This window comes from Chamaea fasciata, unplaced genomic scaffold (genome assembly GCF_029207755.1).
Source record: "Chamaea fasciata isolate MVZ Bird 193981 ecotype frontalis unplaced genomic scaffold, bChaFas1.0.hap1 SCAF_1, whole genome shotgun sequence".
Classification (NCBI taxonomy): Eukaryota; Metazoa; Chordata; class Aves; order Passeriformes; family Sylviidae; genus Chamaea; species Chamaea fasciata.
In genome coordinates, this window is record NW_027094086.1 from 69,494,849 (window position 1) to 69,634,963 (window position 140,115).

The 140,115-nt window shown below is 38.6% G+C and overlaps 1 protein-coding gene across 2 annotated transcripts; it reads left to right on the top strand.

The window, feature by feature from the left end:
- The first annotated feature begins 4,899 nt into the window (after nt 1-4,899).
- COBL (cordon-bleu WH2 repeat protein) lies at nt 4,900-119,238 on the top strand. 2 transcript variants are annotated; one of them, XM_066185575.1, is made up of 10 exons: nt 4,900-5,088; nt 46,541-46,747; nt 55,727-55,937; nt 56,643-56,871; nt 58,984-59,028; nt 61,373-61,467; nt 64,776-64,859; nt 88,191-88,385; nt 110,354-110,492; nt 117,451-119,238. In XM_066185575.1, the coding sequence occupies exons 1-10, from the start codon at nt 5,045-5,047 to the stop codon at nt 117,492-117,494; spliced, it is 1,293 nt and encodes a 430-aa protein (XP_066041672.1). In that variant the 5' UTR covers nt 4,900-5,044; the 3' UTR covers nt 117,495-119,238. The 2 variants fall into 2 exon arrangements, with proteins under 2 accessions (XP_066041672.1, XP_066041682.1); XM_066185585.1 differs by lacking the exons at nt 58,984-59,028; nt 64,776-64,859 and having other exon boundaries at nt 4,912-5,088.
- The last annotated feature ends 20,877 nt before the right edge of the window (nt 119,239-140,115 follow it).

The window sequence follows — 140,115 nt, forward strand, 5'->3', positions numbered from 1 at the left end:
AATTTCTCTTGCTCTATTCACCCCATGGGTTTATGAGGTGAATTTCCCATAAACCCACCATTTCCCCATCTCTTTTAATATACATCACATTCCCTGCCCTGCATATGTGTCCTGAGATACTCTCTTAGGCAAAAGGACCCTCCCTTTCCAGAGTATTTTTACATTGCATGATGGTGCTTGATCTGCCCTGCGCCTCCTGATTGTCAGTGCTGGGCCAGGACTGCATCATGCACCCTCTTGTCTCTAGTGCTCCTCCATCCCTCTCTCCACCATTTTCCAGACCACACCACAGTTTTAAGGCAGCAGTGAAGGGTCAAGCAGGGGTTTCTTCAGCAGCCTTTTCCATGCAGGGGGTGGGCAAGAGCCTCTAGTTTACTTCACCACACTCATGATACTTTTTTCTAAGTCTTAATGCCAAAAACCCACTAAACTCTTCACTGACTTCAGTAAGTTTTGGAAGATAAAAAGAAAAAAATCTCTGAAGGGATCTGTCTTTCAAAACAGAGTGGGTTTTGAGACAGCAAGACAAAGGACAAGCTTCAGTATTTCTACATACACAGAAGACAATTACCCAATAATTCAGAAATAGCATGAACTATCTCAGCAAAATCTGCAAAAACCTGTATCTGTATCTATATCTATATCCATGTGCTCTTTCAGATGGCTTGTCATATTTTCATATGATTGGTATATTTTTTGGTTCTTTCCTTGTGATCCTCAATTGACATCACAGACGTTTTACACGTAAGCTTCTAAAAGATGAAGAAGACCAAAGTTGCTGCTCCAAAACCCCCAGGCTGTCCAGGAGAGGAACTGCCTTTGCTCTCCTGCAGATGCCCTGCAAGTCCAGTTTGGCACTGAGTCTCAAAGGAGGCTTCTCAGCACCACACAAGACAAATAATAAGAACAAAAGATGAAGCAGAAACTTGTTGGCAATTTGCTATGTGACTAAGGGCAGATCCAAGCACTCTTGTTCCTTTTTCCCCTTTGAGTGCCCCACTCATGAAGCCACAGTGCCATTCTGAAGCAGATTCAGCCTCTTCAGTGGTACATGATAATGTGTTGAGCTGTTATGGACCAGCAAAGACAGGACACTTGTTCAAAACTAGTAAATGTTTTCATTTGTTATTTTGACTGGTTTGTCTAAAATGCATATCATTTTCTCTCAGCTATTTCAGGTTCCTAACAAAAACAATAGGACACATAGGGCCAACTCCCAAAACAAATTTCTGAAGAATGGGTGCTCTGGGACTTAAGGAAAAGGCCCAGCAAGCCCAGAAAATCTAACTTCCTTTCTCCTTTTTCCTTTTCACTATGGACAGCAAAATAGAACAGTTTTGTGAGCTTGAGGCTACACAACTCCAATTGCTCTAATTACATAGCCAGGAATTTTACAATTGTACAGTAAGTCAACTCTCTTGCAGGGACTAATGCTTAAATTGCAACTTCTAGATTGCTTAAAACGGGAAAAAGACTTTTGTGGTTAAAAAAGTTTGCTATTAAGTGAACCTAACCACAATAACTAACTTCTATTCACAATTTCTTCCTGCTATAAATTTGGGGTTGTTATTTTTGCTTTGGTTTTTAGGGTCAAACCGGGTTTCTGATTCTAGGATGGTCCTCAAACAGCTAAATCATAAATAAAAGATTAAGTGTTGGACTAGAAAAAAGGCTTGGTTAACTGGTTCATCTTAGCTAATGCTGTGCTAATTTTAAGCTCTTTTTGCTATATAAACAAATACTTTGGTATTAGACTTGTCTTACTAGATTCCTTACATGTTCAGTTACGTTTATACTACAAACTCAAATTCCTGAAATATTGCAGGCCAGTTTTAGCAGAAGAAAAATGCACCCTTAAAGGGTTGATTCAATAATACTACTAGCAGTGAAGGTGAAGAAAAATAGGAATAAGGTTTTGAAAACTGTACAAAGGCATAAATGTGAAATTGCACTAGTGAATAATTGATTTTTATTTGTAAAGGCCTAAACTAACTTACAGCAAGGATTTTGTCATCCAAGTGAACTGATTTGCTTAGGAAATACATTGAAGAGGCCCATCGAAACAGAGATGAAGCTCTACAAACAGGAAAGGGTTAAACAAAATGGGAGCACTGAACATGCCAATCTCACAATTTTATGACATTGGCAAATACTTATATAGCCCCTCTCCAAACAAATGCCCTTTGCCTAAACAAAAGAGCATAGCACCCCGCTTGTGGGGATTACAATGCACACTACAAATAGCACCTTTGCCCTTTTTAAGAGGGGCATGCAGTGCCAAGCAGCCTAGAGAAAAACAGATTCCCATGTTGCATCACACAGTGTACTTCTCACATTTCACTCAGCTTGTCCATCAGATATACATGACTAAAGAACAGGGGACATGGGCACTTTGCCCCACTGGTGCTCTGGAGATGCAAGACCATGAGTTTGGTAATTAATAGGCTTTCACTCTTTTGATATGCTGTACAAAAAGAAGGGAACATAGTAAGCAATTACTAGTTTAATGTTTTGTATTTTACACCCCTGCTCAGGAATATAAGTTCAGGAGTTACAGGTGAGGCAAGGGAAGTTCTTTTAGTGTAGTTTGCTAATGATGCAGATGGGGAAACGTTTGAGTATTTCTGCAGAGGTTTTTGTGCCTGTGCAGCTTTAGCGACTGTTCTAGAAAAGGGAAGAGTGCATTAAGACTTAGGAGTAAAAGGAGGAGATCTAAAATGACTGAACAGATGATGAACAGAGCTGTGAAATCAAATTCCCATGATTCACTAGATGACCATTCATTCCTGGAGCTACAGAAACTGACAGCATGCAGTGACTGAACCAATCCACTTGCAAAATAAAGTATGTAGCCTAGCCTATTTATTTTCATAAAGGCGCAAATTAAGATCATGCATGAGGCTCATTACCGCGGCATGTGGCTCAGGTGACCGGGGTAATTACTGAACTGTGGTGACTCAGACAAATTCTACCCATGATAACAGGGAAATCAGAGATCAATGTTTTGCTTCTGCAAATCCGTGGTTTTGTTTCTCTACATAGAGCTAGGACAGGCAGCTGCCTCCCGTAAGCCATCTGCACATGAGGGGTTGGAGAGAAGGGAAAGGAAACCAGCATTCTTAAATCTCTGCTGAGGAGATGGGAATTAAAGGTTCAGGTTGTCAAAGTGAGAGAAGATAAAGGATGACTATAGCACAAGAAGTGTTCTGTTATACAATGGGGTAAATATATAGAAAGTGGTATTTTGATCATAATGCAAAAGCCTTGGTAGACAAAGGCAGGCATTTACAGTGATCTTCCACTCATGTAGTACAGAAAAGATGAACATGTCTTTCATTCCTCTGTTACTTGCAAATTAATCCAATGTCTGAATGTTTCAAAGCAATTTCAATCTGCCTGGGATGGGGTTTTCTTGCGTATGGCAATGCCATCAGCCACAGGCAGCTTCTGATGCCTAGTTGCCAAGTCTTGCTTGCTGAGGAAGCAGCTCTCACTTTTGGAGCCAGAGAAGCTGCTTGCATCTACGCTGTGTGTTTCCTGAGCTGGGCAAGACACTTTCTGATGGGCAGAGTATGCAGAAATACGAGCTCAGGACTGAAGGGATGGAAGGGTTTGGGGAAAGAGGTGGCCATTAAGCAGAACCTGTGTGACTATCATCAAGGCAGCGAGGTGAAAAGCGATGTAAGGCAGCAGCTTATTTCCTCATTCGAGTTTCTTACTGTAATTTCACTAAGCCTGCTTGCTCCCGTCTCCAGGTCTCCAGGTCCGAGTGTTGGCTGCAGGCCTGACCTGTTGTCTCTGCCATCCTCCCACCGTGGCCGGGAAAGCAAGGTGACACAAATGGAGAGGAGCAGAGAAACTCCTGAAATATCTGGACAAGCCAGGCTGCCCAGCGTGCCTCAGCCAGGCGCGCCGGGCTGAGGACACACACACCAATAGTGCCAGCCAGACTCCGCGGCCTCCGCCCGGTTTTGCTTCCGCACACAGGTGTAGCAATCGATATTCTGGGGGGGGGGGGGGGAAAGTGTAAGGGGGGATATTCCTGAAACAACACACACAGATTTTAACGTGATGCCCACGTTTCCACGAAGACTGTGCCGTTGTGCGCCCCGCACCGCCCTGGGAGTGGGGCTGCCTTCCGTTCTGGGCTTGTTCCGCAGGAGGAAAACTCTGGCAGAAGTCTGCCTTGCCATGCCACGGCCCTCCACCCCCTCTTCCTGACTACAGCCGCTGCTAATGTTAAAAGTTGTTTGTGCCGCCTCCGAGAGAAGTGTCTGTATGAACATAGGTGACGAGAACCAGGCCGTAGGTAGCAGAGCCAGGGCTGGGCAGGGTGTGAGGCTGAGGAAAAGCCTCCGCTCCCCGCGGGGCTCAGTCTCGGGCACAGTCGCCTGACAAGCACTGGGTTTGCCAAGTTCGTGGCAGAAGAGACGGAGGAGGGTCCTGGGAGCTGCCGCTGCCGGGGAGGTTTGTCTGTCTGTCGCTCCTCTCCCCCGCCTGTTACCCCATCCCCTCGTCTCCCACGCCGTGGCGTGGGCGGCCGCCCTGGCAGTGCCCGCGGGGGCGACCGCCGTGTTTGCGTTTGTGCCGGGCAGTCACATGGAAACCGGCTCGCAGCGCCCCCGCACTGCCCGGGCAGCGGCCGGCCGAGCCCCGCCGCGCCGGGAGCTCCGCCGCCTGACTCTCGCCCGCCGTGCCCGGCTGCGGTCTGGCCGGGCAGCCCGGGTGTCAGGGCCCGGCGGCGTGGCGTGGCTTCCCTGCCGGCCGGGTAAGGCGGGGGGGGTCGCCCCGGCAGCGCATCCCCGCCCGCTGCCCGCGGCCGGGCTGGGCAGCCGTGGGCGGCGACGGCGGCCCGGGCAGTGGCGCCCGGCAGCGGGGCGGGGAGCAGGGGAGGTGGGGGCGAAGGAGGGGGCGAGGGCGGCTCTCACTCCTGTACTCTCTTCTCTTCCCTCCCTCTCGGTACCCCCGCCTCCGACCTTCGCCGCTGCCGGGATCGCGTCTTGCACCGGCCCGTCCTCTGAGAAGTGGCGAGGGGGGCCCGGCCATGGAGACCCTCGTGCGCCCGGGGGCCAGCAAACCCCCCACCGGGTAAGCTCCCGCCGGGACCCGGGCCGGGCCGGCCGCCTCTCCTCTGCACGGGCGGGAGTGGCTCCGGACGGCGACAGCGGCCGTGCTGGCCGGCGGGCCGCGGTGCCTTTCCTCCGTCCCGCCTGTCTCGCTTCCCTCTGGGGCGCCGGGCTCGGAGCGACGCGCAGGTGTCGGCGCCCGGCCCGCTCGGAGCATGGCCCGGGGACGGAGGGGGCACGGCGGGGAGCAGGGGGCGGCAGGGCGGTGAGCTCGGGTGCAGAAATGTCAGGAGCAGGAGAAAGTGTCTGTTTCGCCTTTGCCCTGCGGGAGGGGCGCCCCGGCCCGGCTGCCGGTGCTGCCCCTCCGGCTGCTAGACCGGAGAGCCGGTTCGGTTCGGGGCTGGTTCCCCTCGGGGTGGTTCGGGGCGGCCCTGCGAGACGAAGGACAGCCGCTGCTTGCAGCTCCCGACCCGGGCCACCGGGACTTGGAAGGGACGCTAACGGGGAGGGAGCCGGGGCCGCGGCGGGGCTCGGGGCGGACCCGTCCGGTGGAGGGTCCGGGGAGCCCCCGCGGCTGCAGAGGTTCTCGCTCACACGCCCGTCAGCCCGGGCGCCAGGACGCAGCTGCCAAAAACCTTTGAGAGGTTTATTCAGACGTGGGTCCAGACGTGGGTCTCAGCCCCACCGCACGGCCGCGGCAGAGGAAGGAAGAGAGAGCACTGCCAACCGCGAATTAAAAGTGCCCAAAATTGAAGTTGGTGGGAGACCGTGGTGGCTACTCCCGGTGTCTCCTGCGTTTGGTGACAGGTACCGCTCTCGCAGCACTATTGCTAAGCAGCGGTCAGCCTGAGTGCAAACCCCGGGAGGGTTAGGGGTTTTTCAAGAGAACAGACAACCAGAAGATATGCCAGCAGTGGAATTTATTAGTCCGTTAATTAAAGGAGAGCAGCAGCACGATGAGGTCCTAAGTGATCTCTTTTGTCAGAGCAAAAGCTGGGCAAGTTTTAAGAGCTTTGCTGTCTGCGCGCTGCAATTTACTGCTCTACTTCACACTGTCTGCACAGACTGAAAGAGACTGTGATTGCTTCAGCAGCTTTTTTTATTTTTAGTTCTAATGTTTATATCATAAATTTATTTTCAACAAATTAGGAAACAACTCTAAAGTACGCACTAGTGGGCTACAGTAGTTTTGTTCAGTTTCATTTCCTTGGTTTATGTTTAATAGGGAACCTTGCGGTGTACACAGAAAATAGTACAGGGAGCAGTGATTGAAGAAAAGATGCCATTACTAGGGCTGCGGTAATGAAGCAGCATGTGCCATGTTTTTTGACTTGCAGAGTATGACATAGCTTGCTGCTCTTTTTGTAAATAAAATGCTTAATTCCAGCTGAAATTGAGCCTGTTTGATCATGACCTTTTAGGCCAACCTTCCAGGAAAAGTGGTATTTGTAAGGTGCCTCCCCTCTCTGTATTTAGTTGATGTAACAGTATAGCTGCTTTCTAAAATCCTGATGAAGAGGAGATCTGTGGTGCCAATTTACATGTATGCTTTGAATAGCAATTCAGATGCAGTGCTGACTAAAAATTTGTCTCGATTGCTAGGTATCCAAAGATTCCTTAAAAAAACTAAATTTGTAGTGGGAACGCATGTCATTGGTGCATGTCAGAGGACCACTGGGGCCTGGAGGCGTTTCTGAATAAAACTCCTGAATCCTTTGTAACCAGGTTCATCTGTGCAAACTTGTCCACAACTAGACTCAGATATCAGGTACATGTTAAAAGTTACAGTAACTGCATTAACTTCAGTCATATTGCTCCTGACATAGCTCAAGATGAATCTAATCGTAGGGTGCAGATGCACTTGTGATATTGTATAACAAAGTGTGTGGGTGCTAATCTGCTCATGTGGAAGCTGAGGGAAACACTGCCCTGTGCACCAAGGGATGACTGCCTGTTTTATCTGAGCTCATTTCAGCCTTGAATTACTTTGTGTTGCCTCTTCTTGCAAGTCAGACCTTCCCAGCCTGGATTTGTCTGTGCTGTTAGCAGGGGACTTCACTGAAAGGTTCATAATTCCCAGAGTGGCTATCATCCATATTAGATACTGGTTGTTTGATCCCTAATCAGATTTTACTCACTCAGTGATGAAATCTGTTAGGGTCAGGAAAGTGCAGCAAGAGCATAGCTTTGTCCTTTTAGGTTACCATATGAATCCAGACATGAACTGCATCTGTGGAGCGTGGCTGAGTACCTCTGGTTGTTAAGGCCGTTGTGACAGAAGTGCCTTCCTTTCATGGCAGAAGAGGTGCTATGTGTATTTCCAGCTTATTGATTGGCTTAGCTTGCAGTTATGAAAAGGAGGTTAAAATGACCGTGGCTTCACAATTTTCAACAAAATTTAGGCAGAGCTGTTTTGTGTCTATGTAAATCATTAGCAGCAACATTGTGACCCTCCCTTGTTAAACAGTGAACAAATTCTAATATATCATTTGGTTCAGGGTAGAGCAGCTCTGCTGTGTGCTTACACAGATAAATTGACTATGTGTGTTCCATGGCACAATTCCTTGAAAATTACACATTTAAATGTAGGATACTGTTGGGGGTTTTTTGTTTTAAATGGTAAAGGAAGAACTGCATTTTGTATTGGTGTTGCAGGGTTTTTCCAGTTTTTCAGTTTCCAAAATAGTTGTAGACTTCAGAACCAATAATTTTATTATTACTGATTGCTATGTGTAAGTTTTTTTAAAAGCTTTACCAAGTCCATAATGCTTTATTTAATGAACATATATTTTGGTTTACGAAAGTGAATTTAAGACAATCAGTAGCATCAGCAGAAATTACAGTTTACTCTGTGAGTATGCCATGGATACTGAAAGACAAATACATCTTTTCAGTATCTTTCTGTTTGCATCTGCCCTTGTTTCATTAGGTAGAGCAGAGAAAATCTTCTCTGATGTTTCAGTTGGTTTCTTTTTTGACCATAACATGGCATAACAGATATACACTGTAAACAGCAGTGAAAGTGCAAGGATCAATTCTATTCTGCTCTGTTAGGAGCCTTGCAAAGAGCAGAGCATCGTCCCTGGCCACTGAAGGCATCTCCATCTCCCACAGAAGCCAGCAGTTTATGGATCCATCTTCATGTCTGTGTTAAACTGGATGTATGAGTGCTTTCTTTAAGTAGGACCTTTATTTTCTGTGCTTCATCTTCCTTCCCTATCTCACAGGGCCTTATGGTACTAACAAATACAGGCACATCTTAGCACACCTACCTTGGAGTGACTTCCCTGCTGGTTTGAAGTGTCCCTGGAAGTCAGATAAGGATGTGAAACATCAGTAAAGTTTACGTGCAAAACTGGGGAAAGGAAACCCCCAGCTAAAGAGCAAGTTGCACATCCCAACCTTTTCTTACTATTTTATAACTACTACACATAGTTAAGTAGGTTACCTTGTGAAACTGCACAACCAGCCTTAAAAAAGTATTATTATTGTGTTTAGGGTTTTATTTTCTTGTCTAGAAAAGCCTGGAGAGCACTGTTGTGCACAGAACCTCTGTTAGTCTATGTAACACTAGGTTTAGCATACTCTAGCTCACCTCCAGGTGTTGCAAAATTTAGGGTAAAAAGAAACCACATGTAATTAGTTTTTAATTGAAAACTGAGGAATTTGTATACGTTTTCTATGTTTTGTATTTATATGAGATTTCTGTGTAATGTACAGAGTGGTGGATGGCAAAGGTCAATGACTACAACCAGAAGTGTAGAGCAGCAGCGTGGTAAAAGTGCAGAGTGGTTTGGGTTGAAAGGGACCATAAAGATCATCTCATTCCAGCTCTCCTGCCATAGTCAGGGACACCTTCCACAAGACCAGGTTGCTCAAAGTCCCATCCCGTCTGGCCTTGAACATTGACAGGGATGGGATATGCACAGCCTCTCAGGGCAACCTGTTCCACTGTCTCTCCACATGGTAAAAACTAATTCTTAATATCTCATCTAAACCTCCTCTCTTTTAGCGGAAGGCCATTCCCCCTTGTTTTATCCCTGCATGGCAGCAAGTTTGCTGCCTTGACCAGTTGCAGAACTAAAACTGGTGCTTTTGGCATTGGCCTTCACATTGTTTCATTATTTGTATCTGCACCACTCCTGTAGAATTCGGTTGATTCACTTCAATTCACTTCTTATGGGTCCACCTGAGATAGGGAGCTTTCCTGTCATGCATTTTTCTGGCACCACAGTCAACATTAACCCTGTCTTCCTCTCAGTCTGGGCCCAAAGTATTTCTGTGTCAGTGGAGATAAATCATATTAAATAAAACTCTGGTATAATAATGACAGAAAAATTACGCTTGCTGTTGCATAGAATGAAACAGAGCAATTTTTTTCTGGGTTTAGCACCTCCATATGAATGTAACTGATGAGCTAATATACCGTAACAGATTTGTATTTTCAGTCATGACTAATATCTGAGGATTGCTGAAGATAAGGATACTAATTGTAAGAGTAAGCCAAATGACAAGATAAATGCAATGCAATCCAGTCCTGACAGCTGTTCTTTCTGAAGTCCAGGTTTCTATTTCTCATATCTTATTTTTCCTTTTTCTTTTTCCCCTTTTCCTTTCTTTCAGAAATCTGCCGGAGTAGAGAAGAAAGGTATTATAAAATCTCTTTCATTTCTGTACTGTCTAGAATATTCAGGATTTGTTTTGACTTCCCCATCTCCCAGTTGTCTCTCATTATTTTCTTCCTATGGAATCTTTTATATTTTTTCATCTTGCTATTTTATGCCACTCCTGCCACTATTAGATGAAATTGAACCTTCTCTTTCTTACTGTCACCTGTTTTAGTTGTTCATGTTCTTTCCCTTGTAATTTCAGATTCGTTTTTCTTCAGATTTTTCTCCTGTAAATTTACACCTTGGTCAAATTGCTAGTCTTCATGGAATCATTTCACTGCTCTGCAGGAACATTTTGGGCTGGCTACACCAGTAACAGTCAATTTCAGGATGTTGCACTAGAGAAGGGGGCTTTAATTACAGTTTCGAGTGCTCTCATAGGTACACTTTCAGAAGATGTTGACCCTTAAAGAAAAACAACTTCCTAAATATTTATATTGAAGTCAGTTCAATAAATACATGACTACTTTGCATGTAATTAATCTTGCTGGAGAAGTGGTATATTTCGTTTTGCCAAGTAATTCAGATCCCAACTCCTGCTTATGGCCAGAATGAAAGAAATTCTTTTTCCCTTCAAAGGAATGAGAGTTCTCTTGAATACATGTATTTACTCTTGATCATCTGTAGACTCCTGTTGTCACGGACTTGAATTATCTCACAAGCATTTCTAACAGCATTCATTTGTCTTAAAGAAATACATGTAGAAAATTCCAGGCAAAAGTGTGAACACATTTATGTAACCAGCTCCAAAAGCAGCCAGGAGGCCTGTGACAGAGTTAGGGAAGTACCTCACTTCTCCTGAATCGCAATTCAGTGCCTTAACAAGTGTTCCCCTGTGTCTGGGCTTTAGCTACTCTGTTAGCATCAGCAAACACTTGATTTTCTGGCAACAACTGTGTTCTGTATACTGCAGCTTTTTGTGTTGCTCTGGTATTGTGATTTCCATGAAAATTGACAGTTTTCACACTTTAATGCTGCTTCTAAGAGAATGACAGGCCTTTAGAAATTGTTTTTTCCATAGCAGGTTAAGCCAGTTTATGCATGAGAAACTGGGAATTGGAAAATACTTACAATCCATGTTTCCAGCTAAAATTATGATTTAGGGATCGTTTAGAAATGGCTGCATTTCAAGGTCATGGAAATTACTACCCTTATTAAGGTATGAATCCTCTTAATATAGAGAGTGTTTCCAGACCTGTTAGTTGCCCAGTGAGTCAGGCTGCTTATCATTAAATAAGTGATGCTGGGAATAATGTATTGTTGTTGTAGTTTCAGCATGAGAGTTTTAGCATGAGAGTGATGAGGCAGGGACTTGACCCATGCTAAAGAGCAAATCACAAAGCTGTGTGGCAATGCTGTGCTCTGATGGCACTGGTGCACAGCATCTCATACCCACTTTAGTCCCCTCATACCAGAAACTCAGCTAATGAGCTTGCCTCAGGTGCTGTGCATTTTTGCAGAGGAGTTGTCATAATCAGAGAAAGGGGAAAAAAAATGGATTGGGATTTTTTTTTAATGTTCTTCTGTTCTAACTATAGATTCCAGATTTAGCCTGTCTATAGGACCATAACGTTAATTTCATATTCTTGTAAATTCAACATGATATTTGTTTGTTAAACTCTGTTTTGTGTGTTCCTTGGGATGTGTTGTATGGAAGAGAGTTGTCAGACTCCGTTACAGTTTCAGTGATGAAACATGAGTTACAAAGCTTTCTCTAGTAGTCAAAAAATGATGCAACCTGAATACACTTTTGGACATGGTGAGCATCATTAAAGCAGGTAGGAAAGGTGAAAATGTGCAGTAGACAGACTGCATTTTCAGGTTTGGTTCTGTGTTCTCCAGTGTTGTGTTTTTATTAAAGATGGTTGATCTGTGCATAAGTATTTAAGGCTGGTCTGTGAGCCCTTCTGCCTCCTTCTCTGTTAATGTTGCTGTGGTGTATGCAACGTGGAACAGTTCAGTAAAATGTGATGGAGAATCCCTCACCTAAATAATCATCAATCAGGTAATTAGGGAACCTGTAATTGGGTTCTCTTACCGAAAACCCACATTCAGGGATTTACTTGGCAAAGGAAGGGCTGAGGATTATAATTGCAGTAGCTTTTACTACACCAAATTGCTAGGACCATCTCACAGGATGGAGTCCTCCTTTTTCCTTTGAGTGAGAAGCCAGACAGATGTGAGCCTCAGTATTCCTGAAGCTGTTGTGTTGTAGTTAGTGTTTCTGCAGCAAGCTCTTACTAGTGACTCAAAGGCTAGAGAAAATGTGGTCTTCCTCAGATGGGCTGGTGTTGTGGTGCTAACAGTGAGAACTTCTTTGTTCCAAAAAATAAACAGGTAACATGCAATATCCTCCCTCTGACATGGAGCTTGAGCAAGAAAACTACATTTTATATTATCAATATTCTAAATATAGTCAGACTGTAAGGTTCCAACAGCAAGTACTGATCCAAAAGTACTTATTCAGGTAAGCGTTACTTTTCCCTTTCACCAAGAATGACTAACAATCAGTGTGATTCTCTGTTTACCGTGCCTACTTCCTTTACCTGTGTGTTCAGCTCTATTTAAATAAATTTGTGCTGATCTCATTGACTGTTACTGGGGTGTTATTGTGAAGTGGAGCAAAAACTGTTGGTTTTCAGTAATCAGGTGTTAATGACATTAGTTTTTTTTGAAGACCACACAAACAGAGATTTAAAATGGATAATGTTAATGGTTGATGAGATGCTTTCTGAATTTTCAAATGTTATTTCAATAAACATTCTTGTTACCATTCATAGTAAGATGATATAAAACCTCTTTATATTACTGCTTTTTGGTAATATTTCAGTGGTTTAGACTAAAGAACAGTAAAATTCAAGGGTCTGAATACAAACATCACTGATAACCAGTTATTGCTGTCTCCAAAGTCTGATGGTCATTCATGTTAGTCTGCTGGTCCTCTTTTCTCTGAAAAGGCAGGGTTCTTGTTTTTTTGGTGGAGGGAGAGGTAATGTTTCTTCTTTGTATTTGTGTTACATGATGCCAGGAGATAGTGTGGTGGTGGCTTGAGCAGGAGTTTGTCCTCAGAGGTTGCGTGGAGGTCCATGTGCTGGAGTATATGTAAATCCACCAGTTACAGAATCATCGCAGTCAAGGCTGGCATCTCCAGGGACACAAGAGGAAAGCTCTGTTTTAGATTATCTACATGACTTTTGTTTTAAAAACTCATTTCTTCCTTCTTGCCCCATGCATTCCCCAGTGGGCATTCTCCATTGCTCACCCTGGAGATTTTTTGGGTGCTATGGCAGAAGTTTTCTGATGAAAGAGAAAATTTAATAGTAAATTCTGCTCAAACCTATTAAAACACTCATCTTTTGTTGTTAGAGTTATTTTGTTTGTAACAACAACTTTTTTCCCTGCATTAGTAGGTTCCAAAAGACAAATAAAACCTCCAAATTACTTTAGAAAAAAACATATTATTTCAATTTTTCTCTACATCTGTGCTTAGATGACTTTCAGCATTTTTTATGTCTGAGGTCAGTATCTTGCATAGGCAGCAAAAATACCTCCTAGATAAATACATCAAGCATGGCACTCCTGCTCTTACTGTGCACAGGACATGTGTTTCCCCCCCTGTTTTGGTCTGAGTTTGCCAGGAGGGGAGTCTCCAAAATCAATAAACAGTTTCAGACAAATGGGAAGAAAAAACTTTTTCAGTGCTTTTCTTTAATATCTGCTCCTGTGGCAGTGCTTTATTTCTGAACATCTCAGCAATAGTTTAGGGTGTTGTGGAGGCACTATCTTGGTGCAGATCCAGATTCCTTCTGTTTCTTTTTGTGGTTTTGAGTTTGGTTTTTATTTTTTCTGGGTTGTTTTTTTTTTTGTTTGTTTTTTGTTTTTTTTTCCTTTTGAATAACTTCTCATGGTACTTTTGGAACCAAGCCTACACTTTTATGGATAATAAATAAATTACTGCTGGTTTCCCTGGGGGTAAAGCTCACGTTTCAGTGTCAACACAGCTTTCTCTGCTCTAAGGGGGCTGATCATGATGCTTGTGGTTGTTCTGAGGAGCACTTACTGCTAGGACAGAGCTTTCTTCTTGGGAAGGAGGCCAGCCTTTGGCTTCTGCTGTGATTAAAATCTTGGTACTGTGACACCTTCAGGTGCTCTTACGACTAACTCTCCCGATTCATTAAATACAGCTACAATTAGGTCAGATCATGTTGCTTAACTGACGGTGTTGTAATTAACATTTATTGTGGTTGCTTTTACTTACCTGTTTCTTTTCCTCTGCGGAACTGGAGAGTCACTCAGTCATGTCACAGCAACACAGAGCAGCATCACATGCCAGAATTATGATGTTACGCTGTCAGATGTGCATAACCTTGTACTTTCTGAGACATGCAGTCTTTTTGCTTATTTTATGGCTTTTTAAGGTGTGTTGTGCAGCTTCATTCCCTGGGTTGTGACTTGTTCTGAGGGGGACAAGCTGGGACCACTCTCTGTTTAGTCAGTCCCCAACCCTTAATTTACCCAGGGCAGCTGCAAATTGTCCGACACTGGGCTGTGTGTCAGAGTAGACTTGTCTGAGCCCAGGTTGACATAGGGATGATAGGGAGCAACCAGACTGTGGCAGGAAATCATTCTCAAACTCCATCATATCTTTTGTAAACCAGAAGATATATTTGTTCCTGCTCTTACACTAGCAAATCAAGGATTGCTATCTTCTGATCAAGTTTTTTAGTCCCAAATACAATGTGTTAGTGCGGAATTGCTTTGTATTATTACGCCTACCTTCTCTGTTGAGAGACAAACACAGACATATCCATGTGTGATGAATGGAGGGTCCAGGATCAAAATTAGAATTCAAAGAAGTCACCTTTTACATGAGTCATTACCTAACAGAATTTTATCTTAAGTTCAGAGATCTGTGGATTTTCCAAATTACCTGTATAAGTAGGAGAAGGATAAAAATTTACACTGCAGTTTTAAATAAAAAAATTAATTGGCTGGTTTTTCCCATTCACCTCAAGTCCTATAGATGGTACCAGCTTCATAAAACAGTTCAGAAAAGACTACCTAAGCACAGCCCTGTTGATGGTTAAACCATGTCATGATGACAGTAAAGTTGCTTTTCTTCCTAACTTCCTAGAAAATTCCCCTTCCAACTTTTATGTGGATTTGTAAGAAATAAGAGAATACATTCCTGAAAGAGCAATTAGTTATTCTGCAACAAGTATATACTCAGTTTTCAAATTCACAGGTATCAGGAAACATTACTCTTCTAGAGAACATTGATTATAGGTGTTTAGAATTCTTTCTGAAGTAGTCAAATTGTGAATTTTGGAACTATTTGAGTATCAATGGGGGCAAGCTGTTCTTCAGTTTCTTTGCTTTTAGTAGTTCTAATTCACATATAATAATGTCAGGTGGTTTTAGCAGTTGATACCAGGATCAAAATACAGGGTCTTCCCTCTCCTGACTTAGATGTAGTATTTCTTTCTATTTTTTGTAACATTTACTGTCTTCTCTAGCCCCATATAAGACAAATCAGGAATTTAATTTTTTCTTAGAAGCACCTTTTTTTCTTTTTCCTTTTTTTTTTTTTTCCCCCTTGATTTTTTATTAAGGATGTAGTGTAGTATTGTACAAAATGACTGCTAAGGACTGAGCAGACTCAGAGTCTCTCTGTCCCCACAGTCTATTGGACTCTCATGGCACAGAAGTAGAGAGTCTGCTTGTACTTGCCAGAGAATTAAGAGCAGCAAAAGTACTGGCTAATTGTTTAATGCAAAATTAGAAATGGGACTTTGATATCAGCTGCTCTGAAGCAGCATGAATTTATTTGACCTGTTCAGCAGGGAGAAGACTGGGCATTGCTCAATGCTCCCATTGCCTTAATATCCACGTTTTGAGACGAAGAGCCTTTTGGGTTTGGTCTTACTCTGCTTCATTTGCCAGGCTGAGGTGTGCAAATCCCAAGCAGCTTGGCTGGAATCTCTGGGTCTGCTCCTGCATCAGACAGGTATGAGAGGGACCAACGTGGTCGTCAGTTGGGCAGAGCAGGGAAATACTTGTGGGTGCACACTGATCTTGGTGCTTTACAGGGGTTCAGGTTTATGCTCTATATTAAAGTAACAAAAACTTGATATCTCGTTACAAAAGAAGGGGGGTGTTTAGATAATGATGGGTGAGTGCAATCTTTACATTCCTCTATGTGTTCCTTCTGTAGTTGATTTTCTTTACATGATGATAAATTTCAAACTGCCATCTTTCCTAAAGATCTCTTGGACACTAACAATATATTGTTCATACTGGTTAAGGCTACAGAGGCCACTTGTTTCTGTTCTCAATTGTTCTTTTTGCAAGATCAGATATTGCTTGTATTTTTTTTTATAAAGCCTACAGCTTGTCCTGCCATTGCACCAGACTTGAATACTGCTCAAGTATATAGTTGTCTGTTTTTTATTACTGAGTATTCTCAAATTAGCAATAGTTATTTTGGAATGAAATCTCTTTGCATTCAAGTGGTTAAATAGCACACTTTCTCCTATTAAAAATGAGATCCAGGCCTACTGGAAAATATTTTACACATATAAAACTGCCTGAAGTATAAAACCTGTTTATACAGATACCGTGGATTTCTTGCCATAAAAAGCACCGTAAATTCCCCGTGCTGCTTCATTTTCATAAGGAGTTACTTGAAAAGAAATATTGCTTGCGGTGAGTTGCCAATTATTTATATACTAATTTGCTACCTGAGAATAATTTCAGATTTTCAAGATCAGTCTGGTATTGAAGTGATAGAGAGAAAAAAAATGTCTGAAACTACTTCATACTTTACAGAAGTATAGTATAAAAGTACTAGTATTAGAGAAGTACCTTAACTTAAATTTGCCTGGAAAGAAACTGACAATATTGATTTATTATTTTTTAAATTTTTGTTTATTTTTAAGGGAATGAGTTTATCTTTTAATTCAAGTATCTGTGTAGTAGTGTCTGTGTGCAAAACTTTGGTCCCAGATTTGAATAGGAGGCTACATACGATGGCAGGGAGTAGAGAGCTCTGTTCTGCCTGCACATCATGCAGGACATGCATGTCAGCCTGCAGTACAGATCAACCCGTCAAGCAAATGATCCAGACAGTTGACAAGGGGAAATATATCCTCTTGTTTCTCTTTTCAAGGATACCATTGCTGTGTGTAGGGGGAAAAAAAAAAAAAAAGAAAAAAAAGTTCAGTGGCATTCAGCTGTACTGTAGGGATGCAGTTAAGAGACTTAAAAATGGTATTGCTTTATCTTCCAGCAATGAGATGGTTGCTGTTTTGGAGGCTTCTTTGCATGTTGTTTGTGAGTAGCACCTGTACAACTGCTTGGGAGTGATGTGAGGAAGGATTAGGCTGCAAATGCTCCTGCACAGCTCTAGTCTTTGCATGCAGGTGATCTGGGTAGCAAGCCTTCTTACCGATGGGTAGCACAACAGAGAGCAAGCACATGGCTTACTGCTTGTAGAAAGAAACAGATTTTTCTTTTATCTTGCTGTTTTGGTAGGCTCTCTTGGCATTTAAAAGGAAATGTGCGATTATTTTAGGAATCTTTGAAAATGGCAGCGTATCTCTGAATTAATGTGTTTGTATTTCTCCCAGAGTTGCAGATGGAAGATTCAAAACTGGTTTGGGCAACATATGTTGATTAATACTGGAAATAAATGCTACCCTGTGGGACCTTGCTTCTGAAGCAAGCATATCCACTGAGTCGTACAGCTGTGCCATTCCTTCCAGAATTGTTCTATCTACTTACTTTGAACAAATGTTGCAGTCATGGATGGATTTATGAGGCTAATGATCTGACAGACCATGTAAGCTTATAGATTATAAAATTTTCTGTACACAGGGAAACCACGTGTTCAGCAATTAAACTCTCTCTAAATAGAAGAGTGGTATTGTTGTGTTCCTCAAAATACATGTGGAAGATGGGAGGTGAGGAATATAATTTTTACTGCTGCACAGTCGGGTGCAGGCTTGTTGATACCGATGCAGACTCAAAATTGCCTGAAATTCTCTATTGGCTTGTATAGCACAGTCAGCATGTTTCTGTGGTTTGGCAGTGTTGCCTGCAGATTTCACAAGTGGTGGAGTTTGGGTCTTCATGGGTTTTTTTTAAATTGTTAGAAAATACGTGTATGTTCCTGGGAGCTCAGGGTAAATGAATCTCACTTGAAAAACACTTGGAAAAAATGAAACTGTCCCTTGATAGTGAAGTCTATTCTTCCTGGCCTTTTTTATTAATTCTCTCTAGCAAGTTTCTAATTTTGTGGCATGACAGAAGAGGAGAACTGCATCTTTGAATTTGTATCTGGAGTAAAGTTATCATTGCTTGGGGGCTGCATTATACAAGCATCAGAAGGAGTTTCCTTTGCCATGGCTTGTCATCTGACAGCCACGTTCTGCTTGGTCTTGTGCTCCTTGATCCTTTCAGCTCTCATCTGCAAGCCTGTATCTCTCGGCAAAGCTCTGGTTCCCTACACTTGAAGCAGCACTTTGGTCTTCTAAAATTGTCCTTACAATGACAGTGGGCCAGAAAGTCACAAACTGAGCAGACCCAGGAGTACATGTAAAGACGCAGCAGGGTGTATGGTAAAGGAAACTTTCAGAAGTCCACAGCTACATAAATCACTTTCCTCAAGCTGCTTGTTTCTTTTTCTTTTTTTTCCCGACACCTTTCAGTTCTCTCTGCTATCTTCTTCTCACTGATCATTATTGTCCTGCAGAAGAAGAAAGGGGAAAAATCTTATTCATGAAATAGCAAGTTAAATTGTGTAGACATAGTAATAATCATAAAGTTTTACATGTTTAGATATAAATTATACAATCAGTGAAACAGCTGAACCCCACTGATTTACAGGTAGGATATAGGCAGGAACAGAATTACTATTTTTTCTCACTTAATCTAATTCCAGCTATTTTTAAGCTCAGACAATACCACTGTATTTTCTACAGTATACCTTTGTAATTACAGAAAACTGATAACAAGCTATATGACCTCTGCATACAGATCTAAATATTGCCATCACATCATTTGTCTGCTTATGTCTCTGTACTTAGATCAGTCTATAATTCATAATGTGCCATCTTTATTACTTTTTGCATAAGGAAATGTATCGTAATAGAACAGTACGTCAATGAACACTTAAATGAGAGAACTGAGTATGTGATAATGAACTTATTTTTTACGGTGAAAATGTTTTCCTTTTTCAATAGCATTTAATACTTCATTCCATTAAATTATTTCTTTCACACAGTGAAATTTGCATGTACATTGTCAAAATGTGACCAAACATGTATGTACAGATTGAGTAGACAGAGTTCTATTGATTTAGTACTTCAGTATATTATCTTTTTCACCCCATCTCAAAACTTCCTAATAATCAAAACAAGTGAATGTTGTGTAACTTTATGATATGGTTATATAAGTCAGGAAGTTGAGTTTTAATAATGAAATTAAATGCAATATGCAAACAGCAGAGACCTTTTTACCTACAAATTCAACTTAGTCTTGAGTGAAAGTTCAGAACTTTACTGCTGCCAGTGTACTTTCAGCTTGGCTGGAAAATTAATGTTTTAATGACTGAATCAAGTTTTGAAGAAGGTATCCTTGTGAAAATATGAGATTTTTCACTTTATACAACAAAAATACCTGTCATAGCTTTAAAGTTTTGGTTTCTTAGTGAAAAAAATCTAGTTTAAATAAACTGCAGCAAGCTGTCTTTTAGAGAACGGGTAGGTAATTTTTTTTTCTTACAGATAAAGTTTTATAGCTTTTTTCCCCTCTTTTAAATTTCCCTGAAATGACCAAATCAAAAAGACTTTTGTTTTATGAAACCTGCTTTTGATTAAGTTGATTGGGTTTTATTTACCTTCTTAATCTGAGCCATGCTTCTTCCTTATCGTGTAAAGTCGCTTACTGTTGCTAAATATACCCGTGTATTTTAAAGAAGCAAAGCTGTGCGTGAGTACGGCCCATTCAGAGCGGGGTTGGAGGGTAGGGAGGGACCTGCTGGTAACCTGAGAGGAAGAGCAGATGCTAAATTAGCAGCTGGATCGTTAGTAATGAGTCCACAAGTGTCTGCTGGGAAATGATCTTTGGGTGCATGTAGCGTGGGTGTGTGGGTTATTCAGAGTTTCTAGCGTCTAGTTGCTCTTTACCCGTGACTCAAAGGAAAGTCTTGGAGCCATGAGGATTTTTATTTGTGAAGCGACTGGCTACTTGTTTTTATTAAAAGTACAGGCTGCAGCTATAAATTGTCAGTATTGTGCAGCATTTTCTACTAGGACATGCGGCTGAAAAATGATTGGAAGGGCGAGGAGATTGCTGGCAGTATTTAGTTACAGATTTAAGTGAAAACTACAAAAGATCTGTGGAAAAGCAAATAACATTATAAGGGCATCATTAATAATCCCAGGGTTACATTCATTTTCACCTTTAATATAAATAGGTATCAACCACTGACTGTAGTCAGAAGTAGTTGGGATTACAGCTGGATGGGACTCTAAAATGTGACCAGGGACTATCAGATGATAGTCTGATAGTTAAGTGGTAGCCAAGCAGGAAAATCCAAATAAAAGATCATGAGGAAACAAAGTGAGTAAGAGAGCTGCAAGAAAAGTGCTGAGGAGTCTGGCTTTACTTCATATTGAAAAATCAATGTATTTCTTTATATCTTAAGCTAATGATTATATGAGTATGTGCTTTGCAGATCACCATTTCTCCATATTGAAGAGCATGTTTGGGTTTGTTTTTTAAGCTTATCAATTTGGTGAGGATGATTCAATTATTCAATTTTGTAGTATAAACAGACATAAAAATGATACAGACAGATAGAGACATGATATATGCATGCCATGGTCCTAATGTCACCAAAAGGCTTTGTGATTCTTTTTTTGTTGTTGCTGTTCATCGGGGGGAAAAAGCCTTATTATGGAAGGGAAACAAGCCTTCCAGCTGACAAGTGTGATTCTGCACAATAGCGACAGCCTTATCATGGGCACAAAGTGAGTTTGTGGTGTTTTGACACAGTTACTATGATCTATCCCCCCCAAAAAAGCCAAACAAAAAATCCCCAGATGGACCCCTTCCAGACTCATGTCTGGACGCCCACGCAGCAGTGATTTAACGTATGAAGGTGCTGTGTCCTACTCAGTTATCCTCCTCTGGTAATTCCACTCCAGTACCACATCTGACTGAAGGTCAGTCAAAAGTTAAGGCTTTGGGGCTGGCACTGAGGTTTTCAGTTAGGTGTCAAGGATTGGAAAGATGATTCTAACAGAAGACCGCCCCCCCGCTAGACACAAACTTCTTGGCTATTTCAGTGAGGGATGCACAGGACAGGTCTACAGCTCTGCCTTTCTTTTTCTGGGAAAGGACGAAGAAGAAACATCCAAACAATTTTTTAAATTGGAGAACCTTTTCTGCTCAACAACCCAGCAACTAGACTAGATCTTTCCTACTTTTTCTTTCTTTTTTTTTTTTTTTTTTTTTTTTATTTTTTTTATTTTTTAAATTTTTTTTTTTTTTTTTTATTTCTGAAGAGTTAAACATCTATGTGAAAGGCAGGGAGCAAGTTACAGTCAGTGCGGTTTTGCGTGAGTACAGAAGCGCCCTCCCACAACCCCAAAAAAAGGATTGCCAGTTTTGGATTGTGTAGGGGCTATCTATATTAGCCTAAATATGGAAAAATCTTGACTTCATACAACTTGTCAGAAAAAGACAGATAGATTGCTTCTATTTGCACGTATATATGTATATAGACGTTATATTATCAAGTTTTAATTGACATGTTAATGCCTTGGTAGAATAGTGCATATATGTGAAGACCATATAATGTTACTGAGTTCCAAGTACAAGCATGGGGGTGGGTTTATTTTGGGAAAAGGAAGAACAGAGGTTACCCTGTGGTAGCTTTTTTTCAGGCAAATTAAGGAGTGTGATTCTTTAGTTGCTTTTTGGCAAGGAATTGCTTTTCCATCTTAGTACACAACTGTAATTTAGCATTAATGGAAAAACAGAGTAGTTTGGTGTAAATCCTCCAGACAGTACATCCCATTCTAGTAGGGATTTAAAAATGTTCTGCTGCATAGCTGATGTGTTGGTTAAGACTGCTGTTGCATAGCAGCTGGGATGGAAGAGAGTTAGACAATTCTTTGTGATCACCAGGCAAAGAGCAGCTATTAGTTTGCAATTTTGGTGTTTTGGATATTTTTTAATTTTTAAAAAACCTTTACTTAAAAGGTAAAAACATTATGTAACACATTTTAAAATAAATTAGTGTCTCCCCTACACTGCAGTTTACTGTGAGCCTTTGTCACTAGCAAAGTCACTAGCTTGTCTAACAATTATGTTCTCTTTGCAAACAGGACTTAGATATTCGGGACCTATTTGGTCTAGTTCTCTTCAACTTGTTTGTACCAGTGTGCCTCATTTTCTAGTGCTTCCTGATAGTGTGGGTGATGTGTGGTAATGACAACATGATCATGATCGATGATCCACAAAGCTTCAGATCACTCTCTTGTAATTCAGTGACAGAGTCCTGTCCATACCATGTATAGGGAAGAAAGTAACCATAAGCTTCACTCTTTGCTAATTGGAGTATTTCAGTCTAAATTGCTGATTTTTGAGACAAGTAGCCACTGTTTTTTGTGAGATGTGAAACTTTAATACTGCATTTTAATATAAATTGTATGGTAATTTTTAAAAAGCCCAATTAATGCAGAGAAAATGTTTATAATTTATGATAACTTAATATCCGTGGGGATTGTGGGATCTAGCCTGGAAGGGCTAACCTGTCTGAGGCTTTGGTCTCCAACCCTGAGCTGGCGTTGTGTACAAGAGCCAGTGAGGTCAATTAAGGAGTCTGCAGAACAGACCTTTTAAGATCATATAGACATGACCTTAAACAACATTTGGGATTAAATTGTTTACTTAGGTGTATGCATATTCTGTCAAATTTTATGTCCTTTGAAACTGTGGTTAAAACAGACTTCTCTGAAGTGGCTGATTGAAGTAAAGTATCTCTTTGGATTTCTACGTCAAGAGCTGGAGGTTGCTTCAGTGCAGTATCTTCTGGGAGAGAAGCAGCCCAGAAATCATTGTAAATGTGTGGTTTGATGCCTTCTATACCCTTATTCTGGTTCTTTTGCTGCTGCAGAAGCTGAAATACCTCAGATACAAGTTAGAGGAACCCTTTGAAAAACTTTGTACAGCCAAACTTTTTATATATATCATTCTTCTATTTTTTTTTCCCGGCAAATCATTTGTGTTGGAGTTGCTGTGAGAAATATCTTTCCTTAATGTATAGCCTAACATATCTTTATAAAACTTGTTTGCAGATCAGAATTACTAAACTCAGAAGTGCAGTCAGTTCTTGTGTCCCTGTGACAGGTAAATTCTGCAAATAAAGGTGTAACTGCAGATGTCCCAACTGTGTGAAGTCAGGTCCTGCAGAGAACACCTTCCTCTGTCTGAGTTGCATCTTGCTGGTTGTAGATAGGGTATGGGTGATGCAGTCACACAGCTCTATAACTGCGAGGCTAAATTAAAATATGACAATACCAAGCATAATTCAGTCCAGTTCACGCCTGGTACAAAAAAAGGAGAAACAGTTTCTCACTGCATGTCTTTTGGTTTATATATTCCTTTCATTGTAGTATTGTCCTAGACCCTGACCACACAGTAGGCAGTGGTAACAGATGAGCAAATTTGATGGTTTTTGACATTGACAGTGGATTTTTCCAACAGATCCAGCTGTTAGGAAATATGGTTTAAGCATTCAGACAAAATCCTTTTGTTGTTTTAACTGATGTGAATGGAAGGATTGAAGACTGAAGTAAAAAACTGGAGCGTTTATGCTATCTTTGAGTTTGAGTTCTGTTTGGGTTTTCGTGGCAACAAAGAGCCTTGGTGAGGAGGAAAGATACAAAGGTTAAAAGGTGCTGTATGCCTTCGATCTGTAAGGGAGGCCCTGCAGATCTGTAAGCCCCTCCTTACCAGTGTTCTGCTGCACGTTTTAACACAGATCAAGTATGATGGAGCCTTTCTCCTCCTCCCTTGCTCCCATCAATGCGTTTCATACCCTGTCAAGTCTGCTGTTTTCACTGTGTTTCTCCTGCTGGCTACACCTACCTCTCAAACCTCCGTCCTGCTTTTGCTGAGCTGTGTCAGTCAGGCTGCACCCTGCGAAATCACTGCTTTGGCTCGGCTGCCTTATAGGAAAGCCCATCGCTGCTGGCTCCAGACCACTCGGCCAGGTCACATGTGTGTCTGTGCTGAGCAGGCAGGTGTAAAAAGAGTCTGATTCTGCGTGCTGGATTATTCTTGGCCGAATTGTTTCAAAGATAACACAGGTGTTCCCACTTATATACCCACTTCAGAGAGGATGTGAGCAGGTTTAAAAGAAATGGCATAAGCAAAGCAAATCCTGTGCATTTCTGTGGCACTGGGATCCCATGAAACCTGACCAAAAGAGAAGCATTGATTCATGTTGTGTAAGCTGAGGTTTGGCTCCAAGAGAGAATTCCTTTTTCCTTTTTTTCTTTCTTTTTCTGGGTGGGGAGGGGGGAAGGTAGCAGTGGGGCATTTTCCTTTTACGTCATTGCTGACTGCATACAGAGGAGCTGTTGTAATTTAGCGACCAGGACTCGCTGATGATCAGCTGCAAGTATAAATCCGAGATCAAGAAAAACAAAACAGGGCTCTGGTCCCTCTGCAGAAATTGTTTCTCCTTCACTGCCTTAGGAGGATAAATGAAGGAGGCAAGACACTTAGCAGTTTGAATTAAGCTACTGTTTGGAGTGATTTTACACAAAACCCTCCCTAGGCAGATCACACAGTGTACTATATCTCTCTGAAAATGAAAATATTATTATAGAGTGAGTGTCATAAATATGCAATTTCATATAGGTTGTTTTAGAAAAGAAAGGTGGCATAACTGGATTTTATATTTGAAGAAACATACAGTGATACACCCAAGGTAACAAGAGTAAGCCATCTTTCTACTTTTTCACTCACAGTTCAGTTGTGATTTTCAGTTTTCTGATTCCTACCACTTTTTGTGCCAGTTTCTGTGGCAGATAGATGGGTATAAATGCTGACTTGCAGGTTCATGTCGAAATAAAGTGGTGAAGGCATGAAGGGAGGGGTTCAAAAGCAGGCTGCTGCTTGTAACAGCGCATGTGCCTTGTACATCTCAGATCCTCAAAGTATGTGGAATTTTGATGTGATTGTCTGACTGGAAAGGATAGTTAAAAGCAGAGACTTTACAGGTTGTGGGGGGGGTCATTTGACAGTCTTGATTTGATGAGAGGTGAATACAGATAGATAGCACTAGAGACCATACACTACCACGAAACAGGTAATTTTTGTTTCTTGGTGACACTGCTACGAAAAATTAGGGATTTTATTTTCTGAGGTTGAATCTTTTGATGAGGCAACATAAATACTTTTTCTTTAACTTTTTTAGATATGAGTTGTTTTCACTTCAAAAAAACAAAGTACACGTTCCATGTTTTAGTAGTGTATGATATTGAGTTGTCTGTCCTTAATGCCACATTTTCATCATGAAATACCAAAGTACAGATTAGCTTTGAGATTAGGACAGCTAGGGACTATAAACTTTGTACAGAAACACAAACATTGGGAGCATTTCTAAAATAACAGTTTTCTTTGTTTAGTCTTGAGACCAAACTGATAATGGGATGGAATGTGGAGCTCATTTCCAAGGATTAAATCAGACTAATAGGAGCAAGGTTACTTTGCCCATAGCAGAATATCAGTGTCTATTCTGTAGTAAGTTTATAATGATATAATGTATATTAAAAACATACTTCAGTGGGATTCCTTTTTGGCTCTCAGCAATAGCCTCATTCACTACCTCATTATGATCTGTGAATCCTCCTTTTATCATACAGTGTCCTTAGGTGCTTGCATGTGCTTCACTTGCCATGTGTTTTCTTGGTGAATTTACAATCCAATAGCTGTTACTATGAAAAAGCAATTACTGTCTTTTATTTTTAATGAATACTGCAACATGCCAACAAGGTTCTTGAGTTTTCAAGAACATTGTCTCATCCTGGATAGATGTCAGATCTCTTCCCTTCTATTAGTTAGTTTTTCATCCCCACTGCTAGTACAATATCTTAAGTTTTCTCAGGGGATCTAAGATTGCAAGATCTTACATTAGACTAGGAATGAGTAGGTTGTTTTAGGATATTCCTGAATGCAGAAAGTATTAATGTGCATGCTTTTTTTTCTCTTTGAAGCTCATATTCAAACTTGAGTATTCACTTAGTTTTTTGTCATAGTAGTTGGCATCAGATAGAGAGATTGTGAGAAATCATGGAATATGATACTGATTGACTTCAGGTCATTCACTGGCACTGCCAGGATTTTCTGCTTATCTAGAACAGAACAAAAAAGGAGTTCAGGATAACTAGTGAAGAATTAAGGTTGAGTAAATTGATGTGATGAAAAAAAAATTTCTTTTCTAAAACAACCTATATGAAGTTGTATATTTATGACACTTACTCTATAAATGTATTTTCATTTTCAGATAGATAGAGATGTGATCTACCTAAGGAGGGGTTTGTGTGAAATCACTCCAAACAGCAGCTTAGTTCAAATTGATGTGAGGAAAAACTGATGTGAGAATAACAGCCACTGCTTTGGGATCTCTGGATCAAACTGTAGAATGATCGATGTAATAGTAAGCATTTTTCTGTCAGGAAGTTGAATATGCGTAAGGCATCTGGTTCCATTCCACGAATTTATTATTTTCTGTAACAGGATGCATAATCCCACTATAGTGACTGTAAAAAACCTGCTTCCACTTTCCTTTCCTCCTCCAAAATGGGGTACTGTAGAAAATTTATTGTATATGCAACAGGAGTAGAGACAGTGGTCTTTTTTTTTTTGCAGACAATGCCTTACTTGTGAAACTGAAGATTAGCTTTCAACAGATTACTGGAAAAAAAAAACCAGATACACACTGGGTATCTGGCAGTACTAGATTTCTCTGTCGATCCTTTTCAGCTGGAAAGCATGGCCCTTTAGACAGCCTTTGGATAAGTCTCGGTAGAGTGTTACTGCCGTTCTTAAAAAATAATTCAAAACATTAGTGAGTTGTTTTAAACTGAGGGCTGAGTTGCAAAATGACAGATTTCTCACTATTAACTAACGAAGATATTTGTATGTTCAGAAAACCCCAATTCTGAATCCCTCTGCCTGCACAAAGCAGAAAACCTCATAGTTCATACATCTAATTCTTCCAACAGCCCTGCTGCTGCTTTTTGGAGGGAGTAAGCGTTTTCTCCCTGCTCTTCTCAATTTCTAAATAACTTCCCTACATGTTATTAATGGTCATGAATTTTGCTGAAAATGTAAAATGTGACTTGCTATTATGACACAGGTAATTAATAGAAGTAAAGTGTAGTGGTTCAGGAGCAATGGGTAGTGTAAAATGATGACCTTTTTCAGAAGAAGGGGTGTATATCCTCTTCCTTGTTTCCCAGCTGGATTTAGGCTTTTTCATCCTTTTATCAGTGTTTTAGCTTTGTTATACTCCAATTTTTAAGCATACCTTCTTACCAACAGATGCCAAGATAGGATCGATGTGACAGGCTATGTCCTTCTCATTTTGTTTGTTTCTTTCTTTAATTTTTCTTTGCTTTGTTTCTACAAGTTGGTTTTTTTCTGGTTCATACAAATATGGCTTTCACATTCATTCTTTTTCTCCTGATGCCTTCCACCCTGAACATGCGATTAATGTGCTACTGTTCTGTCCCAGGCTAGATTTTAGAAGGATAACATTACTGCTGTTGTTTCTTGGATTTGCTGTAAAATCAGGAAATGATCATGAGAAATCATCTACTTGTTTCCATTTTCTAAGTTAAAATAAAACACTGTAAGTACTTGTAATACATATTTGCTTACATTTTTAAATTACAGACAGTTTTAGCTCTGTTGGTGTAATGGTAAGTGGAAACAGTTTAAAGTCTCCATGCCTTGTGCATGGCTTTCTTTCGTAAATTTTGTGTGATTTTTTTTTTTAATAGAAAAAATGTAAAAGTTCTCAATTTCACTGATAGTAGCAACATCACACAGATGTTGCTCAGAAATGAATTTTGGTAATAGGGATATATATGTATGTTAAAGACGTCTTGGAACTAGGTTATTTCATTGGTCGGGGAAGGGTTATCCTTTAATGTAATGGACAATGCTGATTCGCACACCAAGGGAATTAAACATTTATCAGTTTTATTTCTCTAAGGATTGTTACAAAATCAGCCAGACAGTTGTTCCCCCAGGCCCACAGTTCACCCAGATGCCTTTTGTGATTCGATTGAGTTCACTCCCTAATGATGGCATAATTAGCGCAGTTTTGCCAGAGGAAAGGGGATTTCTCTTTTGGCTCCTGTATTTGTTTTCCATCATGAACAATAAGGCGGCAAGAGCTAAAAATAGCGTTTAAAAGCACTATTTAAAAAAGTAGTCGGAGCGTGCCCTCTGACATGCCGGAGTAGCGCGGGGCGAGGGCAGCAGCTGCCGGGCTGGGCTCAGGTTGAGGGAAGGGAGGAGGGAGAGGAGGAGGAGGAGGAGGGAGGAGGCTGCGGCTGCCGCGGGGAGCAGAGCTCCCCCGGGCGGCGCCTGTGCCTCTCCGCTCCCTCGCTGGGCGCTGAGAGCAGACGCCCGACCTTGTCCATTCCTTAAGAACACCGGCATCGGCAAACAAACTTTTGGGATCGGTATGAAAAAAGGACATTTTTTCCCTCCCACTCTGCTTTTCGTTTCTCCCAAGAGAAACATAACAGGTTTTAAAGATTCGAAAACAGTAGCGATGCTGTAAACCGAGCGTTAAAGAGGGCTGGAGCGCTTCCCTTGTGAAGACCCGGCAGAGACATTTGGGTTTGTTTAGCCTAGGGAAGAGATGGCTCCGGAGAGACCTTAAAGCACCTTCAGTAGCTAAAGAAGGTTCGCGGGAGATCTGGAGAGAGACTTTTTACGGAGGTGTGTAGTCATAGTACAAGGAGGACTGGATTCAAACTGAAAAAGAGTAGGTTTAGATTGGATATTAGGAAAAATTCTTTGCTGTGGGGGTGGTGAGGCACTGGAACAGGTTGCCTACAAATGCCCTGTCCCTGAAAGTGTTCAAGGCAAGGCTGGATGGAGCTCTGAGCAGCCTGATTTAGTGGAAGGTGTCCCTGCCCATGGCAGGAGGGTTGGAAGAATCATAGAATCATCAGGTTTGGAAGAGACCTTCAAGCTCAGTCAATCCAACTGTCTGCCCAGTCCTGTCACTGTAACCCATAAACCACATCACTCAGCACCAGATCCAGACACCTCTTAAACACCTGCAGGGATGGGGACTCCACCACCTCTCTGGGCAACCAATTGGGCAATTCCAGTGCCCAACCATTCTAACAGTGAATCTTTAATCTTAATCTCTTCCATATCATCTTAAGGCTGTTTCCTCTTTTCTTTCTTCTGTAGTCATGGCAGAAGACAAGAAGACTGTCTTGAAGAAACCATTCTGTGTTTCTACGTGTGAAAAATTTAGATACTTATTTCTTGATGACATTTTACTCACCCATTTTAACAACAGGTGGCCACAGCAAATGACCAGGAAGCTCTTGAACTCAAAGTTGTGTTCCCACCACTGTAGTTCTCAAAAAAGGGAGTCAAGGTGTGAGCAGAAGAAGGTTTGCAACAGTGCAGATGCCTTACTAACAGTGACAGGTATCTCTATAACATGAGTTGCTTTTTTTTGAAAGTGTTGTGTTTCTGAAAATCCTGCGCTTACTAGGACTATTAGAATTTGGCTAGTTTGGCTCCTCGTTTTTGAAACTGTTGCTGCTAATGTAATCTGTGCGAAAAGTTAGTATTTTAATGATTGCAATCCTTGGCTTACTGGCATGTATTGAGTAACAAGGTGATTGAAAACCTGAAATAAAAATGCAGGGTTGGGGTTTTGTGTTTCAGACAGTACACAGAGCTTGTCTGCCATCATCCATATGTGTTGCTGCATCCCGGTGTGGTGATATGGTAAGAGGAAGCTGCAGTTGCTTTGTCTCAGCATTTGACATTGAAAGAGCATTTCCTGAGCTGGATTTAAGAAACTGCTGTTTGTTTCTTTAAATATTTGACTTTACTGGATGCTTGTGTGGTTTATTTTATCTTTGTATTCATGGAATTTTTGAGTTCATTTTAATTAAAGAAGAGGTCTAGCTTGTTTAAATGGTAGACTTTCAAAGTTTGATTGAAGTTTCTTCTGGTGTACTGCCAGCCAAAGCTGCAGGACAAAGGTAAGACTGAAGCCCTCTTGCCAAAACCTGAGGCAGCACGTGATCCTGTGATGCTGGCCTTGTGACAAGGAATTCTGCCATCACTGTGCTGCAGGTGAAGCTTCTCATTGATTGGCCTTCTTAGTTTTCTTGTGTAGTTTCATAAGGCACATCCTGTGTTTGACATGGGGTGAAGGTGACCTGGGTGGCTAAGGGCAGGGAGACGTGCATTGGCGTGAGAGTTTTGTATCGTTTTTACTATGTAGCCTTTTTGGGTCTGGTGTGAACCTGGATTTTACTGAGATCTGCCAGTGTTGGCTTCCACGCACTGTTGGTTGGTGTTCTTCTGTAGAAGAGGCTGTATTTTCTCACACAAGGCTTCTTCCATTCAGCCTGCTGCTTAAGTCACTTTTGGTTCTCAGACAGGCCAGGTTACTAGACATGTTGTCAAGACAGCATCCTCTTCCATGGTATCTGAGCACTTTGCTGTAGTATGTGTGTTTCCAGAGAAGGACAAACTGGATGATCTTGGAAAGGCGGTGGGATCTGTCTGGGTTGTAGAGAGGTCTGTCTGCAGCAGAGGAATGAATAGAACCTTCCTGTCCTGCAGCCTCTGCTTGTGCCTCAGTTGTGCCTGGCAATGTTCCTAAACTGGAGAAATCAAATGTGAAGTTACATTTCTTCCCAGCATCTTCACTTTTGCTGGTGGTGTTGATTTTTAACTGCATTGTGCATCACTGGCAGGGTGGTGGGGCAGCCCCAGTGAGGAGTGACGCAGCCTTTTTCCAGTTGGCTCCACAGCAGGGCATGACTGAGCCCCTTTGCAAGGCTGGGATGAACCCAGCTGGGTGCTGCCAGTTGGACACTGGGAGGAATATCCACCTTTCTTGTTACATGTGCTGCAAACCTGTGTTCCTGTCCTTTAAATAGTCTTTTCTCTTGTCTCACCTCCCTTCCCCCTTCCCCAGTTCATATCAAGAGACTGTCTAGGAAAATACTTGGAAGTACGTAGCTGTGTTTGGGCCCTGTATGTCTGTGGCTTTTCTTCAGACTGCCTGGAGACTGAAAAGTGATAGAAATAATAACCTGTAAAAGTTACTTGTTAATACCAATGAAGTCAGAAAATATTTCTCTTAATATCACTTGTTTCTTCTTTCAACAATGAAGATGTTTAGGGATTGACAGAAATTTCTTTTTGTATATACACGTAATGAAAATGCAAAACCACATTGCTTGTCTACTTGACAGCAGTTCTTTGTGGGTATAAATTTGCTGATTCAAGGGAGAAGCTGCTAAGTGAGGTTAGGGTTAGGCTATTTAATTTTTATTATGTGTTTTTTCTATTCATTCTAGCACTAATTCTTCAATATTAATATCATCCATAGAGGGTTTTTTCCATCCTTTTGTCTGTTCTGTCCTGCTCTGCAGCAGAAATGAAAAGCAGTATTATGCTACATTCTATTTTCTCATTAATATCACTAGCATAGGAAGTTTTTCCTTTTCTTCTTTGGCTTTTTTTTTTTCTTTCTGTTTCAAATTTCTTCTGAATCTTGAGATCTCTTTTCATCATTTCATGCCACCTACGTCTACCAGCTATGGAGACTGAGTGCACAAAAAGGGTGTGTGGAATTTGTAAGCCCAACCCAGATATTTTCAATTGTTCAGACTCTTCCAAGTTTAAAAATAAGCTGTTAAAACTTGTTATGTGACACTATTCATATATGTTTAATTTAGCTGTCATTTGCCAAGACTATCAACATGCCAGGTATTCATTCAGTCAGAGACTAAACTTTTAAGTCATTTGCTTTGAGAAAAGAAGCAGTAGTGAAATGAAATTCTCACTCTTCTACCCTGTCTCTCTGGACCTAATCCTGTGGTCAGGGACACGTGTGATAAAGCATAGCTTGCTTTTAACAACAGCATGGCCAGGATAATTTGAATAAGGTTGATGCATTAATAAGTTTTTGGATATTAACAGGGAAATGGGACTGTGTGCAAATAGTACTTTTGCTAATGCCTGTATGCATGGCTTGAGTACATGGAAGTGTTTGATTCATTCAAGGTGGACTTTTTGCTGCTTATGTCAAGCGTATGTCAGGAGGTATCTGCTTCTGGGAATTCATTTGCTGCCTCATAATAGGCACAAAGGATATGTGATTTTTTATATCAGTGAGCATGGGTTTTGACACATGCCAGGCAATGTACTTCAGTGTACTCTGTTACTGTGCTTCTGGACCTAGCAGACCAACTGCTCTGTCAAATCTAGTACATCCTCGTGTGAGGATGTGACATTTACATTATAGCAAACAAATGACACCATTAGAATCACCAAATGAACTAGATTGGAAAAGACCTTGGAGATCATCAAGTCCAGCCTAAGGCCTGACACCACCTTATCAGCTAAACCATGGCACTGAGAGCTACATCCAGTCTTTTCTTAAATACCTCCAGTGACTCCACCACCTCCCTGGGCAGCCCATTCCAATGCCCAGTCATTGGAATGGGCTTCTCTTTCTGTGAAAAATTTTTTTTTTTTAATGTCTAACCTGAATTTCCCCTGGCACAGCTTAAGACCATGGTCCACAGATGCCTCCGTGTCTGGGTGCGTGAATGCCTCCATGTCTGTTTCTCTGGCTCTGAACGTGGGTCGTGATGATTTACAAATGGTTACGATCTCTCATGTCTTGCATTATTGCATTGTAATATTTCCATCATATAATTTTGTCACCCCCTAATCAGGGTGGGGAAAAAAACATTTGGTCAAGCAGTTTCATAAACATATTTATCTTTGCTGGCTGATCTGTTCCCAGATGCTGTGAGATTGAACTTCACTTTCTAGGAGGCCTGGGGTGACCTCAATCTGAGTTGGAAATGGACTTCCTTTGAAGTCAGCATTTGGTGCTCTCCTTTTGTAAAGCAACAAGTGATCAACCCAATCTGCTTGTGCCTGTGTCAGTAGATGTCCATAATAATTTCTTTATTCGTATTGTTGTAGAGGATGTTGATAGAAAGTAAAGCAATGCTGTACAGAAGCAGCTGAATCTGAACACTGAATATAATTTGTATACTGTTTAGTCTCACTTATCATATATTACTGGCTCAGAAGCAGAAATGATGGCATATAGCCTGATAGCATTCTTTCTACATCAGATATATATGCATGATATGCATTTGGTTAAGGGGAGAACAGCCTTTACCTGCTGTATGTCATGTGAAGCAGACCTGTGCTTTTGTCAATTATGATGTGCAGCAGCTGTGGCTGTGGAAATGCTTTTGTGTTCCTGGCATGAGAGTGCCCCTTTCCATCCCATGCTGTTGTGAGTAGCCTATGCTAATTCAGCAGCATTTATCCCGAAGTGCAGGGGTCAGGTGAGCTTGCAGGAATTACTTGAATTGCACCACTGTTGTTTCTTCAGGGCTAGAATTAGAACACAAGGGAGACAAGTCCCTTCCATTTTTTTTCGTAGGTGTAATTCTGGGTTTCTCCTGCCTTGTTGCTTTGCTTGTTGGTGTGCAATTTATATTTGGCTCAGAATTATTTAGAGGGACATGGCTCTGTAAGCTGCAGGCAAGATTTTCATGTCTGGAAAGTCAAATAAACAAGAGAGGGGATGCTAGGTCTGCTTGCTAGCAGTTGAGTGTTCTCGTCTCTCTTTGGGAAACACAGTGCCAACATGTGTCAAATGAGCAACTGTTAGGCCCTGGCGCAGGGAGTGCTCTTTCTATGCTGGTTATTTCACCAATTATCACTATGCCACTGGCCTTCCTATTTCAAAGGAGGTGACCAGGGAAATTGTGGTGTGGCGGGTCTGACTTTATCTGGTGTCCTCAGATTTCCTTGACCTCTCTGACTCATTTTAGAATCGGAAGTGGTAAAAATCAGGGTGGTAATACATGAGGATAGCCTTGCTTGCTTGCTTTTTAATTGATTTTTTTTCCTCTCTCCCCCCCCTTTTTTTTAACACATTAGTTATATTCTTCTGGTTTTCTGTAAGATGTAGTAAGAACATCTAAGAGAACTGTGCCTTTGCATAGCTAAAAGGCAGCTGCTGGGATGCCCAGGGCAGTACCATGTAATTGCTCTCCACTTCCCAAAGCTTCTCTGGGTGCCATGCTCGTGATGCTTCATGTTCCCGTGGTACCTGAAAGTTGCATTCTCACTGGAGGAGCCAGCATAATGGGGCTTTCAGCACAGAGGTGAAACTGAGCTCTGCTGAGGTTCTGCCAGGATGAAAACTTGACTTTCTGCAACATCAGTGCAGAATCCTACTGACTTCACTGAGTCCAGGGTTGTGGATTTCATCGGTTGTGAGGAGGAAACTCTATACTCAAACACTTCCAAACTCATGTTTTCATTCACTGTTGCCAGGTAGGGGCTTTCAGATGGGACAGACAGTCTTATTTCAGCAGTCTGCCAACAGCTTGTGTGGCCATGCAGTGCTAAATATATGATGAAGTTTGTTTCATGATGCTCTACACCTGTATTTTTTTGAAAAATATTTGTTTTGTTACTGGTTAGTTTGGTTTCAGTTTAATTGTCAAGAGAGAAGGAAGAGCCTAATGTACTAGCTTTTTGTAAGTGTCTGGAAAGTTGGTGTCTGGTAGGGAGAAGAGGCCTTCCAACCACCTTGTAACCAGTGAGGTGACAGCTGCAGGATAAGATCCAGAGTTGAAGACAGTCATTGAGTGCTCCAGCACTGAAAAGGGCTTGTGAGACTTGTCACCTATTTTGATATAAAAAGCAGTTCAGACAAGACAAGGAACCTGAAGGAAATTGAATGTCATTAATGCTGCTGTTTCTTTGTTTTTGACTAGGAGGTGGAAGTTTTTTCTCTTGGTTTAAAGACCAGCTCTAAATCACTGTGTTTTTGTTGCTTGCATTTGAAGTATTTGTGCCTCTTGCCATTTCTAGTATACCTATGGCAGTTCATGTTATAAGGTAGTCTAACATATCCTATTTCTTCCTGTGTGGCTGTTGTAGGCTCTGCAGAGTGTGCAGCTGGCTCAGGCACGTCTACAGAATCTTGTAATCACTGTTGTAATGCCCCATCAGTACTTACAGGGCAGCCTCAAGCATGTTTGCATTGAATTATCTCTTGAGCAGCATTTAAAGCTCCTCAGCAGCAGATACCTTCAGTTTCTTGGTGATTTTTCTCATGGATAACATGTAACACCATTCCTGTGGTTTCCCGTCTGCTGACAGGAGAGTCTTAGTTTTACTCTGTAAAGTCCATAATGCTCATGACTCCTGCCTGTTTCCTGTGTCCTGAGCCAGTGCCACCATTTTTTACCATTTACATCAGTAAAATGCCCACATTAATCATCCCTGATTTGAATGTGTGTGATAAAGAGGGAGGGTATTTGGCGCCTTCCTCTCTCATTTGATACTGTCTGGGTGTGTTGACATGCCTGATTTATCAAGATTTTCTTTATAATGTGCTCTGGTTTGCACTGCATGAGGCCTATATTGTTTTTGGTTTTGAGAGATTTAAAATCCATTAAGTAACGCATATGCCTACAGGATACATTAAACAGAATTTCAAATGGAAACTAACTAAAAAAATGGGTTTTGCTGGCACATAAAAATCATTAAAACACTTCTTTTCTTACTTGATAAATTGGGATCACACTTCAGAGTCCTGCTGTTTGGTGTTTTTTTAAGTGTGCTAACATCTGCAGTATTCTTTTCAGTCAGACTCTCTGGTTTCTATATTAATGTAGGTCTCTCACCTCCATAGCAGAATTGGAGTGGTGTTTCTTACTTAAATTTATGATTTGCTTTTTAAAAACCAAAATACTCGAATTTTGATTTTAACCAAGAAGTACTTGATTCCTGTGTCATTTCAAAGAAAGAGAATATCATAAAAATGAAAGTGACATACTTGTGGCTCTAGTAAGAAATTTAATTAAGCAAATCAGCGCCAGAAAAATACACAGAAAGTCAGCTGAAGCTGTGAGATTTCCTGATAAAAGCACATGTGGCATCCCAGAAGTACAGGATCTGACAACAGTTTAGACTGTTATGTTGAAGTTGGATATTTCTTTCTTGTTGACACTGCATTTTTGCCTCATTAACCTTCATTTAATATACGTTAACCTTCATTTAATATATTTAATATCACATATAAGTATGTGATTCCTTGCTGTGTGTTGGAGTATGTATTAAGACCGAATTATAAATGCTAATGAAGCTGATTAGGGAGGGTAAGGAATGTCCTGGCACCTCTGATTCATTTTCTCTGTGAGTGAATGTAAAGTGCATCTCACAAAGATGCATTGTTACATGTTTTAGGGGATTTTATTCTAGCCCTAAAGAGATGCTTATCAGCTCTAGTTCAGGTGCTGGCTTCTTGTATGACATGTAGTTTTCTACAGTTAGAATTTAACAGAATGACTGTAGATGAAAAAAACCTGGGTAGATTCATGCCTTTGGTCTTCTGGATCAGGCAGTCCAAGTAAATTGTCTTCTTGTTTATCTTCCAATATGTCAGCAGATGTGGACTTTAGAATATATAGGGAACAGTGGGCTCTGGACTTGGATACAGCTTTCCCTTCTTTGCATCATGAAATTCGATGTAAAGTCAGCCATGATAAGATCATGAGTGCTTCTCCAAGGGCAAGTGAACTTGAGAGGAAGTACAGATGCTCTTCCCCTTTTAGGAAGGCTCAGTGCAGCTGGAAAAGAAATGGCTTTTGTAGTCCTGCCTGCCATGTTTTGTGTCTCTCCTGCCTGGTTCCTTGTAGCTGAAGAAGTTAACCAGGTTTTAGAAGCACAGATACCTTCTAGCCTGCAGCCTGTAAAGACATTGGAGGAGTTGCTATTGAATAATACAATTTCTGCCTAGAAGTACATGTTTCTAATGTTTTGAGAAGCCTTTTGGGTCCAAGGGGTGCTTTGGAACTGGGCCAGGATGCCTCTTTACTCTGGTCAGAGCCGTTAACTTTTTGTCTGTGTCCTTTTCTTCGGTTTTCTGAATTGCCTGTGGTCTTGTCACCATTTGCAGAGAGATGAGTGGAGGTAGGTGGAATGACATAGTGTAATTCTGCAAATTCTCCCTCAATGACCACTGCTTGCCTGTTTTTGTGGGATCTGTTTGTGTCAGGGTGAATAGGTGAAATGAGCTTCAGTGGTGTATTCCTAGGGTGTTGTCACTGACTGGGGAATGATGATCTGTCAGCTCATAGGAACATGTGTTAGTGTTCACCATGCATGCGCTTATTTAAGCAGGTAATCATGCTAAACAATTCTTCCCCATCTGCACTTCAGATGGACACTGTTTTAAGGCTGTTTCTAGTTGAAACAGGTATTGGTAGGAATAATATTCTATAGTAATGTTTGTGGTTTTCCACTGAATTGCCTACTGGCTACTAAGCATATTATAAAACTTAGGAATCAGCCAGCACAGTAAATCATATCAGACTTTCATTAATGATATATATTATTTTTCCTCGATTCTTTCAAAACTATTCCATCTTCTGTGGGAATAAGGCTGCGGTCTTCAGGCCTCTGAAGAGTGATCCTCAGTAAGTGGTAGTGGGGTTAAAAAGCCTGTGGGCACAAAAAAATTGTAATCTGGGTTACCTTTGCTCAACAATACAGTGCAAATTCACCTTGAATATGCATGTTAGTTGACAGTACAAGCCACTACAGGAGACTTTATAAATCAGTGTTGCTAAGCAATAAACTTTTATTGAAGGTAATTGTTGATAAGTGATTAAGAAAGGACAACCACACTGAAATCTGAACAGCACCTATCATTTCAGGGGACATAATATGCAGTACAAGTGTTTCTGAGATAGCCTCAGGCTTGAAAAACCATGCCTTTACTCACTGGCCCCTCTAGAAACAAATCATTTGCTCATTGCAGTCATGATTCACTGTTAATAAACATGATAAAGACTGTTGTGTGTTAATAAATCCTATTAGAACTGGAAAGGTACCTTTCCAGACCTAGAAAACTCGTCTTGGAGTTGTGGCATCCTCACAAAACCACAGCTGACAGGTAGCAGAGTGAATGCATCTGAAGGATTCCCATATGCCCACAACAGGCAGAAGGCCAGCAGTTCTTCCAGCCTGCTTGGAAATATTCTTGCCTTGTCCCGTGACAGTGTTTTCCACAGGTGCACATGGTTAGTAAGAGTCCAGTTTGCCAACATGAACCTGACTATAACTGCATGAATAATGCTGAGAAATCTCATGAGTTGTCTTGCCAGAGATTTTAACCTTGTGTTTTTTGCAGTTCAGCTATAGTATTTGCCCTCTGCAGAGAATTCAGTGTGCAAGTGGCTTGTCTGCATGGCTGTAGCCTGCTGTCTGCTTAACTGAGCATCTTTAACAGCTCAGTGATTTGAGTGCACAGAGAACAGAATAGAGTGCCCTGACAACAGGGCTTGGGCATTTTACAGTATAAGCATTAGTATTTTGGTTTTCTCTCTTAAGTACATTTGGGATGTTAGCATGGATGGCTTTGGCATTTTGTTTGTTTGGTTTGGTGCCATTATGCTTATGTATCAATAACATAAAAATAGTAGGTTTCTCTTTTCCCATTGAAGCATACCATGCAAAGCAGCCTGATTTAGTCACAGATTAAGGAACTGGATGGTAGTTCAGCTGAACACAAGCAATGTGATGTTTTCCTTATGCATTTCTTTATTTTATTACTGTTGCTTGGAATAGAATGAAACTAATTGCTCAATACTTGATACATGGGGAAGAATATTGTGAGTTTGTGGATAATGAAGGAAGTAGTAAAAAATACTGGTGGGGATAGGAATGAACGGCTGAATGTTTTGCACTACGGCATCGCTGTTTTCTCTGAAACCCAGTTTAACAGCAATCTTGATTTTGGTCAACATGAAACTGGCAGGCAGTTTTAGCTGAGGTGGTGATGGTTTAACATTTTTGAGTCCTAAGGCCTAAATGTTTATTGCCTGTATTCATGTTTTAGTTCATCTGAGCTTCTCTTTTGGCAGATGTCATTGTGAAAAGAGCAAGGTCTTTTCACCATCCCTACCTAGAGTGCTGTTGTTCTATTTTGTTTTTCCAGACCACATGTTTTTTGAAGGTGAAGCTTCTTGCCCATCCTCCAGCATGAATTGTTGGTGGCCTTTTTTTTTTGGATCACATCTCCCAAGCTAAAGAGTTTAAACTTTTTGTGTGTCTCTGACTGAGAGATATGATATCGCTGTAGTTTAGATTGCAGAATTTTACCTTTCCAAAATAAGACTTATCTGTGCTTTCTTGCCTTTAACCACGGAAGACTTCTGTTTTTCTTCAGTATGTGATTCAGCAGATTAGGTAAATAATTAAGTTATGTTAGCTACTCTCCCATTTCATTCCTCTTTACTGATATGCAACCCAGTGGAGTTGTACAGAATGGCAGCAGCTCATAGTGTGGTCTTTGCCACACACTGAACGTGTGGGTGGTATCTCAAGTCCTATTAGTGATACAAACCTTACAGTGATACAGGCCTTAGAGTGCTTATTCAGGCAGTGTTTTCATTAACTGCAGTGGCATGTGCCCAAGTCTTGGCATTTGGCTGCTTTTTAAAAGATTTTCTTTAGGGCTTGTTTTCTACTTTGTTTTGGGCACTGATACAGGTAGATCTATTAGGCTCCCTAGCATGGCTGTGGTTACTAAGTGTAAAAGAATTTAGAGGCTCCAGTGTTCTTCCTTGATCAGTCGAAGCCCATCCCGTGTTCAGGTCAATCCCTGCTTTCACTGGGAGAGAGGGCTTTCTAAAGGAGCAGTGGGGAGCACTGCATGGCCCATGCACTACAGGAGGTCAGGTTAGAGTGCTCCTGGCTTTTTCTGGCCCTAAAAATGACTCTTGTGAAGCTGGTACATCAACTGCTCTGTGCCAGATCTTGAGGGAATGCTTTAGTGACTGGAAGGAGAATTAGGCTTTTGTTGGAAGATAGTACACTACGATTCTTCATCAAAAGTGTGGGTGATGTATAAAAACATGATTCTTTAAGGATACCAGCCACAGGCTAACAAATCATTTGGCTTTCCTGTCAGAGGGTGCGTCCTCAGTAGTTCAGCTGCATTGTGTCAGTGCAGGAGTTTTGGCTGGGCAGAAGCCTGTTTTCTCTTCTTTGGCAGATATGCTATATTTCACAAGGGCCAGAGTGGCCAGGTCTCTCCTGGGTGTTGGGACACATTTCAGCCTCTCATGAAATGGGTCATATATGGCAAATTTTATAACAGTTACTCACTGGCACATCCAAGACTAGGAAACTGCAGCCCAACACTTTAAAATTATTATTTGGGTAAGTTTGTGAAAAGTTTGAAATTAGAGGGATGATATTAGGAAATCTCACCTTGACTTCTGTTTATTTTTCTTTAACTTCACCCTTGGGCAACCATGATTGTATACTTCCATCCCTGCTTCCTCGTCTACAAATGTGCTCATTCTGTTTGCTTCAGGTCTTTATTTCTTTTTCTTTTTTTCTGGCAAAGAAACTTTATTTTTAAAATACATAAAGCTGTAGGGTTTCTCATCTGTAGAATCAAATAGAAGATCAAAAATATAATTAAATAACTTTCATTTCTTTGCCAGAAACAAATTATTTTTTATTGTCTATTTTGGGTGACTTTATCATGCCTGCAAGGAAATAATTTTCATTGTGTCTGTCAGTGTGATCCTGCCTTAAAACTGGAATGATCTTTTACTAGTAATATGAATTTAAAATAAATGTTTGAAAAGAGAAAAGCATAAAATAATTACACACTATAATAGCCATGGAATTCAGAGTAAAGACTGCTAAAACAAAGCAGCAACTATTTAAAAAAATAGAGAACCCCAATTGTTTCCTGAGCCATATCCACTAGTAATCTAGTTTATTTCATCTTGGAGTTTGCTGAAGATTTCAGCTCTTTAGAAAGTGTAATATTTATGCAATATTATTAATTTTACCAAAATATTGTAAAATAATATTGGAAACAAGTTACTACAATAGTAATCTGTTCTAGACCTGTAACCTGTAATGAGACATTTAAAGTTTTACATTACCTGTGTTGCACATAATTGTAACAAATTGGTGTATTTAGTTTGTGATAAAGTAAACTTGAGAATGTTCTTTGATATTTTTGTTCTGTTTCGGTTTTAATTGGTCAATTAAATGTTATAGACGGCAAAGTGGAATGGAGTTCTAGTTTGTACTGTAAGGCTGTCTGGATGAAATCGTGCCTCTTTAGTAGTGATGGACATTATCTGGTGTCTGTTCTCAATCTCTCTGAGATTTATTTGACTTTTGGTTTCCATTTTCAGAATTCTTGAGGTGCCTTTATCTTGCTGCTGATCTGTTTGTATTTCCTTTACGTTTGTGTTGTGTAACAGTTTTTTCTGAGCTGCTGCATCAGAAGCTGAAAGGATTTTACCTATGAAGAGGAAACTTGGTATGCTGTTTATTCTGATATAGTGGTTGTCTCTTTCCTAGACAGTGATCTCGGTTTTCTTTGCTTTGTCATAAGCAACAAACAAAGAATGAAAAGGAAATATTGTCTGAAAGATAACTCCTTCAAAAGTTATATCACTGATCATGAATGACTTCTACTCTGCTGTGTCTTGGTGGTTTGGAATGTGAGGTGTGTGCCTCAGGGCTGGGCTTCTGACTTTGCTGTGCAAGTTGCCAGAGGAAAGGGAGTGAGTGAGTGAACATAGTCATCTGCATCTTTTTTCTTGCCTATGTGCACAGATTGCTGCTCAAAAGACTGTAGGAGTCAAATCACCTGAAAGTCAGGAATGTTTATTCCCCATGTTCCCTGGTTTTCACCCAAGGGAAGCTGAGCCTCTACTTGCTCATCACTGAGCGCTCGCATGTAGGTTTATTTCTCCTAATTGTGAGATGGGATGTACACAACTATCACACAAAAACCCTTTGCACCGTTTGAGCCCTCTGACCAGACTGCAAATTGACCAGACTCTGCAAGTTGGCGATTACATTTAAAAAAAATAATGTTTCCCATAATTCTGCTATGATCAGGGATGGTTGAATTTTTGCTTTTGTTTTGGATTGGATTTTTCTTGGTTTTGTTGTTGAGTGGGACTTTTAAGGTTTCATGGTGGTTTTTGTCTCCTTTTTTTTTTTTTTTTATATTCTTCATTTTTTTTCCTGAAGTTTGTGTGTGTCTCTGTGTGTGTGTGTTTGTGCTTTTTGTTGTTTTTCTTGCTTGTTTAAAATGAATGGTTGGAGAGAGACTTGGCATAGAAAGAGCCAGATTCTACAAACTGGTGAATCATGGAGCACTTGCCAAAGTCCTGCTGACAGGCATGGAATGAAGTCTGTCCTGTACCTGTTAAGTTGCCTTTGTTTTACAGGGCAGAGAGGATTATTTATTGGGAATGGTGGAAATGGGTAGCAATTCACTATTTAAGGTTTTTCTTTGTGTGTGTGTTAGACCTTATCTGAAGAAAGGCAATCTCTGCATAGCTTTGCCAGTGGGCTTGGAATTCCCAGGATCAATGCTGCTGAAAAGAGAAATCACGTTTTTCTAGGATGGGATTGTAAAGTCCAGGTTACATCCTATTGCTTGGTTAGTTATATATTAATAAATTGTAGGTCAAAAGGGCTTGTGTTATCTTGTCTTGAAGTTCATAATCTGGTGAAACTTCTTTTCATTTCTTTTGCATTTCTTCTGTGCTGAGCTACAGAAACACTGATCTTACTGATCAGTTTCCTTGTTTTTCCTTTCCCATTTTGAGAAACCTGGTGCTTTTACTGAGAACATTGCTGCTGGTAGGTGATTTATATATTCTGCCTAATTATTTCATGACTATATGCATTTTTTTCCCCTTTACAATTAATGAGAATAAGTAGTTCAGGCCTCAGTAAAAGCTGCTGTACATTTGTGTATTAGAATCAGCTGCTTGTTTTCACTGTATCTGTCCCAAGAACTGGATGGAAGCATTCATGTAATCATGAGTTAAACCTGATCATAGATCTGAAATGTTCCCACTTGTATCTCCTCCTGCAGACTCGGAGCAGGTACAAGGTCTTAACAGGTGTCTCAGTAGTGAATACAGTAAAAGATGTTTGTGGAGAGAAGATAGATGGTTGTTGAACTAAATTTAGGTTGAATTTATCTCACACTAAAGAATGGTATGCAACTTCTTTATAGTGTGTTATGGTTACAGCAGGGAAAGTACCCTTGCTTCCCATGCTTAAAACAGGCTTTTAAATCACTCACTTTCTTTGTGTATTATTTTAGTGGGGTAACAATAAGGCTTTTATTACAGAGAGCTTTTGTATTGTCGTTTATAACCATTGTTGTTCTGACAGAGAGAGATGAATTCTTTTTCTCATTCACATTCAATAGTATTAACAGGCTTCTAGGCACCTTCTGCAGTTGCTGGAGCCTGTCAGAAAAAGCAGCTGCTCATGTCAGATGCAAGGTAGAGCTAGTTATGTGGATTTCAGGCTGCAATTCATGAAGGTACATTCTACTACAGAGATGTTTCAGAAAGTTGGCTAGAAAATGCAAATCTGAGCCACATACCACTCCACAAATGTGAACTGCAGAGGGGTCTACTTCCACTGAAATAGTTTGAGATCTGTCAGTTGGAAAACATTGGAAACCAGGAATTTCAAGCAGTCACAGTGACAATATGTAAGTCACTATTGTGGAAAAGTTCGTATGAGGTCACCTGAACTGTTGCTAGGTTAGAGAGACTGCAGTGGGAATGTTTTCCCTTTTTCGTTCTCTGATGTCTCTGAAGGAAACAGACCTGCCCCGTCCTTTCTGCACAAAAGAGAAGGAGGGTTGTAGTATCTAAAAGGCCCTGTCTGCACAATGCCAAAAAGAATATGCATTGTTAGATGTTATATGGAGTTAAAGTGACCATTGCTGGTCAATGTATGGCTGATGCTTTTGTTGGTCTGATGCCTGATTTGCTGACACACTGCACACACTGCCCCCCTCTCACCGCCAGCCCCAAGCAGTTTTATACAAGGTCTGTAACTGCAGTAGTCTGAGGAGTACTTAAAAAGTTTTTAAAAATATATTAAAAAGATAAAAATCACACTCTCATTAAGGTGTCTGACCTTGTTTGTCTGTTCCCATAGGAAACCTCAGGCAGGTTTATGTTTTTGCCGGGGAACAGACAGACACCTTGTGTAGCATACTCCTGATTTGCTTCCAGCTCCTTCACTAATTTCAAAATTCAATCTTTCTTTGCTTCTTCCCTGAAGTTTCAAACATCTACAACTTCAGCTGATTCCAGTTTCATGATTATTTTATTACCATTGCTTTATTTCTTCTACCTTTGTTCACTGGGCAATCTGGAATTTATAAGGTAGATCATAATTGCAACTAGTTCTGCCAGGCTCAGAAGACTTGCCTGCTTCTTTTCTTTCTACCCCCATTGGTACTTTGTCAGGAGCACTCTGTTGGAATTATCTCCCACATTATAGAACAAGCTTCAAAAACGAAAAGTAAAATCTTGTTTTAAGAAACAAGCTCTTTAGCTACTTCTGTTGATGTAGTTGATATTATCAAGGGCAAGAATTACATGATTTGTAAATTGATGTGAAGTTCTTAAACTGGATGATTGTAAGGCTGTGTTGGCATGAATCTGGATGTATGCAAAATTCCCATGTCTCTCACTACCTGCTTACAAATAACAACTGTAGCTAAACGTAAAGGGATCTGAGCAGAAGGTGAATCCCGATTCCTTTTTTTTTTTTTTTTCCTTCAATAGGCAAATAAATTAAGAGTTTGGTTCAAGGAGAGTCAAGGTAGTTACTTTTCAATATTCTGAACTTACCATCACCTCAACGGGGGAAGAGTGTAGGAGCTGCCAGTTAGTGACTGATGACTTCATGCCTCATTCATATGGGATAAAAACTGAATGTTAAAAGAAATATCTGATGAAAGAGAAATTTCTCTATACTAGTAAATAAGGCAGAACCTCTCTCTGCGTAGTTGCAGAGAACTCTATTTGTTCTGCACACAGGGAAGGGAAGGCAGGATCTTCATCACTGCTGATTTAACACTGCCTTGCTGAGGTCTCATTGAAATGAGCATTTTCAAGGAAGTGTAAAGAATTTTTGCAAGTTGAGAAATTTCACAGAGATTGTTGGTCGAGTGCAAATACTGATTACAAAGTATGGAGGGTTTGGATTGCCTCTGAACACTTTTTTTGTTGTTGTTGGTTGGTTGGTTTGGTTTGGGTTTTGTGTTAAAGTGATAAAGTTATTACTTTTTTCTTCTGACAGGAGCTTACAGTGATAATCCAAACTCTATATTTAGCCTTTTTATCTGTGAGAATAGAGGTTATCTCTTGTTAAAGAGGAGTTTGATTTGATATTTCAGTTCACTGTTTTGGTGTTTTTTCCCCTAAACACCGTTTTACCCTTGACTGATTTGACCACTAAGCTTTTCCGGCTTTTAAGGGTTAGAATGCTTTTTCTGTATTCTTCCTTTCTGGACCTCAGTTCATGTTGTTTACAGGGTGAAAATCGTGTGAAGAATCATAATCTCTTCCTGCACCCTAAAAACAGGCAGATTAGAAAATGCAGGCAGTAGGCCTCTGTAATAATTTCTGAGTAAATATTTTACTGCTTTTTCCATCTGTTACACTAAAATCTGACTTAAACTAAGCATAAATCTAGTCAGAAGAGGTCACTGGAGTATTAATCATCAGAGTTAATCCTCTTAGACATGTGTTTGGTATGAGGCCAGCTATTCAGAAATTTAACAGCACACATATGTTGCTTATCTGTCTGGCAGCTTGCCAAAGAAATAAACTTCAAGTCTATGGTGGGTTTATATCACTGTAAAGTACGCTCTTGTTTGGTGCAAGCTGATGCAGCTTTTCTGTGTATCACACATGGTGCATAGCCTGCTACTGAAAAATGAGTTCCTTTCAGGGTGCTTTCAAAGAGCTGTAGTGTTGGTGTTGCATGGTAAGTGATACCATTCACAGCTGACCTTTTCATGGTGCTTCCCTATGAAGTACGATGAGCCAGATTAAATACTACTAATTTAGAGCAGAGGAAGAGACAATATTTCAAGTAGAGTAATACTGTGGAACCCAAATATAGCTGAATGAAACCTCACCCTGCTTCCACTGCTGCCATTCTGATTTGGAGGAAACATTCATGTACATAAATACAACTCTTTCTTGAGTCAGGTCTGAACTGGACCCAGCATTTCTGTTTCTCACTTCATAGCAGTACGCTTTATACTCCACAGAAAAACGATTATATCATATCCTAATTATGGAACTGTTTCGTCCCCTGGAGCATGGAAAGCAAACAGTAGGAGTGAGTGCATCACTAAAAAAATTAGTGTATTTTTAGAGAGGAGGTAAATACAAAAGTGCAGCTCCACTTAAAAGGTTAATGATGAAGAAAAAAATTACTTACCTTAAAGGAACTTTTTATAACAATCTGAGATTATTGCCAAAAGAACATATATTTCTTAGTAACTTGTTCAGATTTTCTTGCAAGAAATTATTCATTTTCTTCTTGCCTTTCTTTTTCAAGGAAAAGAATGAAAGCTCGTGCTCCCCCTCCACCAAATCAACCTTCTGCAGCAAGTAGAATTCACAGTGAGCACAAGTCACCTGCTGAGACAGCCGTAATTTCTGATCAGAACCTTGTGAGCATGAAGGAGAACATGATAAACAGACTGGTGGACTTCACAGTCGTTTTACCCAGTGGGGTGGAGCAGAAATGCACAGTGCAAGGAAGGTAAGGCTTTGATTAGCTCCCTCTGTTTGAAGACTTTTGTTCCCTATGCGTTACTTGCTGATGCTGTCTTTCTGAGTTTATGGGGCTTCTCTGTCATGCTTTTCTCTGCATTTTAAGCAGCTATTGCACCAGAGTCCTGAGCACCGTGTATAAAGGACCCTGTCTTCTGGGGCAGGAAGGATTTAGCAGCTATTGTGTCACTGTTTCCCCGTGGATCAGCATGTGTACGGATCTATCCCTTTCATGTAGTGTCACTGTGCTTAGGTTGTATCACATCTCATAATCCAGAGTGGGCTAGCTGCAGTGGAAGTAGGTGCTGCTGGCAAACAGTCCTGACAGTATGAGTGCCTGGAGGAGTGCCAGGAGGAGTGCCAGGAAGCAGGCTCGGAAGATGGATGATTCATCACATTCAGAAATCCCGCCTTCACAAATACAGTGCAGCTGTGTAGACAGCAAAGCTTCTGCCCTTATTTAGGAAACCTTTTACACATAAAAGTGAGTATTTTTTCCATGGAAAGACAGGGATTTTCCTTGTTATTTACTGGGTACAATCAAGAGCAAGTTGTATTGGAAAGGTAATTTTGAGATAGTTCACTGTGGGAGCTCTTCTTTATCCTCATTCTTTCTGTGTAAATTGTTTCAAAAGAGGGAGACATTGCTTTAGGTAATAATATGGGGAAGTTTCAAAAATATAAACAATACTATGATGAAACCATAGCAAACAATGTTGTGGTCAGGAGTAGTCAAGAAACTGTAGAAAGTGTAATACCGTATTCAAAAGGTATGTAGGTGCCTGTTGATAAATCACATTCAGTGTGTATTTTGCATTTGATGTTTCCAGTAGTTAGTCTGCGTTTCCCTCATAGCGTATTTTGATGGCCAAGGAGGATGTGTAAACTGGTGTGTGATGTCTGGGACCTCTTTCTCCCCCCTGCTTTTCATCAAAACTAACATTCAGTTATCCACTCTCAGGAGATGAGTGCAACTTGTGAGTGTCCACCCCCAAGCCAGAGTGATATTAAAGATTTGAGGAGAAAGCAGTGCTTATCAGAGCTCTCAGATAAGGTGTGTAGTGATAGAGTTTTTATAGGGAGATTTGGACTCAATGAGAGAAAGAAGAGAACAGGCCTGGTAAGTGGAACAGGACATGAAAACTCTCTGGTCATTGGATCCCAAAGAAAGGTGGTATTTCATTGGCAAATGCAAGCCACTTGGGAGCTGACAACAGGTTAATATTCATGCAGCATTTTGTATTGAGACAGATAATTGCCATATGGTTAAAAACTCTTTTTTCCCTTGAAAGCAAGCAGCGCTATAAGAGAGGTCTTCTAGTGTGACCTTTTGAAGAACATAAAAGCTACAGGAGCAAAGAACAGGCAGGAGGTCCCTGTAAAGTAATATTAAATATTACAGTAAATTGTCTCACACAGGTGTTTATAATTATGTCTCACATACACTGAGATTGTTTTGTTTATTAGAGGCTTTAGTCTGTGGACAAAAACCTGAAAGAAATGGCAAATATGAAACTTCACTTGAAATTTCTGTGAGGTTATTTATATCATCTGCATTAAGCATCCTAATCAACCAGAATGTTCTCTGTTGACTGTGAAGGTGCTCATTTCTCTCCAGGGTATGCATGACAGGTCTAGGCCTCTGATTTAGATGGCAGTTAAATTCCTGCTTGTGTTAATGTGCTAATCTGCACATCACTGGTGCCCAACCTAGGTAATGGCTGTTCTCCCTCAGGGCTGTCTTGAAGACTTGGAGTGGAGAAGCTGGTGATGCTGATAGCCAGCTGTGGAAAGTAGAAGATGATAGAAACTGAGGAAAGGGAATTAATCATCCTAACAAGCTATGAAATAAGAAAAGGATATTCTGTAATAAGCCCCATATTACAGTGGCATCAGTCCATGAACAGACCTCATTTGTGCTGCTGTTCTTTCTAATCACTGAAAGATGCAATTTTCTGTACATTAGCCCTGGTTATGTGATAAGGTATGTGGAATAGTGAAAAATAATAATGTCAAGATTATCTGAAACTTTTAGGGGATGAACTGTCCTAAGTCTCCAGGTTTGGGTGAAAGTCCAGGTTTTTTAAACTTTTTTTCATTGATTTGGTACTGTGAACTAAACAGCTGTGAAATACAATGATACTCAGGGGTAAATATGATAAAATGATGAAGTTATTGAATTTTTAAAAATGTGGTGGGTTTTTATTTTGTTGGGGTTTTGGGGTTTTTTTTCTGGGTTTCTTTTTTTTGGTTCCTTGGTTTTGTTTTTTAGTTTGAGGCAAGTGTAAGAGCCAGTGCAGGTAATGAATTCTTTTCCCTGTTCACTCTTTTTATCTGTGATGATATCATGGAAGGACATTTCAGAAAAATCTGCTGTTGTTTATAGTGCTATAAATCTTTAGTATTTTTGTTGACATCATTAAAACTATTCTGCAAAATCTCCTTTTGGCTACCCTATTGCTTTTCTGTTTCAAAAAAAATTTGCAAATCCTTGCCCTGGGCATATTTGTAATGAAAAATTATTCTGTAATTTCAGGAAAGCAGTTCACAGGACAAAAGTATATGAATGTAATATAACAATGAAAATATAAATACTGTAGTTAATTAGTATCACTTAAGATGATTACAAATGAACTAAAAGTAAAAATTATGTCTTTCAATTTGTTAATTCTATGTAAGCAAAGCAAAATGTTTTCATTTAACTTTGTTCTCTATGTAAAAAGTTCCTGTAAATATCAGCAAGAGGGCAGAAAATTTTCATTAAATTTTCTTGAAAGACACTTTAAGAAAAAAGTGTGTGCTATTTAAAGATATTTTATTGGAATCTGGAACCTTGAAATTCTTCTATTTATAGAAGTTAACTCAAGCTGACAATCTCTCTAACAGTTTATTGTCATCTTGTTACACACAATTTGTTGGAGAATTTGGAAATATGTGGTGCAGATTTTAGTACAAAACTGAGTCCTTAGGGAGTGTGTGCAGTAATAGAATAGTATTAACAGTTTTCTTTTTGAAAGAATTGATCCCTGGGAGCTCTACTGTAAAACATGTAGAAGTATTCATGAAAAGCTGTTAGCCTACTTCCTCTTGCAAAGGAGGGAAACAGTATTGTGTTTGTACTTGTGTATGAGCACTAACTGATGTGCTGAAAGGATAGGTGAAGTGTTGTCCACTTACACATTTGATGTATGTAGATCTGCAGCACATCCACACAAACTGTTAACAGGTCTGAGAGAGGTGATGGGTAGGCATTTAGATGGAAAACAAGTGGGAAAGCTCCCATGTTATCAGTTTTCTGTTTGTGATTCTCAGAGGTAATACTTCCAGTGGGTAACCTGTAAATAAAGGGATCATGCATCTGTCTCTGTTCACACTGAGTGTCATTGAGGAGGACTTCCTGATTAGCACAGATACAGACATTAAGTGTCTGCAGCTTGGAACTCAGTAATATTTGAAATGCATTGCAGAAAAATGGGGATGTTTGAAGCTAAGTGAGGTTTGGTTTGGAGTTGTGAACACATGGATGACCAGTATATAGAAAAGTAAACTGGACAGTTGTTCCTGCTCTTATCTTGCATGTTACACAAATTCTCTCATACATATGATGCACAGAGAGCAAGACACTGGAAGAAATAATAGCCGAAGCTGTAGTCCAATTCTACAAATATTGGAGGACAGAGTTCAGTATGCCATATGCATTATATTAAACATAAAGCTAATGTCATCCATAAATTATCCTCAGTTATTCTCAGTAATAGACTCTTTATTGTGGGCTTGTAGCTCAACATACAGAACAGTGTCACAGGAAGGACTGAAAGCGTGAAATGAGCCCAGGTCGGTGAAACATTAGAGATGTTATTAGAAGAAGATAAGCAGGGCACATGGCAAAAGGATTGAAAATTAGTTTAACTATATGCTGTATAAAAGTCAAGTCAAAACTGCAGTAGTTCAGTGTAGGCTAAGGGAGAAAAAAAGGTTGTACTAGAATTTATGTTGGAAGGGGCCACTAGAACACAGTCTCTAGGCAAGCTTGAATACCTTCAGGAAGGAGGTTTCTGGATTTCTCTGCACCTCTTTTCCAGGGCTTGAACTGTCTTTATGGAGATGATATGTTTACTTGTACCTAAATCGAATTTCCTATTCAGCACTTGCTCTTGCCACTTGTCCTCTTGCTGTTCACTGGCAAGAAGAGTCTTTCTCTGGAATCCTACAGTTCATACTTACAGACTGTCGCAAGGTCTCTCTTCACCTTTCTTATCCTAAGGCTCAAAAAGCACAGTCCTCTGTCTCTCCTTGTGTGTCATCTTGATGTTCCTTCTGTGGACTTGCTCAAGTATGGAAAATAAGAACCAAGTACAGGAGCAAGCTAAGAAAAGAAACAGAAAACATTTATGAGTGTCTTATTTATCGTACTTCCTGAACTTTTTTGGATACAGCTTGCTTCTTAGTGTGTACATTTTGTTTGTGTAGAAAATGTTGTAATCTTTTCATGAAATAGCTGCTGTAATTTGGGGCATGAGAAAATAATAACTGATGCTATTTTCTGGTTTAAATGCAAATAGTGAAAGAATTAGAGACTTCAAGTCATCCACCCCCTTTACATTTTCATGTTTCTTTTCCAGTCAATTGCTACTCTAGATTCTTAATGTGTATTTGACATTGACCTAAATAAAGAAGATTCTTTCCTCCAGTATGAGATTTTTTTAAAGTTTTTTTTTTAAATCATGGAATCACAGAATATCTTGGGTTGGAAAGGACCTGAAAGAGTATCTAGTTCCAATCCCCCTACCATGCACCAGGGACTGTCTCAGAGCCCTATCCAACTTGGCCTCTCATACTTCCAGGGATGGGGCGTCCACAGCTTCTCCAGACCAGTTCCTGTGCTTCACTACCCTCACTGTGAAGAATTTCTTCCTCATATGAAATCTAAACCTACTCTCAGTTTGAAGCTATTACCCCTTGTTCTATCACCACATGCTCTTGTGTAAAGTCCCTCTCTAGCTTTCTTGTAGAACCATTTTTAAGTACTAGAAGGAATTTGTAGCATGAAAGTAGAATGTAAAAAGAAAGATGGTTTTGTTTGATAGGAAACAACTTTACCCTGCACATTTATTTTTAGATGTACAAGGCTGTATTTTTGAATGGATTTCTCTGTGTGATCCAAGGAGGTTAAACCAAACCACACCCAAAACATCTCAGTTTTTTGATACTTCCTAAAAACCATAGGCCTCTGCTGCATTTTACTGGAGAACAGCAGGAAACAAGCAGTCTGCTCAAACTTGATCAGAACTTCAGCATAATAAATATTGCTGACAAAGTAGTGATTCTTTACTGTCCAGAATTGGCATTAAATGTCAAACAGCTTAGTAACAGAATGTCGAAACAGAGCCAAAGTACTCTCCTTTGCTAAGAATAGTCATATGGAGCTTCTTGTCTGAGTCTTAAATTGTGTTCACTCTCCAGCTTTGTTTCTCTTCTGTAGTATTTGGTTGCCAGTCATTAACCTTTGGTGCCTATTACGTTGTGTTTGGTCACTCACCAAAAATTTCAGCAATGTCTTACTAAAATGGAAAAAGTAAGGTGTTTCTTTTATGAACAGTTGAAAAGGCAGGACATATTTAAATTCATTTCAGCTTTAGATTTAAGACCTGCCTGAATTTCGAAACAGAGAGTGTTCTGTACCACATATCCAAGCAAGTTAAAAAAAGTGGACATCTGTGTGGAACAAAATGGAATCAAAGGAAGGATTGACTTTGCATCTTCCAAGAGCCATATTCAGCCCAAGGTTAGAAAGAAAAACTTGGTCTAAATTAGTACATTGCCATTCTCTTGCTGTGTTTAGCGACTCTCTTCCATGTGTAGCATATACATGGAGTTACTTGAAATAAAACTCCCATTTAAAATGAAACTGAACTGTATTGTGTTTTAGAAGGATTTTTTTTCAAGTTTGTGCCATGGAAATCTGGTATAAGTATAACTTCATTGCAAGGATTTCCTAGCTCTCTTACTTTGCTTGAAACATAAGAATTTTGAATTTTGTGGAATTCCTCTCCTTTCCTCCTTTGCTCCTTTCCTCCCCTCCTCCTCTCCTTTCCTCTTGTCTTCCTTTCTTCTCCCCCCCTTTTTTTTTCTTTACACTTCAGAAGTTTTCTGAAAAATTTCCCCCAAATTTACATTTTTTAAAGAGCATACAATTTGCTTTGAAACTTTTTCAAAAGCTTCAGCTGTACTTTCAAATGGTACAGATGAAGGCTGGGGATGCTTTTCATGGAACAATTGTGTATTCGGAGCAGCATGGCACAGGTTGGGATGTTGCAAACTTCCTTAACTGTTTTGTTTAATGCATGCCTGTTTGTAATTAGCAATAAGGTGAAACCTCAGATTTGGCTGGATTTTTGAATTGTCCATTTTCCAGACACATTTGCTCAAGTTCCATGATTATCTGTAACTTATTTTCTCTGATGGCTGGTGTGGATTCTGGTCTTGTTATAGTTGTGGTACTGTTGCTGCTGAATATATTTTATAATTTCAGTGGTGTATTTGTGGAATCATAAACTGTTATTTTGATGAACTATCTTCTCTTTACAAATACGTTTTCAGGAGGCAAGATAACTGTCCAAGTTTGAATGAATTATCACAGTATTATGCATTACAGAAGTATATTACTGTTCCACTTTAAATATAAATGTCAAGAACATAGGGCACCATGTATTGTGATTCTGCCAGGTTATTAACTTTTCTCTGAAACAATAGTAAGAAGATTGAGGGGGAAAAAAAACACATGAAAATTTTAGTTTAAAAGAAATATGTCTGTAAACAGATCTGTATCAGGAGAACTGATAAGCACTTCAAAAAAGTATGCACTGCTGCACAGTTTAATGAATATTCATGTAAATACTGATGTAGGTGGGATTCTCTTGTAGTTTAGACTTAGTAGCTGTAAATATCTGTTGGTTTGTGGTGTGTTGCTTATGAATTGAACATGGTTGTGAAACACAGAAGTTTTCAACCTGGGGACAGCATCAGAATGAGTCATCATGAAATGACCGAATACAGTTTTGATTTGGGTGCTACACATTTGTATTTGTGCTCTCTGTGTTAACAGTTGCCACAGTGCATTCTGTTCTGAAGCCTCCTCTACATATTAATGACATCTGTTTTCTTTATTTGATCTTCAGTTATCATCTTCTGAGTTCTTCCCTTTTCAGTGAATCTTGTATTTCAAATTTTCCACACTTGCCACTTTTCCAGCTCACACTCTGTAACACAGTTTAACTTGAATAAGATTATTGTAAAGAAGGTCCTTCCTCTTCTCTTGCATGGGAAGAGCTGTCACCTATCAGGTAATAAGGAATTGCTCTAGTTTTCCATTTTTGTTGTCTTTGTCATTAGCCCTGCAGGGTTCTTCACCGACTTCTTGAGCAGTTGTTGGCCAACAACATACCTATAGAAAGAACATTGGTGGCCCTCCACATGATAGTTTCCCAAATGCCAGCAGCTTGCAGTTTAAAGGATAATTCCTGAGCTGCATATATAATGGTGCTGGCTAATAACCTGTGGAGGAATTTATTTTCTTTGAATATGCTTGCATTTTGAATACAGTTTTTCCACTTTAAACATTAAAAAGAAGTGCCAGTTCTTTTGGCAAAGTTGCTGTCTGTGCATTTTTTTTTCACTTCTGCTAGAAGACAAGTACCCCACTGTATATGACAGGTTCCAGCTACAGCTGCTGAATTTCTTTTTTAGCTTACATTGTTTTATTGGCAGCAGACACTGGTTTATGAAACCATTTTTAGAAAAATGGCCAGTTTTAATAAACCTATTTGCTCTGATCCTGTATGGAATTTTTGGGGGGTGGGCTGGGAAAGTAAAAGAATCCTTCATTACCATCTCAGAGGAGAATTTCTGGAGTGTGGGGAAGCACAGATCCTGTTTGCTGTATTAGGCAGTATCAAGCTCCAGTAAATATTGAGTTCTTGACACAGAATGGAGTACCTCTGTGCAGAGGCATGGAATGAGAGTGACAGTTGCTGACTCTTTTAAAATCTCATGTTTTAAGAATAATACTGCAGTAAGAGTTGCTGATAATGGGGACACTCAAAACCAGATGATTTTGTACAGGGTTAATATCTTCACCAAAAAATATATGGACAGGATCTCTTGTACTGGAAAATATTGCTAGTGTCAAATGGATGTGGAGAATTCAAAATTGTAAACTAGAAAAATAAGCCCTATCTACCATTTGTTTCAGATTTAAGTACTCCATTTTGGGTTATGTGATTGTTTAAATCTAGTTAGAGTTTACCAGACTGTGAGTTCATAATTTACTCATATCTCGTCTTCATGCTAAAGAACAGAATTTGAACTGGAGCATTTATTGTATGGATTTAGTACATTATGACCCTCAGTTGGTCAGAGCATGGTGCTAGTAACACCAAGGTTGTGGGTTCAATCCCCATATGGGCCTTTCATGTATGAGTTGGACTTGTTGGATCCTTGTGAGTCACTTCCAACTCAGAATATTCTGTGATCTGGAAATAAGTAAGATGCACTTTGTCTGCTCTTGGCTTATGCTTGTTAGTGCTATGATTGGCACTGCTGTCTGCCTAATACTGAATAGTTAGTTAGCTGTGATCTCATAAACAGACACTGAAGTGTGAATATATTTAATTCCTATCATTTTATCTGATCTGTTTAACATTTCAAAACATAGCATTGTTCCCTCCCAGAGTGTTTAACTAGTGGCACATCCACAGCTTCTGTTGTCTTTTATCCCCCATCTTAAATTTGATGTAAATTTTCTAGCAGTGGGTTTTTTTTGGTTTTGTTTTGGTTTTTTGGGTTTTTTCGGGTTTTTTGTTTGTTTTTTTTTTGTTTGTGTTTTTTTGTTTGTTTGTTTTGTTTTGTTTTTTGTTTTTTTGGTTTTGTTTTTTTTCTCATGCTAACAGTGAATTCTTCTTCCTTGTAGTAAAGCTGTGATGGATGTCTTGGTTGATTTATGCAGCCAGTATCGCTTAAATCCATCCCAACATAGTCTTGAACTAAAGTCTTCAGGAACTCAGCAAGTTCTGAGTTACAAGCCGAACACTTTGATAGGAGCACTGGATGTACAGACAGTACTTCTGAAAGAGAAGATTCCTGAAGAGAAGGCAAAACGACCTCTGCCAAGGGTCCCTGAGGTCAGTACTCTGTAGGGCTATAATGATGTCATGAAACATCTTTCTATTCCTATGATTTCAGTTCTTCCAAGTTATCCATCTTTAAACCAGATGGGAAGGACTTGGGATTGACTATAACCTGCTTTACTAGCTTACCTGTTTTGCATGTAGGTTGGCAGAGACTAGTCTAGACATTTAGACAAAATGGTATTTTGCATGTGGTTGGATAGATGGAAATCTGAAGGTCGGGGCAATTGAAAATTGCAGTAATGGCTGAAATGAGTGTTGTGGGGTTGTGTGGAAAGGATGTTTTGGTGATATTTTGTGTATCATCTTCACTGAATATATGGGGGAAGGCTGATCATGAATAAATGTATTTCACAATACAGTGAAGATTAAGAAGTAGTCATTTTCCAAATGTTTGCTGAATTTTTTTATTATTCCAATAACTATATCTATACTCTCTCACCTTTCAGAGTGGGACTTGTAAACTTTTACATTACATCTGCCTCTGATTCCTTTTCCTTCTTCACATGTTCTTGTGAATGTCTCCCTAATGGGAAAGGAGGTCTAAGATTTTATTCTTTCAAATAGTTTTTTCTGCAGTGTGGGGTAAGTTTGCCTAGGAATAGTCCAGACAAGATGTAAATCCCTGGTGCTTTTCTCATTGTAAGAGGGCCTGTCCAGCACAGTGGGGAGACTGAGAGTTTGTGTTTGTTTCTGCAGAAATCTGTGAGGCTGGTAGTGAACTACCTGAAGACACAGAAGACTGTGGTTCGGGTTAGTCCAGAGGTGCCTCTCCACAACATCATCCCAGCTATTTGTGAGAAGTGTGAAGTCAGTCAAGAGCACATTGTTCTTCTGCGGGATGGAATAACTGGGGAAGAGCTGGAGCTTACCAAGTCCTTGGAGGAGCTAGGGATAAAGGAGCTGTATGCCTGGGACAGAAAAAAAGGTGAGCCAAGACTGGGAGCAGTCACTGCAGGGTTACATGGTTGTGACAACAATATTATGGGCAATGAAAAGCATTCGTGCTGCCATTCCTTTGGGGTCCAGCTGAAACAGCAGAGTGAGATCTCAGTCTGGAGAGCAGCACAGGTTTGTTCAGTGAGCTGTGCCCAGGGCAGCAGCCAGGTCAGCAGTGTGCCCAGTCGTCCTTGGTTGCTCTTGGGCCTTGCGCCAGGCTGGGCTGGACTCTGGCCGGGTGCAGGTTGGCCTAGGGCAGGGCAAAAGGAGGAGCTTTGCTGTGTCCCAGAGCTGCAGCATAATACAAGGGGCCTTGTCCAGGCAGAGTCTGTCACCTACCTGTGCTGTGGCTTGGAGAGAAGGAAAGAAGAGACATGCCATAGTCATGGCAGCTGTGAAAGCTGAGAGGCAGAGGCGGCAGACCAGGGCTTATGAGAATAAGACTGGACAGGATCAGAGACAGTTCCTCCAAAGAGCAAAGTTATTGACGGTTTAATGAAGAGGAGCTAAGAGGTATTTGTATATAAAATTTTGTCCTCATGTTTACCTATCCTCACTTTCTGTGTTCATAGACAAAATTGTAGTAGCAGTGTCTTGAAGTTGAGTTTTATCAGCCTGATTATGTATTCAAATGATATAATTCTGTGATGTGCTTTAAGATATACCTGCTTTCAAAATACACATTGACAAGCACTACTTCCTTTGAGGTCAGAAAGTGATATTCATTAAAATTGTCTCCTGCAGTTTTTCTCAGTCGCTGTTGCTTCTAGCACAGTAAATGTCCTTATTTATTGTTTAGATAACATCATTCTTGTAGGTGCTGAGCTATAGGCCTATTTTTTATTTATAAAATTATTTATTTATGTTGACATTCTGTCTCTTCTTTCCAGCTCTTTGATAAGTGACAGGTCTACCTCTGTGCGAGTCAAATTTCAGTGAGCTTAGACTTCTAAGTAAACTAAATATCTCCTTTTCTTTTGAATTACTGGGATGTTCCAAAAAGAGGCTGACAACATGTCATAACTCAATTGCATGTTTGGTTTTTTGAAGACATGTTTACTGTAATTAAGCTAACCATTTTGGAGCAACATATTGAACATGGAGTGTATTCAACAGGATTCATTCAACATACTTCAGGGACAACTTAGAGAGTAATTACCATAAGCTTTCAGTAAAGTCTTTCCTTTCAAATGAAAATGGTGGTGTGTATGCTGGTGCAGTGTTAGTCCTTGAATTTGGTTGTAGCCTATACTGTCAAAATCAAGACTTTACTATAGGGCTGAGAATATAGCAGAAAATTATCACACCATCATGGAATATATTGAGTTGAAAGGACCCACAAAGATCTACACATCTTAGTGTGCTGCTCTCTACATCAACTTTTTTTTTTAATATTCTATTCTTTTTTAACCTTTCAGTATTCTTTTCATTTCATTATGATAAAATCCACCTGATCCTGAGTATAATTCAGTCTTTTGTGCTTTCCTCTTACTCTGCACCATGGTGTCTGGGAAAACCAGTAACTGCACCTAAAATTGTTAAGAATTTTTCCTTTGCTTCAGCAAATTTTTTCTTCACTGTAATCTTCGTAATTCTTCGTAATCTCCAAGAGGAATAAACTCATTGGTTTCAGTAGCAGTTGGTCTGTGACTTGTGCACTGAGTGGGTATCCCGCTTGTTTACTTAAGAGAAAATATATTTTTTAAACACATTCTCACTAACAAGTAAGGTATCACAGGTGCTGAAAGCCATAGGCTGCGCTTGTAAGAGCAGATTCTAGAAAAACTCCTCGTTCTTCCCTTGCCTGAAACAGAAAAGACCAAGAGCTAAAGGATTTTTAAAAGAGAAGCTCTGCTGCCACCTGCTTACTTAATTCTGTTTAGCAGTTGAAGCAGCTTGATGACTGAATCAGAAATTAAATACAAGTGCAGCTAAACTGCTTCAGTAGCAGCTCTGCATGTCTGTTGTCGATCAACATTTTTTTTTCTGCAACACTTAAGAATAAAGGTGCTAGGACTAATTAATGAATATTGTGCTTTACAGCCCTATATTAAAACTTTAATGTGTTTTCTCTTACCCTTTCATTGCCTGACTTTTCCAGTTCCTCCATCAAAAACTCAGTCTGAGCCTTCTCTGAACTATAGAGGTACTGTACAATGCTGCTGAGGAGAAGCTTCACTCTGTGTTTAACGCTCTCACTTCATTCTATGTTTAATGTGGATTTGCTAGATAGATCTTTAAGAATGGCAAGTAAAATGCTGTAGAGAAGCAAGCCATTTTTGATCTGTTTTGTCTTTCCAAAGTGTTGTTTTTATGTCGTGTGCTTCTGCTAAGAACAAACACATCCTGTCTGTACTGGCTCTTCAGTAATAGCCATTAAAACACTAGCAAGTAACAAATCCTGCTATTTAACTGTTTTGTGGTGTATCTCTGTAGATTCCAAGCCTGTTCAGTTTACCTAAATCATGATGAGGTAAATTTCAGAATTACTAAGATTTCTGAGATCTCTTGGGTTAAAAATTTATTTAGTAGCAAAGGCAGAAAATTTTGATGTCTGTGAGGTTTTCCACTGATTTCTATTTACGTGCAGCAAAGCACTTCAAAATCAAATGTATACATACACATTGGGTAACTGAATAGATTCTGACTTCTGAATTGTTACAGTAGTTTGGGTTGGATTAGATTACGTTGGTGCTTCTGCTTCCAGTCAAATAGAAAATGTGTGTATTTAGCATGTTCTTTTCCCTACTGAGTCTGTTTTAATGCATTGTTTAAATTAATTATCCTCAAGAAAGGGATGGTTGATTTCTAACAAGCTTTACTTCTTTGCATTACTAGTAGACATAATGTAACCGAAGTTAAACTGGATAACTTACTTAAATTTTTATGAAGAAAGTCCACCTCCGGTAGGTGACAGCCGTCAAGCAAATCTTAGCTCATGGCCTCTTGGCTTCACTAATGGCACCACTATTCCCCCTAATCCTCTGTTATTATTTTCTGTGGCTTCCTCTTAAATGGAGATCCATACTACGTGAAATATCTACTGTATTTATTTAGGAAAAAGTTATACAGATTAGTAAAGAGTCATTATTTTGATATTATACTCATTACTTAAATTCTAATTTATTGGGATTACACAATGTTCAATGACAGCTGCTGAGGATCAGCTGCTATGTTAGCCTTTCCATAGCATTTTTATAGTTGAAGACTATGCAAGTAAAGGAGTCATAATCCAAATCTAGTTGCAGCCCCACCCCCAAGCAAGAAACTAGCATAGGTAGTGCTTAGTTTTTAAGAAAAGCATTAATTCATTACTGCATTTGTTTGCAGTGCAGTTGCAGCCTTTCTTAAGGATAGTTTCTCCCTGTTGTCCTTTGTGTTCATTTTATGTGTTTAACTCCTTCTTACACATGAGATTGCTTATATGTTAAAAGGATATGTGTGAAAATCACTTTGTATGTTATGCTAAGAAGTTTATGAGAGTTCTGGGGTAAGGTTGTTTTGGTGAAGTAAATCTTTATTTTCTGTCAACAAGTAAGTAATTTTGAATTTGAGTTTTAACTGTTATTAGGCAAATATTTAAAAGAGAAAGTATCCTTTTCCCTGTGAACTAAACTTTTTGAATGCTACTGAAATAATCTGATTTACTTGGAATTGGGTGGAAAGATTTATAGCATTATGCAGAGTCCATTTTAAAAAGTGAGAGCACCTCATTGTCTGCGTATTAAATGGGTAATGTTGATTCCTTTAATGCATGAGTGTGTCATTTTGCTCATCTAGCTTGTGGATGAGAAACTGAAGGGGGAAAGTGAAGGGATACTAAATGATACGAGAACTCATACAATTATTTAAGCAGATTCAAGGAAGACACATATGAGCTCTAACAGCCTGAAATACCTATAAACTCCCCTCTTTTCCCACCTGAAGTAAAAGCACCAAGATAAGAAAGATGACAACAACCAGCCAGTTTAAGTTTTAAGGAGAGCCCTGTTTCCAAGGGGAAAGTCTTTTTCCTCTTTATAGAGCTTTATCCAAATTACACATTGAGAATGTCTCTTTTAAGTTCACAGAACTAAGTCAGAGTATGAATTGTTAAAGACACTCAGCAGTATATCTTTGTGTAGGTGTTTGGGATTTTTCAGCATTACAGTACTCTGTGAGATTTAAATGATACATCTAACAAGGATTTCTGAAGTTATAAGCCGTTTGCTCATGTTTTGCCTTTTAATAAGGGTTACTGGATTGTGATTGAAAACCTAGTGCACTTTATTAAATTATTCCATTTGTCTTCATTAGATTTTGGAATATACACAGAACACATGAAAGTTTGATGACAAAGTAAGTGCAGGATATGGCTGTTACTTAGATAATCCAGTCCATAACATCTTCAGTTTATAGGAATCCAGCATTAATCCAGGGTGTTTTAAAATACTCATCTTGTGAGTCTTTATTTCAAAAATATAACAATTATTCCATTAAAATTGTTTCAGAACCAAATCGAAAGGCTTCAGTAAGCAGTGATGCAATAGAGAAAGAAAAGACAAGACTTTTGGGATTGTTTAATGCTGATAGGAGAAGCAGCAAGGTAAGTGTTCAGCAGTGTACTGCTCACTGTAGAGAATTTATTTCGTTCCAGATCTGCTGTGTCTGTGGGTGGTAGCATTTGTTTGGCCTGCCTTCTTTTTCCTTCCAGAGAGTAATCTGTTAACAGGGGCATAAACCATGTGTGATCAGTGCAGCCTGCTGGAGATACCACCTGCTTATTGAAGGAGTCAAGCATACTGACCATTTACTTTTTTCTTAGTTTTTTTTCAATGCTGTGAGTTCAGTAGGTTTAAAAAGGCAGTACTTTCAAGGAACTTGTGTCTGCTTATTAGTAGTACTCACGTTATAAAATGCATTTATGAAATGAGTGATGTAATACAGAACAATTAAATTATCAAGTAGATGTGTCTTATGACCTCTTCTGTGCATGGGTGATAATCTCTTTTAAAGCATTTGTATCTCTTGGAACCTTTGTGTAGTCATGCCATTGCCATGTCCAGGTCTGTAAAGCTGATGAATCAGATATAGAGAAGATAACTTCCAGTACTGAGCTGAAGGATCAGTGTCTGCTGGGGTACATGTTAGCCATTTTTCACTTTATTAGTATTCTTGAACTGAAAAATTTAGGAAAGAAATTTTGTATAAAATAATTCCATTGAGATGCATTTATGAAAAATATTTCATTTATCACAGGAATAAAATACAGAAGAACTTTCTGACTTAAGAACATAGAAAAAATATTGGGCTTTTAACTTGATACTTTTTGCATTCTTTACTAAAAATATTAGTGCTAAATGATTTTGGATGTTAAGTGTTTAGTACTCTAGGATGTCAGAGGAAAAAGGGAATTTTCTTTTTTGTAGTTTAAACCCTCCAAGCCTTTTGGAGTGGAATTACAGAATGTAAATCTGATTAACTGACAGAAAGAAGCATTTGCTTGTTAACGGACTGGTGTTTTACTTATCCAGTCTTCTCAGTCTCATTCTCAAAATTGTGAAGACTTTTCAAAATCTCTCACAGTTGTCTGCCTTTTTATTCATGATCAAATTTGTGGTGTTTTTGCTAGGGAATAAATCCCTTTATGGAAATTGTGAATTACTGTGTTGGTAACCCTTATTTCTATCATAAACTATTCTTAATATCTTATAAGGGACACCTGGGAACTATTTTATGAGATAAGAAGTCAGTCACTTTCAGAGTGTTTTTCCACTGTAAGAAAATACTTCATATTTAGAAGGGAAAAAATTATAACTGGAGAGATAATGCTGTATCTGCTCAGAAGAATTAAGTAAAGGGAGCTCAGCCTGAGCCTCTAGAGCATGCTGTGTGGCTGTAATTCCTCTGGAAGAACCAAACACATTGCAGCATGCAGTTTCTGTGTCGTGCTTTGTCCTCTCATTCCATTTTACTGAACTTGGGTGTGAAATTGGTGTTCTTGCAGTTCTAACTCCTGAAACAGATCAGCTTTAACTTTTAAGGTATTAATGCTTACAACCTTAGCAAAAGTTGTTATGAAGCCTCCTAATTCAGTGGTTACTGTAGTGGGTTTCTCACAGCAGAGTTGGAAATGTGTTCAAAGATTGCAAGCTCCTCTCTTTTTTTCTGTTCTCTTTCTCTTGCTTGTTAATCAAAGCAAAGGAGGTGATACTCTAAAAATTGCTAAGGATATTGAGGGTGAATTAAATTCAAAATAGTATTTGACCTGTGAAAAAGTAGAAACTGTACAAACAAGTATGAGAAACAGCTTCTAAATCTGAGGAGAAGGCCTAAGTCTTTCTTTCTGATAGTTATGACAAGTTAATTGATTTTTCTTGTTCATTTCTTTATTGGACACTTACTTTCAAATGGCAGTTACTCTGTAGGAAAAGAAAGTAAATCAGTCATTTTTGTTTAGTCAAGCAAGGAAGTCACTGTTGCCTTCACAAATCTCTGGGAATGTAAAATGCAGTAGATGGTAGAATTACTGAAAACTGAAGAATAGCGCAGCACACAGGAGAAAGCAGTTGTTAATTAGGCATAACAAATCTGACTTGCTATTGTGAAAGCTTTCTAACCAAAACAGCAGTGAAACTGCTGAACAGACTTAGCAGGATGAGGGCAAATTAATAAAGTTCTTTTAATAAAGGATTTGGTAGGTTTATGAAGGGATTAGATGATGAGATGCCTTGTGATTTCAGGGAATTGGAATAAAAACCCCAGGGTGCCTAAACTCTGGTCTTTATGGCTTTTTTTTACATTTTTACTCCCTCACAAGGCTTAAGTTGGTTCTGTGTAATTTTTGTTTGCTTGTTTGTTTGCATTATGATTTGCAGTGGTGAGGTGTGTGTGTATATGGTCATGCACAGTCTCTATTTTAGAACTGTTTGATGGGAAGAATTGTTCAAAGTGTGGCACAGTAGTGAGACTGCAGACTTGCAGGCATTTGCAAGGGGAAGGCAATTTCTTTTGCAAGGGAAGAAGAGTGTTAGCCTGTGTTGCAAACTGTCTTGGATCAGGTGTCACTGCACACCACAGGCCTATGCTCAGATTTCCATGCCCACACACATGCTTTCTTTCTCAGCTGGCTGAGAGCCGTAATTGTGGTATGACAATGCACCAGATCTAACTTTTCTAAAAAAAGCTTTGTGTTGTATTGAAAACACTGTGGCATAGAATGAAAGCAAAGTCTTATTCTCATAGCTGGTACAAATTTGTTGGAAGTATTTCTTTGGTTAACTTTGTACTGACAGGCTTAGTGCCAGATCAGGTATCATCTTGTTCTCTCCATTCTAATTTTATGCTGGATCAGTTACCCCCTGTTCTCCTGCAGCTGGCATAAAAAAACATAAAGGCGGCATGAACTCCATTTCTTTTTGATGTTAAATGTAGTCATTTGCCTGAGGCTAAATCCAGATCAAATTGGCACTGGTAAACAATCCAGTGGAGCAGAGGTCCTATATGCAGATAATCATGGGATCTAGGCTTAAGTAAGGTACGTGCTAGCACACAGAAATGGTTCCTTCTTGGAGAAATGGCAAGGAAGGAGCTCCCTGCTTGTTTCATTGTGTCTGTGGGTATAGCAGACACTAGCAGTCAGGTCCCTGATATTACAGGAATTGGTTCCTCCCTGTTTTTATCCTTGCCTAAGAATTTTGTCTTTTTATTCTTAAATATTTTTGCTGATGGCTTTCTTAGCTCCTTGCCTACATCAGAGAATTTCACAGACTACTTCAGAGTTTCTCAGCAATCAGGTCCTGCACTACTGAGACAGTTTGTCTTGGTTCCGTGATGAGGCTTGGTATTTTGCTCTGGCATTTGCAGTTTTGTTTCCTTTGCTGCTGCTATGTAGGACACTTATTTGTGTTGCAGACAGAAGAATACTTGAGGATGAACAGAGATTGTGGTGAGGAGGATGTTTTTAGTTCTGCATCTACAAGTGAAGGAAGCTTGGATGTAAGTACTAACACAGCTCGTAGAAGCTTTTGCATTCTTATTAGATCCTGCAGTTTGAATTAACCAGAAACGGCTGCTGTTCCTGATGCTTAGCCAAGTAGAAGTAGAAATAGCTTATGCTTTAGCAGGCTTCATTATGTGAGTGCACAGTTTGCATATCTTCATGAAGTTAAAATGTAGTGCACTGTCTTCAAATAGAACTCGCTAGCTGCACTATGAATAAAGTTTCTTTCAATGTTAAATTCTAAGCAGTCGTGAGAAAGAAGAACATAGGTGTTGTGATATGCAGTGACAGTCCTGCATGATGCAAGAGAATGTTTGCCTTACCAATGCTATTTAAAGGGGGCTTTTCTTATAAAACCACACCTTTCTTTTCATCCCTGTATCTGACTTCTGCAGCATGGCAGCATTCTGTTTGTTTCTTCAGGAGCTTGGGGGTGAAGAGTAAACACTAGGAAAAAGAGATAGAATTTTTGTTAAGTACCTCAGTAGGGTTTGGGGCACTAAAATCCTATGAACCACGTTTAGAAACATTTTTAAGTGACTGACAGCCTACCAATTTATGAGGATCTAAACAGGAAGGTATCACATTAGGAAGTGTGAATCCTAAATATTTTCTAAGACGGTTCTGGTGGTATTGTAATTATTATAAATGGCACATCTTTTTGTTACTTTTTAAAATTATTTGACTTCTTGTTTTCGTATTTCCAAGACCTAGAGAAGACTCTGATGATGTGATAGAAACTTGAAACATGAGGTTCAGTTCTGAATCCCCCTTTCATAAACAGATCTTTGGAAAAGGAATGTGGATCTGCAAAATATAGAACTCACTACCCACAGAGAAAGGTGACAGGAAATTGCGGAAAGAATGAAGGAGTAAGAGAACAAATCCCAGATTAAAAAAGTAATATAAAAGGGGTCCAAAAGGAAAACTAGATAGAAAAATGATTGATTGTAAAGTGTTAAAACACCGAACTCTGCAGTCTGTGAAGACTTCGTAATTAAAAGTTATTGAAATGGAAGGGCTGCTTGTGATACTAAAAATTTGGGCAACACTATAAAGATTAATAGATTAATAGACCTCTCTTACTAAAAGTTCTAGAAGAGGGTGGTGATGTGTAATTGAAATAGACTAAGTAAAAGCATAGAAAAAGCATCGCAAACTCTACCAAAATAAAGTATTTTGTGGTTTATATTCACTGCCATTATAAATTAATCTCAATATCTTGATAAGTACTAGAACAAGGAGGAAGAGTAGGAATTACAAGTAACAATATGATGGTAAAGGTGTGTGGTGCTTTCCCCAGAAGAGAGACATCACCTTATTTTGCAAGGGAATTTTATAGGGCAAAATTTTAAATTGCTATTTTTTTCCCCTCTGACATTGATGAAAAAAGTTTTCAAAACCATTTTGAACATATACATGTCTTCTGAAGGTGCCAGTTTATAGGGAGTAAAGGTCTCTTGAAGAGGTAAAAATGTTTTATTTTTATTCAGTTAAATGAGTATGTCAGGGATTTAACTTTTTCCCACTTTCTTCTGAAGAGGAATTAATCTTGAAGAACAATGTAGCCCTTGTTCAGTTTTTATGTCTTTCATTTCTGGTTTGACACCTGTATTTGTATGAGCAGCAATCCTGCTAAGACATGAGCACACAAAGAAATATGTTGGCCTTGTTGCATTGAATTTGGTAGTATTCTGTTTGAGCTTGTAGAAGGTGTATTAAATGAGTCTAACAGATTCACTCAGCAGCACAGAAGGTCCATCTTTTCAAGAGCCTAGATGGGCTTCAAGAAAAATTTAATGATTGTGATGCCTTAGGTGAAAAATTAAAAATTGTTGCAAACTTGGCACTGATAGTTGGCATAGAGAACTTGTATTAAGATAAAATTCAAATGGAAACACCAGAAAAAGCCTTTCCTAATTTTAAAAGTTCAACTTAGCAGTTCCTTATGGACTAGATTTGAGACCCTCAGTCATTCTGAGTAATTTGTTATTCTACTTGTTCAAAAGATACCTCATTTACTTCAGGGGAACTAAGTATCTCTATTCCAACTAAGTGGTATCTTTGGTGGCCATATATGTGAAACAAATATATTTAAATTTTCCTTGCTGAGATTGGACTCTTGGCAAAATGTCATCCAGTAGAGGCTTCCTATTTTGCAGTTACCTCAGGTCTGCTTTCTAGTACTATTTTGGGTCATCTGAGAGTGTTTTGGTTTTGCTGTTTAGGAACCAAAGGCAGTTTCAGATTTATTTCTGGAAGAAAAATATCTTCCTATTGCTTTTGAAAGGGAAAAACCAGCAGTTACTCTGACTGGATCAAGAAAATTTTTCATGCCTATAAAGAAATAATTAACTCATGAGGAACTACCAAGATAAAGGCGTGAACTTTTATATGCTTAGTTTAAAACCTTTTCTATTACATGGTGGGGATGTGCACTGAATTGTAGGAAAGAAAATGTAATTATTCTATTCTGGGTATTGATTTGGAGCTGGTTTGTTTCTTTGCTTAAACTGGGCAATATGAAGTAATGGAATAAAAGTGTAAGAAATAAGAGACCCTTAGGTGTTTATTCAAGCACAAGTTATATTCACTTTTTAACCACCAAACCATTCTCAGTGCTGTATTTATCTAATTATTATTTGAATTATTAATGCTTCTAAAAATACTTTGAGTTGATGAAGAAACAGATTTTCAAAGTCAAGACGGCAAAGTCAACATATATGCTTGAGGTGAAAGGACACTTTTTCACAGTACCAGCAAAAATAAAGGTAAAAAGAATTTGTTAACAGCTTAGAGAGAGGGTGTATAAATGCAAGAAAATACTTTTCCATGAAAATCCTCTAAGTGCAGCAGTTCATTACACCACACACCAGTAAAGGGCACAAAATCCAGCAATGTATTGTAAATGAAGCAGAAATCCTTTCCCTTAATCTGGAAAGAAAAATAAATCAGTTTTGTGCTAAGCAGATGAGTTTTATATCCAGGTTAACTTTTCACAAAACAAATGCTATTGAAATACACAACATACTGGTAAAGCAGTTGGAAGTTGCAGCACAGTTAGCTGTATTCAGCTTTTTCTGTGCCAAAGGCACACTGTCAGAGCTGGAGTTCAGAACAGCTGGAAAAAAAAAAACAAAAACTTGAGTTCTCTCTGCCGCTTGGTGTCAGTGTCCTCATATAAACAGTTGATCAAGATAAAACACAATATTGGAACACAGTACTAAAATTAGCTGGTTTTATTTTTGGGGCCGTCATGTTTTTATAAGTCAAGAGTGAAAAAAGGCATCCCAAATGCTGAACGATGTGCAACTCTGATGTGGACTTTGTTTATGTAGTATATCAGCCTGGGAACAAATATTTAGAAGTACAGCCAGGAACACTTATCAGAGGTTTTGAAACTTCAGCACAAAGTCTTATCGCACAAGGTTTCTCTAGTTCAAACAGGGCTGCAGCAGTGCAATGTTGGAGGGTCTTCATCAGCACCATTTTTTAAATACCTAGCCTTCGGCGTATGTCAGAATGTAAGTTTTGCCCATAATAGAATCAATTAATTAAATGAAGCAAACAGTCCAGTAGTTCTCTGCTTGATGAGTCTGTCATGCTATGATTATGTATGTTCATATGCAAAAATACAAGAGGAAAAGAAACATGTAATTTAAAATTCCAAACACTTATCAGATATTTTTAGGATATGTGGGGGGGATTTTGGTTTTGTTTTTTATTTCATGGTACCTGAATAATTGCAAGATTGTTCTCCAGAAAAAAAGTTCTTTGCTAATATTTGATAAAAGTCATCAAGAATTTTGGTGGATTGCAATCTTGGCAATCACTTCTTAAGTGGCAGCAACAACTCTTTTCTATATAAAGGCTTTAGAAACATAAATGCCTTTTCAGAGCCTTGTACTCTAACTGTAGCTTCTATGTCCTTTTTGATGGCAGGAGTTACACCATTCATGGTACACCTTCTCAGTTCAAAATGGGTGGAGAAAAGAACCAGGTAGTTAGGTGAATGTTATTTCTCTTCAACCGTGTCAGGTCCCAGGTGATCAGGTTCAATCAATCCTTTCCTGCCAAGGATTTCATGTCACAACAGGCAGGTACTGTTCAGGGCAATAGGCATGAGAATACTGCCCGTGTCACAAGTTAACAGCCATCCACTTTTAATATTCCCTTGTGTTTGACAATCACGTTTGCTTTAAATTCCTGGTTTCGTGTTCTCCCTTCTTGATCTCCTGACTATACTTGAAGTGTTTATTTGTTATTAGCAGGGACAAATCCTGGGGGTAGTTATGTTGCATTTTGTAGCGTTAAAGCTATCTATGCACTGTCCAAGATGTAGGTTGTAATCTGGCCTTGAAACAATGTTTCCTAGTGTGATTTTGTTTGCAAAATATGAAACTCAACAAACTGAGTATGTAAAGTTGTCCAGATACTGCAGAAGACAGGTCTGTTCGCCCCAGTCTTTCATTAGAGAGTGCCTATAAGCCAGTTGTTAGATACCAGAGGATGACACTAGGGAAGATACAATTATAAATATTTTCATTTGTGCAGCGGTTTACATAATTAAAAGAAAAAGAGATCTAATAAATACCATATATCTCAGCATAAGGTTCACCATCACAATAGAGTTAGTTTTATTTTGATAGCCTGTGATACGCTGTGGAAAAAAAAAATCATTAACTTGCCTTGGTAAGACAGGAGGTTTGCCTAAGGCTTAAGCTGGCATGGAGAAAATTTCAGTAGGTAGTAAAGATGCCAATAATCAACTTTATTTGTCCTTATCTACTGAGGGCAGGACAGGAAGCAACGTGCTTTATATATAGCAATAGAAATTTAACTTGGATGCAAGAGGGAGAAAAATTTGACTGAATGGAAATTTCACAGGGAAGCATGCTATTAAAATGACTGTGAAATCCTTATCATACCCTAATCTGCAAAACCTCCAAAAATGTCTAGAGGATGAGCTACATGTACTTTATTCTGTCTCAGAGCAGAGTTATAGATTAGGCAGACCATGGAGGTGCCTTTCAGCCAGACTGTGGCTGCTGGAGAGACATCACCTCCTTTTGTGATGTGCACTTACAGGATATTAACTGTCTTTACTCATGTGAATCATAGATGGTTTTGCACATTATAGTATCTTTAGATTTTTCTTACAGTGTGTGATAGCAGAAGGGAAGAGCTTGAAGCAGTGGCTGCGTGCCACCACCAGACTTCAAGTTTTTGCTCCACAATGTGGTGTTACTAGACCTCTTCAAAGAAAAGGTCCTTGGAGTTAGTGCAAAAAAAAAAAAAAAAATCACCTCAGAACCAGCCGAACTACTCTGGCTAAAAAAGAAAAAAAAATAGCCCGAGGCAGACACCTGGAATGGAAAGTCTCAGCATCCATGGTTAAAGCATGGTGAAGTTACAAGCTATTAAAAACGGTATCTGGTGAAGAGACATGTCGGCTGACCCCTGTTCTGTCTGTGTTGCTTAGCTTGTACTTGCCAACTTCATGCATTCAAAAATCACTTGTCAGCTCTTGCCCTCACCACACAAAAGTGGCTTATGATCATGAGATTTGAAAAGAAATCATTAAGGGTGGACTTCCCTCCATTTGACTTCTGAGTGTTAGGTTTGTAGAGGTTGCATTTAAGCTGCTTTTTTGTGACCATGAAGGTTTTATTAAAAAAAAAAAAAAATATTATCAGATAGTCAGTGAGTGGTTGCCAGAACCTATATCTTTATTTAGAACTGTGTGGTTCACAGTGAAATCATCATGGTATTCATGTTGCTGCTTTTAAAAAGATAGCTTGTAATCTTCAGTTCCTGCAGTGGTTTTAGCAGGACATTTTGAAGGAAATATTGTCAAGAAATGTTCTGAGATGAACACAGAGAAATGGATTAATTCAAAAGGGCTTGAGTAGGGTCATTCAAAAGGAATTGGGTACAATTATGTCTGGCAGTACCTGTTTTAAGTACCTGACAGTGTGGGTGTCTGGACTCTGAATCCAGTCAGCCAAGAGTCAGATTTCCCAAGTTTTGAATCCACTGAAATCTTCACAGCAGGAGTTGCTTGTTAAACTCTGCCCATCTGTGTCTGTTACCTGCCTCTGCTCAAGATTCAAATCTCAAATCAGCTGTTAGATTCAGGTATTTAAAGTTTTTACTCTAGAGCATTCCCACCTACCACTGTTATCCAAAATGTGAGTGAACTAAGTTCTCCTTTTTGCCCTTAGAGATATCAGCATCAGAGAATTATTTCCTGCTTTGCAAAAAAACCCCCAAAATACTTACTGGGCTGGAGACTGCCTGGAACAAAGTTGTGAGGTATTCTTGATGTGGGAAGCACCCTTTTGTAAAAATACCCAAATGTTCAGTGACTCAGAGAGCAAGAGCAAGCTTAGCTCTTCAGACCAGTAATGAACTAACTTAAGTGTGGTGGCAGATCTGGGTTCCAGTGCCAGAGATGTTTTTTCTGTGTTTTATGCTAAGCAGATGTTACATCCAGCAAGTAAGTAGTCACTAAAGCTAGAACTGGAGGAGCCAAATGGCTTCCTGCCCAGATGAATGCCCTAATCTCAGTCTCTTTTTAGCTAAACACATGTTCATGTCCTTGAACAGTCTTACTCTCTTCACAAGAGGGGAAGGTTTGTTATTTCTCAACTAGATAATAGTTTTGGACCTGGATTTACCATACTCTGACTGAATCATTGAACTTGGGGCAGGGGTTTGGACAGGACAAGAGGAAAATACCATAGCTGCCTTCTTAGGTAGTTATATTTTTGTGAAGCCCAGTTGCTTAGTTGTGCTTTAAACATACCTATTGGATCAGGCCCCTTGGCTGACAAAGAAGGAGATTTTATGGATCCTGTTGGAATTTAGGCAGGAGGTTAGAAGCATAGTTTGTCCACAGTTGCTATGCTCAGCATGCCCAGAAGCAGAATTCAGGCACCAAAATGGAATTAAGCACATCAGAGGGATATGTGTCAGGCTTATTGATGGGAAAGTGCAAACCATTGTGATTTAGAGAGGCATAACCTAACAGGAGCATGCTAAGTTAGGCTTGCGTGTGGTAATTCCAGACCTGGGCTGTATGGCATCATTTTCTACATGGTGATGTACCCAGTCAGTCTGGTGTAAGTTGGCTCAGATATCTCCCTTGGATGTTTAATTAAGGCCTGGTGACACGCCCTTAACCACCCAAATCCTTTTATGTCTGATTCATCTTTTGTTACTGATTTCACTGAAAAGTTCTGCAGTTAACTCACTGGAAAAAAAAATAGAATAAAGCAGCAGCTAATAAGACCAATGGCTTTTAATTTGCATTAATAAAAGCACATTAAAAATACCCAAAGACAAACTCAAAATTCCATTTGAGATTTTTCTAGTGACATGTCAACCACTCATGCTTTGCTTTCTTGGTAATTAATATTACCAAAACCCCTTAATAGTCTGTAATAGCCTTGTAATTCACATTTGGTCATAACCCATTCGGCATATTGTTCATAGTGGCAAGCATGCAGTGGTCTGGAAAATACCACCTTTAAACAAAAGTTTATACCAGGATCAGGCTTTTCACAATTGGAATTTCTTGTCAGGCTTTCCAGTGGTAACTACTGTAGTAAAAGGATTAGTGTGTACTTATGCCAGTGCCCTTTACTAGATGAAATCAGAAATGGCTAATAGTATATAATTGATTCCATCTTCCTAATATACAATGGAAATTTTTCAGACAGAAAAACCTGTTTAATCTGAATTAAACCTGGATAATCTGAATCCCATGTAACCATAGATTCATTATATTAGTGTAAGATATCCTATTAACGTATGTAGATTTTAGATACAGCAAAAATTTTCAGCACCAGTTAAGGTCTAATTTCTTTTCTTTTGCAAACAATTTCTGAGGCATGAGCTTTAATAGGATTTGGTTTCTTTCCAGGCTCTTCTGTGGACAGTGAAGACTCGATTTCATTAAAAGTAGTGGCATACAATAACATTTCTTTTAATTAGATGATCTCATGATTTCCACACATATTTGTTCTGTGCATTATTATTGTTCGTTGGCAAAACTGAGCTGCTTGGTAGCGTGTGAAACCATGTGTCTCAATAGCATCTTATGGCAGGTGAGGGAGGATTTGCAAAACTCTTGCTGACAGGACACAATGCATTTTACTTTGATGGGGAAGTTTTCCTAAGTGAACTTCATGGCTTAGTTCTCTCATGCAAAGTCAGACCTACATGAGGCTTAGTGTCTCTTACAGGTTTTCCTTTAACTCAATGAGTTGTCTCTATGGAGCAAAGACTGTATAGCACTGAGTGTGCTTCTCAGTGTGTACTTCTCAGTGTGTGCTTCTTAGTTGTTCATCACTAAAAGAGACCATCTAACACCTGTAGTCTGTGTAGCTGTTTCATATTCTTTCTCCTTTTTTTAATAGACAACTGTTGAATTAGGTTTTGTGTTTTGCTTGCAGCTGCAATACTGTTCCTCCCCTCTGAGCTTAGCAGAAGGTGCTACAAATAATTTCAGACACTGTTTTTTCTCTTGCTCTGTTTAAAGTGTATAATACTTCATTATAATTCTAAGAAACGTTTTGGGATGCAAACTGAAGTAGGGAACGAGTGTGGCAAAGAGTGTTCAGTCTTTTTAAAGGCTTTTCAACAGTATGAAGTAATCAGTTCCACTTTCTTGAATTGTTTTTTTCAGTGTCATTTGCACTTTACAGCAGATCTCAAAACACTTGGGCAAACTAAGGAAAATATTTCTGGTTTTGGAAGTGGTCAGCTGGAAGGGCAGAAGAGGAAGCAGATCAAGGCAAATAGCAAGAGGCAGCCCTACAGAGGTCTTAAATAGGAGAGTAGCTGTAGGCATTTGCCCCACTGACTTTCAGTGCCATACCAAGCACCTGTTTAGGTGTTTGCTGATTCAGTGCCTCGGTGACCTTCTGTGAGCCAGGTGTGACCAGTGTGTAGTTATGAATTGTGCAGGCAGTCTCTGAAGTGCACTGACATAGTGAGATGGAGAGATTACCAGTAGATTTATGTTAGATTTATGTTTAGTGATAAATTCCCCACACCACCCTTCTCTGATTGTAACATTTTCTTCTTCCCATCCCAGAAAATTTTCAGTTATGCATCTTGATTTCAGTCTCTCCCAGTTTCAGCACAGAGATGGTGTGATTTCATTTACTCTAAATGGAGCTTGTTCTGATTTACAGTTGTTTGCAGAGGACAAGAATCAGGCCAGTAAAGGGCACTGTGGAGGTTTGCCTTGTAAAAACCTAATGGCAATGGATTTGACAGAAGGGGGAAGGGAAGAAGAAACATTTAAGACTATTTATTAATCAAGAATTCCAGCAGGGAGGCTTTTCTTGCCTTGATTCTGGCAAACGTACAGATGAGAGATACTGTGCAGAGACTGTTTCTGCACAAACAGAGAAAGCCCTTCAGATGTAAACATTTGAGCAGCTGGCATGGGAGATTAGTGCAGCAGCCTGGGAGGGGGGAATAGTGGATAGTGGTGCTGTCTAAATTTAACAAATGTTAAACAAGGTTCTTGTTCTAGTTTAAGGGTTACAGGTCAGAAAGACAATATCAACTAAAAATACTGGCAGTTTTGTAGGTCAGACAAAGTTATTAACTAGTATTTAATTAAAAGCAACTTGTCTATCCAAAGTTCACACACCTTCTTCCCCCCTAACCCTAAAGGGGGGGAAAAAAGGGAGATGGGAAAATATATCCTGTGTAACTTTTTTGAAGGAAAAAAAAGCCTACTTTATCCTCCGTCTGTGGAAAGGCAATACTTTAAGACTTCTTAAAGTTTTTGGTTTTGATTGTGGACTTATTATATTGTCCTACTTTTAATTTCCTGTGGCTGAAAACTACATCAAAGAAAGCATCGTGCTAGGGGTGAAAGTAGTAGTCTTTTAGCTTTGTAGACATGTTCATATGCTGTTTACCATCATGTGTTTTGGTTTTTTAAACCCTTGCCAGTTAGTTACACAGCTAGTTGTATATCAGTGTAGGGTATCTGATCATGCATTGGGTTCGATGGATTTTGGTTTTTAATCTGTTTTGATCATGCTTTTAAAAAAACTCCTTGCCTTTTTGTTGGGATCTTGTTCATGTGTGTTTTGTTAGAAGTCCTCTACTTTCTTCATTTCTTAAACAGAAGAGATTGAAGTATGGATATCTGGGACCAAATTTTATGTTTAAAAAATCAGAGCTATACTTTCTTGGCTGGCATTGTTACGATTTTCATTGAGCTTGAAAGTATACTGAAGAAAAAGATTTTCTGGAGAAATGACAGTGGCAGCATAGTTGAGAATATTATTTTCTTTCAGCATCATAGTTAGATTGGCCATTAGAGACTCAATGCGGAACTCACTAGAGCAAATGGGAAGATTCCTGCTGGTTTTTATTGGCTTTGGACCATGTCCTTTATGAGCTGCTAGCCATTATCTACACTAGCCCATTTTAGAATGGTTCCTTCTTGTCCTGCTTCAGGTGTTCAAAAGTCTTCTGACACTTTCACTGTAATCTCTGAAAACGTAAGACCTTCCTTCCTTTTTGATGGACAGTTGGTGCAGATAAACCCCTTGAAGTTGTTTAGTTTATAGAACGTTTTCTCACTGGGGAAGGAGAAAACCCCAAGGAACATGTTAAGTCTTGTAGGAGATGAATTGCAAACAGTGGCAAAGGAAGGGAGTGGCTTTCACCAACCAATAATTTGTAGCAAACACAGGTTTTTCTTTGTCATCTGAAGCAGTGCATACCAACAAGCGAGCAGAATTTCCAGCACTGGTTAAGCTGTAATTGTGCCAGTTGAAGTCCAGGTGTCTGCATATGTTGTATTATTTAACAGGTTTTTAACTTCTGTGTCAGTTAAATTTGGGACTGTGCTTGAAAATTTCTGCCAAAACTGAGCAGTGGGGAGTTCACTCCAGTGAATTGGAGTACACCAGTCTGTGGAAATAAACAGATTGGAGAGATGTGATTTCTTAGTATTTCACACTAAATTCACTAAGAAACAAGGCTGTACACAGTAGGAAAACTAGTTTCTTGGGAATAATAAACATTCACAAGTCAAGCTCTGGTTTCCTAAGGATATACCACTTTTTTTTTTTTTTCTTCTTTTTTTTTTTTTTTACTTGGAGAAACCTTACAGGCTACAGTATACTGCAAATGAAGATAAAATTATTAATTTATATATATGTATATATGAAGTGGGAACAGGCTGAAGTAGCCTAGTCTCCAGCACATCTGTGCTTCCAGTCCCTTTGCAGTATGCTATATTATCACTTCACATTCATTCAGAAGATGGAGTGGTCTAGACAAAGTTAGAGTTGAAAGAATAGCAAAAAATATTCACAACAGGAAAAAACTTGAAGACCAAGGATATTAAAATAATGTTCAAGCATTACTTCAAAGAAAATTCAAAGGGAGGGTCTGCTTCTTTATTCTTAGCCTGTTTTTCCTCTGAACCCAATTGATGAACTTGCATGATTTTTGCCAGCATCATCAGGGTATTGATTTTTCTCCAAAGAGGGTAGTCTTTGGAGCATCCTTCAGGATGGAGAGGAAGCTTGGATTTGAATTTCATGGTCTTGGAAGCTTCAGATCTGAAATTAATTCACTTGACTTCTTCAAAGTATAAGCATATGTATTTTTCTATCCAAATTGGTCACCTCCTTTAATGGGACAAGCTTAATTTCTGCAGGTATCAATCTGTAGGTGTTATGAAACAGAAGGTGGCTGTGTACCACACCTGACCTGGATGTGCTCTATCCATTGCCCAGCAGGAGAGTGTTGTCTTTAAACCTTCTCCTCACCTCTGTACTCTCACATGATGTCCTCCTGACTCCTTCTCTTTATTCCTGACCACTGATGCTGATCTGGGACTAAATATTCAGCTGTTATGATCCAAAGTGATTTGTTGGCATCAGTACCTGACCATCGAGCTGGAAGCACGATGTGAGTTTGTCTTTTGATGCTGTCTTCTGCAGAAAGCTGTAATATCTCGTTGAAGTGTTGGTCTGCACCAGGGCTGTAGTTTGCAGTCAGAAGTTGTCATGAAACTCCTGAAAGATACAGAGAGTTAGGGAGCTTGCTTAGCCAGCCCTTAGGGCTTCAGACTCAGCTTATTGTACTCAGTGTGTAGTAAGTATGTGTGCACTGAGGCACAAACGTGTGCAGATATCAGGAGGAGCTAACTGGAGTGATAAGCTGTGTGTGTGTACACCCCTGTGTTCCCTTGTGGATCCACGTATGTAGGCACAGAGGTTATGTACACACACATCTGCACATCCAGACATCTAAAAGAGCTAATTGAAACTAAAATTCCTTGCTGCAGACTTCTGATTCATGTTGCTAGAATCATCTCAGTGACTCTGTAATTAGTATTTGTTTCAAGATTTGCACTAATTTTAAAGTTCAAAAGCTTATTTGTTCTTCTAATTTAAGTTTTAAAGTCTTCAGAGGTTATATTGTTTTTCAGTAACACCTTTGACAGTGTTTTGTCATTACTAAGTGTAAAGTTTCCTTTTTGAAAATTTGCTTTGACAGTTGGATGATTGTATTTGTCTCCCTCTAGCTAACCACCTACAGTCAGCACATGCTTTAAAGGGAAAAGTTGTTGAAGGAATGCATTCAGAGTTAATAAAGTATTTGTGTCAGAATTGAATTATAGGGACTGGAGCTGGAAGCCAGATCCCTGAGCCTGAATAGATCAGAGCAACACCTTTGACTTCAGAGAAATTCTGCAGATCTTGGTGAAAAATTGTCTTTGAATCTAAGAAGATTTTCTTCATTCATCAACAGCTATAATAAGTAGAGATTTTCAGAGGACAGTAGTCTCATGTGTCAGAATTTCAGCAGACACTGAAAGTTTTTGAGAATTGATCATTCATGTTTCTTGCCTCTGGAAAACTTGCGTAAGGACAACACTTTCATTAAAATGTGGAGAAAACACTTTCTAATTTAAGTTAAATAAAAATACTTTCAGTGAAACCCAGAAATTATTTCTCCAAAACCAAACAAATACACACCCAAAAACCTCATGCCAGGAACTATTCCATTCATAATTCTGGTCGCCATAAAAATTGACTATGCAGACATTAAAGCAGATATTTTTTAAATTGTATGTTTTATGTAAAGTTTCCATCTCCTCCTCCAGTATAAATTGGCATATCTACAATGAAAATATATTGAAGAGGGTCACCTCTAGTGGTTTAATAGTTTCTATATGTTAAAAGAATTTGCAGAGAAGAACTTCTTCTGCAATAGTTTTTAAAATATTTTGAATTTCAGGAGGACATATATTGCAGATGTAACAACTCCTGTCTTCCATGAACTAAAAACATTGGCTGATTGATTTGAAAAAATTAATAATTCTGGAGAAAATCAATTCATATTGCAATGATGAATTCATTTTGCTCAAGACTTCTGATCCATTTTGTGATTATTTATGATTGATGAATGCTAAACACCAGTGGAAAAATGTCTTTTTTTTTTTTTTTCTGTTGACAGTCTTTGACCTTTTGAACTCCCTGTTTCCTGAAGTCTGTTGCCAGACCATTAGTGAAGACAGATTTCGATTTTTGGCTTGGTTGTTCAACACTACTAGATTGAGCTAATCTATTTTCATGTAGTGCAAAAGTATGAGTGAAAGGAGAAACCAACTTTTTCAAGCTTACAAAAATGTGGCTTTTTCCATCCTCGGTCTTCCAAGATTGCTCTCACTCTATCTGCTAATGCCCTTCCAAGACAAAGTGTAAATAGTCTCTTTTCTAATGTTCTTCCCTGTTTTCTTTCCGGCTTAATATTTTCCTATCTTCTTTCTATACTGGGATTGAATTGAATTTTGGAGTTCATGTGAATTTTCCTCTGTAATTCTTTATTCAGGTTCCTTTAAAATGTGTTTTTCTATTTGAGTCTGTCTTTGGCTTTTGGACCTTTCTTCGTAGATTTCAAAATGGTTCTTTTCGTTATTTTCTTCCTCTCTGCCTCATTTCCATGTCTTACTATGCATTAAATCCCTACCAAAGAAATACTTATCACACATTCATAAATATGTGTGTGTATATATATATATCAATCCCTTTCTCTTTCAGAACTAAACCTTTCCTGGTTTGAGTTCTGTTCATTTGGCTTTTCCCCCACTGCCTTCATGACAAATGAACATGAACATCACCATCTTTTTGGGCCAGCATATGGACAGTCATGGACTTTTCTTACAAAATATGATTTCTGTCTTGCACAGCCTCCTTAGTTCATTGTTCCTTCCCCAGGATATAAGGCAGTATTCTTATCAACGCATTCGCTGAATTCTTCTGCTTTTTGCTATGCTACTCTCCTTTTCCAGACTTTCATCTCTGAATTTCTTCAAGGACTTACTTTCTGGTCAAATTTCATTAAATGTTCACTTCATTTTTTGCCACAAAAACTGTTTTTGTTCCCATCCTCACTTCATGTGTTCTTTCTTACTTCTTTCACGTCTGCTTTTATTCCACTTGGACAAATACCCGGAGACTTGTAATGTTTTCCACATTTTTTCTTATTTCCTTTTATGATTCACCAATTCTTTTATAATTCCCTGCACATCTCTCATTACAAGCATGTAGCTATCAAAAAAAAAGTTAAGTGAGTAGCTGAATTTGCTGGCTTTCTATCTTTTATTGGGTATTCCTTTCTGGGAATCTTTTGAAATTATTATTTCTTCCCGTAGTGGCTTTACATACTGGTATTTTTGACAGTTACAAAAAATATATTTTCAAAATATGGTGGTTTTTTATAGGCTGACATATTGTGACAGTGCATTGTGACAAAAAGTGTTGGACTTGTGGAAGATAAGTTTTTAGCAGTCTAGCCAGAAAGATGTAAATCAGCCCTGAGAGGGTGCATTTTAGATGTAAATAGATTTTGGTATTTTCCCAAAATGATATTAAAAGAAAGAAGGAAAAGAAAAAGAGAGAACATTCTATCAAATGAGACACTAAGTTGTCCACACAGTTCTGAAAGTCAAGATAAATAATTTTACACTTGTAAGGAATGCAAACAAACCTTACCCTAAGCTTCTGGTGGCATCCCAGACTGTCATGCTCAGTTCAGCTTGATTTTGGAATTCACTTCAGATTGTGCCTGCAGCCTGCACTCCCTACCTCCGACCTGAGTGATGGGTGGCAATGTTTCCTTTAAACTGCCAAGGAGCATAAGAATATTTGGTTCCAAAATGTTTTCCATGCCGTGAATTTTTTTTTTCTCACCAGGGTTTAGGTGCACAGAACAAAAGCAAAAGTATTTGCATTTTAGGGATTTTTAAAATACGTCTCACATGCAGAAAGTTGAAAAAGAACCCACGTGCTTTGTGTGCTGTCACTCAGCCTGATGGTCTCCACTGCAGAGCACCATAAGGGCAGAAAGGAGGTTGGCATGTTTTGGTAGCTTGAGCATATATGTTCGTGTTTTCTCTGTAACATATATGGCACTATAAAGTGGCATTTTAGGGAACTGGACACACTTGTCTCGTCTTTTGAAGCGCATGCTAGCTTTAGGAAATCTTTTTACAAAGATACCTATGATGGACACATGCTGAAGCCCATGGCTGTTTCATGGATGTCATTGGATTTATACCCGTGTTGAAGTATCCCCCAATAATTTGGTGTCTCACTATCTTTAGCTGCATTTTTGTAAATGCAGAATCTGGAGAATAGTGGAATATTAAGTGCAAAATATGTCGGTTTGTGTGATCTTGAGCTGAGATTTGCTGTTTCAAACATACCATTCCTTGCTTTGCTGATCACATTTGTTCAAAAAAAATTGTTTAGCAGCCTAAGTTTCTTTCATTTATGGCTAAATATCTTCGTATTTCAGCAAAATAATTTTTTACTTCTTCACAGAACACACAGTGACAGAAATTAAATCAATTATGCATTACGAAAATTTGCAGCAAGTGTGTTTTCAGTACATCAGTTGAGAGTGACTTGTCAATGCTAACAGCTCTGAATCAAAGAAATTATGTTTCTCTTCTTTTTAACAAGTTCCTCAGCTGTGACTCACAAGGTCCACAGGATACAAGCTTGCTGGTTGCAGCAATGAGTTCAGTGTCCAGACTGATGGGAGAGGTCACAAAGCATTTATATGTTTGTGGCTTCCAAACAGCCATTTATACAATTGGGTCTCCCCATTAGTACCAGGCAGCATTCTGCTCCCAGCTTCTGAGTTGTTGAGACATGGCTACCCTCTTCTGCTAAGAAGGATTATTTTTTGTTGGGATGCTACTTTAAAAAAAAAAAAATTTTTTTTTGAAACACACTGTCACTTACCGAAGATGTGATGCAAAGGCAAAAATGTAAATCAAGTTAGCTTGTCATCCCTTTTCTGCATCTATTGCTGCAATGGAAAAAATATTGTGTCCCTTTCTCTTGACAATCTTGAAGATTGACTTCTTCAGACTGACATGAATGAATTTGGGTAGCAATAATAGACAAAGGTTTTCTTATGCATGACAAGTATCCTGACTTGAGAAAATTTAAAAAATAAAACAGGAAACAGAATTTGTTTGGAGGAAATACAGTGAATTTTAAACCAAAAGAAGTGATTTAAAAGCTTCAATTCTCAAAGCATTGAGGAGTTCTCAAAGCATTGATCTGTCATAAAATCTTGAAAAAATACAACTGACTTGACAGTCTCTGAGTTGCTTGATTAATATACATTCTTAGACTTGTGTTCTACTGCTTTATATGTGCTGTGGTACTTTCTTTAGTTTTGGAGAAGTCAGATTAAATTTGTGATCTCAGACTGGAGAATACTGAGGGAGGTGGTAGTAGTGGGTGATATTGCATCTGTTTCTTTATATTTGCAAGTGTTTACAGACATGTTTAGGTGGAATTCATGTATTCCCAATCCATATTTTCTAACCTCCTAATGATTTGAGTAAAATGTTTATATTCCTAAACTTCAAAATACAACATTTGTCAGTTCATCAAAGGAAAGTAAGCAGTTTATGTGTGAATTCTTACTTGTGGGTTTTGCCATATTCTTGCAGTGTCCATGTGATTTTCAAATAGAAAATGAGTTTTGGATATTGCTTCATTTATTTTATATATATGAGGCACAAGAAGTATAACAAAAACTAAAGAAGGTTCTTGGAAGTTCTCTCTGGTTTCGCACACTTGTTGTCCTCAGTGTAGTGGAAAGGGACAGAGATAATACCCATACTTGTTCCCTACTGAGAAATTCACAGTGAATCTAGGCCCCTTGGTGTGTTTTGGAAAACCTTTTGCCTCGAGGCTTTCATTTTTCTAGTTCCTTTCCTTGGGTGGTTGTTCTTTCAGCTTTTCTACTGGAAAAGGATTTGGATGTCACAGGAGTTGCAAAGTAAACATAAATCAGTTGGAGCTGGAAACCACGGCTGGACTCTTAGCTGTGAAGACACTTTCTATCACGTGAGCTTACCTAAATGAAGATGAGAAGTAATCAGATAAGCATCTAGGAAAGGAAGTTATGGTTGAAGTACAAGGAAAAAATTAATGATAAAGACAATTAAGAAGAAAAACAGCCCAGTTGCAGATGGTGGGGACCTGTGTCATAGGAAGATTTTAGTAACCTCTGCAGTGACAGATTGGCCTATTGGTCACTTTAGCACTAGGAGATAAAACCGATGATTTTGTATGGGAGGTGACTGCCTTGCACCTGGCACTGCTAGGATTTCTGATCTAAAAACTCTGTACTAAACCAAGAGGAATGTGGTCAGTCACGTTGAGGGAGAACTGGCAGGGGCACAGGGGACAGAATGTTCTCAGACATCTCTGGTTATGGCTGTGTAAGTTCTGGTGTCTACCAAATGGGCCCTGACCACAAGATCTGGAACTGCTATCTAGATGCTCTGATAGACTCATACCAGTGTAAGGTAGCGCTAGTTGTACACATTTCAAAGTATTATTGAAAACTTTTACAGTAAGAACTTGAGAGTCTACTTGCCAGGTATATAAAATCAACACAGTACAGCCTGTGTAAATAGCTGTTGTGGGAACAAAATAGTTGCTTCTCTTACTTTATTGTGATGTATGACTAGATAATTTTCTACCAACAGCAAAATGCAGCAAGATAATAAAGCGGCATAAAGTAAATTGCATTAAAATGCTTTTTTTTTTTTTTTTTTTTCAGTTCAGAATAGGAAAAGGTTAATTTTTTTTTCCTTCTGACTGCAGACTGTCAGCACAAATGCTTCAGGGAGTACAAAAAAATAAACTATTCAGTGTAGCTGGTTAGAAAGGAAAATCTGAGTAGTCACAGGTTTTTTGTTTTGTTTTGTTTGGTTTTCTTAACTGTGTCTCCCAGCAATCCTATGACTGCAGTTTAATGCTTTAGTTTTGAAGCAGGAGCTTGGATTAATTCCGTTTCTCTGTTGTCAATTTTAGTGCAAATTTAGTGTAAGTAATATCAGTGTCATGTCAGGGAAATCAGCCTCTAAGTTCACTTTGTGCAGTGTGTCTGACATAACCTTGTCTGGAATTTTATGTGGCCAGTTGTAATCAGTTGTGGTATCATTCAGCTAATCAATGAAAGTTTGCATTAATGGAGTTTAAATGTCTAACAGGCATAAATATTCCTGCTGTCACTGAATAGATGGATTTGTTTGCCCACTGTAAATCTTACCTTTCATTTTTACCCACAGTAGACTTGCAAAAAAAATTATATCTTTTATGATACTTTTATTTTTTGTCTCTGTTTTGAAAAAATAAAGCCCTTACTTTTTTGTTAATACATCTGGTACTTTGGGTGCTTAAAAACAGCTGAATTGATTACTTCTGATTTAAAAACTTCTGAGAAGGAAGTTTCATAACAAGACTGGGAGCTCAAATTATGTGAGTTTTGGCAAAGAGCTGCGGAAGAAAGGTTTGTCTGTAGCAACCTCGCAAGAAAAGAACTTGACATTTTGAAAAATTTTTATTGACCGGTGTGAACAGGGAACGGGAAGTCTAATCACTCTCACAGGCAATCTGCAGCCTCTTCCTTGCTGACCTTTAAATGCCACCAAGTGTCATCGGAAAGTCAAGGAAATGCTAATAACAGGGCTTTGGGTAAAAAACTTATATATGAGGTACATCTTTTAAAAACAATCGTAATCTGATTTCCATTTTTATACACATCTGTTTTTGTAAAGCGGAATTCTCACAGCAGTACAGTTATATTTTTATTAGATTACTCTTACCTTTATTTATATAAAATATATAACTTTAAAATCTTAAAATTTTCAAGGGATCCATAAGATACCAGAACTTCTGTTTCTTCTTGAGAAGGAGGTAGTTTGAAAAAGGTATTTTACAATTGCATTCTAGGTTGATGACCTTGAAACTCAGACTGGCCTCTGCTTTAGGCTCTTGATCCGTTTTGTGTTGAGTTCAGCAGGCTGTGGGACTTTAGAAGTCTCGTAGAAGGCTGACTGCTTGGTGTCTTCTGAAATGAGAGTGGTATGCATACCTCACCGGGTTACTCTTAGCCTTTGTATTTCTGTGGTTTTAGCAGTCCCTATTTGCCCTTCAGAAATGTCTTTGATAGCTAAATTTCAATCAGAAGAACTAGTAGGAAAAAAAATCTTAAAATTAAATTGCTGAACCCCAAAGAAAACACCTGGTACATTAGGGAAAAAACCAGGAAGTTCTTTGGATTTCAGAAATTTAATGAGAGGGAAAAAAACTAGCTGGCAAGTTTAACATGAAATGATGATGACACGTGATGGCACCATAGGTTGGTACAGCAGTTGATTCTTGCCTCGTTCCAATATCTACTGGAATTGAAATGGACTCTAAATCATGGTTGTGCTTCAGTACATATTCCAAACCTATGCTAAGCTAGTGTCTAACCTGACTGTTGACCTATGCTGGTCTATCTGATTTTGTATGGGATTTGCTTTAATTCAGGGGGAAAAAACAACACCATACCAAACTGTTTCCTTTTCTTGCTAGTTTGCTGTTAATTAATTAATTGCTGTTTGAACTGGTAGCAAAGTACTTGAACACTAGTGGCTTAACAAAGACTGTGATTTTGCAAGTTGAAAAACATTTTTGAAAGCTCTTTATATAATTAGTTTCCATTAATTTTCTTTCATTAATTTATTTTTCTCCTTTTTTTCTTTTTTTTAATTTTTTTTTTTCCTTATGAAACACATGGATTGTATGAACTGATTTGGATTCTCAGCAGAGTTTCATGCTAACCTGTTTGTCAAATGGAACAGAGGATAAGGGCCGACTTTTTTTAGCCAGCAACATTGGCTTCAATTCCTGGGCTTGGCTTTCCCCACTTACACTGCTGTGATTTGAGTAATTCGATCAGTTCTTTGATAACAAAATTAGAAAAACAAGAAATGAGAGATGGTTGGAGTATTTGGCATGTAGATATCATGTCTTTGCACTTTTGCTTGATTAATGTTGTATGCTCTTAAAAGTTGCCTTGCTAAACTGCCTGAAAAACAAACCTCCAAAATCCCGTGATTTGGAAGGAAACTGCATTGCATGTAACCCACCATAAAATATAAAAGCTGGGTTAGGTGTTGTCTCTCTGTTTTAGTTTTGCAACAAAAGACGAGTCATGACAAAATCACTTTTGTCAGTGTTTTTTTGTCCAGGGTTGGTTTTTTTTTTCTCTTAAAGCTAATGAAAATTACTACACACATGGGACAATTTGAATGTTTGCCTCCAGTTAGGCAAAGCTCTGCTTGCTGCATGAGAGGGCTTTCAAAACTAGTTCAAAACTGTCCCCATTCTGTTCTCCTGGAAGCTGTGGCGAGTTTTTGTTTTAGAGCAAATTTTCTTGAAATGCTCAGTAAGGGAGTAATGGGCTTGATGCAAAGGTTGAACTTGGAAAAGAAAACATAGGTGAATTTGCAAGGTTGGGGTTTTTTTCTGTCATTCAAGTCTTTTTAATAAAAACTACTTAGAGTGTCATGGAAGTATTACCTTTTTACCTCCTGTATCTTCTGTTAGGAAATCCAAGCTTAAAAACAGAACAAACTGGCTTTAAACTGTTTAGTTGTTCACCACTGTATTCCTTCCCAATGACCTGTAGCTTGGATAAGGATTCTGATAGCTCTTCAGCCACAAGGTCTTGAAATAAAATTGAATATTCATTTTAAACTGGTTATGGCCTATTATCTTACCAGTATTCTGTATTTGTAGAGCTAGGAGGGAGGTCTTAGGGTTCTTTTACTATTTTCATACATCTTTGTCTAAAATTTCTCCACCCTTTTATCTAGAGGGCTAAAGAATTAATAGAGTCAAAGCATGGCTGCAGAATCCACTTTGAAATTGTTTCTTACAGTTGTTTTGTAAATGTGTGGAAAGAAGAAACTACTTTGTATTTCACTCAGTGAACCCATCATTTCTGTAGGAGTAAACAAACCTTATTTTATAGGACCTTGCACAGTATGCACTGTTAATGACTTAAAACTTTTAGCTTATAGATGAGATCATTATTTTTTTCACTGGCCAAGATACAGGGCCAAGACAAGACTACTTCTTTATAAGATTATACCTAATCTTTTAAACAACACCTCTACTTCAAGCTTTTTTCTTCATTTCCTGGAAGGGTAAAGATCCTATCGATGCCATTCAGTTCAGAGAAATTGGTGATGAAAAAGATGCGGCAAACACTGCTTTCCGTCAGAGAAGACTGGTGTCATACTCCACTTGTGCTAAATGCATTATTTCAAGATGAAGTGTCCTGTGCAGTGTGCAACACAAAAGTTGACAAAAGCATTTGGATCAGTAATTGGTATCACACACACAGTAAATGCAGGACAAGGCACAAATCTGTTTGCATCTCAGTTGTTCTCACAGGAATCTACAGAATGTGGAACTCTACCAAGCAGTAAAGAAGTCTGCTTTATATATATTTTTGTATTGCTCTATTTTTCAGCTCTTTATGCTTTATCGGTGCTTCCTCAATGGTCCTAAAACTAAATGAATAGTGTTTTTAAGCTTCTTGCTGCCCTGTGTATTTTGACTTTTACCTAAGCTTGCATTTGGCATTTGTGGAAAGAAATTGTCTTCTTTTTTTTTTTTTTTTTTTGGTAATGGCATTTGGGGTGGCCTTTAAGTTTCCTGCCAGTATGTATTCTGTGGTTTTGGACAAAATTCCACCAGAGAGCTTTATGTCCTCGATGGGAGAGTTTTGCAATTGTGGTAGCATGTTCTGTTGTGATAAGAACAGCATTATCAACCATGCTCATCAGCCTGCGTTTCCAGAAGAGCTGTTCAGCTCCAGGTCATGATGAAGTGGTATCGGTGGTGATTCCACAGAAGATATTTCTGGGAAGAAGTTACAGTCAAATAACTTAATTAAGAAGTAAAATCTTCAATTTAATATGTAAGGTTGTCTTAATTAAAAAAAGCAGAAGGTGACTCAGATTTTGAGGGAAAAAGATTTTGCAAGATTTTTGTTAGCATAAAAAAGAGTAAAAAAAAGAAGTATTGAATCTAAAAGTAAAATCTAAAATGTGCATTTTCAAGGAGTCCTAGTTCTAATCTTTCATATTTGTTTATTAGTTACTATGTGTCTGCATTTGTTTCTGTTTTTATATTAATATAAAAATGTATTAAGATTTTGAAATCCCTTAAACCTTTTATGTTGATTTTATTAAGTTTTCAATGAGAACTAAGTAATTTTTAACAGTGAGGAATTACTGAAGTAGTTTTCTGTTTCTCCTTTAATCTGGGCTTGTTAGACTGCAGTGGTGCCTGTCAGTAGGACTTCTTTTCACTGAATTAAATGGTTGTTCTCTGTAAGTTGTAAGTGATTATGCTTGATTGTGCATGTAAATTGGAAATAGTTTATAGGTAGCAGAATTTCTCTTACGTAAATCCATGGGGAAGACTCAGGTAAATCAGGCAGATTGATAACAAAATAGACAAGCCTGAGACACTGTCAGCATTTTATTAATACAGTGTTCTCATTTAAGAGTAACTCTTGCTTCCAGAAATGTGTAACACTCATAATTTAAATGCAACCACAAATGCATTTGGATAACTGTAATTATGTGTCTTGATGTGAACCTTATATTTTTAATAGCAAGCAGCAGCAGTGTTCCCATCAATACTACTGTTAAACCGCAGTAGGTGCTTATCGTGCCTCCTGTCTTATTAATGCTGCCTGTAAGCTTTGTTCCAGTTGACCTTTGGAAGTTTCCAAAAGTTGGAGTTTGCAATTCAGCAAGTTTGGCAAAGGAACATACATGATTATTCATATCATTGTTTAAACGGTAACCAGATGTGTCTTGTTTTTCTTCTTTCTGTCCCAATGTTTTTAAGGAGTGATGTTAATCCAAGATGTTAATCCATTTACAGGGTTTTTCCACAGCACCAAATTCTCCTTCAGTGAATTCTCGTTCCAGTAGCCTGGGTTCATCACTGTCCCTTGGTAACATCTCTGGAATGACAGCAAACCCAGAAGTGAAAAAGCGCCGAGCGCCTCCTCCACCAGTTGCAGCACCAGTATTGCCCAACGCGGAGGTGCGGGGAGAGGAGAGGACAGCAGCACAGGTAACAGTGACACCACTGTATGTGCTCCTTTGTCTGGTGTGCTAGGTACCATCCATTCATTCAGCATTCCTAGAGCCATTCACAGGTATTTTTGTTAGCCGTTAGCTACAGCTGAGCAAAACTCCATCTCTTACAAGATAAAATTACCAAAAGTCTTAGTTTTTGGTACACATTTACTGAGCTCTGTTGAGACTGCCTCAAGCTTTCTGCCCTGTCAAGAATCATTTTAAATCAGAAAAGTTTTGTGAAGCAATATGCTAAAAGAAGAAGGGTAAAGAAAAAGTAAGGCAGAAAAGCTGGAAGTTGCATAAGTTATCCTTACTGACCAGGGCAGTCCTGGAGAACAGGTGAAGGTTCTAAGGGGAGACAAAAACCTTCAGCGTACTGTTTTGTCCACATACTTGTCAGGCTATCACCTGTGTCCCTGTTTCCTGTGCTGCCGTGGGATACCAGAATATCTGCTCTGTTTTCTGAGTTGTGCCATGTGACCTTTTAAAGCAGTGCTCTGGTTTTGCTTTTATAAAAGGTCACTGTTCTGCAGTACATTATTGAGAATTAAACAGAAATGGGGGGAAACCTTTCTTTGAAAAGCATAGAGCTAAGGGAAGAGGGAGTAGCTCTTGCTTTTGTAATGAAATTCAGGTGTGTGTTACTAAACATGCACAAGCACATGAAGTCTCCTGGTTCCACTAGCAATAGTATTATGGTCTAAATGTAAACTGTAGAAATCAGCATGTAAAGTTATATATGGATGCCAAAGAAAAGTGCAAAGAACCAATATCACCAGAGCTTGTGTAATGTGGACTGACTCTTACCTGCTTAGGACTTGTCACCTCTACAGCAGACTGATCTTTGGAAAGCAAATTGTCCTAGTGCAAAATGGAGTCAGAAAGGGATCCTTGAGTTCACTATAGAGAAAGAGGAGCAGGAGCCTGGTGCTCAATCTCACTCCTTGTCACTCTCTTATTTATCTGCATTAAGACATACGTTAAACACTTCTCAAGTGAAGCATTCTGTAAGAAAAGTTGATGCACACTCTTGGTAAAGGATTGCTTATTTTTATTTTCCCGTTCTTAGGTTATCTAAGTGTGATTGCTGGAATAGAGTAGTCTTTCAAAATTGGAATAGATGCCTTTGAAATAGCACTCATTTATAGACACAGCTGAAGAGAAATAACAGCATTTTTCTAGCAACACTTGTGCACTTTTTTCCTTAAAATTTCCTTTGGAAATTCCAATGTAAATATGAGGTTTCTTGTGTCCCCCAAAGCTAATGTGTATAAGATAAGTAGATCTTTTCGTACAAAAATACTATGGCATTGTAACTCCTAAGTTTATACAAGTATGGTAATCAGAGACTACATTATTCTGCCATTCTCTTTGGCTGATCTCCCTGCAGTATGGCACTGAGATTCTAAATTGGATGTACAATAACACTGCAAATCTAAACTCTCCTTAAACATACTGACATTTCTATTTTCAGCATTGTTGCAGATAGGTTAAAATGCTGGTTTTCTGAAGCCATTGGTAGAAAAGTCTATCTTTTATTTTTGGCAAGTAGTATACAGTACAGTATCAAAACTTTGAATTCTCTTAGTCTGAAGGAAAAGTTATGTTGAAGAAAGGGAGCAGATGAAGGTTGTGTCAGAGGATTTCCCATACCAAAGTTCTTTTTGGGCAAAAGAAATGTCTTGTGTGACAAAGAGAATGAAGATGACAGTAGAGGTGCTAGAGTATATTTGGCTGCATTCGTTGAGTAAAGGACATCTTTCTGGAAATGATAGCATAGATGAAAATGTTAGAAAGTTATGGTATGTTTCTGAAGCTCCCAGGCTGAATGTTGCTCAAAGGCTGCCATGTACTTTTAACAGGAATGGAGTAGAATTGAAAAAAAAGCACAAGCTCCATGAAGCAAGCGAAAACTGAGGGGAGAAATTAATTATTCAGTATTATGGGGCAAAGTAGCAATGGAGATATTGTTTATAAGAAAACCCAGACAGTTCCATTATATCTATGTGCAGACAAGCCAGTTTGCTGTGAAAATAGAGTAAAAAATCTCAGAGTGTAAGTTTATTTCTTTAGTTTATGGGAAGGAATTAACACTGATCTTTTTTTTCAAGGAAGGACGTCAATTCCTTATTAATGGACTTCCTTCCATAAAAAGATAAGATGTTTGTTTAGAAAGCTTTATTTATGTGCAACTGTTACTAACAGGAAGATCGTGCAAAAGGGGAACATGTTTATTTCCAGTGAAGCTAGCACACTAATAGAAAATGAAAAGGTGGTGTTCTGAACTTTAGGAAGGCTTTTTCTTTTCTAGCTGTCTAGTTCCATAAAATTGTGTAGGAAATGAAGTCCTGTAGCTGTTATGAACACCTGTAACTTTCCAACCCAGTCACCCTGTTATTTTTAACCCATTGTTATGTTCCAGGCATAGATGATTCTTTAAGGTGATGTATCTCTCATCTCCCTGCCTAGTGGTCCCAAACAGAAACTTCCATGTGTATGAAGACTGGGGTGTTTTAGTTTATGCTGTCCATTTAGATTTTATCCACTTACTTTTCTGCGTGTGTGACTTATTGCAGTGTAATTTTACAATCTTACAGCTTTTGTTCCTGTAGGGTTTAGGATAATTTATCTCCTTGTGGATAAGGTCCCTGCAGTATTTACTTATTTATTACAGTATTTATTTATTTACTTTTTCGTGCAACAACATTGTTTTTCTATGTCTGTTTAAAGGTAGTATTCCCTCTGTAACTGTTCCAAATCTACCCTAGAAAATATTTGTGTCTGTTCAGAGTGTGCTGAACATGCACTAAGTAGGTTGCAAAGGAATGCAGAGTTAAAGAAAGGAGTGTACACATTTCTTCTCTGGAGACTTAACCCCTGTTTATCTTAAACATCTTCCATATGATGCTATTTAGAATAATGAGAAGTCACTTGAAAAAATAATCTTCAAAAGGCTAGGGTATATAACAATTCCAGGACAAAATCCAGGAGATTTGATGCTTATGAAGCAAGGAGGTCCTCTCCTTTCTTAAGTTGCAACACAGAACCCACACAGTCCAAAGAGGAGAGCAGAAAAATGTAGGGGTGAGTTAAAACTGAACACTCTGGCAATCTCTGTTGTCTGTCACAGCAGTACAGAATATGTGTTAGAAGAATTTCTGCCCCCCAACCCCAAAAAAGCATGCACCATGTTGACAAAATATAAGAGAAGATCTGTATGAGTATGACCTTGTAGGCAGAGTACACAGAGAAAAGCCACACATGAAATCTGACAGAATTACATGCATCTCCTTAGGGACTTACTCAGTGCTCTCTCCCTAAAAGAAATGTGTAAAAGAAGTGTGTTTTTCTTGGAAAAAATATCCTTTTGGAAGAACCTGAAAGAACTATGAAGTTGAGTTATTTGAGTCTCTAGGAAGTCAAGAGTATTGTGCACTGGCACAATAGTTCATGGGAATCATTACTTTTTTTGTTTTTTAACATGTATGGGGAAATACAGAAACTGGAGTGTGGGATATGATAAAGTTGACCTTGGGCTTTCCTTCAAGAATGTTGTCTGTAAAATGCGATGGTTTATTCAGAAGAAGTTCATGGGATGTTTTGGAGACAGCATAGAGTTAGATGAGGACTCTTCAGTGCTTTCATGAGTATAAAAGCTCTGGTAGCAACTTCAAATGTCAGAAATGCAACTTGTAGACTGTGATAAAAGAGCTGTGTGTTATTTCAGCTGCCACTGATTTCAGAACAGACGCACTATAAATGTAACAGGAGGCATCAGGGATTTTTTTACTAACCACTCAAATTCCTGTACTAGTAGAACAATAGAATGATATACCAGATACAGTATTCTACCATTTGTGTCACAGACTTTAATTTTAGTTGCTATATGGCAAGGCGGTGGGCTTAAATAAAAAAATATATTGATGTTTTTAGTGCAGGTGAAGACCTAGACTCACACTTTTAGAAGGTTGTATTACATGCCAGCACAATTTTTAGGTTTATTTACATGTTTTTGTAGTCTCCTGTATGTTGCTATAGACGAACTAAGGTATATTGCATACTGTGGGTTTTTGCCCTGCTTCTTACATTCCTCTTCTCCATTTAGATCTCAAAGTTGGGTTACTGAGGATGGTTGATGACTCTGAATTATTGACCAAGACCATATTTTAGAGCAGAGTACTTGCACCCAGTGTCTGATCAAGGCTGATATTTTCTCACCAATAATAACTTATTCATTGAAGAGTCTTACTCACCTGAACAAAAAGGCAAGAGAGCCAAAAAACCCCGCAGGCTTATTCTCATAATTTCTGGCAGTTTTCTTTCCCATTATAGTCTTTAGTTAAACTAAACCAGTTCTATGCCTAAATGAGAAGTTTGGTTTAAGAAAATCATTATAATGTGAACAAATGTAAATGAGATTTTCATATCTTTCCTGGAGAAAATAAGATGCACTAAAATTTTCCAAATGTCTTATGTAGATATTTTCAGTAATCTCTTATACTGAGCACCAAATAGGCTGGTCTTTCCCTTTCCCTTTCCCTTTCCCTTTCCCTTTCCCTTTCCCTTTCCCTTTCCCTTTCCCTTTCCCTTTCCCTTTTCTTTCCTTCTCCTGTTGGACATAGCAGCCTCCTGCAAAGTACCCTGCCAGTGCACATTGCACATGAAAGAGTGATGATTCTGCTGACAGTCAGTGACAGGAGTGCTGCAAAGCTGGCAGAACCGTGGGTTAGGCATCTTGTCCATTTAGCAGCATTTTCAGGCTTTTGGTAGGGTTGCTTTTCTCACAGCAGAATTCGTGTTACAGTACTATTTACTGTCCTTTTATATGTAAACCAATATAAATAGAATACCCAGGGAATGAAACCTTAGGTGCTCCCTGTTTGGTTGAGCATATTAGCAAGGAGGCAAAATACTCCAGTGAAATGTCCTTTCTGGTGGCCACTGAATTTGTACCCATCTACAGACAGCTCTGAAACACTTGAAATGACACTGCAAATGAGCACAGCACATAGTGAAAACATACCTGGAATTCATACTGCCAGCAAGAACCACAGAATAATCTTCAAGCAGTAAAAATAAAGGAGAGGCAGTAAAGGAAATGTATGACTAATGTTGAAATCATAATTGACATACTAATTTTTTTTTCAATTTGTTACTAAACTGTAGACTCATCCAAATTTTTAGAGTCAGTCCCTGAATTTTCAGTTCTTAAATTTCCCATGTGTATGTGTGTATGCTCCAGGTATGGACTTGGAAGCTACTTGGAACTGTGACTCATAATCTTCGTTAAAAGTAAGACGTATTTTAAAACAGTGGCCAAGATTTTTAGAAATTGTTAGCTCAGCTGTCCATAATTAGGAAGCTGATTTTGGAGCTTGATGTTTTCTGAACTTTTAAGATGTCAGAAGCTACGTCTGGTTGCTCAGCAACTCAGTATCTGGCCACTGTGATTTTAATATCATATTATTTTTCAGTGTGCCACCTTCTGTCGCAAAAGGAGTTTAGATTGAGGTTGTTAATACAAAAATCTGAGCAAAGCAAGCATTTCTTCTACTAATGTCCCCCCAGCACAGCAGGGTTTTTTGCACAGTTATCTTTCATACATGTTTGCACAAAGTGATAACCACTCATCCACCTTGCTTCTTTACAGTCTAATGCCACGGATTTGTGGTTTTCTGGCTGCAAGGATAATCTTGATTGATGTGAAATCACACCGTTACTGTTCTCCTCAGTTTTTCAAAATGACATATTTCCCTGTGGCTGCAAATTAAGCCTTAAAGCCATGAACACACATCCTGTGGAACAGTGTAGAGTAAGTTCTTGGCATGTACATCTGTGTCAGTATGGATGCCTCCAGTAGAGCTCTCTGTCTGTGTGCCCTGTGAGTCTTGAATCTGCTTTGTCCCTGGGTATTTCTAATAAATCTGATATTTCAAATAATAGTACTCCTGCATCTGGCTTTCCCTCTGAAAAACTGCCATGTCTTTTGGAAGAACCTGTGTTTGTGTGGATAACAGCCTTTTTTCCTTACAAGTTTTCTTGGACTACGGCAATCGTCATTTTGTAAGAGAAGCATGAGACCGCAGGCACTGCAGTTGTGGGAAGTTGAGGGACAGAAGAATCACAGCTGAATAAGAACACCTACTACAGCTTCTTACAAAACTGAGATTTATTGTAGCCAGCTGTCTAAAACCCATTTATTAACATCACCTCTAGAAGCACAGTGCTCATACCAGCTTCTTTTTCTTCTACTTTTGTGCATCTGCTTTAATTTATTTTTGTGTAAATTCCACTCTGATCACAGTCCTGTGTCCCAAGAGGAAAAGTTTCAAATGATTGTAGATTTACCTGGTTGGTGGATCCTCTTTTTTGTAGAAGGTATTGCAGTCATACTTGAAGGAGGGCTTTTTTTTTTTTTGGTGCTGCAGCAGGATGTTTATGCTATAGGTATTTTCTTCCCTTCTACGTTGTACTGTATTTCACTACTGTATAAGGTGCAAGGTAATGGGTAGTTCATGGGAGACATGTGACAGATGTATTCTGTTTTAATAAGAAGCTCAGAATCCAACAAGAGGGTGGATGGCTTCAGATCACTTATTTCCCTTTCATAGGTTACACCTAAACCAGAAATGTCTACTAAAAGTCAACAAGATATGAATGCATGCTTTTTTATCATCTTTTAGAGAGGAAGGGAGGTTTCTCTTGACTGAAAGGTCTTCTGGGTGAGGTCTTCTCAACCTTTTTCTTATGACACATTTCCTTTCTCCCTTTAGTGTTCTGTGAATGTATTTTCGTTTTGCTTTGTGTTGGGTTTTTTGTTGTTTTTTGGGGGGTTTTTTTGTTGGTTTTTTTTTTTTTTTTTTCCTGTGGAGCATCCAGAAGACTCCTTTGAGAATAACAGATACAATTTTTTTCAGATTCTGAGGAAGGATGCAATGAATCAGATTTTGCTGTAGGAAAAAGCTGTTTTTCAACATGCATCTTTTATTTCTGCAACTTACTGTATCTTCTAGGTCACTTCTCAGGTTTTTGTAAGTTCCCTGAGGACATGAAAGCAGGATTTATTCAGAAGGAGGAGGGAGAAAACTTGACTGACTTTTTAATTTGTTTCAAAAGTTAATTAATGACTGGGTTTATATGCTTTTTCAATTGTTCTGATTTAGATTTTCTTTTTGTGCACAGAGGCCTGAAATGTGAATGCTGCGCATTATTTTTAGAAGTGTCTTTGCCTGTGTTCATTAACTGAGATGTCATGAGTGTTAACTGTGATCTTCTCCAATCTTTGTGGCAGACTTGTTAGAGTTCTCAGGCAATATGTGATATCTCTCAACAGCATTTTTGTGATCAGGGCAGGGATATTGAATCTTTATTAAAGATGCTCTTTCTCTGGAACACTGTTCAAATGCCCAAGTTACATAAGCCTTAAAGAAGGAAGCTAGTTTTTTGTATTAGAGTTTGGATATTGGGTGCTGGAATACACATTTTACTGCTGTATAATGCCAGATTAAGAGGCTGAGGACTTCATAGACAATTGGCATAGGACAGTATTTTGATAAGGTCAGAGAGTAGCTGTGTGAGCTCTCTCTGCTGATACAGATAAATATTTATTGATAAACCAATTAAGAATGGAGATTATATTTGTTTTATTTGTTTCTGTGTTTCACATGAAATTCATGTAGCAATTGCTTATTTTGGATGTACCAGGCTGTAAATACTGCATGGTAATTACAAAAATTTTCCATTAGGCTTTTAGTGTCTTTTTTTTTGTGTGTGTTTTTTTCTTCCAATCGTTCTGCCTAACATTTTGGTTAGAAGCTAATTTATTTCATTTATACATTTCTATAGATGTTGAGAGTTTATGGGTATCATGGGGTCTTTTTCCTCTGTTCGTAGAACCATATAGAAATATTTTATTCTTTCTCTTTGGCCAAAGAGTTGCCTGTTAATCTGGGATAGTAAAACAGTTAAACTTGGCTTAACATTTTTCACAGGTTAAGGTTGCTGGCACAGACAGATAATGACCATCAAGCTTGTCCAGTAACAGAGATAAGGAGTGCTCTTCAGTTCTTTGTCTAAGGAGCAGCCTGTAGCTCCTTTGTCTGAGCAGTGTAGCTGTGCAAAGTATGCTCAAGATGATGCGCCAGAGACTGCACAGCTATCTGAAACAGGAAAGATTGTATAAAATAACTGTGTCTGTAGTAAGTCTCTTTCTACTACATGGAACAAAGAAATAGAGAAAAAAATTACTGAATAATACTGCTAAATGCTGCCAATGCCACATTCTGGGTTTCCATGAGGAAATTCAGAGAAAATAGGTGAAAGATATAGTTGCTGTTAGGAATGTGTAAGAGAAATAAAAATATTAAAAAAAAAAAAAAACCAAGCCTCCTTAGGTGGTTTATATACTGGAAAAATTACTAGAAATATAGTAGAGAATTTAACCAGTTGGCCTCTTTGTAAAGATAGCGAATAGGGTAAATGTAGCTTTAGAAAAAGAGAAACCCTGCTTTACAATTCCTTTACAGTGATCTTGATGCATTCAGCTAACAGATGGGTGTGATCTGGTTGATACAGTCTGTCTGGGTTTCTACAGAGCTTCCAAGTTCCCTCATCAAGAATTTCAGAAGGAAACCAAGTCTCAGTTCCATAATAAATAAGGTCATCTTACTCTTAAATAACAGACACAAAAGAAAAGAGAGATTGCAAGTTAGGACTAAATGATCTTCTCATCTAGTGGTGAAATGTTGCAGCAGCCTTGGAGTATTTGACCATCCATGTTGATCATGACCTGAAAAACAAACCGTAAAGTGAGAAATTTTGTTGCTCCTACTTGAGTTATCTGCATAACAAGGACCAAGGCTGAGTATGAAGAGTAACAGTTGAAAGACCTTATGGGACTTAGTGCTGGGAGCACTTGCAGATGAAAGTAGTTAAATTCAGTGTGGGGAAGGGTGTAGCAGTATACAGGAGTAAAGGCCACTCTGAATTTTCCCTAAGACCTTGTAAGATACTCATCTCTCAGGTGGCAGTAACTGATTAGGAAGATCATGGAATCAGAAGAAATTCTTATTTGAAAAAAGTCATCTCAAAGTTCAATAGCAATCAAAAAAGTAAATCAGATTCAGAGCATTTTAGGAGAGGAAAAACAGGTAAAAAGATAGCTTTATTACACCACTCCATTGTGAGCTTTTTTATGCCTTCTTCAATACTATAAGAGTATTTACAGTACTATTTCAGTAGGATATTACAGAATAGGATGAGACTCATGGAAGAACATTAAGGGTGATCAAAGCTGTGGAGTAGTTTAGTACATGGTCAGTGGTGCAGCTTAAGTAAAGCATGATTCTTCATCTTGAAAAAGTGACTGAAGACTATGGATGAGGATTTTTCAGTGAGCCATTGCAGGAGCATATGGAGCTAATAGGAAGCAGGAAAACACCCCAAGTCAAAGCATGTGGATTTTCATTGAATTGGTCACCAAGGTTGTTATATGGACATTAAAAGTTTATATGGGCTTAAGAGAAAACCGAACAAAGGCTGCAAGGATGACAAATCCATAATGAATTTTGAAAGATAAATCACACTAGGAAGTCCCTAAAATGAAGATGGCTGGTGGCCACAAAAGTATCTGGGAGAAGGTAGTATTGAACATACCTTTCCTCTTTTTCTGCTGTCCTGTAGGTACCTGCCACAGTCTAATAAAGAAGCCTGAGCAGAACCTTTGATCTAACACATGCAGCTATTTTTGGAGAATACTGAAGAGAGTCCTACCCAAATAATTCTCTCATATGATCTGATATCACTCCAGAAAAGTCACTGGCAGTATTCACAATGACTTCACTAGGTCTTCTTATCATGGTTATTTGATGACCAGAAAAACATGTTTCTCATTAAAAACAGAAACAGCTGCCTCTGATTGCTATTCCCAGTCGTCAGTCACTTTGTTTTGTGCTCCTAAGTGCAAAACTGCATTTAGAGAATGAAGCTGGAAGTTTTGCCAGTAAATCATAGGACCAATAAGAATTTTGCACTATGAACCCTAAAGCAGCTTGCCTGGTATGCATTTTATGACTTGGTAGTTTAACTGCAATATGAAAGAGCCCCACAGGACTCTGAGGGTCATATTTGCAGGCCCCTTGGGCTACATCTCAAATACTGAGATGTACTTACACAGCTATTATTATAGGTTGCTGGGAGATGTATGGGTGATGTTCCGTGGACTCTACAGGACATGTGCCTTTCACTGACAAAATAAAAAGCAGAATGAAAGATGTGATCCCTTTGCATTTCAAATCAGTATCAGATCTAGGTGCATGCCAGATATATTCTCTAGGTTGCAGGTCCTCTGAGAAAGGAACTGTTCAGACACTTCGGTCTTGTGCAGTCATGTTTTACTTAGAAAATGGTGATATTTCTACATTTCAGGAGATAGAAAGTCAATCTCTTCGGGTGTTCCCTCCGTCTATCCACTTTTGCTTGAAGGACCAGGCAATATCTTTTTAAGAGTGTATAAGGGTGGAGCTTTTCTTAATGACTTTCACTTAATGGCCTTGTTGAAAAAGCCTTGTACAAACTGTTCCCTTCACAGACAAAATTTTGTGATGACATACATTAGGTTTTACAGAAACAATAGTCTCTGTAACCAATCATAAACCTGAAAAGTTCTATATGTTTCATATTTCCACTGGAGCTGAACCTGGCTACTGCTATCCTGTCATAGAGACCATTATCAAGGTGTACAGAACCAATTAGTAGAAACAAGAGTGAGTAGTAAAAGACATCTGTGGTCTTTAAAATGCCATGTACCATGGCAGATTACTAAGAAATTAAAACTCAACAATTAATTTCCACTTTGAAGGTGTTTTGTTCATTTTTTTAAAGAGCTTTAAATATGACATTCAGTTATCTGAATGAGAAATATCCAGTCTTGTTTATGTCTTACCAAACAATAATCAGATGGCAAACATGAAGCCAGCTGACACCACATCAGATAATGTTTGCTGTGCAGTTCGGATGCTTAATTTAGCTAACAGCTGCACTTTGGTTTGGATAAATGATGCAGGCCCAAATTAAAAGAAAAGAGTAAAGTGCAGTGATGGCTGAAGGCTTATCTTGCTGTCATGTAAAGCATGAAATTTAGGAAGGCTAAAAAAAGCTGCTAGAGAAAGGAAGTAATTTGTACTTCTTTTTATGATAGAAACAGCTCCAAAAATTAATTCCAGTATATGCACACTTAAACACATTAATTCTTTTAAAGTAGTTATTAAAAACTATAGTTTAAGTGATACATGCAGTGTAGTGACTACTTTCTCAACATCAGTTAAGAGTATGTTGTATTTTAATACTGTATTACAGAATTTTCTTCTCTGTATCTCTGAAGAAATTCTGCTGTTTGAGGCCAAATTGCTACCCATCCTCTTTATTACCCCTAATGCTCAACTTCGTGTTGCTGCACATTTATTTACTAACAGCATGTGTCTCATTAAAAAAAAAAAAAAAAAAAAAAAAAAAAAAAAAGTGGCAAAAAGCATTTTAATTACTTTAGGCAGCTCTTTTTTTTAGGCAGACAGCTTATTTTCCAACTGCTTTTTTTCCCTCCTTTTCTTTCATTTCTTTTTCCCTCTAATTTTAAATAGGGTAAGGTGTCACAGTGTGATGAATTATTTAAAAGGATTCTAAGCTTTCTCAGTCAAGAAGCAATTAACTGCTACTGGTTATATTTTTTCCTGAAGCTTGGCCAGTAGGAACTAGGATGCTAATTCAGAATTTCAGTAGAGGTTTTTGTGTTAGGGAGAAGGTACAGCCTCTCAGATGTGCAGTTGGGAGATAGAACTCATTTTGCAACACCCCTTTGAGAATACCTTTAGTCTGATAATGTTCACAGTCAATTAATAGGTTTTTCACCAGAAGAATTTAGTATTTTGAGGTCTGCTTTAAAATTATGTCTTTCTACACTGTTAGAGGATTCCACTCTGTGGCTTTTTTGGAGTTTCAGAAATAGGGGGTTTGCAACTTTGTCGGGGAAATAGACACGATGTCAGTTCAGTGGTGATTTAAATTGCTTACCTCTTTAACTGAAGGTTGGACTTTGTGAAATGCTGAGTGCTTCACAGTTTGACTTGGATAGGCTGTTACTTTAGGGGGGTTGGAGAATGTCATTACAAAATCTTGTAAGGTTCCTCCATGGTCTGCTTTCCTGTTGCTTTTTGAAAAGTAGTCCAGTCCTGCACTCTGACCTGTGTAGATATAACCTCTGAATTGACTTCAAAAGTTGGAGTGACCTGGTGATGGTTAATATATATGCAAGAGCACAAGCAAGGTGAGCTTGCAGTGTCTTTATATTAAAATTTAACATACATAACGTAATAATCGTGCAAAAATGCAAGATTTGTTTGGCAGGAGGACTTCCATTTTTTTTCAAGCAAACATATGTCTTGAGAGTTGAATCCTTGAATTATGTGCAAGAAAAATTCTTGGAATAGTCTTTTTGCCAGCATCAATAGCATTCTTGATCTTTTGCAATAATCCAGTTGCTTCTGGCTGTGAGTTCGTGGTTCACCTTCCAACTGTTTCTGAACATACTATACTACCTGCCTGGGGAATGATACCGCAATTCACCATCTGGTGAGATCACAATAGCATCACTTGACCTCCACATGTGGTCTCTGTCAAGCACTTCATTGAAAACTGGCAAGACATTAGGGCCAGAACATACTGTTCTATGCAGCCCTGAATTTTGGCAGGGTTGCAACGCTCAGTAAGTAAACTTCATCTGGCTTGCAAGTCTCAGACAAATAGAACAGGCTGATGTCATCGTAAGCTTTAACTCTCATTAAAGAAGAAAGTATGTGTCGAGTAATTATGAGGCTTTGTTGGGCACGGTATTTAGGGGAAGTTAATAGACAAAGATCATTTTGAGCAGCGAGACTTCTGAAGAGCTGGCATTCAATGAGCAATGAAAAATGACCCTAGAACTGTGCTTAATTTAGAATCTGGGTTTGCATCACTTGTCAGACTTTGCTTCTAACTCCACCTTACATAAATCCTAAATTATAAAGGTAAAAAATTCCAGAATAGAAAAATTAACAAAATTAATGTGTGCTGTGTCAATCAGTTTTAATTTTATGGCTTAATAGCATAGTCACTGTTTAGCCAAATAAGAAAATAAGGGAAAGCATCACAGGTATAATGATAATTTTTAAAAAATGTTCTCTGCTACTTCAAGCTATTTTTCATAGTATCACAGAATTCTTAGGGATGGAAGGGACATCTGGAGATCATCAAGTCCAACCCCCCTGCCAACCCTAGAGCAGGTTACACAGGAACACGTCCAGAGGGGTTCTGTCCCAGACAGGGAGACTCCACAACCTCCCTGGACAACCTCTTCCTGTGCTCTGCCACTCTCAAGGTAAAGTTCTTCCTCATGTGGAGGGGCAACTTCGTGTGTTTTAGTTTATGGCCATTGCTCCTTGTCCTGTCACAGGGCACCACAGTAAAGAATCTGGCACCATCCTCTTTACAGTTGCCATAGGTCACTTAGAGAAATAGGTACCTCAGTTTGTTTGCAGAATGCCTGTCTTAATGAGAATAGAATTTCTCACTGAGAAATCCTGAGACCCAGTAGAAAACCCCTGAGTCCTGTTCAGCTCTATGTTGCTGACTCTTCCAGGTGTGGCTAGCAAGCAGTGTACCATGATGGGTCCTTCAAACAAGTCTTTATAGCAGTATTTGTTCGTCATTTTGGATAATAAAATTTTACACTGGGGAGGTGGGTAGCTTGATGTAGAGCCATGTTATGCTACAGTCCTAGTAATATATCTAATTGATACTGTGGTACCACTTGGCTATTCTCCCCTCTTCTTGCTTTTAGACTGTGGAAAAAAGGGCTTTTGGCTGGCGTTCGTAAGTGCTGGAAAGAACTAGACTTGAGTGGGAATTTGAAGGAAGCATTGGGAAGGCATGGCTCAAATGAGGTGATCATTAAGAGTCCCTTCTAATCTGAATCATTCTGTGGACTTATCAAATCAGAAATGAATCAGGAACTATCACTTCACTGCCTAAACCATGGCTCCCAGGCTTTCCGCGTACCTGCGGAAGGAGAAGGCTGATAGAAGGGGGTAGAACATGGAAAATAATCAGGTATATTTTTTTCTAAATTGAGAAGACTGCCAAGGTGATTCCTAGGTCTTAGTGTTAAGCACTAGAAATTTAAATTGGCTATCTCTACAGAAGAAAAGTTTAAGTCTAGAGGAAAACCTAAAAGCTCCAGGGAAGTATGTCTCTTATTGGAAGTAGGAAGGATAGTGTTCTCCTTGCTCTGTGTCATATGTTAGTGTGAATTCCCTTCCACGTTCTAGCCCTAACAGATTTTAGGCTACATCCTTTTGGCAAAAAACTGGAAAAATATGCAAAACAATTTTTGCAAATCTTCATGATATCTCTGAGATTTTTAAGGGCAGACAAGCACATCAGCCAATCATCCAGCCTATAATCCAGGATGTGAGACTGAGAAAAAAAGACAATATATGAAATTCTTAGTCTAGTGCCTTTGCAAAAGGCAGTCACTTAAGAAGATGAGATTGATCATATCAAATTCATTGACAAAGTTGTCGGAAGAAATACGAACTGCACTGCTCCTATACATCTTACACTCTCATTAATGTTCATTTGTTCTCTTAATTGTATAGTTCTAAATGAAAAAATGTGCACAAATATGAAATTAAAGTCTGGATGTTGATTTTGCCTTTTTTGTTTAATTTCTCTAGTGGAGAAATGAATATTGGTAGCAAATCAGTTGGTGGTGGTTTTAAAATGTGATTTTTAAGTGTTTGAGGGGGTTTGTTGTTTCCCCCCCCCCCCCCCCCCCAAAATGAAGACATAAATGAGGAGAATTGCATTGTATTCTGAGAAACAGAGGAAGTTCAATTCTTTGCCAAAGGAAACATCCGCAGACTTGTGTAGTCTACATGTTTCAATGCATGTGAAAATATTTGGTGTTGTAGAGTGATTTCCTCGAGTGGAAATAATACTGCAGCTAGAAATGAGATATTGCGAAGAAGGAAATCACGGCTATCTTAGTAATTTAACATCTCAGATTTGTTTATGGATAGTTTCCTGTCTGACACATTTAACTGAACAAGTTAAAGGGTTTAAAGATTAGAATGACATTAATTTTTCGCTGTCCTTGACTGTGACATTTCACAAAGGGTGTGTTCTATAAAAACAGATGGAAAAATGAGCTTGCCCCTTCACCTTGTACTGGCTTTCTTGTGTTAACTGATTTAGCTTTCTGTCACCCATCAGCCAAGTATTCAAGGACATGCTTGCCTTTTGTCATCTTCATTTTGTGAATAAAATAGCACAAGAACATAGCAATTTCTGTAAAATCCAGTAATACTAAGCTTTTATCTCTTATTGAGATCAAGGGGTTTTTTGGATTTAGAGCTTGATTTTTGATAATCAACATTAAATTTTGCTACAAAATTCTGTTTAACACCGAAGTTATATAATGAAAAAAAATCTGAAATTAGGAATTATTGGCAAAACTATGCATTATGATATGAGATTAAAATATTAATGGAACGAGTCTTTTCAAAAAGCGGATGCACTTTGCACGCCAACTCTAACACAGATTTCCCACAGTGCCTGAGCGCTTCCAGCAGCAAAGCAGCTCGGAAGCTGAGGCAGGGATGGAGCTGATGGTACAGGAGTACAGCTGGGATGCAGCCATCAGGTGGGACAGACACCTGCACAGGCCAGGGGAACACGCTGCAGAGTTTCAAAGTCAGGAGGAAGCCTCCTGATAGAGAGTGGTGTTGTCAGGACTGAAACATGGTTATCCTGTTCCAAGAGTTGCTTGCTATTATTGTGGACTTAAACGCAAGTTGGCAGTAGTTTGGGAGTCTCCCATCTAAATCTGTTCCCCAGGAGAGTGATGTATCCAGAGTTACACAAGCTGTCACGTCTGGTTGGTCCAAATATCAGTCCTGCTATCCCAGCATACTTATTCTTATGGCTTGCTTAAGCCTTTTATTATTCATTTTATTGCCAGGCTTGTGAGATCCAACACATCAACATGTACAGAAGTAAAATGACCAATGCAGAGAAACTGTTTGCTGATTTGTAAAGTGTAGTTACTTCTATGCATTTTACCAAACTGACAAGTTTTCCAAATAATGCCCTCTTTAAAAGTGTTTCAGTGTGCTAGATTTTTTATTTTCTCTGTGTCTGTTGTTTTGGTAATGTGTTGTTTTATTGCATGGTATCCTAGTAAATACTTTCAACGACCCACACAAATGTATTCTGCAACGTAAGGACACACTTCTGGCAGACATCAGACTGCTGTCTTTGAATGCAATTTCTAATACACTTGTGTTTCAGTGCACTTGTGTCCTTATGGATTAAACATTCATCTTTTAATCAAAAATTTGAAATTTTTTGAATCAGGGTACTACCCAATAAGGAAAGAAGGTAGAGAAATTCAGTGCTAAATATACAGTTTTATTCAGTGTAGCTTACAGTGGTGGCCTCATGAGTTGCTTATACACCCAGTTTTGAGAGTTCACTGAATTTTCCTTTGTCAGTATATGCCAGTGAGAAGACTAATGATGTATGACCTGTCCAAGGAATATTAGGCACATGAATAAATGTTGTACAAGACACATTAACGTTCAGTTGGGACTTCTTGTGGTTTCTAGTGCTAGGCATGTTGAAGCATCTGTTGCCCTGTGAAAATGCAGAATCAGCTGGGCAGAATAGCTTTTATATAATCAAGTTTAGTGGACAGATTTATGTCTCCATTCTGCAGCTGAATGATTTATCTGTCTGATTTTCCTAGAACAGCCTTTGGATCAAAATATTTTCTTCTCAACTGCTTTAAGTTATGTCATAGGAATGTGTCTTTAAATCTAAACCCATAAATCTTACTTGCATACAAATCTATCACTTGTCATTCATAAAATATTATAAGGGATTAGTGCAGTTACAGTTATATCAAGAGTTTAAAGCTGATTAATGAAACATGTGTCTTTTTTCTTTTAGAACTTGTTGTAAAATGGCTCTTAATTATTTCACGATTTCTTAAAATTTTTTGTGAGGGGAAGAGGTTTGAGATGGTCCCACACACAGCTTGGGGTGATACTGTTGTTTGTTCGGTTACAGGTTAGGTCTGGGGTTTTTTTTCATTTGGATTACGTTTAAACATCAATAGGCTTTCTGACCCCACATGATATCATCACCAGCAGGTGTATCAGAATCTGGCCTGCTTGAATCAGAGTGTTTGTCTAGTCAGTGTGGGATGATGGAACCACTTCGTAATGAGGGTGTGCCAGTGATTGAATCCGTGTATCCTTTTTCCAGTCTTTTTTCTTTCCCTCTAAAAATAATTTCTACAGTCATTCACTGTTTCCATGAATAAGACAGTTTTTATACAGATTAGTCAATTCCTCTATTAAACAATAAAAAGTCCTGACACGTAACATTGCATAAAAAGAAGGAAGAAGATTTATAAGAACTTTCTTCACACAATTTATATCACGTGCCATACAATTTTTTATTTGCATATGCACAACAATCATCTGACATCCCTTAAAAGCAATCCTTATTCCAAACAGGATTCTGGTATATCTGATATATCAATATATCAGCTGATATATCTGTATCATCTATAGCTATGTTGTTTGACCAGGAAGAAAATTGCTTTAAGGAGAATTTTGTTAAATATCAAAACTGGAAAATTCTTAGGTTTTCAAGATTTTTCCTTTTCTATGGCAAAATGATAAGAGTGATAGTAAAAGGGAACATCTCTTGCCATAAATGTTTCTTGCAATGTTTATGAAAATACTGGAAAGACTGGTTTGGGTTTTGAAACACAAACTACACAAGTTTATGGTACAGTTTCTGGTTACAGAAGGAGGCTCAGTTTTGGGAGCCTTAAACCTGCAGTGAATTTGGGCCTAGTTGGGTCTGTGGATAAAAGAAAGTTGGCATTTACCAGATGACTTAGTACTTTTATAAATAAACATTTCTGTTAGAAAGTTTAAAAGGGAAGGGCTGACAAATACAGAGCCAGTCCCTGGCCTGTAAGTAGAGAACAGGCAAGGCAGAGGAGTGGAGCTCACACTGGAAATTTATCTAAGAACCTCCTTGTCTTTGAATGCTTGATGATTTTTCAGTAGTGGTGACTTTTGTTTCCTTGGGCCTCCTTTATATTTTTCATTACTTCATATTCATTGCAACCTGACCCAAAGAAAATACTGGACTTCTACACATGAGGAAACTTAAACTCAGTATACACATGCACTCTTACAGTGTCCGCAAATTGTTTGCAAGTAGGGTAACTGTGAAATGCTGCTGATTGAAAATTTCAAGCTTTGGCCTTGTAGGATTCTTTTCCACACAATTTTGACAAGTAACCTCCCCATGATGTTGTTGTTATGCTCTAAATATATTTTCAAATCTTATCTAGAGCCCTCAAATTTTGATAAGTATGTTGAGCTTTCACAGTAGGAAAATACATTCAGCACATTGCTCAGATATTTTGTCCGCAATATTGGAAGTATTTTTCAAAGAGCAAGTGAGCTCTGAATGTGATGGATTTTTTTTTTTTTTGTTTAGTTTTTTGGGTTTTGTTTATTTTTGTTTTTGTTTCTGTTGTTTTTGGGGGGGGCTGTGGTTTTATCGGTAGTGGAAGAGAAATTACACTATTTTTCAGATTTGGGTCCTTTTGACTTCTTTTAGTCATCTCTAGTTCAGTTCATGGTATTTAATTACAGTCAGAACTTGATGAACATCTTTTCAAATTATGAATTTGTTGTAAGAGGAGCTGATCTAATAATTTCTGGTTGATAAATATAGGTGAAGCACAAGTGCTAAGACTATGAAATACCCTGTTAGACTCAGAGAGGGGCTCCTGTAACAGAGTTTCAATGGGAAATTACTCCAAATAATGTTGGAAAGGCTTGATTTCTTTATAAAAGAAGCAGCCAACCATAACAAATTATTTTCAAGTTCTATTGGTTTTGTATATACAATTGGAAGAAAGAAACAGAATGTTCTTTGTGCTTCTTCCATTTATGTTTAGCTTCATAGGTTTACTGAAATCGGCATTAAAGAAGATACTTTTAACAATTTTTATGACCTCTTCTTGAACTAGACACTTCTTATATACATTGTAGCTGTGACTGGCTTTAAACAAGCTTTTCATCTTCTTTATGGCGTTTGTGAAGAATACTGCACTTAGCTGACAGTATAATAAAAGCAATTTTGTGTGTGTATTTCACCAAACTTTCATTATTGCAGTCTTGCACTGGCTATTTCCTAGCCTATTCTTTAACTGTTAGCAGCGTGATAGATACGTCTATCTAATGTTCCTCAGAAGATTCGACTAACTAAGAATACATGGAGCTGAAAAGGATAAGCTGACTTCTAATAGGGATCTTCTCTTTATATTTGTGTCTTTGTGGGATTTGACTATATCAAGCTAACACCCTTCACTCATCTGGTAGTTGGAGAAGGGTGATTAGTGATCTCTACCATTTTAAGTGGGAAGACACATTTCCTTACTTTCTGCCTTGATTCTCAAGATTTCCTAGCTTTATCTTTTGAATCACCAGTCCAAACATTTTTTGTCTTAAAATAAAATGACCTTTCTGTCTAGGGAGGGAGGAGTGAAGGTGGAAGCTGCAAAATGCCATTAACTGCAAAAGTCAAGCTTGTACTTGTGAAGTGTTGGGGAAGTTCAGATGGTGCGTGTCTGCCAGATGATTCAAGTTCTCTATAGCTACTGAATTTTGCAGTCTTTGTAGCAATCAAAGAATCAAAGTCCCCACTTGGATAATTTTCTTTTTCTTTTCTTTTTTTTTTTTCCTGTAAGGTAGTTTCCTGAAGAATCAAGATACAGTATGAAGTGCCTACATGTTGTTAGTTACTTAAAATGCAGGGCAGAAGAATGTTTTTGGTTTTTTTTCAAAGTATGTATTTGCCAATTTCTTCAGTGGAGAAGAGTACAACATTAGTTGGCTGTCCTTGGTATAATTCCCCTTGAAACCAAAGCCTGTTGAGTCTGTTTCTCTGAGTGGAGTCTCCCATGTTCAGCTGGGCATTCTGTTTCAACTTCAGTTTGTTGTGGTTAGTTCCTAATCACTACAGCAGTTTCGTTGTCAGGGGAAGTGTCCCATCTTAATACAGAGCAACACTTTAATGTTGGGCAAGAGTTTTTCAGTGGAGCACTAAAATTTTGCTGTATCCATTTCAAGCATTTGGTGTGGTGCTCTTTTCTGCATTTAAGTCCAATGTTTTTTAAATTCCATGAAGTTTGGTGACCGAAATATAAGTCTACAAAAACAGTTACCAGCTAGTTACTCCTAACATTATTGCCCATTTACTGTGTCTAACTTTGTCTAGATTGGCCTCACTGGCTTTATTCATGCACTATATCTGGTGGAAATTTAATATAAAATGCTGACATAATCCATGATAGCAGGAATTAGGTCCAGGACATGTTTCTTTCCCACCCTTGTTAGGTGTGAAGCTGCAGCTCATTCTGGTTGCTGTGCTCTATGTCCAATGTAGTTATTACCAAGTTTCTCCTGTGCAATCTGCAAGTTCACCAAGGGACGGAGAGTGTCCAATTGCCATGTGGCATGGTGGTTAAAGCATAATCCTCAGAAGTGGGAACAAAAGGATTCTTTTTTTATACTGTAAAACCTTCCTGAGCGCTTTTAAAAAGGAAGGCTAAGTGAAGGAGACTCTTTTCATATCCTAATCTTTGTAAAATTCATTTATTCTCAGATTTTTTTACTCAGTGTAGGAAAGGAAACCTGTAAATGAGCGAATTTCCTCTGAATTCTGGTGGTAGATTCAAGCAGTGTGAAGTTACTATTTGTTTAATGAAATCTCCCACAACAATTGTATTTTAAAGGTCCATTAGGCCTCTGCATTAAAGGAAATATGATGAATATGATTGGGGTTTTTTTTATTTTTACTAGTTAGGCCTTTGAAATAGTAGAAAATTACATGTGGTTCTGTATATTGAATACAGAAGTATTGGGACAGACTGAGCAGTTAAATCAAAGAAGTGAAGATGACTTTGGAGAAATGCCAGCAGCATGTCAAATATGGGCAGCCACCACCACTCTCTGCCTCAGCAAAGCCTGGTTCTGACTAGTGTTGTCAGTACCTTTCAAATATAAAAATTCCAGAGGTTTTCCTACATGGTTTTATTATTTTTAATGGAAAAAGGAAATAGAACTAAGTTCCAACAAGCTACAGAAAATATTATGCAACCCAGTGAAACCCAAGTAATTTGTAATAACATTTTTTGTATTTTTAAAAGCAGCATAAACAGTAATGAAGTCTTGGCATATCAACCAGCATGTTGCAATTATTGGAAGCCAAGGTGTTACAGATCTTCAAAAGCATGTCTTTGAAGTCCAGTAGGCATGAATAGGGTACAGTATGATCTCATATCATCATGCAAGCAAACAGTCAATTCTGATTCTTCTCTCAGAAGTCATCAGAGAGAATTGGGGAGGAAAATAAAAGAAATGAGAAAGAGTTTATTCACTATACATGCCAATTGGAGTATTTAACCATCATTTAAGGGTTGAAGAAACCAATGGAAAAAGATGATCGTGTCATGGCTCAAGCTTAACAACACACATAGTGTCATACTCTGCTTTGCTGAGTGTTGGACTCTCTAGTTGACTTTTTCCAGAACCAACAAATGCCTACCAGACTGGTATTTTTGCTGTAACGCTCATCTGCAGTTCTTGTCTCTTTCCTTTTCTGAGTGTAATATTACTGTAATTCTTTAATCTCTGGTTCTCACTATAAATGCTCATTATAAATATACTGTGCTGAGAAACTAGGTCATGTGGCAAACGCTTTTTTTTGGTTGTTGAAAATTTACAACATCAACTAAATATATCCTTTACTGTGCTTGTTTTTCAAATTTTTTAGATATCACAAGGAGCATCCCTGAATGATTTAAGGAAAAAGAAGAGGCGTGCCCCTCTTCCACCAGCTGCATCTGCTCCACCCACTCCTGCCATGCCAAACAGGACAGAAGACAGGGAAGACAAGAGGAAGAGCACAATGGGTGAGAGGCGTTCTTTTCTCCTGAATAACCCTATTCATGTGCTTTCAATGCTCGCTATTTGACGTTGCCTTAATTCTGTTATGCTGTGAGTTTGGAAACTTTTGTAACTTGGGGAAAAAAACTTCATTTCTCAGCAGAATGAAAGTCTGGAAAAAAGTGTTGGTATAGTACTACTTTTTTTTTTTTTTTTTTTTTTTTTTTTTTTTTTTTTTTTTTTTAATGGCACCATTCAGAGAACCAAAGGGTAGTAAAATGTAGATAACACCCATCAGATGATTTGAATATTTGGCACAAACTTTATATACAAAAGCACTTGCCCTAGGCCTATTCTGCGCCTTGAAGGTCATGATTGGTTTGCTATTAAATGGAAATACAGAAATCATAAATGGAAATGCTAATAAATGGAGATAGGCCAGGCAGTACTGAATGCATCTCAAGCCATGAAGTTCTGCTAGAACCAAAGTGCAGTCAACTTGGTTCAGTGTTTCCTCATGTTTCTAAAGCTTGAAGACATTTTATTTTCATGTAGTCCTCCAACATTTTGACATCAACTGCTCATAAAAGGTTGTTTTTTCAGTTTTGTCCTCACTTTTATTATAAATCAGTATCTGACGATTCTTTAGCAAATCAGTAGAAGAAAAGAACTGATGCCCTGAAAGGAATGCCATATGTACCTAGACTCAACAAAAGAAACTGTAGCTTCAGCCACATGTGGCACCACATTTACTCACACAGGAAAACTGAAAAACATTCTCTCAGACCTCTGTTGTTATCTGCCTGGTCGCTTGTTCAGGTTGGTGAGAGCTTTGCCTGAGTGAGGACACCAGGAATATGCTTCTAGCAAGCAAAGTGATTTTATAATGAGTCAAATTATGAGATAATGACCCTGCATATTGGAACTCATTTTTCAGTACATTAAGAGAATCATTCTTCAAGTGCCATAATGCACTCAGTGCACTTCAGTTCATGCCTTTGACCTCATGTTTCATAAAATGCCTAAGACATACAGATATGACGTTCTGTCATACATAATTGCTTTCATTACAAATGCCTCACAGTTTAGAAAGAAACCTCTTGGCTTTGTTCCAACATTTATTTTCAGTAAATGCTTCACATTTAATGCCTCAGCATTTATGTAGCAGCAGGAGTCCATTTTAATGTGACATATTAGACTCCACTGACATCTCTTATTTAAACTCTCTAAGGGCAGTGTTATTGCGGGGCCATATAACACAGGAGTTTTAAGAAAATTGGCTTACTTTTAATCACTACAGATGTCACACTCTACCAGTTCTCACCCTTTGCCCTACTACTGGTCACTTTTTGATGACATTTGTTGCTTTAACTTTTTATAAGTGTTCTTTTTTTTTTTTTTTTTTTTTTGGTTCTCAAATGTTATAGATGAGATACAGCAGAGCAGAGCTACTTCTAGTCTGTTCAGTAGTGTGTACATAAGTGCTTGCTGGCCAGACTGCTCATGTAGGATTCTGTAGTATCGTTTGCTTTAATGGAGCCTTATTATTTTACACTGACAAAGAACTCGTCCCACAGTAGCCCTGTCTCCAGTGCTTTTTGTTTTCTGCTACTTTCTTGAATGAATGTGTTCATTAACAAGAAAAATGCTACAGCCGGAGAGGGTTGGTAAAACAGCCTCTCTTCAGGGCCCTTGCAAGGAAACAATGAGAAAGCACAGATGGCTCTGAAAGCATGAGAGAAAAGCTGTGAAAAAAGCAAGACTATAGTGAGGGGAAAAAACGTGCTGCAGGAAATAGTCAGCCACTTGATGGAAAAAGTATTAAAGATACCTGTGTAGCTCTCAAGTTAGCCATGTGAATCAAAGGAAAAGATCCTATCAAAAATATTGGCAAATTCCCTGTAGTATTCAATACTGAATCATTTATTGTGACACCAAAGTATTCAGCCAAATTTCCTCAAAGCAGTAAAAAAAGGTTTGCCAGCATTAAATGGTGTCTCTGGAAGATACTCCTCTGGAAGCTAGTGACTCCTAAGTAAAAAATCATGACGGTTGAATTATTTTTCTTCCCCCTTGGTGCTGCTTCCCTTCTCAGCAGACCCAAATCACAAGCCGGAGAGTGTAGGAATGGATCAGACCAAACATCGGTCTCTGCCAGCATCCATCTTCAGCAATGACCACAGCACATGCTTGAGGCAGGGTGTGAAAGCAGAATGAGTGGGCAGTCAGGGTTCCTCAGTGCACTTTCAACCTCTAAGGACTTTCCAAATAACAGTAGCTCAAGTTCTGTGCACTACACACTGGCCGCGACTTTTTAACATTGAAAGTGGTTCACAGAGTACAGTGCAAAGACACATGTATTTGTTTAGTTAATGTACAGAGTGTTGAAATAATCCCCCAGAAAAAGTTATGGGCATTGCCTTTGATAGCTTCAGACACTATTTTGCAAAGACCAGCTTAATCGTCTGCATCTCTACAATGTCAAAAATAATGAAAACTGACTCAAAAAGAAAAAGAGAAAAACCTGTAAGATACCTACTTCAAAAATGCTGTCCTAAGACATCTTCCTCTTTCTCTCAGGAAGAGTCAGGAAAATAGTCATGTAAAGTATCTGAGAGGTCAACAAATTCAGGCAGTTTGACACTTCAGAAGATAAAATAAAACACATATTTCACATTTTGTTACACAGCTCTTTTCAATTATTTTATTTTACTTAACTATTTTTTCCATCCTTATGCCTGCCAAAACCAGTGATTTTAACTGTTAGTTGAAATGTAGGTGTATGTGCTGGACTCAATTCTGGTCCCACTGCTGTTGGTTTAAGACCCGCCTTTTCCTTCTCCCTTAATTATTTGGATGTAAATAAGAGCAGAACTAGATCCAGAGAGGCTTTGGATGTGGGTAAGGGAAAATCAACGTGTTTTTAAAAAATAACTATGTACAGAGCGGTCATTATCTTGCAATGAAGTAACAAGTCAATTGATCCCCCTGTAGGTGATGGACGGCAGGTGCCACAAAAGCCTCCTAGGGGCACCACTCGTGGTCCCCCCCAGTTAGTGATCCCCCCACCCCCACCTTACCCTCCTCCTGGCAGTGACATTGTGGATCCAACAGTGTGTTACAGAGAAGCAGATGTTACAGCACCAACAGAGCTGGTACCTAAACGTATGTTTGAAAATATTTGTATTTGCATTTCCATTCTTTTGATGATTACTCTCAGGGGTAGCTTTTCCAGACTTTCCTCTCTGCTCTTTAGACATCCGTGTCGGTTTTTCCCCCTTTTTCCAGCCTGTTGTCTTTCAAAATGTCCAATGCAGTGTAACTAATTAATATAGAATAAACAAAACACTTGTTTGGAGAGAGTTTTGCACATGATACCTGGTCATTGTACTGACACATTTCAAAGTAACCATCAAGCTTTGTTGGCTTTGTTCAACTGAAAACAAAAAAATCTGTTATCTTGTATTAATTCCCAAGTTTGTTTTTCTGTACTAGCAATTTTTTTGTCTCTCCAGGGACAAGTTCCTTTGAGAGTCAGTGGGTCTGTCAGTCTAGGTCAAAAACTACAGTGTCTTCCTTAGGAAAATTAAACCATATACAGGAACTGTGTGTTGTTAAAGGCCTTCCTGTCCTAATGGCTACATCTTTCTTGGCATGTCTGGGTAGTCCTTTGTATGCTCTTCACCTTGGGGCATGACAGTTAAGAAGTACAATGTTTTTCACATCTCCTGTACTTGTGAAAAGCATGTTTTCATGCTGCTTTTTTGTGCCTATCCATTGACTGCCTTTAAATCTTTGTACACAATCCAAGTCTTTGATCATGTATTATGTTCCCTGTGGGCTTGCCCTGCACACCCATGTAGAGCTGGTAAAAGCAGCAAAGCTTTGCACATTATGACATCTCATGGATGTACTTCCTTTGAAGACTAGGAGGGTGTCTCCTAACCATGGGGTAGAGAAATGTCTCCATTAGTTACTAATTTGACAGAAGGTCTCTTTCCAGGACCTTATGTTTGCCAAAAGAACTCTGCAGGTTGCAGTTACTCTGATACATTAATGTGGGTGTTTTAGCTGATTGATTACCAGCTAAATCTAAAGCACTACTTTTCAAATCTGTGGTGAGGAAATACAAATTGGTAAGTTTTATTTGAGCTAACGATAGATATTAAGGAGATCATACTAACAGAAAACCTGAATCTTATTCAGGATTAACCCTAAGAGATCTTTACCGGCTTATGCACAGAAATCATATCATACTTAAAATCTTTTTCTTCTAGATGCCATCATCTTGCCTACAATGTTTTCATTATTAAAAATCCATTTTGGCCTTCTTTGCATTAATATTTCTGCTTCATTTGAGTTTTTATCACTGTTATTTTGCAATGCTTTCCTGATCTACCTTGCTGATCGAATTCCCTTTAATCAATTCAGCCCTGATGTAATCAGTGTGATCATTTGCTCTTAAACTAAGACAGTATCTCAGTGAAAAGGATTTGATTAAGCTTGTACATAGAAACATAACATGAATTTTCATTGTCCTCAATTTACTGAGAGCAAGAGCTTAGTGGGTACTTATTTTAGGCTTAAAGCATCAGTGTTGGAGAGTGGCAAGTTTTAGCTCTGTAATTATGCTGTGTCCTACCTAGATAAAGATAAGATTTACACAAGAGAAGCGTGTATAGGTGTACCCATGAGAGACAGCAGCACGTAGGACAGATGCTAATTACATTGCCTAATGCCATTCTGAAAGGTGCTTAGATACCATAGCGATTGAGCTGTGTAAGAGCAACGTTTTGCAATGATGTGTTTTATTGCCTGAGAATGCCTCAAGCAGTGCAAATAAGATTTGGGCGGTAGATTCAAAGAACAACAAAATTTTCAATCTTTCTAACTCTAACCTCAGTAAATGTGTTTTCTCATAGTGTAAGGTGGGGAGGAGGATAAACTACTGATGCCAGCTGTTGATAAAAGACATGGGTTTTTTTCTGAAATCACTCTCAAAACAGCTTTCTCTGATAACAATTGAGGTCTTCCTTTGCTGGGTTGGTGACTGTCAACAGCAGTATGTGTTCCATGAGAAAAAATTCCCATTTCTAAGTTAAAATTCTGTGATCATGTTGAGTTTAAATTCTCACTCCTTACGGTCTTCCACTGTCGGTGAAGGACCTTCCTTCCTTCCGTCATTCCATCTGTCCTTCCATCCTTCCACCTGTCCTTCCATCCTTCCCAGCGAACGCAGTTGTCTCTATGTGCTCTGGGAGACATAGGTTGGGGGATTTTCATTTCATAGAGAGTGGTGGCAATCACTGTTCATTGAGTTTTCCAAATTTATGCAGAGTGTAAATAATTCGTGAGTAAGGCCTTTAGTAAGATACTTGAGCTTTTCTATATAAATGGTAAGAGTCTCTTCCACAAACAAGGGTACAAAAGTTTCTCACAGTTTTTGCTCTTGAATATTTTTATTCTAATTACATGACCTTTTCTCTAATGTTTGGTCTGGTAGAACCTTAGCTGCATGTTGTGTGCACGTTTAAATTGATGTGTTTATGGGATTCTTTCTCCTTCCTTATCTTACTAATCAGATTGTTCACAGCCTGATTCCAAGATTGACTGTACTTTGGGAATGCAGAGATGGAGATTGCTGCATGGTGTTTGGCTATGTCACATTGCTTGCAAATTTCCAAATATATGAGTTGGTAAGCTCTGTGCTACTTACTCGAGGTAAAGAATGTACGTAGTGAAAGAGTGCTGCACCTAGACAAGCAACTGAAACGTGCTGCCTTGAAATGTCAGCCAGCTCATTAGAGTAAATCCAATATTTCTGTGAAACTCCACATTAGCCCTTTATTTGGCTAGTTATGAACTGTCATTAAGATATGCAGTAAGAAATTAAAAGCTCTATGGGAAAGAATATACAATTCACCTTCCTGCATAGTGAGATCCTGAAGTTAAATTTTTCACTCTGGTGCTGGATAAAGTACTAGTGAACTCAGGGCTCACACTGGGTAAGGGCTTGACCACTGATTGATTTGTAATTTTCAGAAAGTGCTCTCTCTTTGAAGAAATTAAATCATGATTTGAATCTGTCCTTGTTTTTAACTATAGATCAAAATAGTCAAACATCACTTAATTAGAAGGTTTTTTAGGGGTGAAGGAGTGGGGACACTATTTTATGTTCTGTAGATGACATGCGTTCTTCTGGTTTATGACTAAAACCAAGTTAACTTTAGAGTCCTGTGAGAACAGAAAAGAGTTGTTTGGTTTCATTATATCACTGGTATATGGACAGGTGATACAAGCTGGTTGACAAAGGCAATGACAGTTCCACAAACAGTTCAGTTGTATTTCTTCAGTCACCTTAGATATATATCTAGTCTTTCACAGGGCTAGATTCTAAGAGTTGGGTTTTGTTAGCTTGAAGCAAAAATGGGTAGAATAACACAGGAAACTTTACTCCCTCACACATGGCTCTAAATCAAGTGAGAACTGAGGGCTGCTGTGCAGGAAGTTTTGTTGACTTGTCATGGGACACTGCTTCATAAGGCATGTGTCAAGTGACCCCAGCCTTTTCTTTCTCAGAGGTGGTCTTTAGAGCAAGAATGCATGCAGGTGTGGCTTAGGAGGCTTTTTTTGCCATCACTACTTCTACTCATTCAGGCAACCTGAGGCTAAAGAATGAGTTGGATCTCCAGTATCATCTATCTTGCTCCTTCTGGGGAATTAAAATCAGGCCAAGTAAAGCAGAATTCATAGACATACTGTGTATCAGTAAGTATTGTGCTGTTAGGATTGAGTTAGCTTATACACAAACCCCGGGGGGTTAGTCTCAGAGCATCTGTGGGATTCCAAATTTTAATATGTGCCCATGCACCTACACCTCCTTTGGGCGTCTGATTTTTTAATGTTACAGAGCATGCTAGCCATTCTGCTGACTGATGTACACAATACTTATAATTTTATCTTTTTACTCTTTTCCCCCGACAGTTTACTGTTGTGCATCATTCCCTTCATACTCCAAGCGTGTCTGACAGACCTTGCCTCTTCCTATGACCTTCATACTTCTGAACTTCCTGTTGCCACTGCTACCCTGATTCTTCTGTTGTCTTCCTTCCTCCCCTGCTGGGAAATAAACAACAACAAGAGAAAAAAAAAAAAAAAAAAAAAAAAAAAAAAACCAAAAAAAAAAACCCACCTTTATTTTTGACAGAGATTTTGGCTTCTTTTCTTTTAAAACTCGCACATTCTCTTTAGTTACTATTGATTATTTTTCGCTGTGGTTCATACTCATTTGTGAGATGTATGCTCCAGAACTGAATGGTGTGTTATATAAATCTAAATATCAGCCCCAGAAATATTATCTGTCATTCTTTTCCTAAAGATTCTCTTTATTTTGAGCCATGATTCGATTGATTTGGTGTTGCAGAAGAGTGTTTTCTTGGGACAGGGTGTCTTACTTTACATATTGTCTAAAGTTTTAATGAAAAGTTTCTAAAAACTTTTTTTTTCTTTATGTTACTGTAGGTATAAAATTTTGTATTCTTCTATTTCTTCTATTTTCCTTTTATTGCTTCTGTTTTGTTCCTTTGGAGCAAAACTAGAACTGGGCATGGCCAAGTCAAGTTGAAGTGCAAGATTCTTTCTGTATCTTGGCTATCAATCAAGCTGTCAAGAAAAAAAGAAACAGGAAGATCTGTTGCATCTATAAGGGTCTTAAAAGGAATACCAAGAACCAGTACTAAATGCACTGATTCATATTCTTTACTTCTGCTTTCATCCTGATGCTCAATATGAGTAATTTTATCTTGATGCTGGAGACATGCTGTGGAAATCAAGGTGTGTGTTCTATTTCTGTCAGAAAAGTTCCAAACACTGTTTGCTCAAGATACATCTCGTTCCACAAGTCTCCTTTTTGCACTTGTACTTGGAATAGTCAGTGAATTGTAATTAAAATATCATCTATAGGTTTGTACTTAGCAGAAACTTCTTCGTGCTAAAGAAAGTTCTTCATGAGAACGGCCCATAAGACATGTATTTTTAATAATCCTGAACTACAGACATAGGCTTTATGAGTTGTAATGTAATGGTGCACACACCCAGAACTATTCTGACCTCACATGTACTGTGCTTTAAGACATTCATGTTATTTAAATGAGTGACTTGCAATACATAACTCTAATTTAAATGATGAAAAGTTATTGTTTTACCCTCAAGCAAATAAACATGTTAATCTTGACTCCTTTCCAGGTAGGCAAAATAGAGAATAAGAAAGCAAAGCATTCCTACAGATAATATGACTAAAATGGGGTTTGACAGTTTTTAATACAAATATGACATGTAGTTGGTAAGTTTTAAGGGATTCTTTAGAAAGTATACTTAGTAGCCTAAGGGTCTTCTAATAAAAGTGGAGTGGATTTGAACTAACTGTGCTGCCAGGTACTTTGTAATACCGTCTTAAGACAGGACCATTGTAAGTTGTAAGTCTTGTAATTCTAAGTCTTCTCTCAAAAAAAAAAATCCAAAACAAGTAGGTGATCACAATGTAAAGATTAAGAACCTAACTGACGAGTTCTCATTACTCTATTTGTGTCCTATTTGTAGCTCCTCGGAGTTACATGGCCCATGGAGTTCAAACTAGGGTAAAAATGATGAATTGGTGAAACAAAGTGTTTTATATTGAGTACAAAGTGCTGTGTATTGTCAAAGCAGTTCTTTCTGTTGACACCATTTTCACTGTAAGGTGGCACAAGTATTCAACAAACTTTCACATTTTCAATGAAAAGATCTTGCTTTGAAAGGATACAGCTATGGCCCCTCTCCATATAGCTGGCATGTTTCTTACAAATAACTGACTCTTTTCGGGTAGTGCCCTCAATCTCTTAAAAGCTTGTAGGTGAAATCTCAAAAAGTTCATTATTTACACTAAATGTACCTTTTCTTTAATTAAAATGCAGAATTTACCTCTGAAATAAGTTCAGGGGAATTAACAGTTTTAGTGAAATTCCTAGGTTAACTATTTTAAAGAACAGCTTAAGCTAGCCAGCTCTGCCTTTCAGGATTGAAAAAGGATCATTGCTTATGTTCACTCATATTTGTTTATTATGATTTTCTAAGTTACAGATACATATATACTATTAAATGGAACTTACAAAAAATGTATATAGAAAAAAGATTTCTGTGTCTTTACAAGAAAGCATCCTAGTTACAAGAAATCATACGATGACATTAGCATAGTTTGAAACCACCCAGTACTGTACACAGTATCAGAAAAAACTTCTAGTGTCACTCATGAAATCCGAATTTGTTGAGTGGAATTGCCCAGATACTCTGTCTCAGAACTGTTAATTCATAATAGCATGTGTGCACAAAGAAGTTTAAGCAAAGCAGGATTGCAGGACCGGGAACTCACTGGATGTGTGGTTCATGAGCATCAGCTCAGCCCTGAGGCACTGTTGGGGAATTCCTATTTGTTCCAAGCTTCAGCTCAGGATTTGTAAGAACTCCTCAGCTTCGCTTTTGGAATTGGATTGAGTTTTTCTGTCATTTTCAAAAACAGGAAGGAGTATCAGTTTAGGTCTCTTTGATGGAGTCTTAGGTCAGCAGTGGTACAAAAGGACATTGGCTCGGTTTTGCTCCTTTTATTTTAATCTTTGAGACATTGGAAGTGGAGTGAGAATGACATGGAAAAGTTAATAACAAATTGACCACTGTAATAAATTTTTCACCAAAATGCTATTAGTAAGAGTTAGTAAGAAACACATTTAATATACTCAGGATTTATCTGCACTACCAAATAACCGTGTTCAAATACTGTCCTTCATGTAAAGATATCTGGGGTGAAAATTAAATAAGCAATCAAAAAAAAAAGGAAAATATCATTGAAACCTTTCTGGAGAACAAATACATGCCTAGATAACTTATAAATCAAAACAAATTCCTGTCTTACAACTCCAATGTCAGTGCAGTCAGTGCTCTTAGGGAATAAGGACAGATGTATAATTTATGATTAAACCTATTCTGATTAATGTTCTCAACACATACGAAACCCAGTGAATTAGAAACAGATTGGGCTTTGTGGTGCACAAGATTTTACTGAAATCCTTTTGCACATGGGCCACCAGAGGGAGCTGGTGTTGTCCCGGATTCGCAGTAGGAGAGCAACATAGTATAACACTAAAAGTGAATTTCAGCCTGATCTCACACTTACACGAAGTTTTTCAGGTTTTAGTTTTTGAAGTAGTTTTTTTCGTGCAACTAAAAAAAAATAATTTTGTATCTAAATTTTTTTTAAAATCAATTTCATCACAAATAAGAAAATGAAGATAAAATTACATTTTCAGGTGATGCCACCATGATGGTGTCTTGCAGATGCAATCGCAAAGTTTGGCTCTAAGCTTTCTCATAGTATGGTGGCATATTGGCTTGGCTAATATATTGCACAGATACTGCCTCTGTATCTATAGCAGCTGTGTCCAATGTTTGGTAATTAATGCATATGGTATAGGTGCTAAAAACATGCATAAGTGCATAGGTCGGGTTTAGTGCCAGTATAGAAAGACTGTGTTCTGCTAGGTGGATCTTATCAGCTTGAGTCTTAAAATTTTAAAATCATGACCAGATCAGTTTAGTATCCATCTTCTTTCACAGACAAAGTACTTCATTATCAGCAATTCAGTCACTTAGAGACTAAAATCTCTGATTTTCAAAACATCCTTAAAAATCTTTTCTACATGTAATACTTTTGGGTTTTTTCCTTACAGTTGGAACCTTTGAGGATCAAAATGAATGTTGTCTTTCTTACTGGGCAGATGGATTTTTTTGTTTGTTTGTTTGTTTGTTTGTTTTTTGTTTTCTAGTGGCAAGGCTATAGAATAATACTAAACTTTGAACTCATTCCATTTTTATCTTCAGAAAATGTGCTACTGGTCCAGCACTGAAAATTATTCGGGGCAGGTAAAATATGGAGAAAAATATTCTAAATGTATGAACAGAAAAAGGAAATATTTCTCTTGTTGTTTTTCAACTGCAATTGTTTAAAGTTGTCTATGGTATCTAGAGTGCTCCAGTAAGTGCCAAGGGAGAATGGTAGAGAAATCATCCAGTTCAAATTGTATGATGAGTTGCAAAGGCTTATGATGCATTTGTTGGTTAAACATATGGCCATACAATCTATCGTATGCCCATCATCTGTCCCTTTATTCTGCTTTTTAAAGTAAACTCTGTGGTCATGATTCTCATACCCTCATCATTTATGTTTACGGCCAGTTTAAGCCCTCCTTATTGTTCTGTCCTAGTACAAAGGTGCCTCTTTTGAGAGCTGGGCTCTGTGTGTGTATGACAGCAGTTCTGTCTTCTGAGCTTGGCTTCCAGTCACTACCATGACTCTCAGTATATATTTAGTACATGCAGTAGGCACCATTTAACGTTCCATACAAAAATACATGTTATTTTAGAAGACAGAATGGAACTTATTCCATCCCTCGAAAATTACAGCCATGTTGTTTTCTGATGTCATTGTAAAACTATGGACTCCCCCCTCAAAGACGGTGAAACAAAATTGATGTCTCTGTTTACACTTCTTATTCATAAGCTTCTGCTATAGCAGCTCTGTGGCTAGAGAATTCCACTGTTAAAATTCATAAGAAGTTGACAAAACAAAAAGTGGTGTAATTAACTCTTTGTTTATCCAGAAGAGCTTACAGGTAATCTTGATTTTTTGCTGAGGTGGATAAGGGGAAAGGTGATCCTGTATATTTCCATGCAAGAATCCCCTGCTTTATTCTTTTTTAATTGCTTATTCTTGTGTGGTGCTCTGGCACCATTTTTACTAGTTTTAAACAACTGTCGAAAGCTTCAAGTCCAAAGAAAAAAATGAATGACTCTAGAAGCTGGCAACATACTGAATGGGTTTCAAGTACTGAGTCCTGTGTATTTCTGGAATGTACCTTGAACATGAAAGATTGTTCTTTCTGTTCACTTCTAATAAGAAAATAGTAAATTTCGGTCACCAGGTCTATTTGATTTTCTCATGCATTGAGAAAGTTCTAAAGAAGGAGATTGAGTCCTGAGTACAAACACTGATTGGAAAGTGGGGGTAATTTCATATTCCTTACATTCCCCTACACTATGCTGCCTGCCTGTATTGGAAATAAAAGTTTCCAATATTTCTGCAATGATTTTGCAGACTTTGAGCCAGAAGTCAGTCTGACTGTAAGGGAGCACAATCACTTTGAATAACTGAAGAAAATACTTTCTGGTTACATAAGTATGGGACTGGACCCCAGTGGATCCAGTAGTCTTTCTAGACACATTTCCTGGTATTTAGATTTTTAATTGGCTACTTACCTATTTCATGTAGTGTGGAATAAACCTGAGCTTCCCTTTTCCCATCCTGACTAAATGTCAAGACATTTCTACTCATAGTTCCCTTGCAGACCAGCTTTGCAATCCAGGTGTTCTGTGGATAAACTGTGAATGTTTCTTCCAAGTGAAACCAAATTCCTTGTTGTCCTCTTCCTTTGTCAAACAAAGAGCAGTTTTAACTACAGGAGCTGTACATTTAATAACTGGGTGGCATCTTAGACATACTCTGCTGCCCTTGAATGGTGGAAGGTGAATGGTGGAAGTCATCATGGTCATACACATAGTACAACTTGCACTTCATCAGTAACAAGTGGCACTAAATATCTGTATTCAACCAAATATGTGCATGTGGTGCAAGTATGTGTGTGAGAACTTTCATCCTGGGTGTTAATTTGAAGTTATGCCAGGTATACATAAGGTATGCGCCAAATCAAACTGGAAGGTTGGTGCTTTAAGTAGTATTTATAGTGCAAGATCCTGCTGATTCAAATGCAGGCAATGCTCAAGGAGCTGCAGTAAACAAACTTTTGAAAAGTCTTCTCTGTTCCAGGTAGGTGATGATTCTAATACCAAAGTGCTTTTCCATTTTTAGAGATGCTCATATTCGGCTTTTCCTATTACCACTTCTAAGTCAGTAAACATTGACTAAAATGCCTGCCTATTTTCTTCTAAGAAATTGAGAATTCTGGCCATGCACATTCACTTCTGAGTTTTCAGGCATGAGGGAGCAAAAGGCTGAGAGTAGAGACAGCTTCTCTTTTGTCAGCTCCTTTTGTGGATTCCATAATTGGTTCCTGGCATGGATAAAATAATTGCTTTCTAACCAACTACCATAAGCAAAGGTAGGGAGAAATGGAGGACAAAGACAAAAGAAGATAGAAGAAAGAAGAAGAAAAGAGGACTATAACAGACAAATACAATTTTTTCCTCTAAGACTATAGTGATTAAAAGGTGAAAATAAAGTTGGCTAAATATATGGTGCCCTCCCATAAACAGTGAAACACTGGTAGGGGATTATCTGCATACTTGTTAGAGCAAACAAAATAACTATTTTTTCCACTTCAAGCATCTAATAAAAAATATTATTGTTTTCTGATTTTTAAAACATGTGGGGAAGTTTTTCTTTTTCTCTGCCATGTTTTTTTTTCTCTTTTTTTTTGCTCGACAAGAAGGTATAAACTAAAAGGAAAATATTTTTACAGTTTGTAAAAGCATAAAACTTAATGAGGAAATAGTTTCAACATTTTTTTTCCAGATTATGTGCAAACATGCAAAAAATCTGGTTTTAAGGAGTGTGTATGGATTAACCAGTCAAGATTTAGACAAATATACTTCTTAAAGCATAAGAAATATCACAAATTATATAATTATAAAGACTGTAAGAAAATAAATAATTAGCTTTAAGTTCATTATAAGAGCTTTGTTTACTTGACTTTTATTCATAAGAGATGGAGTGTTTTGGAAGGAAAACAAACCCTTACAGACTTGTTCTCCAGAAAGTCTCACAGTGGACTTCCAAGGACTGTAGAAGGGCCACCCTATATAACTTCTTGGTGTTGTTGGAAGTAGATGACACTTTGGGGTCTACTGCATAAATGCATTGGTATCTTGGTTTTGTTCTGAAACCCTTTTAGAGTACTACCAGCCTCAGATGTGTTCAATCAATGTTTAGGAGTGATACAATTATTTTTTACCAAGTAAAACTTATGCCACTGTTCTCCCCAAAAATAAGAAACGTCTGTTTTGGGTTTTTGTTTGTTGGTTTTTGGTTGTTTTTTTTTCCCCAGGAGATATCCTATTGCAATTAAATACAATGTGTGTGAATATTTTATTGATTACTCACAGTTTAAAAGTGTATTTTTTCACTTCTAAAACCCTTCTCTGCTTGCCTGCAGAGAATTAGAACAATATGCTGTTTAACTGACTGGTCAGTTAAAGAAACTTAGAAGTTTAAGTGTCCAAGTTTTTTAAATGAAAACATTTAGGTAAAAAAAAAAAAAAAAAGGCATGCAAATACTGTAATTTGCTTGTTTGCTCCACCCCCTTGTGGACATGCCCAGCTTCCTCTGTACCTGGCAGCTTTCCTGTTCTGTATTCATCATGCTAATCAATGGGATTCAGATGTTCCTGAAATAAAATCATTTGTCTTCAGTCTGCTCTTACAAAGGACACAGACTGTACTACAAAGCCTTTTCTTCACTTTCAGAGTACATTAAATACATGCCACTGTTCATGATACAAGGCTTTGGCAATGTATCGATTGCTTTCTTTTACACAAAAAAATCCTTGCACAGGGAAACTCCTTGTGGTTTTTTCCACAGACTTAAATTAGTGCCCGTGAGAAAATTAGCAGGCTGAAAGCAATTTAGACAGAAGTCTTTAAACTTTCATGCTGTAATGGGAAGAGTAATAACAAACCACCAGCTTGATTCTGTGCTGGTTTGATGGGGCCACTCTAAGGTGAGTGGAGAGTTTTATAATACCATGCTGAAATTATGAGCAATCAGGAGAATTAAGGTAATGTTTGAGCATTACTGTACAAACTGTACTGTACTAAGTGCAACAGTGGCCAGTCACACTTGCTAAAAATATTTCTAAACACATTTCTTGGGTAATGGTTTTAGGAAAAAAAAATTAACTGGTTCTTTGGTTAGAGAAGGTGTCTTTTTGTTTTAAATATAACCTTTTGACTTTTTAATTAGGGATAAGAACAGGAAAAAGAGAAGGATAATAATGAATAAAAAGGGGAAAAATAGATGGAGATTAAAATTCCAGGACCTTGAGGTTCTTGCTTTTCAAAACCAAAAAGATTTTGGAATTCTCATTTCCTATTTTCTTCTTTGTTTTCTTATTTTCTTCCCACAGACCACATCAAGTAATTCCTTAAGCATTTCTTTTGAACTTCTGTATTAATGACTGAGTTCTCTGTTATCTAAACCCCATTGCACTTGGGGTTGAAATTTTGCTGTTGTTCATAGCATCCTACCCTCAGTATCCCTGGTAGATAATAGAAAATGAGTTTTTACATCAACACGTATATGAAGAAAGTCTCTGTGCTCTGTCCTTCTACCTCTTTATTAAACTTTTGTAACTGAACTTCAGACTGTTATCCTTCCTGACTTATTCATAAGAAGCTGGTAGCCAGTTTAAAAGTTACTGGAGGGCTTAATAGAAAAGCTTAAAACCTTCAATAGGGTGACCTTGTCAGTCTAATTTGAGGAGGAACTGATGCTAAAAAGAAAGAAACTCAAAAGGCATTTCCAAATTTCCCCCTTTTATGCTGATCCTATTTAAGCCCATTAACTTAGGTGAAAAATTCCCCAAACTAGCTTGCCTGTTTGGAGGGTATGATCATAGCAAACCTTCAAATTCTAGAAATGGCCCTGCTCCAGCAAAGCACTTAAGCATGCTTAATCAGGTACCCCATTATACAGCATGCACATTATTATTGAATGAACTGTGTAAATGAAAGCCTTAAAATGCTTCACATGAATAAAAATGCAGACAAATTTTCCCTGTGGGGATTCATCCCATGCAGGAGATATCTGCAGCTTTGCATTTTAATCAGTGAACGGTCTGATCCTGCTGCCATTGAAGTCAGGGCAGAACCTAACTGCTGTAGTGGAAGCAGGATCTGATACTAACAGCATGTAATATGGAAGGGGAAAATTTTTTCCAAGTGGGTGTTCAGATGATGACCCATTTCTTGCATCAGGCTTTTGTTCACCAGAGCACCAGAGATGGCACTGCCATTAACATTTTACTATCCACAAATCAGTACAAAGCGTAACATCCAGTTACCGCTCTTGTGTGTTTGCATTTCTTCAAGTTAATAGGGAAAGAGAGCCCCAGGGCAAAGCATGATTGATGAGATAATTGACTTCACACAAGGACTGTGGAAGAGCAGGCCAAATTCAGCTCTAACTTAAGTATTTCTATCTCTGCTTATGTCTGAAATAATCTGATGTAGTCCATCTGCTGCCAAAGAGGAGTGGTGGCATGAAAGCAGTGCTCTTCTGTGAGCACTTTGTTCTCTACTTTTCCAGTATTCCCCTTCTTTCTAGGCTCCCAGGGAGCCTTCAGTGTGCACTGCTGGAAAAGATAACTTCATGGATAGTGTGTGGAGGTCATAGTATCAAAGAACCATGACAGGATTTGGATTGGAATGGACCTTAAAGATCATCTATAGTCTTACACCCCTGCTGTGGGCAGGGATACATTCCATTAGACCAGCTTGCTCAAAGCCCCGTCCAACCTCATGTTGAATGCTTCTAGGGATGGGGCATCCATAACTTCTCTGGACAATCTGTTGCAATATCAAAATGAAGAATTTCTTCCCAGTGTCTAATGTAAACCCCACCCTCTTCCAGTTTAAAGTAATTCTCCCTTGTCCTGTCACTACATGCCTTTGTGAAAAATCCCTTTCCAGTTCTCTTGTGAGGTGCCTTTGCAAGGAGCTGAGAGGTGCTGTGAGATCTCCACAGAGCCTTCTCTGTTCCAGGCTGAACAAAGCCAGCTCTTTCAGCCTGTCTGCACTGGAGAGGTGCTCCAGCCCTCTGATCATCTTCATGTCCTCTGGACTCAGGATACCCTCCCAATTTGATTCTTGTCCTTTGCTGTGGTTACTTGACTATGTCTTTGTCACTGAAAAAGTCTGTCTTTTACTATAATTCCAAAGAACCAATTGCCCTTATGGGCCTCTGCAGCATGTGTGTGCCTGTTTCCTGCTGGTGTAGATCCAGGGGCCCCTGGCAGTGTTTTAGGTGGAGAGTGTGATTGTCATGCACTCGCCTGGCCTCACTGCTCTTTGGTTTGCCCTCATCCCAGCACAGGAGTCTGGTCTTCAAAAGGCCTAGGAAATGTCCTTTGAAAATGACACAATGCCCTTGTGGGGAGTATAACACAAGAACTTCGGGGAGATACTTTGTGTACTCCGACCCTCAGTTTTCTTCCCTGCAAGAATAATTTTTTTTTCTGAAACTGGGCAGACTGTTTTAGTGACAAGAAGTGTCCATGTACTCAAAGTAGTGCCTCACTGGGTATATACTTTTACTGAGATAATTGGATCTCTATAGCTCTGAGAAGTATGATAGCAGAGTAATCCAGTACATATGTGCAGTAAAATGTGTTATAACTCAGAAAAGAAACATGCTCTTCTAGTCTAGATTTTTCTGAAAATATAATTGCCAAAGTAAACCACCAGCCCAAGTTTATTGAAAAGCCTCTTGGAGACAGAAGCACATGTTCCACTGATCAGGAAGTCCAAGAGGAGTCAGTTTATGTGCATCAAGAGAGGTCGGAGTAGAGCTTTGTGTCTTTATACTGTGGAGGTATGTGAAAATGTTTTCATATCTAGATTTGGAGCTAGCTGTTGAAAATCTGTGCAGGTATTTGCATTATTGGTGGTTTGGCTGAAGTATGTCTTGGCCAATTAAATGGAGTCTTTTTGTGCCATTTTAATTGTAAGTTAGGTGGTTTGTTCACAAAACAATTTTCTCAGGGCTCTGTCTGACTTCAGATTATACTAAGGTACTATTCTATAAAAAGGGAAGGAGATGTAAGGGAAAATGATGCATGCACTGATGGGGGACCTGGAGGGTTCTGCAAGAGTGATGAAATTCCATTTTGTTCATCATCTCTCAGCCTGTAATTCACTATTAGCTTTTGGTATTAAGCAAAACCAGTATTTGTTGCCATTATTTCCTAGTAAGTCTGCATTGATAGGAAGGTTTTTTCTCAATTGTCCAGCAGCTCTCAGTAGAAGTGCTTCTGTGCCCAAGACAAGTATACTTTGTCCCCAAAATTGGGAGGCAGCTGTTCAAAAATCTTTATTTGTATATGTGTAATACCTAATGGTTTCAGTAATAGATTATTACAGATTAACCTGATTCTCTTTCACCCTTCCTAACTTTAAAATCACTTTTAATTAGAAATAGATACACAACTGTGAGTACAGTGGTGTCTCTGTACTATGGAAAGAGTTCTTAAATCCCACAAGAGTGCTTGTACATATACGTATGTATGCTTGTTTTAGGGTTGGGTTTTTGTGTCTCTTCTTTGAGGAGTTTGCTGGCAGCCAGTTGCTGGGGAAGGAAAGGATAATTACAATGCAAAAGTGTTTTATGTTTTTCTCCTGTGGATGATGCTATAAATACAAAACTGCAGCAGAGATTTTATGGAATTGTTAACAAACTAAGGAAGAGAATGAATTGATGCAGAGTGCACAAGGGGAAAAAGATAGCAAAGTTTAAAAAGAAAAGTTGAGCAAATGGCCTTTTTTCTGTGGTCTTAAAAATCACCTAATAAAACATTGTTTTATTGCATCAGTACACTAATCATTTCTGGTTTTAATCATTACACTGCATATGCTTTTCAAGCAATTTTATAGAGTGTGTTCACTAAGGTGGCTCATGAAAATCACCTTTGCAGTCCATTTGTTTAGATGGTGCAGAGTGCTTGAGTGAAAGCTGACCACCTCTGAAAAGGATGCAGATTGCCCAAAATCTGTCATTTAAGACTAATAATTCCCAGGAAAATGGGGAGAGTGGGTTGTTTCTTCACCAGGCTCATACTGGGCAGTCTCTGGTTTTAGAGCTTGATTTTCCTGTCCTGCAAACACCCCCAAAGAACCCTGTTAACACAGTATGTTGCCAGTGTTACACATGGTGTTATGAAGTGCAAGTTTGAAGTTATCTGTAATTGCTCTTAAATATATTTCTGTGTTATCTTTCTCCTCTAACCTACACTGTCTACTTGTTGGTAGTCTTTTTGAACTGCATGGCTTAGGCACCCTGCCCCTCTCCTCACCTGAGGTAAAGGACCATCTAGAGCCCTGAAATCACCTTGTGAATCATTCTAGCTTGCTGTTCACCTCAGAAAGTGAACACCAGGAACTGTTGTGAAACTCTCCTGATCATACTTCATTGTGTATAAAAGGAAATTAACAACTCACACTACTGATTGATTTTCTAAAATCTGTCCTTCCCAAAGCCAAGTGACAATGTTTTCTGGTTAATCAAGGAAAGATCTACTTTGACACATGATCCTTTTTCTGTCAAAGAGCATTTCACTCTTTGTGTCCCTTTTATGACATCTGATCCCTTTGAATACAGAAGGCTAGTTACTGGCTAAGATGTAGAGTTGTCAGAGAGTCCAAACAAGGCTTTTATAAAAGCAAGGAGCTAGTGGGTTCAAGAGGGTGCCAAAAAGGAGAGGATGAAAAGCAGTTCAGCAATAGCAGCAGCATTCCAGGTCAAATGGGCTTTGCAGGGGTCAGAGAGTCTTTTACAGTCACTGAAGAAAGGATTGTGGGAAAGAAATAGGAATAATAAAGTTTAATATGTTGATTTCCCCCTGTCTGAAAATCTGGGCAGAAATTTTTCTTTGCTTGTTTGGCAGGTGGTAATGGGAGAGGGTAGCAAACATTTACTTGCAGGGGTAGCTTCCTCTGAGTTTTTCAAGAGCCGGCAGACATTTTAGGTAGTGTTGTTTTGAGAGAGAGAGACTTCACAATCGTTCTCAGTATATGTTTGAAAGGAAAAGCAAGCACACGTGCACAGGTCTTCACAGCTGCTTGTACATGGAAAAAACAATGGAGGGACTGGATCACTCTTCGACTCTCATTCCCTGGCTTGATCCTATCTTGTATTGCCTTTGGTGTAGGAAACCCCATTGCCAAAAAAAGCTTTTGTGAAAGTTACAATACATTTCTGTTGTGGTATCAACTAACAACAGACATGTTTAACCCCAAGGGAAGTGCTTAACTACCTCAAATTCGTATGGCAGGTTAAATGAGTCCACATTGCATTTATTTTTCTGCCATAGGAGAGTAGACCTAGGTAGCTAAGTTAACTGTCATTAGCTTGGGATTGACTATGGAAATGCTGAAGATTCACAGGGTGTAACTAATAACACTCCATTTGTACCTTTCTGTCTGATGAGACATGTCCTTTGTGAGTCTTTTAATTTTTGTTGATGTAAAGGGATGGATTTACTTCTGTTTGCGGGTTTGCAGTGAGAATGACTTCAATTAAAGAGGCTATTGGAAAATATGAGGATGGGGCATAAGACTAGGAAGGAGACTGAAAATATCTCATTATGTGAGACTAGAAGTCGCATGCAGGGCTGTGTGAGTCAGCAACGTGCCCTTGCAGTGATGAAGCACTAACCACAGGCTGGATTGCACTAGCAGGAGCACAGCCAGCAGATCACAGGAAATGATTATTCCCCTTTACTTGGCTACCATGAAGCTACATGTGAGTCCATTGTCCAGAAGTGAGTCCAGTTTTGGGTTCTGTGTAACAAGATACTGACACACCAGAGCAGAGGCAACAGAGTCTGGCAGGAATCATCAAGGATGTACATTAAGGTGCTGATGCAACAGGGCTTCAACCCTCCCCTGTAAAAGGGAAGGGTAAGGAGGGTTTGAATGCTATCTTGCATTTAAAGGAAGAGGAAAGACTGTGACAGACTCTTCTCTGAGATTCGCTGCAAAAGCATAAGACTGCAACAGTGACAAGTTGCAGCTAAAAATTTTTTAGTTTGACATTAAAATAATGTTCGTAAGTGGGAGAAGCATTAGACGCTGCCCAGGGAATGATTCATGGTTTTTTCCAGGGAGTCTGTTGGGTCTTCATGCTTGGAGATTTTCAAAGCTAAGCTGTTCAAGGCCCTGAGCTACTTTGTCAAAGCTGGAAGATAGCCTTGCTTTGAGGAGGACATTGAACTAGGTGACCTCCAGAGGTTCTTTCCAAATGAAACTGTTCTGTGATTCTGTGACCTAAATAAACTAAGCCAACATTAAGCTGCTCTACATCCTCATTTTGGACGAGAGCTGGAACTGCAGAGCATGGTACCTCAGCTCAGTATTTCCTGGCCTCTTTTTGTGTTTCTGCAAGGCAGTTTGAGAAGTTGGGAAAGGAGTGCTTTGGATTTGATCCATTCCCCCACTCCTCTAACACTATTGTTAAAGTATAACAGTGGTCATTTATTTTCTCTTTGTTTCTTTTACGTTTCTAAAAAAGAAGAAAATATGCACGTAGGCTCAAATATGCTAAAAAACATGCTGAACTAAAATAATTTTAATTATGATAGGGAGACTACCCATTCTGTCTACTGCTTTATCTGCTCACTGAGTGATCTTTAACACTTGTCTCTACATACAGGTTTTTGATCCATGAGCAAAATGAGTAAAATGTGACAAGAACACATTGTACCTGTGTGAAAACCCTTAAGCTAATCCTGTGTTATCCATTTTCATAATCTCTGTAAATAATTGCCATAACAAATGTTTTCTTTTCCTGTTTCTTCCATCAGCCTTCTTCGAAGGGTATGAAAAAAATTGCACAGTATTTTAGTACTGGTCTTTTGTGATATTCTTAACTTTTTACTGCCAGGACAAATAATTAGAGCAGTGTTTCTTTCTCCTGCTAAAAGTTTTAAGTACTGTCAGTGAAAGAATTATGTTCTCATTTGGGGATCATTATAAGAATTAATATTCTTTAACATCATGAAGTTTATGGTAATTTTTTACAAGTTCATTATAATAGACCACTTGAACTACAGCAAAGCAATTTTAGTCCATGAAAAGAAAGTTCTTTGGCAATGGAACAAATGATGAAAGAAATTGTAAAACAATTACCAACCTCTTAGGAAGAGTTAGGTGTGTTAGAGAAACTCTACATCTCTAAAACCATTGTGAAGGTTACTCACCATGTAAGGGTTGAATCAACTGTTATGTCTTCTGTCTGTCCTTATTGAATGTAATAACAAAACATCAGCAGTGCTTTAAAACCAGGAGGTCATAGCACTTCCTGAACAGTTACACCCTGTGCCCATTGGACTTGGAAGGAGTGATGACTTGGGCTTTGGTGACTGATTTTGTAAGTCCAGATGGGATAAGCATCTTTTGAATGCTTACGTCCAATTCTAATCTAATTCAAATTCTCTAGTGGTTATTTTCATAATAGTAATCAAAGTGAATATTTTACCCATGGAAGTATTCACATATTGAATTCAGTCTTCATTTCTGAAAATGCTGATTTGCATTTCATCCAAGTGAGGTTTATCTGTCTCCCCATCACTGGCATTCTGGATGAGTAATGTGTACATATATGCGATATCAAACTGCTTGAGTGCAGATATGACTCCTCTAAACTCAGAGTTCAGTGTTTTTCTAATTACTTACAGGCTATTGAGATTAAAGCAACAAGATCTCTTTTGTGTTAAACAAGAAGCTTGCATTCTTTACTTATGAGCTACTCTGCTCTTTCCCTCTTGATGATCACGGGCAACATTCTTGCAAACAGACGTCCCAGTCCGTCCCTCTCTGCAAGAGAGCCTTTGTAGCTTGTGGTTGACCTAATTGTGCAGCGACAGCACTGCTGCTGCAAATCTGGGGAGATCCCTGGTACAGCACTCATGTGGGCTTAGCAGTGTCTGCAGCCTGAAGCAAGACATAGGTAAGCAGCAATGCAAGGCTTTGAAGGACTCTCTCCAGTTTCATGTGGGGGTGAGATGTCCCACAGAGATTTTAGAATAGCTTGAAGACCACAGTCTGTCTTTTACATGCTTTTCAATATCACTCCCTACCTGGTGCCAGTGAATGGGGTCACATCACTGAAAATTGTTATATATTTGAAAACAGCCTTCTGTATAGAAATCTTAAATTACTATGTTATCTATGGCAGTTGTTATTTGTGTATTCAATCCTGAAGTGCTTGCTGAATACTCTTTCTTAACCTAAATATATATGCATGTAGTCCTGAGGATCAGAGCCTGAATTTGACTTAGTATTATGACAGAGGAAAGAGAAAAAAATGTTGGGATTTTTCTTTATTCAACCAACAAAAATCCTCAGTTGCACCGTCACTGTGTTAGTGTAGCGTGGTTTTCTGCATGTGCATTCTCTTCAAGAAAAAAAATGCAAAAATTCCAAGGCAGAATCCCATCTACTACTAAATGTTATCCTCTTCTTAGAATTAAAAAGTTTGATAAAGTATTTTCTGTCTCCTGAAGACAAGACCACTCCGTAATGTTGAGGTAGGCTGTCTTCATGTCGTGTGTCGTTACCCAGTAATGCCCATCCCATCCTCAGTTTGCACCAGTGAAGACTTAATCAAGCATGTAGGAGGAAGAATAGTTCTTACTTAATCCATCCAAGAATGGCTCAAATTTGAAACAGGGGTGTTTCAGTGCTGCTCTTAGCTGAAACAAGGTTGTTAACATGACACAGAACCATCACAGTCATGTTTTATATGTGTGCTTTCACATTCAGACAAGTAGTAGTGGCAATCAAAATGGTTAGTCTCAGCCAATAACTCTGTTCAGTGCCATGCGTTAAATGTGTTAAAAATTCATGAATCTTCTTGGTGAAGATAAAAAATAGGGAAGCACTTTGTCAAACTGATAGTCTTGGAGAAAGGGGAACATTTTAGTTTTGCTTGAGCTTTGGGAATTTAATCATTGAGTAGAAAGTTGTCTATTTGTATTTCCATGCTTCAGGATAAAACTGCTGTTGAATGAGGAGGTTCTTACTCTGGTCTGGATGATTCAGCTGCCAAGATCCAGATGTAACAGGGATCAATTTGCCTGTGGACTCTGATAATGAGAGATTGGTTTTCATTTTGTTTGTGAACATGTGGGGACAGTGGACTGGGAGTGGGGATCCTGCTGCAGAGCAGGGAGGGAGAGACTTGAGTGTTGTTATTATTGCAGTAGGCAAGTGGGGTTTGGTGACCAAAAGGATCTAAATCCCTGAACAGAAAAATGCAGGATATCGTTGCAAGCAGGCAAGAATAGGATGAGGAAATGGAAGAGACAGCGAAGGAGGAAAAGGCTGCCCCCCGCATGTCAGGATCTGGGAGTAGGTATTTGGCTGTAAATTGCTGTGCCAGCTATAGGATGGAGGTCATTTATGGCATCCATGTGACAGTATATTTATGGCATCTATGTGACAGTATATTTGTCATGTATTATAGAGAGGTCTTTTTGCATCAAGGTATATATACTGCATTGTGCATTACTTCAAAATCTTCCCATGTGCTTCACTCTTCAACTTCCACTCTAGAAACTGATTTCTTTGTTTTTCTACTTTGTCCTGGTTTTAACATATTGTAACTTTACTAATGTTTGTTACTGGGCTTTTTTTGTTTGTCTAAAAGCCAGGAAGCCATATACTCATACCTGTTAGTTCACTGTCGGTTTTTGTGGGGTTTTATTATTTGATGTTCAATGTCAAACTGTTTATCCCTCATGTTAGTCTTTTCCTAACTGTAGTTCTACGATAAGCTTACTAAAGTCCATTCAGTGGCACATACTTTGTTCCTGTAATTACCATTTTAAAATGGAACAATCTCTGAGACTATATCCAAAATCTAGAACTAATGTTACAGAAAATAAGGTCAAAGAAATCAAATAACATTGCCTCCGAAGTTGCAATAGAGTCTTTGGATCATCTTCCATCATTAATATCAGTGCCTGACAGCACTTAAAAGTTTAATCATGATTTGTAACCCTCTGAATTTTATTGCTTCTACTGTCGGAAATCAATTTCAGTACTTAATGGCATCTTGTAACCTCAGTCAAGGAGAATGTTGGCTTGATTTTTATTCTAATTTTACTCAAAACTTCATTGCTAAGCTGTACCCTGACAAAATTATTTCTGTGACATTCTTTGACACAGTTGTTTGCAGTTTTCTGACTTAAAGAAAATACGTTCGTGTATACAACGTAATTCAGAAGTATTTCTCTCTGTTGATCATTTTTATTGAGCTATACTTTCATGTATTCTTCAAAACGTAGTTCATTCTGAGCCTAAAATACAGTGAAGTGTATGTTTAATCTTATTCACATATTGCAGACCTGGGACTTCTCATGTAATTAATCATCCACCACAAGTGTCTGGAAGATCAGACCATAAACTGTTGTTTAATCTTCCTGTTGCTTACTGAGGTTCAAGAAGAGAATGGAGCACACTTATAATTCCAAATTAAACATTTAGATTAGTCTTTATTGATTCCTTTTGATCAGGAAACATGTGTTTGGGCTTGATTCTGTGTTTCGTCACTCAGTAATTTCAGTTGTTGAAATTATTGACCTGGTTGGGAGCTCTCCTTTAATGGCATAATTGCAGGATGAAATTGAGTACCTTTCTTAAGAGAAATTAAAATAGTGTTTTTTACCAAAAAACACAAAAAGGGGTAGCTCATAGGAACCAAACTAAAACAGGCTACAAGAAATTACACTGTCTAATCTCCTCTCAAAATGTACAACTTTTAATAGAAATAAGCATGCAAAGGGTGTATCCCTTGGTGTTCTTAATAAATAACTAAACATTGGAAAAGTTTCTATTTTAAGTATGGTACTGACTACTTTTCTGTACACTTACTAGGAGATTTTGTGTGCTTTAAAAAATAGAAAAATTGAAGGGTGATAAAATCAATGACACCCACTGGGCCAGCAGTAAATGTATTTTAGCCATTAAGTGTCCTGACTGGGAAATGTCCAGTCAGGACATTTAATTGGTAAAAATACTCCCCATTTTTACCCCTTTTTACCTGTACATAGACTTCTTATTGGAAATGTCATCTGTTTGGCAAAGAATAGAAGAGAAGTAGTGAGATTATGTTGTCATAAGGAGTAACAGGAGTGATTTCTTGAACCACGCCATTTAAGCTTTAGTCCAATTCCTCGAGAAACTGTCCCTGGAAAATGGTTTCTTCAGAGAATTAAGGAAACTGATTTGCTATGGAAGTTGTAGGAGACCCAAACCCCACGAGGATCAGTATAGCAAACCACATCACTAAAAGCAAAGGACATAATTTTTGTCACTTTTCAAATCATCTCTATCTTACATACAAATACTGGGCACCCTCCCTCACATTTGTAATGCATTTCATGAGGTTCTTGCAATTACAAAGGGACAGCTCTCTGATTTACTTACTGATGACTTCCAGCTAACTTTCCTTGTTATATTTCATTTAGAGAGCCTGCTGTCTACACATGATAATGTTTATGTAGTGGGTGACACGGTTCTTGAGCTATCGGAGGTGGAAGAAACGGCATCGGAAAGCAGCTGTTTTGCATCAGAGGACACCACAGAGGACTCGGGTGTTGTGAGCTCCCCATCTGACATTGTCTCTCTGGATTCACAAAATGACAGTATGAAGTTGAGAGACATCAGGCTGGTCAATGGCTACACGGAGCCAGCTGAGGCGGATGCAGTGTGTGGCACCAAGACATGCCCTGTGCGGAACACTTACTGCAACAGCGTGGGACCTGACAGTGCTCCACTGAGGTAAATATTTACTTGCCACCAGAGCTTGTCCTCCTGGTAGGGACTCATTTAAGAAAACCAACTTATACTTTCTTCTGCTCTTTCATAAACCAGTACCAATGCCAAGTGACTCCTCCCAGTGAAAAGCTCACTGCCAAATCCCCTCCAGCGGCATACTTGTAGCAACAGGCAAAGGTCACTTTTGTGTTTGAACTCGTAGTTACATTTCTTGCAAAAGACCGCTGCCCTCCAGAGTTGATTTCTTCAAGGAGTCTGAAATAATTCTTTTACAGTTTGGTCTATTTTGTGCTTCTGATAGCACCTGAAATTTTTAATGATGTTACCATGTATTGATATGGGAAAATGACATTCAAGTCATATAATGGAAAATCCAAGCCACCGAAAGCCAGGTGGAAAAGGACTTCATGCAGTGAACTTTGGAGATTGGTTTGGAAATGTTTGCATGCATACATATATATATATATATATATATATATGCGTATATATATCTGTTCACCTAATGCTAACCTCCACTGGTGTTATGCTTTGGGGTGACGTTTTTTTCAGCATATTTCCTTTTTCTTCCTTTTTTTTTTTTTTTCCATAAACAAACATTTTTCTACAGTTTTTTAAAGAAAATACAAGAACTTGGAATTTAACTAGAAACTGCCTTCAAGCACAAATGACTCTGACACTGTTTGTTTGCCAAAACTCACATAGTTGGTGGCAGGGCTGCTAAGAGAACCCAAAATTTATAGGATTTTGCAAATACAAACTGGCCAAATAGGAAGCTGTGCCTCCAGCAAGGAGGGTGGCCTGGTAATACTGACAGGGATCAGCTCTGTGCGATGCTGCAGAGTCATGGGACAGGGGCCAGAAATTCCTCTGAATTCTCAGTTGACACAAAGTCTGTGCTTTCTGGTCTTTCTCCATTCAGCTGCTAATCTGTACCCACTTCATAAAAGCATGTATCATGACCTAGTTATTTCCATCCATGTATTTCTGAGTGAGAACTTCATTTTGGATCATGCAGTGGGTGATAACTTAGGGATAATTTAGACCAAAGTCAGTATTTAACCTACTGGAATGATCTTGGGGTTTTTCTTTATCCATCAATAACAATGGGGGCACGGTCAAGCCTCACTTAGGTACTTGATCAACAATACATTTTTCTTGTGATTTTTACTTTCGCAGTGTCTTAGGTCCTCACGCAGTTTCTATTGGAAGGATTAGATAGGCTGGTATAGTAACTGCAATTAACATTCCAAACCTGATCCAAAAAAGCAACCCATTAATTTCAGTAGGCTTAGATTGGTCCTTTTGAGGTAAATAGGCTATCCCAACTTTCTTCAAAATGCAGGATCTAAACTGGTTTGAAAAACACACATGCATGTTCAGTGGGGGAGGAAGAAGTTAGCATTTCATTGACCAAAGACATCAAAGTAAAGCCCTGTAATAGCAATACTAATCAACTACAATTTGGGGGGAACTTTTTCTGGTTTTTTAATCAAGTAAAAGATTAACCACAGGTCATTGTGACACACTCCCTCTTGAAAGTCAGTATTCCCTCCATCTTTCACCTCAGCCAAAGATATATATGTTCTGATATTTAGATTTACCTTTGCCCCACAAACCCACCCAATTTTTACTGTTTGGAAAGAGTGCACAGAGAAGAGACAATGGGATGTTTCATAAGCTGTCCAGCAGGACATAAGTCCTGGGGTCTTGCTGAGCCAAAGGAGTGGAAGGATGGTGTGGTGCACTGTCCATTGCAGTCAGGAAGGTGCTGAGAGGCCAGTGTTGCAGTGTCCTGTCCTGGGCCCCCGGTTCAAGAGAGAGACTGGAAAACAGGAGAGGGTCCAGTGGAGAGCCACTGATGGGGCTGGGGCACTGGAGCATGCAAGGTATGAGTGCAATGGTTGTTCACATTAGGAAAGTGATGTTGGTAAGGAGGGACCTGGTTGCAGTCTTTCCCTAACAAAAGCAAGACTAGGAGACTTCTCAGGAATACACTGTGAAAGGACAAGAAGCAACTGTCACCAGATGCTCTAAAGGAAATAAAAGTTAAATATGAGGGAATTCCTCAAAATGGGAATGGTTAAGCAGTGGAAGAGGCTCCCCAGAGAAGCTGAGGAATCTCCGTGTCTGGAGATTCTCAGAACCCAGCCAGGCAAAGTCTAGGGCAGCCTGTTCTGGCTTTGAAAATAGCCCTGCATGGAGCAAGACACTGGCCTAGGCTTCCAACTTGCTTTTTTTTATTGTGATTTTATAATGCTAAATATTCTCTGTTTGTCTAATATACCTTTAATTTAAAACCAGTGGTTTGGGACTGAAATAGGAGACAGTTGTTGTTGTTTGGGGAATGCAGTTATTTTTCATAAATACTATTTATTTTTTGCTGGGACGGCAAAATTGCTCCAGATGAGCTTAGGGATATAGCAAAAACTTAACATTTATGATGTATTTCAATCTTATGTCAGCAACCACTTAGACTGACACAACAGTGATGCTGAGAGTAATATCTTTTAAAATAATATGCTCTGAATGTGCCAGTAATATTTGAAGGTAAATCCAATTCCACTCATAACCTACCTTTGTAAACAAAACAGCTTTGAAAATAGTGCTCCCCTAAATCCTTTCGAGGTCAAGCTTCTAAGTTTTTAAAAGCTACTTCCTAAGTGTAGAAGAAAGGGAAAAAAGTAGTTTTTAAAACTATTTGCCTGAAATTCTTGTTTTATTCAGATATAAATCAATTCTTAGTTCAATTTTGAGTACAGCCAAATTTGGAGAACACCAATTTCCATTTTCACTGTCAAAACAACTGCCACCCCACTAGTAAAATGTGTTGAGAACTCAGAAATTCTACTTAGTTCTTTGATGAATTCAGGACTAAACCAGCCTCTTAAATCTTCAGACAAGTCAAAATGCACTTCGTGTGAACAACCAATACCGAGCTATACAGAGTTTTAAGTACTCTCCATAAGCTACAAAAATATAAAGGAAAATTTTGCACA

Excerpts from the sequence above, each read along its gene's own strand:
- COBL (XM_066185575.1), top strand. The coding sequence starts at position 5,045 with ATGGAGACCCTCGTGCGCCCGGGGGCCAGCAAACCCCCCACCGG. Across the intron at positions 55,938-56,642 it reads CTCTGCCAAGGGTCCCTGAG|AAATCTGTGAGGCTGGTAGT; the intron begins GTCAGTACTCTG and ends TTGTTTCTGCAG. Across the intron at positions 110,493-117,450 it reads CAAGAGGAAGAGCACAATGG|TTTACTGTTGTGCATCATTC; the intron begins GTGAGAGGCGTT and ends TTCCCCCGACAG.